Below are 120,464 nucleotides of genomic sequence, written 5' to 3' on the forward strand. Positions count from 1 at the left end.
CACACATATATGCATATATATTTTAATTTTTTTATTATGTGTTTATATGAGTATTTTTTGTCTAGATCACCGTTTCTTATCATTTGTGACTGTAATCTAAAAGTGCAGCATTTAATTAGGTTTAGTAATTACTTTATGATTTATTGATTTGTTGCCAGTTTGTAATATTTTCTCCTTCCTGTTCTTACAGGAGGTTGAGCTAAATTAGAACTTGATTTATTAAGAGATAATCATTACTGGTGTTAAATTCTATATGCTTCTTTGTGGCTTTTCTGTCTTGTATTAATACCAGGTTTGTTTCTAACAATCTTTTATTATCTTGATTATTTAAATGTCTTTATTTTACAATTTTCAGGGACCCTGGAGAAGTGAAGGCAAACACTTCATGTCTTCAGCACCCGTCAGTGCGATCAGGACTAATAGTCCTATTCCGTTCCTATTCTACCAAATTGAAGGATTTTGAGTAATTGCATAGATTTTCAACCAGAATTTGGTTTACCATGGCTGGTACTATAGTTTAAGTACACTGTGTGAAGTGGAATATTAAAGACCCCTGCAGGTGTCTTGACAGGATTTTCCCACCACAAGAAGTGATGGCATAGCATTAAGACAAGACATCATTGTCATGTCCGTGGCTGCGGGCTATCAGTGCCACTCTTCCCATGACAGCTGCGAGTCGGCATGCGCTGGCCCCAGTCTCCTTCCCAGGAGACGCCAGCACTCGCTTCCACTCACCTCAGGCGGACCCCGTAGGGTGCGCGTGCACGCTCGTGCCTGCTCTTAAAGAGGCAGCGCGCGCACCGGACTTTGATGAAGCATCAGGCCGTGAGTACCCTGAACTATAAGAGGGGTCCAGCCCCCTGCTTCGATGCCTGAGCGTTGTTGCTGTTTCCCTAGTTTGTCTATGCAATGGTCTCCTAGTGTGTTCCTGTTCCCTGCATTCCGTACTATCCTGGTCGAGTGCTGAGCCTAAGTCGTGTCGTGCTGCATACCATGCCTGACCGGTTTCACCTCGCCTGACGTCTACCTGCTGCTGTAACGTCCGTGGCCGCTGACCACGAACTCCTTCCATCCAGTCGACACCTTTCTCTCAAGAGATGTCTGCACATACGGCCGTACTGCTCCACAGTGACCACCAGGGTGCGCTCAGGAGCATAGTTCAGACTTGAGAAGCCAGAGCGCACGAATGTTTGATATTGAGCTAATTGCTCCAAGAGCACCCTGGGCTATAAGAAGGTCCCAGCCCCATCCGACGCAGGTACCAGTCGTGGATTTTTGAACCAGTGCCAGATCCACTTCAGCCTGTATACTAGGGACATTTTTGTCTGACGGCGCAAGGGTCACTTTCATCATCTCTCTCCTCACTGGCAAGGCTCTTGCATGGGCGAACCCTATCTGGGAGAGACAAGGACCAGAGACCTGTGACTTCCAGGGCTTCCTCCGGACTTTTCGCATGGTGTTTGAGGAGCCTGGACGGGTCTCATCTGCAGCGGCTTCTTTGATTAACCTACGCCAAGGAGACAACTACGTGAGCGAGTACATCATCCACTTCCGCACCCTGGTGGGAGAACTGTTATTAAACAATGAGGCCCTGGTGGCGGCATTCTGGCATGGACTGTCTCCTAAAATTAAGGACGAACTTGCCGCTCGAGACCTGCCATCTATCCTGGATGACCACAACCTTCTGTCCGCCCGGATCCATATGCGGATCCGAGAACGCCTCCAAGAGGTTCGTCGGGAGGGAGGCCTTCCTAGTCTGGTCCCTACTTTGTAGCAACCCCTGCTGTTCTCAGATGTCGATCCTCCTAAGGAGTCTGTGATGACGGACCAGTGTAAGCTATCCACCCAGGAGAGACAACGCAGACGCACTTCGGGACTCTGTCTATATTGCGGACTCGTTGGCCATCTTGTGCGCTTGTGTCCCCAAAAATCCCCAAGCCTAGGGTTGCTAGGAGAGGCAACCTTGGGTAAGAAAGGACTTCCGTCTAAATTGTCCATACCAGTGACCATAGTCTCCGGCGAGAGAACGCATCAGGTCTATGCGTATCTGGACTCTGGATCCGCTGCTAATTTCATCCGTAGAGACTTGGTGGATCTTCTTCAATTACCCACCACCCCCTGGAGAGGCCGCGGACGGTTGCATCTGTGAATGGACTATCTCTGCCAGACACAGTTATAGCTTTGACCAAGCCGCTGAGGCTCCAAGTGGGAGCTTTTCACTCTGAACTCCTGTTGTTCTATCTTATCCAAAGCCGTTAACCCTGTGTTGCTGGGCCTGCCTTGGCTCCGACTACATGCACCAGTCCTGGACTGGAATTCTGGAAAGGTTCTCCAGCGGGGCCCTGAGTGTCAGAGCCGATGCCTGGTGCAGATTCGTTTGTCTCAGCCTTCGCTACCTTGGTCATTGGCAGGATTGCCGGGTCATTATGCTGCATTTTCGGACGTCTTCAGCAAGACAGAGGCGGAGAAATTGCCTCCACACCGGGCGTATGAATGCCCTATCGAGCAGATTCCTGGTGCATCCCTTCCCCGTGGTAGGGTATATCCTCTCTCCTTGCCAGAAACTCGGTCCAAGTCCGCCTATGTGAAAGAGAATTTGGATAGGGGCTTCATTCGGAAGTGTTCCTCCCCGGCAGGAGCCGGGTTCTTCTTTGTCAAAAAGAAGGATGGTTCTCATCGTCCTTGTATTGACTACCGAGGTCTCAACCAGATCACGGTGAAAAATAAATATCCGTTGCCACTGATCACTGAACTGTTTGATCGTATACGTGTTGCCAAGATTTTTTCCAAACTAGACCTGCGTGGGGCTTACAACCTAGTCCGGATTCGCCAGGGTGAAGAATGGAATACTGCATTTAACACCCGTGATGGACACTATGAATATCTAGTAATGCCCTTCGGCCTGTGTAATGCTCCCGCGGTCTTCCAGGAGTTTGTTAATGACATTTTCCGTGACCTACTCTATTTTTTTATACAATTAACAACCAGAATGTCTCACAGGTATGGTAAATTGGCTAGGTATCACCCACACGGCGATGTATAGTACCTCCAAAAATGTCACTATAAACTAGCGAAAACTCCACAATTACATTGGAAACCATGAGGAAAAGGAGTCAAAAACTATAAGTACACAAAGAAATATAATTTTATTGTTACATACGAAATACAAAATATAAAAACACAGATACACAACGAGGTATTTAAAACTGAAAGTAAATAGGTGAATCAGGTATCAAAAAACCCCTCAACACGGGGATGCCATAAGTACAAAAACGTAAGAGGTTTTGTTGACATATAAGTACATGGGGCAGAGAAAGCACATCGCCGTCCTATACAGACTGTGCTGATTCACTGCGACGATGCCTGTGCCATCTCACCACCGAACACATGCATGTCAACAATAGACGAAATAACGTCTATGCAATAGTAACAAGAGAGTTACTTCTAACTCCTCATTTGCATGGTCCCAGAGATAGAACAAGGGAAAAAGAGTCGGCCCAATATAGCCTGGTATGGAGAGGAGCCGAGGTCCACTAAACAGAACCTATAAGATAACAAAACTAAAACCTATAAGATAACAAAACTAAAACTGAAGGCTTACCCATGGAGGTGTTCTTAGAAGTGAAGTGATCCACCGGACTTTGATGAAGCATCAGGCCGTGAGTACCCTGGACTATAAGAGGGGTCCAGCCCCCTGCTTCGATGCCTGAGCGTTGTTGTTGTTTCCCTAGTTTGTCTATGCAATGGTCTCCTAGCGTGTTCCTGTTCCCTGCATTCCGTACTATCCTGGTCGAATACTGTGCTGAGCCTAAGTCGTGCCGTGCTGTATACCACGCCTGACCTGCTTCACCTCGCCTGACAACTACCTGCTGTCTAGTCCCAGCCAAGCCTGCCTTGCTACTGTCCGAGCTGCCACAGGTACCGTATACGAACTATAGACATTGACCTGCGCCCTGTTGGCTAGCTGCAATACCGCCAAGGCGGTACGGCCCAGTGGGTCCACAAACCCTACGTGACAATCACTACCTGATCAGTGTGGGTCCCACTGATCCTTAGATAAAATAAAATACTAGTATATATTCTATACAGGTTTTTCTTAATAATGTTTAGCATACATATATCATTATTATTGTCATCACTTTTCAGGTATTGTTGTAATTTCCTTTTATTAGACAGATGCATAAGAAATGAGAACTTGCTGCGGATCAGGGACTATTAATGGAATCAGCACAGTAGAAAGCAGCAGGGGATGCAGGCAGGGGTGTGCAAATAATGAGCAAAACTGTGGCAGACGTTATAGCAGGTTTTAGAGGCATCAAGAGATAAAGTATTCCGCTTATCTCTTGGCTGTCTCCGTCAGTCCCATAGACTTTGAATGGAGCACGCATGATGGACCACCAGTCCATTCAAACTCCTCCTCACTTCACAACCACGGTCTTGGGACCCCCGTTTTACTGATCGGTGGGGATCCCAGCAGCGAGGCTCACAGCGATCATACATAATAAATGCCATTTGTGGCGAAACCCCTTTAAGGCGTTGTTAACACGAGGCCTGGATTACATTCTGTGTTAAGAATCCACTCCTGGATTTGGCTGTAAAGATGCAAGTAAAACTGCACCAAAACTACACTGCATGACCAAGGCCACAATGTGGTTGAGAAATACGCCAACTAGTTCCATAAAAATGAATTAAAACCATACCAGATTAACACCTTCCCGACCGCCCACTGTCTTTTGACGTCAGGCGGTGCGGGTGCTTAATCTAGAGACGTCTTTTGGCGTCGCTGCAGATCAGGCTGATGAGCGCTCGTGTGAGCACTCATCCTCTAAACAGGAGCTGTTACTAACAGCTCCTGATCTTAGAGCAGCCTCCTGAACACAGCTGGGGTCGACAAACATTCGGACCCCAGCTGTTTAACCCTTTGATTACCGCGGTCCGTGACCGCGGCATGATCAAAGGGAATTCCCCTCTTTGATCGCATCACCGGGATTCCAGTGATGCGATCAAACACTGGGGAATCCCTCTGCAGTCAGCCCATGGGACCTACAAAGGACCCCAGGGCTGTCTGTTCCGTGTGCCTGCTGTTCGGGCACACTATGTGCTGCCCGATCAGCAGCCTGTGTCATAATGACACAGTGTAATGTATTAGCATACAGAAGTATGCTAATACATTGCAAGTAAAAAATAAAGTTACAAATAAAGTTATCCCTTGATGGGATTAAAAAAAAAAAAAGTAACAAAACAAATAAATAAATAAAAAAAGTCCCAAAAAGAGTATTTATTTTGCATTAAATACATTTTATTGCCCCTACACTAAATAAAAACAAAAAACCTACACATATTAGGTATCTACACGACCGTAATAACCTGAAGAATTAATCTAATGGGTTATTTAGCTTGAAACGTGAACGGGATAAAAAATAAACAAAAAAAACTATTCCGAGAATCGCTTTTTCCTATATTCACGGCGTAAAAATTTTTTTTTTACCCCCAGACTGTGGGAAAAAAAAAACAACTATTTCTCTCGCATAAAACAAGGCCTCATACAGCCACGTCAATGAAAAAATAAAAAAGTTATGGCTGCTGAAACGCAGAGAGGCAAAAACAGAAAAATTGAGCTGGTCATTAAGGTCTTTTCAGGCCCGGTCATTAAGGGGTTAAGGTCAGATATTCACACACAGCATTTGACATTAAAGAGGCTCTGTCACCACATTATAAGTGGCCTATCTTGTACATAATGTGATCAGCGATGTAATGTAGAGAACAGCAGTGATTTTTATCTGGATGGAGTTATGACCTATATTAGCTTTATGCTAATGACTTTCTTAACGCCCAACTGGGCGTGTTTTACTTTTTGACCAAGTGGGCGCTGTGGAGAGTAGTGCATGACGCTTACCAATCAGTGTCATACACTTCTCTCCATTCATTTAAACAGCAATAGTAATCTTACTAGATCACTCTGTGCAGCCACATACACACACTATTGTTACTGAAGTGTCCTGACAATGAATATGCATCACCTCCAGCCAGGACGGGATGTCTATTCAGAATCCTGACACTTTGGTAACGTTTGTGTAAGATTTACAGCAAGGCAAGTATTTGTACATCAAAAGTCCCGGATTAGAGGCATCTTATTGGTCCACAGCCTCCTCAATGTCCGCTCCATTCATTCTTTACTTGTACTTCAATAGCAGCACCATTTTATATTTACAGTTAAGATGGGGTACATATATTTAGGGATGATGGGGATCACATTAGATATCTGAGGTGCGGTTACGTGATTCTGTGACCACACCTCAGATAAAGCAGGTGGGAGGGATAAACTATAAGGGAAGGGAGAACTAGTGAGGAGGGCCAATAGACACAGAGGGGGCGGAATAATTAGTAAAGAACAGCCCTGTGTCGTTATGTAGGTCAGGGAGGTATCGACACAGGGCTGTGTGTATTCTAACTCTTGCGCACGAGACTGTGTTGAGAGAGAAAAAAAGACACAGATGAAAATCAGAACCTCCAGCAGGGCAGAGATAGGGAGAAGAGGAAGGAAAGTGTTCAGATTTAATACAGACTATATATTAGCAACTTTATTAAATAGTTACATAGAATATTAGTTCAAAAATGTTGTGTCCTTGGAAAACCCCTTAAGGACCCAGCCACTTTTGGACCTTATGACACAGCCTCATTTTTTAAATCTGACATGTGTCACTTTATGTGGTAATAACTCTGGAAAGTTTTTACCTATCCAAGCGATTCTGAGATTGTTTTCTCGTGACATATTGTACTTTATGTTAGTGAAAAAATTTGGTCGATAAATTCAATATTTATTTGTGGAAAACACCAAAATTTAGAGAAAATGTGCAAAAATTAGCATTTTTCTAAATTCAAATGTATCTGCTTGTAAGACAGATAGTAATACCACACAAAATAGTGACTAGTTAACATTTCCTATATATCTACTTTATGTTTGCATCATTTTTAGAACATCCTTTTATTTTCCTAGCACGTTACAAGGCTTAGAACTTTAGCAGCAATTTCTCATATTTTCAAGAAAATTTGAAAAGGCTATTTTTTTAGGGAACAGTTCAGATCTGAAGTAGCTTTGAGGGCCTTATATATTAGAAACCCCCACAAATCACCCCATTTTAAAAACTCCACCCCTTAAAATATTCAAAACAGCATTTAGAAAGTTTCTAAACCCTTTATGCGTGTCACAGGAATTAAAGCAAAGTGGAAGGGAAATTTGCAAATTTCATTTTTTTTGGCAGAAATTCCATTTTAATCCATTTTCCCTGTAATACCGAAGGTTTTTACAAGAGAAACACAACTGATTATTTATTGCCCTGATTCTGCAGTTTTTAGAAATATCCCACATGTGGCCCTAGTGCGGTAATGGACTGAAACAAAGACCCCAGAAGCAAAGGAGTACCTAGTGGATTTTTCGTCCTTCCTTTTTTTAAATTATATTTCAGGCACCATGTCAGGTTAGAAGAGGTCTTGTGGTGCAAAAACAAAGGAAACCCCCCAAAAGTGACTCCATTTGGGAAACTACACCCCTAGAGGAATTCATCTAGGGGTGTCGTGATCATTTTGACCACACAGGTGTTTCATAGATTTCATTAGAATTGGGCAGTGAAAATGAAAAATGACATTATTTTTCAATAAGGTGTAAGTTTACCTTAGAATTTTTTATTTTTTCCAACAAATAAATGAGGAAAAGCACCCCAACATTTTTAAAGCAACTTCTCCAGAGTACGGAAATACCCCATATGGGGTAATAAACCACTGTATGAATACACATCAGGGATCAGAAGGGAAGGCACGCCATTTAGCTTTTGGAGCGCTGATTTTGCTGGTTTGATTTCTCGGCACCATGTCGAATTTGTAAAGCTCTTAAAGGTACCAGTACAGTGGTAACCCCCTAAATCTGACTCCATTTGGGAAACTACACCCCTAGAGGAATTCATCTAGGAGTGTAGTGAGCATTTTGACCCCCCCAGGTGTTTCATAGATTTCATTAGTGCAGTAAAAATTACATTTGTTTCCACTAAGATGTAGCTTTAGGTCAAAATGTTTCATTTTCTCATCAAATAAAGGAGAGAAAGCACCGTAACATTTGTAAAGCAACTTCTCCAGAGTACGGAAATACCCCATATGTGGTAATAAACCACTATATGAATACACATCAGGGCTCAGAAGGGAAGGAGCTCCATTTGGCGAGCAGATTTTGCTGGATTGGTTTTTCTGCACCATGTCGCTTTTGCAAAGCCCCTTAGGTACCAGTACAGTGGAAACTACCCAAAAGTGACTCCATTTGGCAAACTACACCCATTGAGGAATTCATCTAGGGGTGTAGTGAGCATTTTGACCCCACAGGTGTCTCATAGATTTTATTACAAATGGGCAGTGAAAATGAAAAATTACATTATTTTCCAATAAATAAAATAAAAGAGAAAAAGCACCATAACATTTGTAAAGCAACTTCTCCGGAGTATGGAAATACCCCACATGTGGTCATAAACTGCTATTTGGACACACAGCAATGCTCTAAAGGGAAGGAGCGCCATTTAGTATTTGGAGTGGAGATTTTACAAGATTCGTTTTTTGACACCACGTTGCATTGAGCTATAGTACCAGTACAGTGGTACCCCCGAAAAATTACCCCATTTTGGAACTAGATCCCTCAAAGAATTGATCTAGGGGTGTAGTGAGCATTTTGACCGCACAAGTGTTTTGCAAAAATGAGTAAACAATAGATGTTGCAGATTGAACATTTTTGTTTTCCACAGATATGCCATTTCAGTGCCCAATGTGTTGTGCCCAGCTTGTACCACCGTAGACACACATCCCATAAATTGTTAAGCGGGTACTCCAGAATACAGTAATACTCCATATGTGGTCATAAATTGCGGTTTGGGCACACTGGCAGGCTCAGTTGGACCACCATTGGCTTTTGAAGCGCAGACTTTGCTTGGTGTATTAGTGGTATTTCAGTTTATAATGTGGGAGCATATGTGAGCTGGGCGGAGTACATCAGGGTATATGTAATCTGGGCGGAGTACATCAGGGCATATGTAAACTGGGCAGAGTACATCAGGGTATATGTAAGCTGGGCGGAGTACATCAGGTCATAATAGGATGATGTAATAATGGGGTGAATGAATAATCCATGGATTGGTGCGGTACGGTTTGAACCAATCCTTTATGCACAGGCCAGGCCGGGTTATTGGGTATTGCCTAATCTTTGACTTCTTCACTAGCCCTATAAGCCGCACAAGGCCCTAAAGTTTCCTCATCTCCACTTCATCCACAGGGTCCACCTGCGGGGTCCAGCAAATGACGATGTGGATATTTAGTGAAATTCTACTGGACCTAAAAATGAGTCTGGGCCGTCATTCAGCATCATTTTGCATCATTGCGTTTTGAGTGTCATAACGTGTTATTTTTCCGTTGACGGAGCTGTGTGACGGCGCGTTTTTTGTGGAACGAGCTGTAATTTTTATTGGTTCCATTTTGGGGTACATGTGATTTTTTTATCACTATTTATTCCATTTTTTGGGAGATGAGGAAACCAAAAAACAGCAATGCTAGAACTTTTTTTTTTACAGTGTTCACCGTGCAGTATAAACAACATGTTAACTTTATTCTGCGATACGATACGATTACAGCGACACCAAATTTATTTAATTTTTTTACGTTTCACTACGTTCCCACAAAAAAAATACTCTTTTCTAAAAAAATCATGTTTTAGTGTCACCATTTTCTGTTATTTTTTCGTTGATATCGCTGCGGGAGGGCTTGTTTTATGCGTGACGAACTGTAGTTTCTATTGGAACCATTTTGCGTTACTTGCAACTTTTTGATCACTTTTTATTACATTTTTTTTGAGACAAGATGACCAAAAAATAAAATGCGGTCATTGTTTTTTATTATAAAAATGTTTACGGTGTTCACTGTGCGGTAAAAATAATGTGATATTTTTATAGATCAGGCCGTTCCGAACGCGGCGATGCCTATTATGTATAGTTTTTTTTCATATTTTAATTTTTTTTCTAATAAAGGAGTTGATCAGGGAAACAGGGCAAGTGTTGTTTTTATTATTTATTAACTTTGATTTATTTTTTTTTCTTTTAGGGCAGATTCAGACGAACGTTGCGTTTTTGCGCGCGCAAAAACCACTTGACAGCTGCGTGTGTCATCCGTGTATGATGCGCAGCTGCGTGATTTTCGCGCAGCCGCCGTCATAGAGATGAGGCTAGTCGACGCCCGTCACTGTCCAAGGTGCTGAAAGAGCTAACTGATCGGCAGTTAACTCTTTCAGCACCCTCGACAGTGAATGCCGAACACAATAGCGAGAAACCTGTTAAAAAAAAAGAAAAAGTTTGTACTTACCGAGAACTTCCCTCCCGGCCGTTGCCTTGGTGACGCGTCCTTGGTGACGCGCCTCTCTTGACATCGGGCCCCACCTCCCTGGATGACGCGGCAGTCCATGTGACCGCTGCAGCCTGTGCTTGGCCTGTGATTGGCTGGAGCTGTCACTTGGACTGAATTGTCATCCCAGGAGGTCAGACTGTAGGAAGAAGCCGGGAGTTATCGGTAAGTCAGAACTTCGTTTTTTTTTTTACAGGTTCATGTATATTGGGATCGGAAGTCACTGTCCATGGTGCTGAAACAGTTTAACTCTTTTAGCACCCTGGACAGTGACTATCTCCTGACGTCGCGTACCAGAAATTTTTTTGCCGGGTTCGGCCAAAACGAGTTCGGCCGAACCCGGTGAAGTTCGGTTCGGTTGTCCGGGTTCGCTCATCTCAAAGACACTCCGTTTGGATGTTTGGAAACAGAAAAGCACGTGGTGCTTTTCTGTTTACATTCATCCTTTTGACAGCTGGTGCGCTGTTTCAGTCGGTTCGCACGGAAGTGCTTCCATGCGACCTGCGTGGCTTTCACGCACCCATTGACTTCAATGGGTGCGTGATGCGCGAAATACGCGGAGATATTGAGCATGTCGCGCTTTTTGCGCAGCTGACAAACGCTGCGCAAAAAGCACGGACTGTCTGTACTGCCCCATAAACTTGTATTGGTCTGTGCGTGGCGCGTGAAAACCACGCGGCCCGCACGGACCCAATACACGCTCGTGTGAATCCCCCCTTACACTGACCTGGGGACTTGAAGATCTGGTCTTCTGATCCCCGGTACAATACACTGCACTACTTATGTAGTGCAGTGCATCGTAACTGTCATTCTTCAACTGACAGTTAGCATATTAGGTCCTGCCACGGGCAGGACCTAATAGGCTAGCGTACCTTGGCAACCAGGAAGCCTAGTAACGGCTTCCTGGTTGCCATAGCAACAATCGCCACCCGCGATCCATCGCAGGGAGGCCCGGGGGGTACAGAGGCAGCTCCCTCCCTCTGTCAACCACTTCAATGCGGCGGACATCATTGACAGCCGCATTGAAGGGGTTAAATGGCTGCGATCGGCGGTAACAGCCATCGCAGCCATTGCAGTGGCATGTCAGCTGTGTATAACAGCTGACAGCCGCCGAAGATAAAGCGCACACAGCTCCTGTGCTCGCTTTATCTGCAGGGCGTAACTGTACGCCCGTCTGCGGGAAGTCACTTAGATTTTGGACGTACAGTCACACCCGTGTGCGGGAAGGGGTTAAGGAGGCTCTGTCACCACATTATAAGTGCCCTATCTTGTACATGATGTGATCGGGGCTGTAATGTAGATTACAGCAGTGTTTTTTTATTTAGAAAAACAATATTTTTTGAGGGAGTTATGACCTATTTTAGCTTTATGCTAATGAGTTTCTTAACCCCTTAACGCTCCATGACCTACTATTAGGTCATGCTAACTGTAGCGTTCGCGCTCAGTGACCTAATAGTAGGTCATGGAGTAAACACGGCGCCGTTCGCGCGGGGCGCGTTCATGAGCTGTGATAGCTGCTGTTTCCGACAGCAGACTATCACTGCTCAATGTGCCGGGACCGATCGCGGAGCTCCCCCGCCGATTAACCCCTCAGAAGCCGCGTTCAATAGCGATCGCGGCTTCTTAGGGGTTAATCCGCCATCGCCGGCCTGCTACACGATAGCGGCCGGCGATGGTGACTATGGCAACCGGACACCAAACAATGGCGTCCGGCTATGCCATAGACGGAAGCCTAGTGGGTCCTGACAACGTCAGGACCCACTATGCTTGCTGTCAGTGAGTAGCTGACAGCTCTAATACACTGCACTACGCATGTAGTGCAGTGCATTAGAATAGCGATCATGGCCTCGTGCCCTCAAGTCCCCTAGTGGGACAAAGTAATAAAGTTAAAAAAAAGTTAAAAAAAGATGTGTAAAAAATAAGAAAATAAAAGTTTTAAAAGTAATAAAAGTAAAAGTCCCACTTTTTCCCTTATCAGTCATTTATAATTAATTTAAATATATAAACAAACAAATAAACTATACATAATTGGTATCGCCGCGTCCGTAACGGCCTGAACTACAAAATTATTTTGTTATTTATCCCGCACGGTGAACGCTGTAAAAAAATATATTAATAAACCGTACCACAATCACAATTGTTTGGTCACTTCACCTCCCAAAAAATGGAATAAAAAGAGATCAAAAAGTCGCATGTACCGAAAAATGGTAATGATTGAAACTACAGTTCGTTACGCAAAAAATAAGTCCTCGCACGGCTTTATTGATTGAAAAATAAAAACGTTCTGGCTCTTAGAATAAGGTAACACAAAAAGTGAATGATTGTTTACAAAACGTATTTTATTGTGCAAACGCCATAAGACATAAAAAAAAACTATAAACCTCTGGTATCGACGTGATCGTATCGCCCCGCAGAATAAAGTGAATATGTCATTTATAGCGCACGGTGCACGCTGTAAAAAAAAAAGTATACAAAAACAATAGTAGAATTGCTGTTTATTAGTCACCACGCCACCTAAAAATGGAATAAAAACTGATCAAAAAGCCGCATGCACCCCAAGAAAACTACAATGGATTCCTCAAGGGGTCTAGTTTCAAAATTGGGGTAACTTTTGGGGGGTTTCCAATGTTTTGGCACCACAAGACCTCTTCAAACCGGACATGGTGCCTAATAAAAAAGAGGGCTCAAAATCCGCTAGGTGTCCTTTGCTTCGGAGGCCGGTGCTTCAGTCCATTACCGCCCGAGGGCAACATGTGGAATATTTCTCTAAACTGCAGAATCTGGGCAATAAGTATTAAGTTGCGTTTCTCTGATAAATCATTTTGTGTTATTAAAAAAATGGTATAAAAAGAGTAAATTTCACCTCTACTTTGCTCTAAATTTCTGTGAAACACCTAAAGGGTTCATAAACTTTCTAAATGCTGTTGTGAATACTTTGAGGGGTCTAGTTTCTAAAATGGGGTGTTTGATAGGGGTTTCTAATATATGGGCCCCTCAAAGCAACTTCAGAAATGAACTGGAACCTAAAAAAATAAATAAATGAGGCAATACTTCGCTTCTTACATTATACGGATAATGAGCCGTGCCCACCCCGAGATTACCCCAGTTTTGACCGTTTGTGTAAACGGAGACCCCTATTAGACCGTTTCAGTGCCCGGTTTTCCCAAGCATACACCCCCGAGAAGTGTTTTTCTATTGATGAGTCCCTGGTACATTTTAAAGGGAGTTTTCAATTCCGCCAGTACCTGCCAGGTAAGAGGGCAAGGTATGGCGTGAAGATGTATAAGCTGTGCGAGATTGCATCAGGGTATACCTACAGATTTAGGATATATGAAGGAAAGGCCACCCGCAAACCAGACTGCATCCTGGACTACAATAGGTACATGGGAGGGATGGATTTGTCAAATCAAGTCCTGAAGCCCTACAGCGCCATGCGGTGTGGTATAAGAAGCTGGCCGGGCACATCATACAGATGGCTTTGTACAATGCGTACGTGCTACGTCGATGTGCAGGCCAGAGGGGAACTTTCCTGGAATTTCAAGATCTAATCTTTAGGGACCAGGAAGGGGGGGCACCCAGTACTTCTGGAAGTGAGGCCACACGCATCGTACCAGGGCAACACTTTCCAGGAGAAGTTCCCCAAACCGGTGGAAAGGGAAAGAGTCAAAAGAGGTGCAGAGTCTGCTATAAGAGGGGGATAAGGAAGAACACAATATACCAATGTGACACGTGTCCCGAAAAACCAGGGCTCTGTATAAAAGATTGTTTTAAAATGTATCATACATCCCTTGATTTTTAATTTACCCTGATGCACTCCGCACAGCTTACCCCCCTCATCTTTCCCTTCTGAGCCCTGCCGTATGCCCAGGCAGCTGATAACAGCCACATGTAGGGTATTGCCGTACCCAGGAGAACCCACATTACAATTTAAGGGGTGTATATCTCCGGTGGCGCATGCTGGGCACACTATATTGGACACTGAAATGGCATATATATATATAAAATTGCAAATCTCACACTGCACCATCTGCTGCGCATTATCTTTTACACAGTACCTGTGGGGTCAAAATGCTCACTACACCTCTAGATGAATGTCTTAAGGGGTGTAGTTTTTAAAATGGGGTCACTTCTCGGGGGTTTCAACTGTACTGGTACCTTAGGGGCTTCTGCATACATGACTTAGCACCAGAAAAGCTCCAGTAGGCCAAATGGTGGTCCTTCCCTTCTAAGCCCTGCCGTGTGCCCAGGCAGCTGATAACAGCCACATGTAGGGTATTGCAGTACCCAGGAGAACCCACATTACAATTTAAGGGGTGTATATCTCCGGTGGCGCATGCTGGGCACACTATATCGGACACTGACATGCCATATATATATATAAAATTGCAAATCTCACTCTGCACCATCTGCTGCGCATTATCTTTTACACAGTACCTGTGGGGACAAAATGCTTACTACACCTCTAGATGAATGTCTTAAGGGGTGTAGTTTTTAAAATGGGGTCACTTCTCGGGGGTTTCAACTGTACTGGTACCTCAGGGGCTTCTGCATACATGACTTAGCACCAGAAAAGCTCCAGTAGGCCAAATGGTGGTCCTTTTCTTCTGAGCCCTCCCATGGGCCCAAACGGCAGTTTATCACCACAAATGGGGTATTGCCGCACTAAGGACAAATTGGGCAACAAAATGGGGTATGTTGTTCCTTGTGAAAATAAGAAATTTTGATCAAAAATGACATCTTATTGGAAAAAATATCATTTTTTTCATTTCACAGCCCAATTCAAATAGGTGCTCTGAAAAAACTGTGCGGTCAAAATGATAACAAAAACCATAAATGAATTCCTTGAGGGGTGTAGTTTCCAAAATGGGGTCACTTCTGGTGGGTTTCCATTGTTTTGATACCTCTGGGCCTCTGCAAATGCGACATGGCACCCGAAAACCAATCCAGCAAAATCTGGACTCCAACAAACACATAGCGCTCCTTTCCGTCTGAGCCCTCCCATGGGCCCAAACGGCAGTTTATCACCACAAATGGGGTATTGCCGCACTAAGGACAAATTGGGCAACAAAATGGGGTATGTTGTTCCCTGTGAAAATAAGAAATTTTGATCAAAAATGACATCTTATTGGAAAAAATATAATTTTTTTCATTTCACAGCCCAATTCAAATAGGTGCTGTGAAAAAACTGTGCGGTCAAAATGATAACAAAAACCATAAATGAATTCCTTGAGGGGTGTAGTTTCCAAAATGGGGTCACTTCTGGTGGGTTTCCATTGCTTTGATACCTCTGGGGCTCTGCAAATGAGACATGGCACCCGAAAACCAATCCAGCAAAATCTGGACTCCAACAAACACATAGCGCTCCTTTCCGTCTGAGCCCTCCCATGGGCCCAAACGGCAGTTTATCACCACAAATGGGGTATTGCCGCACTAAGGACAAATTGGGCAACAAAATGGGGTATGTTGTTCCCTGTGAAAATAAGAAATTTTGATCAAAAATGACATCTTATTGGAAAAAATATCATTTTTTTCATTTCACAGCCCAATTCAAATAGGTGCTGTGAAAAAACTGTGCTGTCAAAATGATAACAAAAACCATAAATGAATTCCTTGAGGGGTATAATTTCCAAAATGGGGTCACTTCTGGTGGGTTTCCATTGTTTTGATACCTCAACACCTCTTCAAACCTGGCATGCTGCCTAAAATATATTCTAATAAAAAAGAGGCCTCAAAATGCACTAGGTGCTTCTTTGCTTCTAGGGCTTGTGTTTTAGTCCACGAGCGCACTAGAGGCACATGTGGGACATTTCTAAAAACTGCAGAATCTGGACAATACATATTTAGTAGTATTTCTCTGGTAAAACCTTCTCTGTTACTAAAAAAAAATTGAATAAAATTGAAATTCAGCAGAAAAAATGAAATTTGCAAATTTCATTTCCACTTTGCTTTAATTCCTGTGAAATGCCTGAAGGGTTAAAAAACTTTCTATATGCTGTTTTGAATACTTTGAGGGGTCTAGTTTTTAAAATGGGGTGTTTTATGGGGGTTTCTAATACATAGGCCCCTCAAATCCACTTCAGAACTGAACTGGCACCTTCAAAAAAAGGCTTTTGAAATTTTCTTAAGAATTTGAGAAATTGCTGTTTATGTTCTAAGCCTTGTAACGTCCAAGAAAAATAAAATAATGTTCAAAAAACGATGCCAATCTAAAGTAGACATATGGGAAATGTGAACTAGTAACTATTTTGGGTGGTATAACCGTCTGTTTTTCAAGCAGATACATTTAAATTCTGAAAAATTCTATTTTTTGTAAATTTTCTCTAAATTTTGCAATTTTTCACAAATAAAGACTGAATATATCGACCAAATTTTACCACAAACATGAAGCCCAAAGTGTCACGAGAAAACAATCTCAGAATCGCTTGGATAGGTTTAAGCATTCCGACGTTATTACCACATAAAGTGAAATATGTCAGATTTGAAAAATGGGCTCTGAGCCTTAAGGCCCAAACTAGGCTGCGTCCTTAAGGGGTTAATGGACAACTGGGCGTGTTTTACTTTTTGGCCAAGTGGGCGTTGTACAGAGAAGTGTATGACACTGACGAATCAGTGACCAATCAGCGTCATACACTTCTTTCCATTCATTTACACAGCACATAGCGATATAGCTATATCGCTATGTGCTGCCACATAAACGCACTATAACGTTACTGCAATGTCATGACAATGAATATACATTACCTCCAGCCAGGACGTGATGTGTATTCAGAATGCTGACACTTCGCTAACACAATCCCGACACTACAGCACAGCAAACTGTCATTTAAAACGAGATTACGCTTGCTGTGCTGTAGCGTCAAGCCCTAGTGATGAAGTGAGGTATCAACTGCTTGTAAATAACCGGATAACCAGAGACATACCGGCCATCATAATAGTTGACAAATTAGTGCAGAAATGCTTGTTCTATGATTTGTATGCATAAATTCTGGGAAGAAAGCCACGCCCCATTAGCCATACCACTACTAAGCCACGCCCCATAAAACCCACCAAAGAAAACACACCCTGTGCCCCTGGAAAAAAAATCTCAAATGCTGGCAACTAAGTATATAAGCAATGGGACAGAAATAAATAATATACGTATATGCCGCATGTCCATTCTTCGTGTGTGTTGTCTGTGCGGGTATCCCCGGTTATTTGTGTAGCCGACGTCTGAAGGCCGGCAGTTAACGGAGGGCGCTGTGAACGACTGAGCCTCTCGGTTTCCTATAGCTGTCACGAAACAAGACTAAGATTCCCCCTATAATCCAGATGCGAGAGGCGGGTCTTCAGGTAACGCGCTTCTATTTCATCGCGCACCATTTTTGACGGCCCCGTGACGTAGTGGTTGCCGCAGCAACGCCCCGCCCCCGGCGCGGTGCGGAGTAGGAAGTGGCCGGTAACCTTCACTCGGGGCCGGGATTAGCGGAGGAGAAGATCGGGAGGCGCAGCGAGCGGCCATGGTGCTGATAAAAGAGTTGTAAGGAGCGGGATGGGGAGCAGGTGGATGATGTACTGTCGTGGGGGAGGGACAGCGGGGAATGAATGAGATGAGAGCTGCTGTCGGAGGCGGTGAGGCAGGGATGTGAGAGAGGATCGGGGCTAGTGAGATGTATGTGCTGCTGGGACGGAGCTGTACTTGTGGGACGGATGTGTGTGTGTGTGTGTGTGTGTGTGTGTGTGTGTACACACACATATGTATAGGATCAGGGGGGATCGGCGCTGAAGACACCTGCACGCAGCTAATCTATAGGTATAAGCATATATGGGTGTGTATATATAACACCACACATAATGTTCTCTATGGGTGGGGGGACCTGTGCAGGACACCTCTGTCAGCCTGTTGTGGATGTGACACTGTGGGATATCGATCTTTACACTGACATTTGACACTTCCCTCTTCTGTGTCATGTTGGCTGAACTACTTGTGACACTACTCGCATTCAGTTTGCAGTTTCTTAGGTTATATACATGGTGGTGAATTAGATGTTATTGTTTATATCCATACACCTCTACATCCGTGCTATTGTTGCATTAACACATTTATACAATTGTTCACTGTGTGTAATACAAGATGTTCTATTCTATATCAGGGATGTGTTATATTCTGTATCAGGGATGTGTTGTATTCTGTATCAGGGATGTGTTATATTCTGTATCAGGGATGTGTTATATTCTGTATCAGGGATGTGTTATATTCTGTATCAGGGATGTGTTATATTCTGTATCAGGGATGTGTTATATTCTGTATCAGGGATGTGTTATATTCTGTATCAGGGATGTGTTATATTCTGTATCAGGGATGTGTTGTATTCTGTATCAGGGATGTGTTATATTCTATATCAGGGATGTGTTGTATTCTATATCAGGGATGTGTTGTATTCTGTATCAGGGATGTGTTGTATTCTGTATCAGGGATGTGTTGTATTCTGTATCAGGGATGTGTTGTATTCTGTATCAGGGATGTGTTGTATTCTGTATCAGGGATGTGTTGTATTCTGTATCAGGGATGTGTTGTATTCTGTATCAGGGATGTGTTGTATTCTGTATCAGGGATGTGTTGTATTCTGTATCAGGGATGTGTTGTATTCTGTATCAGGGATGTGTTGTATTCTGTATCAGGGATGTGTTGTATTCTGTATCAGGGATGTGTTGTATTCTGTATCAGGGATGTGTTGTATTCTGTATCAGGGATGTGTTGTATTCTGTATCAGGGATGTGTTGTATTCTGTATCAGGGATGTGTTGTATTCTGTATCAGGGATGTGTTTGTATTTTGTATCAGAGATGTGTTGTATTTTGTATCAGGGATGTGTTTGGGCCTGTTTACATCAACTGAGTCGACTGAGCTATTGATTCAGTCAAAAAAACGGAGATAAACGGAAACCATAAGCAATGTAAGCATTACTGTTGAAATCAATAGTAATGCATATGGAAGCTCTGGTCTCCATTCACCTTTCCGTTGATGGGTTCCTCCGAAGGAAAGCTCCGATGGAACCAATCAACGGAAAGCGAACGCCGATGTGAACACACTCTTATATTTTATGTCAGTGTTGTGTTATATTTTGTATTCTGGATGTTACCTTTTATATTACCCTGGACTGCACTTTTGTGCTTTTAATAACGTTTCTCTCGAATATCAAAATATCCCCAGCACGTCCTTGAGTTGTCCTCCTTGTCTCAAGGTGATAAAGATTCTATTCAGCCATTTGTTTTATTTTTATTTTTTCTATCCTTTTACCATTAGTAGCTATTGTAACCCCTATGTGTGTGTGCGGGGAGGGGGGGTGTCTTCTGTTATATATAACTTTTATCTGAGTTTTCTGTCCAGAGCAGAGGATAATTGCTATTCGTACATGAAGCAGTGGGTGACTGCGTAGGTTAATAATATTAAAGAGAACTTGGCAATGCCCTGTTTTCCAAGACTTGGAGTGAGCCTATTGTGACAGATGATAACATGAAATCATCTACAGTACAACATGGCCCATTGTCAATGGCATCGTTTGATTACCAGAGGCATAACTTGGCATTGACCTTGATATTGGGCTGCTCTTGGGCCCACCCAACTAAGCTTGTTTGTATTCCTCTTGAAAACTGTACAAAAATGTCGTAACCCATTATAATTATAAAATACATTGATGATCTGATTATAAAATAAAACATTCTGCAGAGAGTTAGAAGCTAAAGTTAGAAGCATATGAATGTCCATGTTGCATCCATGTGGTTTCCGTGTGTTGTCCGATTTTCTCCTCTGCAAACCCTTCCTGTTAATTCCTAGTAGGCTCTGTCACCAGATTTTCAAACCCCTATCGTATTGCAGCAGATCGGCGCTGCAATGTAGATTACGGTAACGTAATCCTCGCTCGTCCTCGCTGCGTCCTCGCTGTGTCCTCGCTCGTCCGACACGATGCAGGACCTGGGGCAGGAAGTGAGTGACGTCACAGCGTGATCTCTCGAGAACACGCTGTGTGTCTGTGCACTGCCAGAAGCTGGGTGTTGACGAAGAGAAGTGGATGATGCTGATTCGTCAGCGTCATACACTTCTATTCACAACGCCCAGCTAGTAAAAGAAGTAAAAACTCCCAGATGTACTTAACTTTAAACACGCCCAGTTGTACTTAAGAAAGGCTCATTTGCATAAATATAAAAATGCTCATAACTTGGCAAAAATGCTCGTTTTTGAAAAAAAACAAAACGTTACTGTTATCTACATTGCAGCGCCTATCTGCTCCAATAGGAGATAGGGGTTTGAAAATCTGGTGACAGAGCCTCTTTAACATACTGATGTTGTCCATGTGTTGCGCGTGTTTTTTCTCACGGACCCATAGACTTTAATGGGCGAGTCTGGTCCACAAAAACGGACCAGAATAGGAAATACAGTGAATTTCTCACAACGGACCCACCTTCTCTGTGAAGGTCTGTTGTTAAAACGGACAGCACACTGACGAGAAATACATTCGTGTGAGTAAGGTCTTAGTATGTTAGTAACACTTTGTATAATGTAAGGTTATACTGTACAACTTTCTAAGGCCTGTTCACATCAGTGTTTGGGCTCCGTTCACCCTTTCCATTAGAGGAACCGATGAACAGAAAGCCGAACACAAACTATCGCTTCCGTTTGCATTACTGTTGAGTTCAATGGTAATGTTTCAGTAGGTTTTCATTCCGTAAAATTTCTGTTTTTTTCACAGAAACACGCAGTCAACAGTACTATTATTTCCGTGGGGAAAAAACGTAAACTTTACAGATTGGGAAACCTACTGAAACGGAAGCATTAACATTGACATCAATGCTAATGCAAACGGACGCGATAGTTTCCGTTCGGCTTTCCGTTCATCGGTTCTTGTGACTGATGAACGGAACCCGAACACTGATGTGAACAGTCCCTTAGATACTTTTGTTTTAATTCCTCCTCATTTTCTAGATCTATTTGGCATCAGAAAATCAAAACATTGTTTACATCCAGATGGGGCTGGGCGATTTTGACAAAAAATTGAACCTAGATTTTTTCCAACACTTTGGGCGATTTTCTATTTGAATCTCTATATTTCTTATTTGTGTTCTGTTTATTTAACAGTAATACCAAGAGATAATTTAATACATTTTCTTTATATAAATAATTCTTTAACATATATTGCTATAATTATTGTACGTAACTTCACATCTTTTAACCTCTGCAAATACTTTATCATAAATACAATTGGAAATATGTATATTTAATTGATTATAACTTCTGTGTTTCCCCGGCAGGGAACAGGTTAACAGAATCTATACTCAATGATGCGCTGCGTGCACTAACCTCCCTCTCTACCCGTCACCACCTCAGCCAGTCTCCGACATTGCCAGATTCACACGACAGTATTTGTACCGTAAAAAATGGTCTGTGTGTCAGCCGGATTTCGCGACCCGATCACGGTACCTGTGACCGGGACTCCTGGTATCGTAGTCATTTAGGCTACAATCACACGACCGTGAAAAAAAAAAAAGGCCATTAAAAACTGATCAATGGTCAATTTTTCATGTCCATTTTGCATCCGTGTCTACAAATTCTAATCCATTTCCAGTCCATCTTTCATGGCCGTTGGATTTCATTTGTGGGTTTCCTCCGGGTACTCCGGTTTCCTCCCACACTCAAAAAAAAAACCTATAGGGAATTTAGATTGTGAGCCCCAATGGGGACAGTAAAAAGAGGACCTCTGTACAGCGCTGCATAATATGTTGACGCTATATAAGTAGCTGTAATAATAAATAAATAAGTGTAGATAGTGACCTAGTGCCCACATGAAGTGACCTAGTGCCCACATGAAGTGACAGTGCCCACGTGTAGTGACAGCGCCCAAATAGTGCCATGGTGCTCATGTAGACAGTGCCACACCCCCTTGCCGATAGCACCCCCACCCCTATGTAGATTGTACCCCACCTTGAAGATCGCAGGAACCACTCCCCTCCCATGTAGATAGCACCGACACATATGGATCCAACCACCCTTGCAGACCGCAGCACCACCCGCCTCTTGTAGAGCGCACCCCCACCCTTTTTTTACATCGCAGCAGCACTCCCCCTCCCTTATAGATCGCACCTCCCTTCCTTGTAGATCGCGCCACTGTAGCTACCACTAGGAGCTGAATCCCCGGCCAGAGGTTGCCGACACTTTGGCCGGGGATTCAGCTCCTAGTGGGAGCTACGGTGGCGCGATCTACAAGAGGGTAGGGGGGTTGGGGTGCGAGCTACAAAGTACATGGGGGGGGGGTGGTGCGATCTGCAAGGGGGGGTGCTATCTACAATGGCATGATCTATAAGGGGGGTTTGTGGTGCGATGTACAAAAGGGGGTGCTATCTACAGGGCGATGTGGCTATGTACTAGGAGTCCCTGCTTCCCCACGGAACTGCTGTTCCGCACTTTATAATTTTGTACAGTACAGCAGTTCCATGAAGAAGCAGAGACAGAACGGAGGGGCGCTAGTTATCATTTTATAGAACCTACATTTGGCACATTGTAGTTATGGGAGGATGGAGTCCGGAGTATTCATGAGCTGCCGCTGCCCTGAATTCAGCGTTCCCTTTTAACATAGATATGCCCTAGATCTGTATAGCTGGAATATTGACCCTCAACACATAATTCTAGTTGGACCAAGGTATTCCAACCCAATGTAAAATATTGCTTTATTTTATGTGTTTATTTCTTGATGTGCAATGGGGTCACTGATTTCTGAGGCTTTGTGTTTTTGTTTTTTTGTCCTCACATGATCTGAGCCGTCAGCTGGTACTTGTTGTAGGGGCTAAGCAGGATTTATTATGTTCTTGTTTCAATGATTCTTTCTAAAAGCATTTCTGCCGTCACCCCTCATTTCTGCCGTCACCAGTCATTTCTGCTGTCACCTCTCATTTCTGCCATCGCCCGTAATTAGATATTGTATGAAGTTACCAGTAACTAAGGTTAGATTTGTTGAGTATGTGATTTCCTCTTAATGTCTTAACCTTTGCAATGAATTGTTATCTTCTAGAGATCCCTCATTTCCTTCTCTGTGCCAGAAATATGTCTTGTTTAGTATGGAAGTATAAATAAGATATCCAATCTGTCGTCAGACTATGCTGCTCGAAGGACAGCCTAGTATGAGAATAGGTCTGCTATCCTATTAGGCAAAATGGCACAAAAAAATATTGTGCCATTTGTCTAACAGTAGCAATACAAAAATACATTGGATACATAGTGAGGAGTCCGGTGCATTTGTGAGGGGAGGAGTCCGGTGCATTTGTGAGGGGAGGAGTCCGGTGCATTTGTGAGGGGAGGAGTCCGGTGCATTTGTGAGGGGAGGAGTCCGGTGCATTTGTGAGGGGAGGAGTCCGGTGCATTCTTTGATTGCTCCAATAAGCCAATCTGCAAAATCTTTTAATCACAAATTATAGCAGCGCTTAGGGACTCATGTTAATAAAACTTAAAAACAAAAAAACACGTCCAGTTTATAAAGATTAAATGGGTTATTTTTAGTTTTGCTTGCCACTGCTTAGATTGTGGGTTCCCCTACAAGAAACTGATCAATTGCTGCTGGAAACCACCTAAGTTTAGGGGAAACCGCAACATCAATGCTACTTTTAAAATCAATCGGCATCTACTGTTTTGGGCACCTGTGGTTCTTTAGCTATGTGCTAGATGGGCTTTCTGCTTTAAAGAGGACCTGTCATGTCACCAGAGAAGTTGATCTGTCGCCACACCTGGATTGCTGCCTTTCTGATTCCAGCGCCGTTTATTTTCTGTTTCTAGGTGCCTTATGTTTCCGTCCGGTCCCCGCCCGCAATTGGACAGTACGGTTTAGGTTCAGTCCTTATTGGAGACAGCCCAGTTGTCTATTTATGAATTGGCATGTAAGTCACCAAAATGAACGAAGGCGGTGAAATAGTCACCAAACTTCAAATAAAGGGTGCTGGAATCAAGGGGAAGGCAGCAATACGGGTATTGCGGAAGATTACGTTTTCTGGGGGCATAACCGGTGATCATTAACTAATAGAGAGCGGTTCTGAGCTGCATCCTCCCATATTGATCAATCTTCCCATTATCAGTCTAAGTACAAGTAGTGACAAGGAGAATTCCATTAATACACACCAGTACATCAGGTGAAAGGCCCTTTGTTATAGTTGGTCATTTTAGAACATTTGTAAGAATCGCTGGAGAGGTCAAGGTTACCTTGAGGTTCTGGAGAATTCTGTATTGATTAGCGGGGAGTATTACATATCATCTGTGTCACTAAGTCTTTGTTACATGTTGTTCTAGAATCAATAAGACTTTGGTGATTTCTGGTCTATAGGTTCGCATTTTGTCGGTATGCTATTGTATTTATATTTTGTGCCATTGGAGCCATTAAGCAACCTGGTATACGCCAAATATGTTCTACAACCAATAGAGAATTAATCCGATTGTAGTTGTCGTGGAATGTTTTATAATTTCCGTATTCTTTTAATTTTCCTGCGATTTGTAGCTTAAAGGGGTTTTCCAGCCAGTAAAAATTGATGGCCTATCCTCCAGGATAGGCCATCAGTAGATGATATGTCAGGGTCCAACTCCTGGGACCCCCGCCGATTAGCTGTTTTGAAGGTGGGTGCAGCGCTCGTAGGTGCGCTGCTTCTTCATTTATTCTTGCTCGGTGTCAATGGAGACACATTCAGTGGCGATTCACAGGTATTGCACCCTTTTCTCCCATTGACATGAATTGGAGAAAAGACTGCAATACCTGTGCAGCACTCGTATTCGCGCTGCACCCCCTTCAAAACAGCTGATCGGCGGGGGTCCCAGGCGTCTGATCCCATCAGCTATCAGATTTTACTGTCTGGAAAACCCCTTTAATGTTAAATACAAGCGTAAAACAAATTACCAGAAAATATACAGTTAAGTCCTTGATTTGTCCTCTTCTGTCTAGCTCTTATATTCTATTCAACTTTTGTCTCGGTTACATCCAGTGACCATAAACGTGAAAAAAAAAATAACTCCTGTAACTACACCCTTATGGGGAATGCAAGTATTTACTAATGTCAGGAGAGCCGACAGGTCCTCGTTAAAGAGGATCTATCATAGGGAGGTACATGTATATTTTTTATATAAAAAATCATTAGCCCCATTATTAAAAAATAATTCAATGCTTTTTAGGATGCACGCACTTTACCTCAGTAACCCGACTCACCACAGGAGTCCGGTCTGCACTTCCTTTCCAGCAGCTCACGTCTATGACCAACAGTGCTTTCGTAAAGGCCCAGTGGTGCTTCTATAATAGCTCCCCCTCCTGGTAGCATACGATACAAAACCTAAAAAAAGTGCTATATATAGCGGCTATACAGATAACTGCTATCTACTGTATATACATCACTCTTTTAGTCAGAGCCATGATAACTAGCGAGATCTCATCTTCCTTTTTTTTTTTTTTGTTAGTAATATTTTGTTCATTTTTTTTTTAATATATAAAAAACATTGATCTTCCCATGATAGGACCTCTTTAAATGTTTTTTTTTTTTCTTAAAATGTTCAACAAATGTTAAAATGTTATTGTACTGACACAAAGTTGCGATATGTGCATCGCTTTCTTCCATCATCACACCTTTTTTTTTATTAGACCTCAATTATAAAGGAAAAGGGTTGGGACAGAACTCTGTAACCTTTAAAATAATCTAAAAATACATTCCAACATTATTTCCTTGAACTTCGTGAAAATAAACTTCTGCTGTCTGCGTGTTTTTAAATGACCTTTTCATACATGTTTATATCTTTCTTTTCCTTTTTTTCCTTTTGCAGCCGAGTTGTGTTGCCTGTGTCCGTGGAGGAGGTAAGAAAAAATTCTACTACTACTCACTAAAAAAATAAATAAAAATAAAATCCTTCAGTTCTAGTACATGTGAAACAGTAAGTAGGATGGCTAGACCTGCTAAATTTGTGTGTTTGCAATGGAGACCAGGCAAGCTAAGCCCTGACCTCAGCTAAATTCCAGTTTGAAGATGGAGGTAATTGACCCCACTGGTTCCTTTTGCAAGATTTCTTAGAGACTGCTTGTTTCAGGAACTTGCAGAGTCATCCAGAATTAAAAATAGATTTTTTTTTAAATTTTTTTTTTTAAATGTTCTTTTAACTATATGCTTATGGTAGAATTTCTGGAGTCACGTTTTTGTACAGTGTGACTAAGTCCTTTGCTATCTGACAGTAATCACACCCAGCAATTACATGTAATGCTCTGCTGTTTCCTGTAACTACAGGCGCTTTGCTTGAGGATGCTGGTAACGAACGCTCGGGGTCCTGTATGCTTCATGTAGTAAGACTCTAGATTCTATAACAAAAGTCCAGTGAAGTGAAGCATGAAGTGTACAGTGTAATTGTAAATCATTGATTAGCTGCAGATTGCCATGGATACTGTTTGTTAAAGGCGTCACAGCGGTCAACTGTTCAAGCAGACAGTCAAGAAAGCTCTCATATCGGGTGATCTTTGACAGGCCGTTCATAACCAAGTTTACTGTGAGTTAGCAGGAATCAGTGATGTATCTAGTATTGGATGTGTACAGAATTGTTTTAAATAGGCTTTGCAAATACTAAGTTTACACTTGTTTTTATATTTCATTTGTAAAGCTTTGTTAACAATTGTGCTATTTATCCATCAGGTTTCTGTTGTTTTTTTAATGGTCAGAGTAGCACGTAGCATGCCGCACTACTCTAATCCGTAAAGGAGAAAAACGGAAACCTGATGCACCCATTATAAGCCATTGGGGGGGTAAAAAGAAAACAAAAAAAAAACCTATTCGTGAGGCTGGGTTCACACGACCTATTTTCAGGCGTAAACGAGGCGTATTATGCCTCGATTTACGCCTGAAAATAGGGCTACAATACGTCGGCAAACATCTGCCCATTCATTTGAATGGGTTTGCCGACGTACTGTGCCGAAAACCTGTAATTTACACGTCGTCGTTTGACAGCTGTCAAAAGACGACGCGTAAAATTAAAGCCTCGTCAAAAGAAGTGCCGGACACTTCTTGGGACGTTTTTGGAGCTGTTTTCTCATAGACTCTATTGAAAACAGCTCCAAAAACGGCCGAAAAAACGGGGCGAAAAACGCAGCGAAAAACATGAGTTGCTCAAAAAACGTCTGAAAATCAGATGCTGTTTTCCCTTGAAAACAGCTCCGTATTTTCAGACGTTTTTGGCTCTGCGTGTGAACATACCCTAAGGGTTTTTGACAAATTGTAATGGATTTGTCATAACGCCGGTTTGAACAGAGACTAATTGATCCAAAACTGATTGAGAAACTGATGATAAATTGGCGTCCGTTTGAAACAGTTTTTCAATCTGTCACCTAATGACTTCAGTGACCAGAACTGATGAAATCTAATAACAATTTATGTACTTTCAAATCTGTTTGAGTTCTAGCAAGGAAAAAAAATAAATCAAAACACAGGTACATTGTGACATCATCAGCACTTGGTGTTTTGTTCTGTATTCACATCCAGAGCTAGATTCAAAATTCTATTTCTTATCAGCGTGCAGTGATAGGAGCTCCGATTTCTGTTACTCAGTTAGAGCTCAGCTGTTAGGGCCACGTGTAAGGCTCTGTTCACATCTGCGTTGGGGTCCCGTTCTGACGCTACGTCAGAGGTTTCCATCACCATTGATTTCAATGGTGACGGATCCGGTGCCCGTGGTTTCCGTTTGTCTCTTTTGTGCAGCGGATCCGTCGTTTTGCCGGAAGCAATAGCGTAGTCTGTTTCCGTCTGTGTCAGTTTGTGTCTGCTCAGGGTCCCGTCCTGACGGAAAGCTCAGACGGAACGTCCGAACGGGACCCCACCGCAGATGTGAACAGAGCCTAACTGGAGTGTAGATCAAGCTGCAGAAGTTTTAAAGCAGCTATGAATCTGTATGATTCCTTTAATTTCAGACCCCGACCCCATGGGCAGAGAGTCCTGAGGTTTCTGTGATTTTGGGCCGTTTTCTTATTTAAATTTCTAAGAGGCTGCAGTGTGCAGTACAGCTGCCTAAACCCATGCAAAGTAGAAATATACATTTTGTCTTTAAAGAGGCTCTGTCACCACATTATAAGTGCCCTATCTCCTACATAAGGAGATCGGCGCTATAATGTAGGTGACAGTAATGCTTTTTATTTAAAAAAAACTATGTTTCACCACTTTATTAGCGATTTTAGATTTATGCTAATGAGTTGCTTAATGCCCAAGTGGGAGTATTTTTACTTTAGACCAAGTGGGCGTTGTACAGAGGAGTGTATGACGCTGACCAATCAGCGTCATGCACTCCTCTCCATTCATTTAGTCAGCGCATAGGGATCCTTTTAGATCACTATGTGCTGTCTTATACTAACACATTAACGATACTGAAGTGTTTAGACAGTGAATAGACATTCCACGGGATGTCTATTCACAATCCCGTTACTTCGTTAGTTACAGTAGAACAAAGCGTAATCTTGTTGTAACCTGTCATCTACAGCGTAATCTCGCGAGATTACACTTGCTCTGCTGTAAGTACCACAGAAACCGTAACGAAGTGCTGAGATTGAGAATAGACATCCCGTGGAATGTCTATTCACTGCCTAAACACTTCAGTATCGTTAATGTGTTAGAAGAAGACAGCACATAGTGATCTAAAAGGATCCCTATGCGCTGACTAAATGAATGGATAGGAGTGCATGACACTGATTGGTCAGCGTCATACACTCCTCTGTACAACGCCCACTTGGTCTAAAGTAAAAACACGCCCACTTGGGCATGAAGCAACTCATTAGCATAAATCTAAAATCGTTAATAAAGTGGTGAAAATAGATCGTTTTTTTTAATAAAAAGCACTGCTGTCCCCTACATTATAGCGCCGATCTCCTTATGTAGGAGACAGGGCACTTATAATGTGGTGACAGAGTCTCTTTAAAGCATCAGTTGAATAACATTGGATAGTAATTGTTACCTCGATTTAACCCCTACCCGCACCAGGACGTAACTGTACGTCGTTGCGGGAAGTTACTTCCCGCACGAGGACGTACAGTTACTGAGTTAATCCCAGTGCACACTGTCGGCGACAGTGTGCACCGGGAACCAGGAGGTCAGCTGTCGCCGACAGCTGACACTCCCCTCTTGCCGGCCAGCGGTCCTTTGCCGCTGATTTCGGCGCATTAACCCCTTAAATTCGGCGATCGGGTGCAATCGCCGAATTTTAGGGGTTTCTAACATATCGGCAGACCCCCGTCCGAAATCGCGGGGTCTGCCGATAGTTAGTATGGCAAACGGAAGCCAAACAATGGCTTCCGGGTCTGCCACGGACAGAAGCCCATCAGGACCAACCTTCGGCTGGTCCTGATAGGCTTCCTGTCAGAGTGACAGAAAGTCACTGTGCCGTTCCCGATGCACACTGTCGGCGACAGTGTGCATCGGGAACTTGGAGATCAGCTGTCCCCGACAGCTGACACTCACCAGTGTTGCCGATCAGCGGCTCATCGCCGCTGATTTCGGCAATTAACCCGTTACATGCGGGGCTCGATTGCGATCTCCGCATGTAGCGGGTTTGTAGCGCATCAGCAGCCCCCATGCAATCGTGGGGGCTTCTGATGCTTGTGATGGCACCCGGGGGCCAGACAACGGCCCCCAAGTCTGCCATGTATGTCAGCCTATGAGGATCAGCCTCTGCTGATCCTCGTAGACCAACTGTCAGAGTGACTGTGACGTCACACTGACAGTTGGAATACATTACACTACCTAGGTAGTGTAATGTATTCTAGCAGCGATCAGAGCTGCAGGTCAAAAAAAGAAAGTGTAAAAAGTAAAGAAAAAAGTTAATAAACAAAAATATAAAGTGTAAAAAGTAAAAAAAAGTTAATAAAAATGTTTTATAAAAGTGTAAAAATAAAAGGTTTTGTTTTCCTATAATAAGTCATTTATTATAGGGAAAAAATGAAAACGTTAAAAAAAAGTACACATATTTGGTATTGCCGCGTTCGTAACGACCCAATCTATGAAACTATAATGTTAATTTTTCCAGACGGTGAACGCCGCAAACAAAATAAACGGAAAACTGTCAGCATCGCTATTTTTTGGTCACCACCCCTCCCAAGATATAGAATAAAAAGTGATCAAAAAGTCGCATTTACCCCAAAATGGTACCAATAAAAACTACAACCCGTCCCGCAAAAAACAAGACCTCCCTCAGCTTTTTTGACGAAAAAATAAAAAAGTTACGGCTCAGAATAGCGTGTCCCAGAAAATAAATTATTTTATAGAAACTTAATTTTATTGTGCAAACGCTGCAAAACGTAAAAAAAACTATACACATATGGTATCGGCGTAATCGTACCGACCGGCAGAATAAATTAAAACGTAATTTATTGCGCACGGTGAACGCTGTAATAAATAAAGAATTTAAAGCGCCAAAATCGCTGTTTTTTGGTCACCCTAGCTCTAAAAAAGATCCTGAGGGGCCAAAATGATCACTATACCACTAGAAAAATTCCTTGAGGGGTGTAGATTCCAAAATGGGGTCACTTTTGGCGGGTTTCCACTGTTTTGGTCCCTCCGGGGTGTTGCAAACCCGACATGGCACTGAAAACCAATCCAGCAAAATCTGCGCTCCAAAATCCAAAAGGCGCTCCCTCCCTTCTGAGCCCTGCTGTGGGTCCAAACATCAGTTTACGACCACATATGGGGTATTGCCGTAATCGGGAGAAATTGCTTTACAAATTTTGGGGTGCTTTTTCTCCTTTATTCCTTGTAAAAATGAAAAAATTCTATGTTTCCACAGAAAAATAGGTGATTTTCATCTTCACAGACTAATTCCACTAAATTCTGCAAAAAAACTGTGGGGTCAAAATTCTAACTATACCCCTAGAAAAATGCCTTGAGGGGTGTAGTTTCCAAAATGGGGTCACTTTGGGGGGGTTTCGGCTGTTTAGGTACCACAAGACCTCCTCAAACCTGACATAGTGCCTAAAATACATTCCTAAAAAAAGGAGGCCCCGAAATCCACTAGCTGCTCCTTTGCTTCTGAGGCCGGTGTTTCAGTCCATTACGACACTAGGGCCACATGTTGGATATTTCTAAAATCTGCAGAATCTGGGCAATAAATATTGAGCTGCGTTTCCCTGGTAAAACCTTCTGTGTTACAGATTTTTTTTTATTACAAATGAATTTCGGCAAAAAAAATGAAATTTGTAAATTTCACCTCTACTTTGCCTTAATTCCTGTGAAACGCCTAAAGGGTTAAAATATTTTCTGAATGTGGTTTTGAATACCTTGAGGGGTACAGTTTTCAAAATGGGGGGATTTATGGGGACTTTCTAATATATAAGGCCCTCAAAGCCACTTCAGAACTGAACTGGTCCCTGAAAAAATGGCCTATTGAAATTTTATTGAAAATATGAGAAATTGCTGCTAAAGTTCTAAGCCTCGTAACGTCCTAGAAAAATAAAAGTACGTGAAAAAAAATGATGCAAACATAAAGTAGACATATAGGGGATGTTAACTAGTAACTATTTTGTGTGGTATTACTATCTGTTTCACAAGCAAATACATTTAAATTTAGAAAAATGCTAATTTTTGCAAATTTTTGCTAAAATTTGAAGTTTTTCACAAATAAATATTGAATTTATCGACCAAATGTTTTCACTAACATAAAGTACAATATGTCACGAGAAAACAATTTCAGAATCGCTTGGATAGGTAAAAACATTCCGGAGTTATTACCACATAAAGTGACACATGTCAGATTTGAAAAAATAGGCTGTGTCCACAAGGCCAAAACAGGCTGTGTCCTAAAGGGGTTAAAGACTAACCATTGTTTCTACTTTTTTTTAAAGAAATCAATAATGCAAGGCTAGATAAGAAATTTTATAATATCTTCTAACCGAAAAATCACTCGTTCTATACTTATCAGCTGCCTCTCCACCTCGTTTCCCTGCCTCATGTTCGGATCACTCTCCATTCACTGGTAAAATGTATCTTCAGTGATGAAGACGGATTATCAGTCTTGCTGAGAGATCATGTTACAGCTGCTGTCTATGGAGAGGACAATAAGGCTGGGTTCACACGACCTATTTTCAGACGTAAACGAGTCGTATTATGCCTCGTTTTACGTCTGAAAATAGGGCTGCAATATACGTCGGCAAACATCTGCCCATTCATTTGAATGGGTTTGCTGACGTACTGTGCAGACAACCTGTAATTTACGCGTCGTCGTTTGACAGCTGTCAAACGACGACGCGTAAATGGACTGCCTCGGCAAAGAAGTGCAGGGCACTTCTTTGCCACGTAATTTGAGCTGTTCTTCATTGAACTCAATGAAGCACAGCTCAAGATTTACGAGCATCTCAGACGCCTCGTAAATTACAAGGAGGAGCATTTACGTGTGAAACGAGGCAGCTGTAAACAGTCTGTCTTTTCACACGTAAATGCCTCTCATCGTGTGAACATACCCTTAGGAGGGAGCTGCTGCAGAGAGAGAGGCGGAGAGGTTCAGAGATGCTGCTGCAGTTTCTAGCAAGTGTTCCACTGTCTCACCCCAGTGCTGGATTCTCAGCTACAATGCTCAGTACCGCTGTACATGCTGTACAGTACATGCTGCTGCTTTTGAGGGTGTGCTACAGAAATATAGGGGAGCAGGGTCTCCTCTTCTCTGTGTGTGCAGTGTATGGGAGACCTCATAGCAGTTGGTCTCCTACCCTTCTGAAGCGGAGTTCAGGGAAAACTGGCAATTAGAGATGGAGCCTGCTTTGGCAGAAAACTTCTGATAAATGCATATACAAGTCAATACCATTATTCCTCATGTGAAAAACATTCAAATAAACCAACCTGTTACTCTTTAGGGTATGTGCACACGAGAAGTGCCTTTTACGTCTGAAAAGACAGACTGTTTTCAGGAGAAAACAGCTGCCTCGTTTCAGACGTAAATGCTCCTCCTCGCATTATGCGAGGCGTCTTTGACGCTCGTAAATCTTGAGCTGCTCTTCATTGACTTCAATGAAGAATGTCTCAAATTACGTTGCAAAGAAGTGTCCTGCACTTCTTTGCCGAGGCAGTCATTTTACGCGTCGTCGTTTGACAGCTGTCAAACGACGACGCGTAAATGACAGGTCGTCTGCACAGTACGTCGGCAAACCCATTCAAATGAATGGGCAGATGTTTGCCGACGTATTGTAGCCCTATTTTCAGACGTAAAACGAGGCATAATACGCCTCGTTTACGTCTGAAAATAGGTTGTGTGAACCCAGCCTTAATTTGTGCTCCATAGGCTTTGCAAATATACTGCCACTTGCCCCAATGCTTCTGATTGGCCGAGGGGGGTTCACTACAAACTAGTTCATGCGTTTTGCTTAGTGTGCATGAGAGATTGCAGTTTTTGATCAGCAAATTGAGGATGAAAGTTGTTGATATGTGAAAATATCTTCGAGCATTTTGTAGCTGATTTAAAGGGGTTGGCCACGATCAGACAACTGATGACCCATCCACCGGATAAGTCATCAGTATATCATCAGTGCGGGTCCAACCCCGCACTGATCGGCTGCCGGATGCTTTGAAGGGTATGCAGTAATTGGAGCCTGAAGCAGATGGCTCTGACCACTTCATAGCGGTCATTCTGTGGATCTGATCCTATTCACTTGAATAGGAGCAGAACTGCAGGACGGCAGCTATACCGTGACTGGAGCCAACTGCTTCCGGCAATAACATCCGGTGCCCGGAGGCAGCTGGAGCAGCTGATTGGTGTGGGGTCCGGGTGTCGGACCCCAACTGATGACCTATCCGGTTGGTCATCAGTTGTCTGATCGTGGAAAACCCCTTTAAGGGCCTGTCCTAGTGATAGATGCTCTTTAGGCCACTCTCACGTGGCAATACTTTTTTTTCAGTAATTTGCTTGAGTATTTTTAAAACAAAACCAGGAATAGATCCAAAAACACAGAATAGGCCAACATTTTTTTTAATTTATGCTTTTCCCTGTGTAGGTTTAAGCCCTGGTTTTGGCTTAGAAATGCTGACCAAAATATTGTGCTGTGAAAGGGCCTTAGGTGGGAGCAGTACGCAAACTTTTTCTGTTTGACCGCTACAGTCCAGGTCCATAAGAAAGAGTTGCACACAAGTCATGTGATGGTTGCTGTTCTGTGGCCAAGGTCTGTGTGTAAGCCCTGCCATGGGCTACGTTCACACATTGCAGATTTCAATTGAAAAGAAAAACCTCACTCTATTCCACAATGTAAAACCATCTGCCCACATGTAATCCACTACAAAATCTGCCACAAATTGGTTAAAAAAACACCACCTTACAGCATGTAGTACTTGAAAAATATGGCATGCTGTGGTTTTGAATTCGGTCTTATTCACATGCTGTGGAACCATGGATTTTAAGATTATTTAAAGTCCCATCGTATATCTATGCAAGATTTTGTGGATCTTAACCGTGAAAATATTCAACAATTCAGCAAAAACAGGCAGTCAAGACAGCCCTTGTCCATATGCCCTTCATAGAGCGGGGGATCCCTGCTTGGTGGGGCCCTCCTCTGATACCCGTAACAGAGAGTGGCTCCGGCTTTGGCGGATGTGATTCACCTGAATGACAGATGCAGGGGAAATGTCTAGCTGGCCACGGCTTCCCAGGCAAAATCCGCTCTGGGTGCCCAATGGCTCCAAATTGAAAGTTTTCTCCTTTTTCCAAACATAGTATTTTATGTCTTTGCTGCTGTTTGCAGATAAATTGTCAGTGCAGCTGGCACAAAAAATTCAGATTTTTCCCTTGTTGAACATTCATTTATAAGGTGAGGTGAATGTGCTGTTGTCAACCCTCAAATACATGCTTTTCCCACTTACTTTCTACTGCATCCAGGTATTTTTAGATTGTTCTAGAAAGAGGATTTGTTTAATACATTTGGTTAATAGTACCGTATCCCATATCATATTGCAGAGCAGCCTTGTAAGAAATGTTTCTGAATCCTCATTTAATAGTTCTCCATAATTCGCCTCCTCAGTATCTCCGAGCACATACCCAGTGACTAATACAAAGCTGCAAAGTCCAAAAGTACAAAATGGTTATTCAGTGTTATTTAACACTAAGTCCTTCCCTCCACCGCGCTGTTGAAGCTGATTAATGTTGTCTTAAGCTGCGAAATTACCTCAAGAAAGATTCTTTTATTCTGTGGTATTTCCTCACTGATTCACAATATGTGATGCCTTGATGGTAACTGCAGAGAACTGAAAGGCCTTGATTGGTGAAAGTGAATGCACATTAAATGTTTTTTACTAAGATACAGTTAATTATTATTATTTTTTTTTAATGCAAATATACTCATAATAGAGAAAAAAAAGCAACCCGTACCTTGTTCACTACTCTGTGCGGCACCACGGTCAGTAATGTGACAATGCACGGGCCCGCACATGTACAGGTTGTTGTGCTGCACATGTTGCCATGTAACACCTAGCATAATAGTACATTTCTATTAACTATTTAACCCCTTAATGAGCAGCCTATTTTAAACCTTAATGACAAGGCCATTTTTTACGTTTTTCCATCGTCGCATTCCAAGAGCTATAACCTTTTTATTTTTGCGTCGACATAGCTGTATAAGGTCTTGTTTTTTGCGGGACAAGTTGTACTTTTTAATAGCACCATTTTGGGGGACATATTATTTATTGATTAACTTTTATTAACTTTTTTTTGGGGGGGGAATAGAAAAAAACCTGAAATTTCACCACTCTTTTTCGCGTCTTAAATCAACGGCGTTTACCATGTGATATAAATAACACAACTTTTTTCAGCGGGTTGCAACGATACCAAATTTGTATAGTTTTTGTATGTTTTAATGCGTTTTTAAAGAGCCGTAACGTTTTTATTTTTTCGCCGATGCGGTTGTATGAGGGCTTTTTTTTTGCGGGAACACTTGTAGTTTTTATTGGTACCATTTTGGAGTAGATGCGACTTTTTGATCACTTTTTATCATATTTTTTTAAAGTCAGGATTAACAGAAAACAGCAATTTTTCCATAGTTTTTTATTACATTTTTTACGCCGTTCACCGTGCGGGTTAAATAATGTAATACATTTATAGTCTGGGTCGTTACGGACGCTGCGATACCAAATATGTGTAACTTTTTTACTTTATATTGTTTTTCTAATAGTAAAGCGTTTTGTAAGGGGAAAAGCTGGTTTTTCATTTTTTTTCACATTTTTTTTTAAATTAACTTTATTAAACTTTTTTTTTACTTTTTTACTAGTCCCACTAGGGAACTTTAATATGCGATTCTCCGATCGCTATTATAATACACTGCAATACTTTTGTATTGCAGTGTATTACTGCCTGTCCGTTTACAACGGACAGGCATTTGCTAGGTCATGCCTCCGGCATGATCTAGCAGGCATTCGCTCCAGGCAGACCTGGGGGCCTTTATTAGGCCCCCGGCTGCCATTGGAGATACAGACACTCGGCGATCGTATCGCCGGGTGTCGGGTGGGGGAGAGAGGGTGCTCCCTCCCTCTCTCCAAAACCACTCAGATGCGGTGCTCGCTATTGTGCACCGCATCTTAAGGGTTAAACGGGTGAGATCGATACTTATATCGTTCTCACCCGGCAGAGCAGGGACGCTCCCAGCCCTCAGCTACCTCCAGCAGCTGAGAGCAGGGAGATTTGACGCTCCCTGCTCTGTTTACTTTATCCTGATGCAGTGCCGTAAATAGGCATATGCATCAGAATAAAGCCCGTTCGTGGCCGCCGTTAAAAGGCGTATTGGAGGTCACTAACGGGTTAAGGAAATGTCACAATATACCGCCTGCTTGTGGGAAAGGTTTCAAAATGTATTGTGACAATAGTCTCATGGCACTCCGTCGTTTATTGAATATGCATAGCGCCCCCCCCCCCCCCCCAATAAACAGTTAGATTCTCACTTGAAAGTTGGATCATCCCTTCAAGGCACCCAACCCCTTGTTTCCCTCCATAAGCACTGGTGTGTCATTTGTGGCCAGATTCAATCGGCAAAATGAATTTCATCTTAAATTTGCGTTGATTTATTCTAAGTGCACTATCTCAGGGGGAAGTGCATGACACAGCAAAAGAAAGAACACCAAAGCGGGAATCCCTTTAAAACACTGGGCACATGCTGCTTTGTATAATGGTGTATGTATGTGTGTATATATATATATATATATATATATATATATATATATACAGGGCCGCCATCAGGGGGGGACTGGGGGTACTGCAGTGAGGGGCCCGGGCATAAATTAAAAAAAAAGGGGCCCGCACTCTGCCGCTGGAATTAATATACTCACGGCAGTGTGACTCTTACGATTTCATTTCGGTGAAAGGAACAGGTCCCATCACGAAGCAGGGGCCCGTTCATTACATCAGAATAAAACCGTAAGGGCCCGCTGGAGAGTGACATGTGCCTGCCCCTCCTCCTCCGCAACAGTGTGACAGCGTGTGGGGAGGAGACAAGGGGTGGAGACATCACAGCAGCGGGAGTTATGAGCTCAGCCTCGGAGGATACGTCCAGCAGCAGCAGCAGCAGTCGTCGTCTTCTTCTTCAGACACAGTGAGTACTAAGTTATGTCTGTGTCCGGCTGCTGCTGCCCAGAGCCTCCTGAAAAAATCTCCTCCTGCCCCCATAGAAAGTAAATATCTTACCCACCTCTGTATTATGTTAACACTGCAGCATAGGATTGTATCAGCTCTGCGGCTCTTATCTCCCGTCCTGTGTAACATGTGGCAATAAACCTGTCTTCTCCCTCTGTTTACACAGGACAGGAGAAAAGAGCCTTCGTGGAGCTGAGTGATACAATCCTATGCTGCAGTGTGAACTAATACAGACGTGGGGAAGATTTTTGCTTTCTATGGGGATGGGGTAGAGTGAGATGATAATGGGGGCAGGGAGATGATAATGGGGCAGATAGATGATAATGAGGCAGGGAGATGATAATGGGGGCAGGGAGATGATAATGGGGGCAGGGAGATGATAATGGGGGCAGGGAGATGATAATGGGGGCAGGGAGATGATAATGGGGGCAGGGAGATGATAATGGGGGCAGGGAGATGATAATGGGGGCAGATAGATGATAATGGGGGCAGATAGATGATAATGGGGGCAGGGAGATGATAATGGGGGCAGGGAGATGATAATGGGGCAGGGAGATGATAATGGGGGCAGATAGATGATAATGGGGGCAGATATATGATAATGGGGGCAGGGAGATGATAATGGGGCAGGGAGATGATAATGGGGGCAGGGAGATGATAATGGGGGCAGGGAGATGATAATGGGGCAGGGAGATGATAATGGGGCAGTGAGATGATAATGGGGCAGATAGATGATAATGGGGGCAGATAGATGATAATGGGGGCAGATAGATGATAATGGGGCAGGGAGATGATAATGGGGCAGGGAGATGATAATGGGGGCAGATAGATGATAATGGGGGCAGATAGATGATAATGGGGGCAGGGAGATGATAATGGGGGCAGGGAGATGATAATGGGGGCAGGGAGATGATAATGGGGGCAGGGAGATGATAATGGGGGCAGGGAGATGATAATGGGGGCAGGGAGATGATAATGGGGGCAGGGAGATGATAATGGGGGCAGGGAGATGATAATGGGGGCAGGGAGATGATAATGGGGGCAGGGAGATGATAATGGGGGCAGGGAGATGATAATGGGGCAGTGAGATGGCATTGGGTAGGGAGGGAAATGATGCTAGAGTGGGAAGGAGATAATAATGGAGGGCGGATGGCACTTGAGTAGGGATGCACGATGCATCAAAACTTCGATACGGTTTCGATACCGTGCACCCCCAAACGGTTCAATACCGTTATTTCATGTATTTCGATACTAAGCTGTGCGGCCGCACAGCTCAATATTGTAATACATGAATGTATGAGAGCGGAGCTGCGGCTGTGTAACACAGTCACGGCCCTGCTCCGGAGTCCTGACATGTGCGCGCCGCCAGGATTATGTGATGCGGCCAGCGCTGCACTAATGAGCGGCGGCACTGAAAACAGAACATGGCGGGCGCACTACAAAACACCCCCACATCTTCTGTCTTCAGTGCCTGAACCGCCGCTCATTAGTGCAGCGCCGCCCGCATCACCTCGTGCTGACTGCGTGCGGGGCGGGGCAATGGTTGTATTACACAGCCGCAGTCCCACTCTATAAAGGCAGAGATCAAAGAAACCTCTCATCTCTGTCGCTATTCCCCTGAATGCTGCGATCAAAGCTGACTGCAGCATTCAGGGGAAAATAAGAAGGGGGGATGCCCCTTGGATCACGTCACAGGAATCCCTGTGACGCGATTGAGGGACATACCATATATGGGCAGACAGCCCAATGTCCAATGAAGGACCCCAGGGCTGTCTTACCATATTTCCTGTTAGGGCATACTCAGGTCTGTCCTAACAACTGCCTGTGTACTATCCGTATATAGATATATACCAGTACATTAAAGTTTCAAAAAGAAAGTAAAAACATAAAGTAATGTTAAATTTAAAAAAAATACACATACACCTTTTTTACAAAACACATTAAAATAAGTCTCAATACATAAAATATTCACATTCAGTATTGGCGCGCCCGTAATAACCTGGACAACAATTTTTTTGCATCATTTATGATGTGTACGTTGTAAAAAATAAAATAAAAACTTCTTTCACTTATTAATGTGAGGCACGAGGTATTATGAATTTTGAACCTCCATATGCCTCACATTAATAGTAATTAACCCCATCATGTACCTTACACATTAACCCTTTATAATTGAGGAACATGATGGGGTTAATTACTATTAATGTGAGGCACATGGAGGTTAAATTTACCATCACACCTCGCGCCTCACATAAGAAATGGAAGAACTGGTTTTTTTTTTTTATTACTGTTGGCAAAGTATCGCTTTGTTATCGAAATCGCAATACTACACAAAGCATCGGTACCGAAGTCCAAATTCTGGTATCGTGACATCCCTCCACTGGAGGAGGCATTATACAATGGGGGGGGGGGGGTGGGTGGGTAATAATTGGGTGAAAAGTGATGATATCTGAAGGGAGGGGAGAGATTATACATGGGGAGGGGTAGAGGAAGGAGAGAGTATACCTGGGTAGGGGGAGAAAGCTTATACCGGAGGCATAGTTAGCAACAGTCCTGAATTTGCAGGGACTGTCCTGAATCTAAAGAGGCAGTCCCGGCAAATTACTGTCCCAGACGTGTCTCAGCCACTGCCATATTCAATTGTATCTGCGTCCACAGGATGCAGATACAATTGAATACTATGGCAGAGCAGGAAAGTATCAGCTTCCTGCTCTGCCATTCACCCATCCAGGAGCGGAATCCCCGGCCAGAGAGTTGCCGACACTCTGGTCGGGCATTCCTCTCCTAGAGGTAGCCCCTGAGGTCACTGTCCATATATGGACAGTGAGGTCAGGGTCTCCTCCTGGACTGGAATCCCCTGTAGAGAGTGCCACACACTCCCCTGTAGTTAGCGCCGAACATACCCCCTGTAGATAGCGCCACACACACACTCCCCTGTAGATAGTGTCACACACTGCCCCCTGTAGATAGCACCACACAATCCCATGTAGATAGCGCCACACAATCCCATGTAGATAGCGCCACACCCACCCTGTAGATAGCGCCACACACCCCCCCTGTAGATAGCGCCTCACCCACCCCTGCAGATAGCGCCACACACAGCCCCCTGTAGATAGCGCTACACACAGATAACGTGTGTGCAGCGTGTGAAGAGAATGCAAAAGCATCATCCAGACATGCCCGTGGCGGTGGGAGATCTTAGGGACTACATTTTGGTGAGTGACTCTGCTGTGTATAGGGCTTCAGTGCAATGATTTTTGTTTATATTGCCCTCCTACACCCTGACAGATTGTACATACACACACACACACACACACACACACACACACACACTCACTTTCCCTTTTTGCCCCCCACAGAGCCGCTGTCTCTTGTCTCTTCCTTGTCACTCCACAGAGCCCCTGTGAGGTTGCGTCTCCCCCCTGGCTACCACTGCTACCTTCAGTTCTCCCAGCCCTGGCACTTAGTTTCTCCCCTTTGCCCTCCGACACCCACCTCCTGTCTCTGCCCTGCTCCTCCAAAGAGTTTTCTTTTTAATGTGCCCTACCTCCCGCCCCTTTACGATTTCACACCCCCTCCTAATAATGAGGGGGGCGGGGGCCCAGACTCATTGGCAGTATGGGGCCCAGAAATTCCTGATGGCAGCCCTGTATGTATATATATATATATATATATATATATATATATATATATATATATATATATATACAGGGCTGCCATCAGGAATTTCTGGGCCCCATACTGCCAATGAGTCTGGGCCCCCGCCCCCCTCATTATTAGGAGGGGGTGTGAAATCTATATATATATATATATATATATCTTGTTTTATACCTTCTAACATGAAGCTATCCATGTGTCATTTTCCTTCTCTGTTCTGTGGTTTTATAAGATTAAAGAAATAAGAAATCTCCTATATAATTCTTTGTCTGTTGGTTTAAAATAACCTCCTTTTGTTATCCATATCAGTAGGACTCTAATAATTTATTGTACAAAGCCATGGGATATATTGTATATAAATAAATGTCCATAATACAAGCTGATAGTTCTGGGCATCTCTTACATATCAGCTTCTAACTTGTGGATGGAATGCTACCGGACTCTTCTACGGTTAGGTATTCCGGTCTTATGTTGGTGAGGAGAGGATTCCGGCATCGTATGGTTGCCTGGACACCTAGACCAGCTGCATTTCCCGTTGTCCGTTTTGAATTTCTGGCGGGAGACATGGTTGCAGTCATCATTGGTGGCACACTTTAAAGCCAACACAAAAATCCTCTTCACCAACCTAACAAAACCCCTATCTATATGCACATTACCAGTTTTTGGGTTTTTTCTGCTTATCTGCATTATATCCCCTAGTTCAAGCACGTGCCCTCCAAACTTAGCCCAGGAAAGGTGCCATATTCTAGAACTCTTTCATGGGGGGAGTATTCAATTCTCGGTTTCCTCATAGGTCGCTATTTGAATCCTTGTCTGTGACCACCACAGTTACGTCTGTTAAGGTGGCCATAAATCTTCAGCTAGTACCTTGATATCAACCTGCAGAAAGGATATGGGCCTGTAGGAGTCACATAAGGACTGGTCATTGTCTGGCTTAAGAATAACAACAATTAGAGTCTCCATCATAGACCTGAAAAGTTGGGGTGCTTTCTAGACAATACAGTTTTGTGAGGTAGGGAACTTGAAATTCATTGGTTTTTTTTTTTTGAAATTTTTTTATATATAAAATTTGACTGGGAGACTATTGGTGCTAAGATTTAAAATTTTGAAGGGAGGAAATCCTCTGTACAACCGCTTCAACGATAATAGGTGAAGTCAGGGAGTTCCTGTGATGTTTGGAAATGCTGGGGAGGGAAATTGTAGCAAGGTATTCCCTAGCGTGCTGTAACCTGGATATGGCAGAGTGGGTATACAGCTTCTCATAAAAGAGGCTGAATGCTCAGGGAATATTCTGGGGCTCAGTGAATAGACGACCATGTTCATCTTGCACTTTGGTCAAAAGAGCACCACACTTGAAAAAACATAACACTTGCTGAGAAAAAAAGTTTTCTCTGTTCATTGCCCCTTAACAAATCAGCATAGGCTTGTTTTTTAGCTACCCAAGTTAGCTTGTTAATGGGTGTAGGGTCTCTGAGGTAGTCTAGTTTGTTTCTAGTGTGTTCCTCTCCAAATCAATCTTGTGGAAAGATAAGGCCTGTTTCATGTCCTGAATAGCCTGAGACAGTACTCCCCAAGCATAGGCTTTTAAAAAGTGTCCCAACAGAACAAAGTTTGTGCATCAGGGCCCAAATCCTGATAGGTCGTCCACTGATCTATGAGTATTGGGTAGGTGGAAGAACAGTAAGCCAAAAGCGTCTTCATTTCCAGTGGTGGCGGAGAGGAAGATCATCCGAGGCAATGTCTACCAAAACTAGAAATTGTGACTAGAATTAAACCATATTGGTCGGGTTGTAACATCTCCATTCATTCCCGAGGCCAATACTCACAACCACCACCTGCAGAGATGAGGGGCGAGGGACTGTCTGTAGGTGGGAATACCTATCTGTATGTGTGTTCTATGGACACCTAAAGTCCCCTAACCACAGCATTGTAATATTAGGTTTTGAGAGCATATATTGAACAGTAGGTTAAAGAGGAGAGCTCTGGAAAAAGGAGGTGCATAAAGGCCAATAAGAAGTGGTTGTAGTAGTGAGTGTATAAAGATGTACCTCTCCGCTCTATGTGGGACCATCTTTAGCAATTCAAAGGCTACTGACCTGATAAGTAAGGAAACCCATTGGACCATATTCATAAATCTAGAATGGTACGCTCAGCCAATCCATGGCTTACGCAGCCAGTGCACTTTTCCCTCTAAGAAATAAGTCTCCTGTAGACACACCATCAAAGCAAGGTTATTTTAGGTATTCCAAAACCAGCTCACTTCTGAGTCTGTTTAGACCCTTTACATTTCAAGAGGCAAAGGTTAGAGTCCCACTTGCCATAATCAAGACCGTGGCAAAATGATTTTCCTTAAAGGAACATTTATTTGTCAAAATTCACACACCCGTAAAACTGCACAAGTGACTTTGTGTTACAAAGAAGGGGAAATGTGCAAACTTGCAAAAAAAAAAAAATGCCCACCATTTCTCACAGCCCCAACCTGTGGGAGCTCAGACCCGAGACTGACGAACCAACATGAGGGCATAGAGAAAATCATGCAGGGTCGTGCATTCCAACCGGAGTAGGGGAAACAAAGTGTGTGTGGGGTGGGCAGCAAGTTATGAGAAATTAGTGCAATATAGAGGATAACATGACTGAAAATGTATCCCTGTTGTATGTGGTAGTGAGGTGATTTTCCAGAAAGGTGACCGGCAAATTGCCTTCAGCCCTCTCGGGCAGCCGCATAAAGCAATGAATGCATCTCCTCAGTCTGTCTTCTTGGTAATAGAGGCACTGCGTCTGGTCCTTTTTTGGGGAGCAGTATGAAAGACCACCAGACTGGGCAGTGCCCTGAAAGATTCATTATCACATCTGTGATCCAGCAGGGGTATTCACAGGTTCATTTTCTTGGCAAAGCAAGGTTCAAGAATTGGCCATAACACCGGCCTATTACATATGTTAAATTCTGATGGGAGGGGTTAGGGCAGGTAAACTGGCGCCTTTTGGTAGAGGGGCACTACACTAGGATGTGCTAGGGCTCCAAGTGGGGGTTGGAGGGAGAGTCGCACCTTGTCTGTGACCGTTCGTGGTAAAGCCAGGGGTCCACAGGGCAGAGAGAGGTGGGCACTCGCCCACCTGCAGCAGTGGACTGTCCCCAAATGGTGAACAGGCCGCAACAAGTCTAGAAGAGCAGTGGATGATGTGGCCCTTAGGCCTTATTCACACGAGTGTGTCTGATTTGCTTCTGCAAAAACGGACCGTTTTCATCCATTTGGATGTCCTTGTGTCCGTGTGCTTTCCATGTGTCATCTGTTTTTCTCATATGCAAGCACTTCCTGGTTTCATGTGAGTAGCCCCATTGACTTATATGGGTTAGTGTGCTGTTCATTGTTAAAACGGATAGCACACTGACAAATATGTTGTGACAAATGGTAATGATACAAAGTAACTTACTTTAAATATTGTGTCTCTGCCCTGCACTTTAGTGCCATTGTCCCCTAGTCAAAGACGAATATAACCTGTACACTGGGTAACTACCCTGCAATTCTTTGAAGCGTATCTCTGCTTTGATAATAAAAGGGAAGTTGCAAGCAAATATGTGGTATACCAAGTTATAACCCTGTATACAAGTGTAATACAGAACTTTTCCTGCTTTATCCATTGTGTGTATATTACTGACTGCACCTTTTTCAAGTTCAAAACTAAAAGACACTCCCATACTGCAATGGGAAAACCCACATGACGGTCCGTGTGTCTTGGGAATGAAGAACAAGAAAATAACTGGGAATACAGTTTAAAGGGGTTGTCCACTTTTTTTAATTCTATTGATTTATTTATAGAATAGGAAATCATACAGATTTCTAATATACATGTATTTAAAATTCTGCTCACAAACCTTTCTTATATCCGTGCAGTTCTCGGTCTAAAAAGAAAAAAAAAATTGTATAACCCACAGATTTGTCCATAAAATGCACCCGTAGGATAACTGAATGGACAGTCATGTGACCGTCATCATGTGACCACTGGCATTCAGGTAACACTGTCCAGGTATCAAACAGGTAAATAATAGATTATTGGGGAGCAAAAGTAATAAAGTATTTCTACCTACAGCAACTTCTCCATCATCCTGTCTGTGAGGAGCAGCTCTTAGTCTTCTCACTGTCTTCTGTGTGTTGTCTTTTTTTACTTTATCAACACATGACAACCTCACGTAGAGACAGGCGGCCACTTTATATAGTGAGACCGTGAATACAGGCACTGTGAACCAATTGTTTATGATTATTCCATCTTTAGGCCTATTCACGTCGCCCATGTTGCCCGAACACAGTGTATGTGTGGGGGGGGGGGTGGAGAGGAGGGCCTGACGCCATGTTTGGTCATATTCTGTTATCCTGTGGGTACATTACACAGGACTTGTCTTTGGGCTATACCATTCTACTGTGACAGGGGCCTCCTGCACTATAATACATGTATATAAGCAGAAATTCTAATACATGTATATTAGAAAACTGTATGATTTGCTATTCTACAAATAAGTAAAAAAATACAAACTGGACAACCCCTTTAATGGCATAATCTTTTAGTCGTAGTCTAATCTACCACAGATACTCTAATCCTGTTATGTCACCATAAAATCGCATACTAACTTGTTGCATGGACTGCATGCGTTTTAGTGTCATTATGGTAACATGACCTACTTTGCCACTGTCCATTTTGTGACATCACGATTGGATGAGACTAACCTGGTTATAAACTGTAAAATTCATTACACTATAATCCAGTGATTGCCAATTCAACCACACTGTCTGTTCATTATGTTCCATGACATCTATTCACATTCTGACCTGTTGGATAAACTATATAAATCCAGGACATTTGACTTTGTAACATCCCGAGCCAATCCTAGGCTAGATCAATGTTTCTCAACTCCAGTCCTCAAGTTCCCCTAACGTCATGTTTTCCAGATTTCCTCAGTATTCCACAGTCAGTGAAATTATTGTCAGTGCATCAAGAATTGCCAGAGGTTGCTGGTACTTTAGGACCGAAGATGAGAAACACTGGGCTACGCTATTACATATACTGTCTGATGCCGATTCCGTCACTTTGTGGCATTAATATCATTGGAGTATAACCTCCGACCTAGACTCGTAGACTATGTACAATCTGCCACTAACAATTTCATGCCCTTGCCATTCAGTCATAGGCTAATCTGTAGCGTAGAATGTAGGAATTGACTGTACCTATATTGTAGCCACATGATTCATTAATATACTAATCTTTGGTGACATCACCTTGAAACTACAGCAGTATCTAATCACATCCTAGACTGCAAGATAGACCTATGCCTGCATGGAATATTACCACCTAACTATAGTATAACCTGCAGGAAATATCTGTGTGACTGCACCGCAATCGCTCTCTGACATCACAGACTAAACTGCTACATAGAATATACTCAATCTATGACATCATAGTCTGATAGTTGACTAATCTGTCACGCTGCATCTATGTACAATCTAACTCTTTAGATATTCTATGTCACTACACTAGTAACCCTGTGATACAGACTTCACTGCTGTATGGACTGTATGCATTCAGACTTACTATGGCAGTAACATACACAACTTTGACAGTCACATAGAATTAGAGAATGGGGAGTGTCAGCAACCAGGTTGCCAAAGGTAATTTTCCAAAATGACCGACTATAGATGCAGCTTCCTTTCGCCAATTGGAGATGAGCAGCTACGGAGTACAGACTGCTGCACTAACAAGTGAAATACTATGCAACCTAGAAAAAGCGGGAATAGGAATCAAACAGATTTCTGAGTTAAAGGGGTTGTCTCATATTAAAAAGAAGGGTCTGTTTTTGTTTTTTTTTTGAGGGGGAAGCTCTTGTCCTTCGGTTGTGTCTGGTATTTCAGTCCAGCCCTCATTTCTAGCATTTTATCATTACGTACTACTGATATCGTGTTCTGTTTGTGTCCTGGCTCAAGTCTTGTAAGCTTAGCTGTATTTTTCCAGAACCGGAGTACTAAACGTCTCTCATTTATAGCAACTTTGTTTTAGTCTGTATTCTATACTTCTGTCTATTGATGCCTTCCATAGCAACTAAGCAACAAATGTCAATCTCTCAGTAGTCCATATCCCGTTAAAAAAAAAAGCTAGATTTACAGGATGGATAGATAGATATTTTATAACTTCTTTATTTCTTCAAATCCTCTTGCTTAGTAACAATAACATGTTGGCAATTACTAGCCCCAGGGAGTCCTGCATGTTTTCTTTTGAGAGTTAAATACTGTAGCAGTCCAAGTTCTAATAAGGAAAAACATGACTCATGCCACCAGTTAAACTGATGGGTGCACAGATGTCGTGTTCTGAACAAGCACTTGTAGAAACGGAATAAGGAGTTACGGTTGTTTAGTAATGCTAGATCTGCACTAGGCTGAGTGACAAGCGTTGCTATAATTCCCTTGCCTCCTTGTCTCGGCTTACTTGTTTTCAAGCAAGATCAACACATAGTAACATCAAAACAATACCAACCTATTTAACGGTGGATTAATTCCATGAGATCCAGAAATACAGTCATCCTGTAAGGACACACACACCCCTATTCCATACTTGGCTGTGCAGAATCTTTGTATTGTAGATTGGATTACACACATGATGTGGACATTTCAACTGGGTGGATGAAAGAAGTTAAAGGGATGTCGCCAAATATATATAAATATACATATATATTTTTTTAAAAGTAAGTTACTTATTTTTATTACGTTTATTTGCTGTTAATTTGGCGTGTTTTCCTATGTTGGCCACCAGAGGGAGCACTTCCCAGAATTACAGCAAGGTAAGTCAGGCAGAGCAGCCTGACCTACATCTGCTGTAAATGTGGGAGGGAGACTCACCCCCCCCCCCCTGACTATTTTTGGCTACAAGCCAGGAAAAGGTGTCTTCAAATTTCTAAGCATTGTCCAGCTCCATTAACCCCTTTCCGCCGCAGCCATTTTTCGGATTTTCACTTTTTTTTTTTTTTACTCCCCACATTCCAAAAGCCATAACTCTTTTTTATTTTTCCATCAATATTGGCGTATGAGGGCATGTTTTTTGCGGGACGAGTTGTAGATTTTCACAGCACCATTTTTTGTACCATATAATGTAGTGGGAAATGAGAAAAAAATATATATGTGGGGTGGAATAGGAAAAAAACAGCGATTCCTCAACCTTTTGGGTGGTTTTGTTTTTATGGCGTTTACCGTACGGTAAAAACGTCATGTTAACATTATTCTGCGGGTCAATACGATTACAGTGATACTACATTTCTATAGTTTTCTTTGTTTTACTACTTTTACAAGGAAAAAACTGATTGTTAAAAATAAAATTTGAGTTTTTGTCGCCACATTCTGAGAGCCATAACTTTTTTTATTTTTCTGTCGATTTAGCCGTGTGAGGGCTTATTTTTTGCGGGGTGAGCTGCAGTTTATATTGGTACAATTTTGGGGTATGTGAGACTTTTTGATCACTTTTTATTTCATTTTTTGTGGGAGAAGGGACCAAAAAAACAGCAATTCTGATGTTTTTAATGTATTTTTTTTTGCGGCGTTCACCGTGCGGACTAAATAATGATATATTGTAATAGTTCAGACTTTTATGGACGCGTCGATACCAGTTATGTTAGCTTTTTAATTTTTTTACATTGTGCATGAGGGAAAATGGGAGTTTTTTGAGCTTTTAATTTAAAAAAAATTGTTATTTGTTAAAAAAACTTTTATTTTACAGTTTGTTTTTTTTTTACTTTTTTATTTTTATTTTTTATTTATATCTGACAGTTTCCTATGAAGCCCTGCCGGAGGCAGCGCTTCATAAGAGTACAAAGATGGCGGACCTGGGGAACTTCGTCAGGCCCCCAGGCAGCCGTGCCAACCAACGGCTCCCCCCGATCTCGCCGCGAGGGGGGGCGTTGGGACGTTACAGGGGGTCGCCTTAAACAAGCTAGATCCCCGCTCGTCACCCGGAAGTGTCGGCTGTAACACACAGCCGACACACTCGCTCTATGGAGCGGTCTCAGCCCGTGAGCCCGCTCCATATTCCCCCACCCGTTCGCCGTATATATACGGCGGATGTCGGGAAGGGGTTAATGGAGTGTTTGTGGAAGAAGCTATAGGACACGGCCAAAGGCTAAGAATGATGAAAGTCAATGGGGTGAATGATTTTACATTTCACATGGTCACACCGTGTTTATTTGACTCGGTATCTGACGCATTTTACGCACTGAAAAACGCGTCAATTGCTTGATTAAGCTTCCCATTTACATCAATGGGAAAGAGCGTCATTAGTACATACAACAAAAAGAAGCATCTTATAAATTCTTTGGCACGTAAAGCTCAAGAAATGTTCCCATAGTCTATGGGACTAATAATTAGGCGCCAAAAAACGTGCAAAAAGGATGCACAAAATGTGTAAAAAGCCCATTGAAAGACGCTTAAAAAAACACTTGATTTAAGCTTCCCATCTACATCAATGGGAAAGCGCGCCGTTAGTACATGCACTATTTTTTTATGTGAGCGTTTTTAAAACACGCGTTGTGGAAAAAAACAAGCGTCTTGTCAATTTTTTGGCACGTAAAGCACGCCATATATTCCCATAGTCAATGGGACTCCTAATGACGCAAAATGCGTAAAAAAAACACAAACGCCTGTATTTTTTAAAGGGGGGTTCACAAGAAATGCTACTGTATTTTACACATCAACATGTCATTTTTTGTTTTTGTTTTTTTGAGCGTCGTGTGAACATGCCCTAAGGGAATTTTTTATTGGCCTGTAGTTTTATATTGCGGTGCAGGGAGAAGACAGAAGTCGCTGTAGGTGAGAAGATTTTTATTTTTTATATTACTACATTTATTTTTTTATTTTGCAGGTTCTGCTCGACCGTTTGGACAACGTCGTAGATACGCTGGACTACTTCGATGATCTACGTTTAAAAAAAAAAAATGGTTGACGAGGGTTGTGCGGGGGAGTTTTTATTTGAATAAAAAAATATTTTCTTAGGGTCTACTCAAACAGTGCAGTTTTGCCGTGTTTTCGCCACGCAGCCGAAAAAACCGCATAGAAAAAATTGAGGTAAAAACGCACGCGCTATTCATTACGGTTTTCGGCCGCACAGGAAAGACGCGGCAAAACTACAGTGTGTGAATACACCCTTAGGCCCTGTTCACACAGCGGTTTTTTTGCCTCAGAATTCCTTCAGGAATTTTGAAAACTATTAACTGCCTGCACTTTTTTCCGCTGTTTTCGCAGCAGTTTTTTGTCCGCGGCCATTGAAGCTAGTGCAAGAACCATGGGCAAAAACGCCTCCGAAAAGGTTTCAATGGGAGGTCAGAGGTGGAAGCCGCAAGAAAGGAAACGCCCCCCCCCCCCATGAGCGGTCAAAAGCCACCCGGGAAAAAAACGCCTCTACCTCCCATTGAAATCGATGCGGGGAGATTTCGGGGGTTTTATTATGCTGATTCCTAGGTGATTTCCGATCTGTTTTTTAATACTTTGTTACCACCTTAGTAATGGCGGTTGTCTGTTTGACAACGTCCATTACTAAGGCAGGGCTTAGTGTTAGGCAGTAAAAGGGCTTCAACTAAACCCCCATTATACCCCTGGTGGCGGTGGGTACCGGGGTTATCAGGTAGAGCCGGGTACGGTCCAGTACCTAACCATCTGTAGTGATGGTGGGGCACCGCAGGCTGGTGGTATTAGGCTGGGAAGGGACAAAAACAGTGGCCCTTCCCATCCTGGTAATGCTAGGCTGCGGCTGCTTTATTTTATCTGGTTGGTTATGAAAATGGGGGGGGGGGGCACGTAGTTTTCATTTATTTATTTATTTTTTAAAACACGGGTTCCCCCCATTTTTCTAACTAGCCAGATACAATAAAACAGGCGCAGCGTAGCATTACCAGGGTGGGAAGGGCCACTGTTTTTGGCCCTTCCCAACCTAATAATATCAGCCTGTGGCCGCACCGTTGCCCGACCATCATTACATAATGTGGGGTTAGTACTAGCTTTTTTACTGGCTACCACTAAGCCCTGCCTTAGCAATGGATGTCGTCAAACAGACAACTGCCATTACTAAGGTGCTAATAAAGTATTAAAAAAACCAGACCTAAGAAAATAAATTTTTTATTGAAATAAAAACTCTCCCACACAACCCTCTTTCACCATTTTATTTTAAAAAAAACGAAAAAAAAAAAAAAGTCGATCTAAGTAGTCCAACGAATCTGACGTAGTCCAAACGGTTCAGTTTAACTTGCAAAACAAAAAAAATAAAGTTAGTAATATGCCGCTGCTTCTTCATTCCTTGCTCCTACTATGAATCCAAATGTAGTTACACGGCGGTTCACAGTAGGAGCAAGGAACGACGGATCAGCGGCACTTGTGTCCTGCTGATCCTTTATAGCTGCCAATCCGCTGTTTTGAAGGAACAGCGTCAAGCACCGCTGCTCTGTAGAGCACACCCCCCCAACCCCCCCCCAACATGCAACTGTGACACACACAGAACCCCACACACGCAACCCCCCCTCATACACACACAATTTACCTGCATGTTTGGGGGGGGTTTGTGTGTGTATGCGGCTGTCAAGGATCAGCGGTGCTGCTGATCTTTCATAACCACCAATCCGCTGTTTTGAAGGAACAGTGGCGAGCACCGCTGCTCCGTTGAGCGCCTCTACACACACGCACAACTTACCGGCAGCAGGTATTCTCCAAAATGGCGCCGGCTTTCTCCCTACAAACCAGCTTCTATGCTGATTCCTGTTTGTCCTATGCCCTGTTGCTGCCGTATTCCATCTGTGTATGTGTTGTTAAGACAAACATGCACAGATGAAATAAAACATGGCAGCCCCTAGTAAATGAAAAAAGTGTATTAAAAAAACAAAATATTTCATGTGAAAAAATAAAGTACATATAAAATTGTATTAAATAAAAACACAAGTTAATAAAAAAAAGAATTCATTACACCTTTCCTTTTAAGACATAAGATAGTTTGACTTTTTTGTCCACTTTTGTTGTATTTAGAAGGCATGGGAATGGCTTGTAACATGCCTGTTTTCTGTATGACGGCAGAACAAAGAGGAGTCGCATAGCAAAGTTCCTTGTGGTGAACCTTCCCGACCCTCTGCGCATTGGTACTTTGAGGGAGGGGGCCTTAAATGGGTTCAAAGGGCATGCTACAGATCCTTCTAAAGAGAGCTTGTCTTAGGGCATTTAAGACATTTTAGCACTGTTCATGGAATAGCAATATACCATGAAAACCTAATATTACTGCGTGATTTAGTACCCAGCCACCTAACAGCTTTTAATGGGATATTCCCATCTCACCAGTCATATTTACTACGGTAGCTAATCATTCTGTTTTTCAGCTTTTGCGTCCTCTGCACTTAGGGTCCCCTTCATTGGCTACAGCCACTTCTGAGGTCCATCAGCGATGTCTGAGCTTCCGCTGTTGTATCACTTAATTTCACAGGATGGTGACCGAGATGTGTGGTGGCTCCCTTCCTGGCATCTCTACTATGTTGAAGTCTATAGGATGGCTCTAGGCACTCGCAGAAGCCCTAGAGCTGTTCTATAGGGCTGCATATGGCACATAGCTGCCAAACCATCACCTGCAGCATTAGGAGCGTGCACAGCACCGCTTGAGTGACAGGGAGAACGTACTTCCCACATATGCTCGGGTTCCAGGGAAGTGGAGAAAAGACCACCGGGATGCCATAAACCAGGGTTTGAGAAATTAGCAATAGGGTTTATGGGAGCTGGGAAAAAAATATATATAGATGGTTACAACCCTTTAAACATCTCCCACATACTTCTAGATTAAGACCATCCTTCTAAAAAAAATAATCCTTTCTGCTGTTTAAAAGCCACCAGTATTTTCATGACCTCATATACATTTATTACTAGAATTTGTCCCTATGCAGATGAAAGAGAAATCAAATTTCCTCTGGCTACACCCCGACTGCCACCAGCACAATACAGGCGACTTTTTTGACATATCTATTCTGTACACAAATAGAACAGAGGGCCTGTCGTGACTGCAGTTGGCACATTGCAATAGTTCCTCAGCTTTTCTGATTCACAGAATACAGGTAATACTGGTTCTTCCCTATGGAAAGGAGCATAATATTGACCGTATATAATAGTTTATAGAACTGTAGTGGCGTAGATATAGGGGTCACAGTTGCGTCCAGGGCTGAAGATTACCTGGCTCAGGAGTAAGGATGGTAAGTATATGAATACTGTCTGCTTGGGCCCTGTATCTATGCTTATCATGTGTGGTACCGCCTGCTGGGGCACTGTATCTAAGGTTTTCATGTGTGATACTATCTGATGAGATGCTGTATCTTAGCCTATCATGTGTGAGACTGTCAGCTGAGCTGCTGAATCGAATCATATCCAGTGGCCTAGCTATAGGGGTCACAGAAATTCTGTCTCCGAGATATATCTATTTGTTGTTGTTTTATTGGGGGGGTGTACGTCTTGGCAATGCCCCTGGCTGCTAGTGCTGCATTGATGGGTCACTAAAGAGACCCAGCGATGTAGCTGAAAGTTACAGGAGTATGCAGCTGTCGGCCATGAAGTGAAGGTGCAGGGTCAAAGGGCCTAAGCTGAACATTTTGCATCGGGGTCCATGAGCCTTTAGCTACGCCTCTGTAGAAATGTAAGAATATCTAACTGATGAGTAACTGTTCTTCTAGTAACTGTTGCAAGAAGGTGACCATATGTTAAGCTTGTGAAGGACTCTTGTTGGAGTTCAAATGGCATCTCTCACCCTGGAGGACCCAGACTAGTCCATTCATTACAGAGCACCCCATTGAGTTCAATGGTAACCATGTAATGCTTCATTTTCCCTCTGGTGGTGTTGCAGGGGAATTGAACACTTGCTGCTGGGTTCCCCACCAATTACAGCTGATCCCCGTGGGTCTCAGCAGCGGGACATTCTGTTATCCGTTTATCTATGGGGAACCTATCAACAAGAAGGTATTGTCCAAAGCGGACAACCCCCAAAATATCAATTATGTAAATTGGCAATTTGATGTTTGCATAATTGGTACGCAAGTACTGAGAATTCCAGAGATTTTTCTCCATATGTTAGAAGTTAATATGTTTGTCCGTGCTTCTTTTTGACGATAAATCTTGTGGGATCCTCTTGAGGTTTTTCTCATCCATTTCATCTTCTTTTCTTTTTTTTTTTTAAACATTCTAAATGAGATTAAAGGATCAGAAATAACAGGAAGGATTAAATGGACAATGCAAACGCTGCTGGGACCAGCTGATCCTCTTAAAACTTGTTATGTGAACTGTACAGCAGAGATCAGCACCTATACAGTAGCCATAGGGCAAGTATAAGTGAAATTTAGGTTTGTACACACGCAGAATATTTGTTGCAGACATTTTTGCAACTGTCCCTTCCATCTGAATGAGGTTTACAGAAATTCATGCACCTGCTAAAGAAACAACCCTATTTAGATGTATGGAATAGTATCTTCCATTAATAAAAAAAAAAAAAAAAAATCACTTCTGTTCTTAAGAAATTTATACATAATTGTAATTTAGCAGATTTTGGTTTGAAATATTATGAAGGGGAAGGTTTATGTTTTGCAGCTTTTTAACACATTGATAATACAAAAAAACCAATACCATTTTTCTATGTGTCACATACCCACACAATGTTTAAATCATGCTGTGGTTTTACAAACCTCAGCATGACCTAGTGTTTTATTTTATTTTAAAATCCGTAGTGTAATACAATAGCAGCAAAGTGGATGAAATTTGATCATATCTCATCCACGCTGTGTAAAAAATCTGCCGCAAAACCGTTCATAAATTGACCTGCGGTGCTTTTCTTTAATCCGCACTTTGTACTTTTACGCAGCGTATCTGCCCTGTATGAACATGGCTTAATAGTCTATTGACCTTTCTCTGTCAATTAACTTCCATTCATTGCAGCTGCCATAAAGCACACGCCCTGCTATACTGTCTATACAAACAATACAGGAAGGCAATGTGTCCCCAATATAGCCCCTCAGGTGTGACTTTATTTTTTTTAAATTCTAAATGGCAACAGCATTTAAAGAAAAAAATAATAATTCTTTCTCTTCTACAGATTTACATCTAATTATTTGATACCAGCCCCTATGTTTTTGGATTGTTTTATAGATGTCTTTGAACGTTTTTATTGTCAAACCACTGGTGAAGTCCAATTGGCTTCTGGTGTGGTCTAACGGGTACCCAACATCTACACTGTTTTGTCCCTACTCTTTGAGATTTTAAGTAACCCGGTGTCTAATGAACTAACTGCATGGTTTTGTCAACTCTTTCAGTACCAAGTGGGCCAGCTCTACTCTGTAGCAGTAGCCAGTAAGAATGAAACAGGAGGAGGTGAAGGTGTGGAAGTACTTGTAAATGAGCCTTATGAGAAGGATGGGGAAAGAGGACAATACACACACAAGATTTACCATTTACAAAGGTAATTTTATATATTTCAAGTTGTTTTGTTAAAGCCAATTATTATGTTATCCATTATTTTAAATGTGTCAAGAGAAACGTGAGACGGCAAAAAGTCGCAAATTATTATTGTTATTACAAAAGTGGAGTAAAGCCATTAATATTTCCCCCAATGTTTTAATTTATGGTGGTAATTATAAAATATTTGGACTGTATTTTATGGTATCCAATAAATTGTTCATAATTAATTGGTAAAAAATCTATCTTATTTCTGTGATGGGAATTCTACCTTAATATATGTCCTAATAACAAGGGGCTGCAGGGCTATGCACAGTACCCAAACGCTGCCTTATTTCTAAGTACAAACGTTATTGTTTTATTTTGTCCAGATGTATATTTTTTTTGACTTGTGTAATAAATATGGATCAATTATTGAGATCCCCATTTGGGATAGTGACAGATGTGAGTTCTTTGTCTTTTGACTTTGTCTTTTGACAGAGGTTTCTGTATCTCGGGAACTGGTAATCAGTTGGGGTCCTGCCAATGGCCTGTGACATCACTGATGCTGTGATGTCACTGATATTGTGACATGTCAGAAGGCAGTTAAAGCCACAGCTTTATTTTAATATGTAGTCTCCTCTTCAGACTTACCAGGCATACATTTTAAAGGGGTTTTCCCATCTTGGACATTTATGGCATATCCACAGGATGTGTCATAAATGTCCGCTAGATGAGGGCCCCACCTCTGGGAACCGCACCTATCTCTAGAACGGGGCCCCTTGGACTCCGCTGCCTCTCAGCCACTTCCTGGTTAGGTGGTCAGGAGTTACGGAAACAGCCCAGTGCTCGCTGAGCTATACTGTTTCCGTACCCCATGGAAGTGAATGGAAGTTACTGAAAAAGTGTAGTGCGGCGAGCTACGCTGTTTCTGTAACTCGGTGGCTACGAAATCAGCGTAGTTCACCGTGCTATGCTGTTTTCGGAACTCCCATTCACTTCTATGGGAGTTACGGAAACCGTGTAGCTCAGTGAGCTTACCTGTTTCGGTAACTCCCGACCACCTAACCAAGATGTGGCCGGGAGGCAGAGGAGCCGAGTAAGCTACAATGGTATCTAGGGAGCCCCGTTCTAGAGATGGGTGTGGGTCCCAGAGGTTGGACCCACAATTATCGGACTTTTATGGCATATCCTGAGTATATGCCATAAATGTCCAAGATGGGAAAACCACTTTAAAACACAAAGGCCTTATTGGTGCCGTCTTGTAAAAAGATTTTTGTTTTAATCAATCCCATTTTGTTTCAATTGTATTTTATATACTCAATAAATTGGTAACAATAGGAGAGATCTATTCATCTACAGGGTGAATGCCCTGGTGATGAATATGGTGCTGCATAAAATCTCCACTTCAAATCTGATAAATGAGGGATAACTTGATTAACTCTGAAGCCCACTTTTTTGAGCACATACAGACATGTCAGAAAAATGGTGCAGGAGCGTTCCAGGCCAATGTATTTACTCCAGAATACTATTGTAAATACATTGATAAATCTATATATAAAGAGTATGTTTAATGAGGCTATATATATACTGTATAGTCTGGATAAAAAAATCAACACACTGTCTCTAGGAAAAGTTTCTCACCATCCCCAATATCAAGGAGGTTACATGTGGTAGATGAGGTATCCGAGCACACTTGTTTTTTCTACTGCATGGTCTCCCAGCCTTCACATAAAGTGGTTCTGCAGAGAATAAATGTAGACAAACATAGCCCAGTCTGCAGCGTTGTATAAAATCTTTCAATACTTATGTTCCATATACTCACAAAGTGACAAAGTAAAAAGCGCTCCTAAAGTTTAAAATCTCCACGTTGCAGACCAAGCCTCTCCTATACCATTTTATTAAGTATTAAGAAATATTTTGCTATTTGATTAGACTTTGCTTTTGCTATTTATTTTTTTATTTTTTTTACAACCACCTTCCGGTCTATACCAATATATTATATGTATATTTCACTAAAATCTCCAGAACAAAAAGTCTGTCACAAGACACTGACGTCTGTAAGATAAGTCTAAAGTTGACTATAAAATTAACAACTTTGATGGGAAAAAGGGATGATAGTTTATTCATTTTTCCCATGAACAAAGATTTATACCTAACAACAATTTTGACCGTGTTTGGAATTCAACACTACTACCGTATATGTGTAAGGCTAAGTTGAAATCTCGTTTTGTGCACACGTTTGTGGTATACGACATATAAGTTTTTAAAGTTACAAAAACGTATGCATTTGTAACATACGCTTACGTTTTTTGTAGTGTATGTCGTATACGTTTTTATACGTTTGTCTCCGTCCTTCTAAAAACGTATACTTTTTTTTTTTGTTCTTGAGCTAAGCTAAAGTAGGTAAAGTCAAGATTTCCCATAAATGGTGACAAAAACGCATACATTTTATGTATGCAAACGTAGGGTTTAAGATTGCATATGTCGTCCATACAAATAAAAACGTATATGTGTGATATTTGTTTTGGAAAGGTCGGTAAAGCGTAGTAGACTACGCTTTTCAGGACATGGGGGAAAAAAAAGGATAGAACGTAAGCACACAAAACGAATGCACAAACTACACCATTAGGGCATCCGTCCTGACCATAGAAATCAAAGTGCACGCTGTGGTACACGTTTTGCCACTTTTTTTTTTTCATGTCAAAATGTGCACATCAGACATACAGTAAAAACGAGATGTGAACTAAAATCTAGATGTGTGGTCAGGCGTTTATAATTGCTGAACTACCATACTGGTGCTTATAGATGTTTAGGTACAGTTGTAATTACAGACTTGCTTGTACAGATATACAGCATTAAAGGGATTGCCCTACCTTGACCGCTCCTCTTCATGTAAACCCCCCCCCTCCCCCATAGTGGTTCTTCGCATATAGTATATGTCCATATGCAAAAGGTCAAGCAGACCAATAATCAATGGTACATAGGTATGTGCATAACCGTATATTAAGGTTCCCAGCCAACAGCTTTACTAACGGCCCAGTAGAGACTTATACTCCAAAGCGTGCAGGAAACTATTCGGTCAAGTCGTCAAGTATTGCTTAATTTCTCTCTAATTCAATTGCGGCCGTAGGAAATCTGGTAAATTTTAGTTCTGGTCGGGGTAACCAAACGGCTTTTTCCGCAACTGTCCTGATCGCCAGTCAACAAGCATGAACCGGAAAACCAGCTCCACAGTGAGCATTAAGGCTGTGTTCACACAGAGTTTTTTGCAGGAGGAAAATTCCTCCTGCAAAAACTGCTCCAGACGTTTTTTGCACAGTGGTTTGACAAAAACTCGTCGAGACATTTTTTTTCCCCGTTTCTGACTGATTGAAATGGGGTTTTGTAGGCGGAAACCGCCTCAAGATGGGTCAAGACGCTTCTTTTTACCGCGAAGCGGTTTTTCCGCTCGCGGTAAAAAAACTTGTCCGCCTCCCATTGAAATCAATGGGAGGCATTTTTGGGCGGTTTTTGACGAGTTTTGCGGAAGCGGTTTCCGCGCCCAAAAAAACTCAGTGTGAACAGGGCCTTAGGGGGGTTCTATAAAAATCCTCTAAGCACTTTTTTTGATAATCATGGATCTTTTGTCCTTTGTTTTATGTATACAAGAATTTCTATATATAGAGCAATATATATTTTTACAGATTTTGTATCTGCTTGAGCGCTTAGCTTTGAATGCCCAATTCACTGTTCAGTGTCTTTTTGTATATTGATCTATAGATTATTTCTATTATAAATACTATTAGATACTTTCTTCCGTGGTCTGTATTTTATTTATTTTTTTGCATATAAAAAGCTCTCTGTTCCATTGTGTGTTTACATGTAAAGAGATTATAATGGCTTATAACATTTTTTTTATTTTTTTTTAACTTTCATGTTTGTTTATAAAATCGTCCTTGAATTTAGACTTTCTCCTAGTCTGCCTACTGCACTTTTTCACGATCTGTCTTGTCTACAGCAAAGTTCCATCATTTTTAAGGATGCTGGCGCCTAAAGGAGCACTAAATATGCATGAAAAGGCCTGGAATGCTTACCCCTACTGCCGGACCAGTGAGTATTGAGACTGGCAACTGCTGAATAGCCGTCCTGTCTCTTCTTAACGATATACTGTATAGTCGCACGGTCTTATACAAGCAGGCGGCTTTTAACTGTGCCGGCTTATTACTCTAGTTTACGACTTTGTTACCTAATCTGCATGTGCTTCTCACCTGCACTGGCCGTCTATATGAATAATGCAGGTCATTCTGACAAGCATCTTGTTACCTAGGGTTGGGAAGGCAATGGAGCTAAAAAGAAGAGCTAGGAGTTGGCACCCGTTTTCTGTGTTTGCCTCTTTGAGGATTGAGGATATCTCCTTGCATGTCGGTATCCCTTGACCTATTCACTTAAAAATGGAACAATTTACATTGCAACTGTTTTTGAACACTCTCTATTTAGAGCTGAGGATAATGAACTTTTATAGATTAATGAATAAGTACCCTAAATTCATTATTCATATGTACATCATATTAAAGGAAAAATTCCAGTAGTGACACCATCTATTTCTTTTTCCCCTTTTAATAACCTCAATGCTATAAATGAGCATTGTGAATGCCTCTCTGCTCAATCCTACATTATGCTGATTATGCCCACAGGCAGCCGTGAATTTGATTTCCATGCCACGTTCCATCGCCAGATTCATTCCTGCTTGTAAATGGTGTGATTCCAGTAATAGATCTAAATTAAGGAATGGCTATAAATGCAATTGGCTAATATAATGTTTAGAGCGCCTCCAGGCTTTTTTTTATTACTTTATTGTTCAAGTGTTCCTCCATTCTCACCTGTCACAAGATTTAATGGACCTTTGCTGGATATTGCAACAATTGAAATGTTGTTTTTCTTCACTCAGTATTTGTTGCATTGTATAATTTAGTAATTTCTTTATTTAATATGCCTCAATTAAACAGTATTTGTCTTACTTTTGCTATCCATGTTTAAGCTCTCATTATCGATGACTGACTTATTGTTTAAAGAGGACCTGTCACCTCTCCTGACATGTCTGTTTTAGTAAATAATTGTAGACTTTATGAAATTACAATTCTGGAGCATCTTTTCTTAAAACTCTGTTACAGTGAAGGAAATAAGTATTTGATCCCTTGCTAATTTTGTAAGTTTGCCCACTGTCAAAGACATGAACAGTCTAGAATTTTTAGGCTAGGTTAATTTTACGAGTGAGAGATAGATTATATTTAAAAAAAACAGAAAATCACATTGTCAAAATTATATATATTTATTTGCATTGTGCACAGAGAAATAAGTATTTGATCCCCTACCAACCATTAAGAGTTCAGCCTCCTCCAGACCAGTTACACGCTCCAAATCAACTTGGTGCTTGCATTAAAGACAGCTGTCTTACATGGTCACCTGTATAAAAGACTCCTGTCCACAGACTCAATGAATCAGTCTGACTCTAACATCTACAACATGGGCAAGACCAAAGAGCTTTCTAAGGATGTCAGGGACAAGATCATAGACCTGCACAAGGCTGGAATGGGCTACAAAACCATAAGTAAGACGCTGGGTGAGGAGACAACTGTTGGTGCAATAGTAAGAAAATGGAAGACATACAAAATGACTGTCAATCGACATCGATCTGGGGCTCCATGCAAAATCTCACCTCGTGGGGTATCCTTGATCCTGAGGAAGGTGAGAGCTCAGCCGAAAACTACACGGGGGGTACTTGTTAATAATCTCAAGGCAGCTGGGACCACAGTCACCAAGAAAACCATTGGTAACACATTACGACGTAATGGATTAAAATCCTGCAGTGCCCGCAAGGTCCCCCTGCTCAAGAAGGCACATGTACAGGCCCGTCTGAAGTTTGCAAATGAACATCTGGATGATTCTGAGAGTGATTGGGAGAAGGTGCTGTGGTCAGATGAGACTAAAATTGAGCTCTTTGGCATTATCTCAACTCGCCGTGTTTGGAGGAAGAGAAATGCTGCCTATGACCCAAAGAACACCGTCCCCACTGTCAAGCATGGAGGTGGAAACATTATGTTTTGGGGGTGTTTCTCTGCTAAGGGCACAGGACTACTTCACCGCATCAATGGGAGAATGGATGGAGCCATGTACCGTTAAATCCTGAGTGACCACCTCCTTCCCTCCACCAGGACATTAAAAATGGCTCGTGGCTGGGTCTTCCAGCACGACAATGACCCGAAACATACAGCCAAGGCAACAAAGGAGTGGCTCAAAAAGAAGCACATTAAGGTCATGGAGTGGCCTAGCCAGTCTCCAGACCTTAATCCCATCGAAAACTTATGGAGGGAGCTGAAGATCCGAGTTGCCAAGCGACAGCCTCGAAATCTTAATGATTTACAGATGATCTGCAAAGAGGAGTGGGCCAAAATTCCATGTAACATGTGTGCAAACCTCATCATCAACTACTAAAAACGTCTGACTGCTGTGCTTGCCAACAAGGGTTTTGCCACCAAGTATTAAGTCTTGTTTGCCAAAGGGATCAAATACTTATTTCTCTGTGCACAATGCAAATAAATATATATAATTTTGATTTTCTGTTGTTTTTTTTTTAATATAATCTATCTCTCACTGGTAAAATTAACCTAGCCTAAAAATTCTAGACTGTTCATGTCTTTGACAGTGGGCAAACTTACAAAATCAGCAAGGGATCAAATACTTATTTCCTTCACTGTATGTTATTCTTTTGTTATACCTTCTAAAAATGTATGAATAAATTGACAAGTGGGTGCTACCAGTTGGAGGGCTGTCTTTCCACAGTCTGGCACTGTCCAATCCGTGACGACCGAGTGAGACTGTGTAGGGGGGACACACATTTGACAATAGGAATGGTAACACCCAGTTATCAATTTATTCATACATTTTTAGGGGGAATAACAGAGGAACGGCACAACTCAGAGTTCTAAGAAAATATGTGCCGGAAATTTTATTTCATGAGGAATATAAGTATTTACTAATATAGACATGTCAGGAGAAGTAAGAGGTCCTCTTTAATATGATGACTTTCTCTTCTATAGTTGATATTGAGTACTTTCACACTTCTTAGGCTTCGTTCACATCTGCGTTGGGGTCCCGTTCTGATGTTCCGTTGGAGCTTTCCCTCAGAACGGGACACTGAACAGACAAACTGACACAAACGGAAACCAGAGTTTTCTGTTTCCTTGACCATTGAATTAAATGGTGACGTATCCGGTGCCCATGGTTTCAGATTGTCTCTGTTGTTCACTGGACCCGTCGTTTTGCCGGAAGCAATAGCGTAGTAGACTATGCTATTGTTTCTGTCAAAACGACGGGTCCGGTGCACAACAGAGACAAACGGAAACCATGGGCACCGGATCAGTCACCATTGAAATCAGTGGTGATTGAAATGGAAACCTCTGGTTTCCGTTTGTGTCAGTTTCTGTCTGTTCAGGGTCCCGCTCTGACGGAACATCAGAACGGGACCCCAACGCAGATGTGAACGAAGCCTAACCCTGTTATTAGTTTTACTGATTAAGTTGTCATGCACATGGTAGATCTGTGTATGGAGACTCACAGAGTACCTGAGAATCTGTGCCACTGTACAGCGCAGTATTACAGATATATAGCAATGCTTCTAGGGGATAATATCTCTGCAGTACAGCATCCGATGGAACATGCCACGATTTTTCTTTTTCTGTCGGATTCAAAAAAGGAGGTACGTACGGTAGGGCCCCATAGAATTCTATGGGTGTCGTCTGCATGTTGCCTAAAGATATATTTTTTTTACCTATAGCTGCTTTGATTCTCTGTTCCTACTATTCAACAAGCCCTTCATTGTCTAAAATGTTCTCTTATCCTTTATTCCTTTCCTCACAGCGTTAAAGATTAATGACTTTTAAATACTATTTGTGATAAAAGTATAGTACTTGTTGAAATGACGTATAGTAACTTTTTTTTATTTTTTTCTATGTCTTATCGAGCAGTAATTACAGTAAGTACCTTATTTTCTACAAATACTATATTACTATTTTAGAGTTACCAGTTTTGTGATATTTCTAAGGATGATGATACAGTAGATATAAAACTGTTGTCTAGCTGCAGAGACAGATTATAGGGAGGTTACATGGGGCACATTCCCTGGGGCCTCCAACACCTTGGAGACCACCTTGAAGCCTCTACCACCCAACTTTCCCTATGGTTGTTCGGTGATCCTATTCCAATTGGGAAAAGGGGGCCACCTCTTTTGAATGTGAAGTCCTGCCTAAATAAACGTTTAAAATGTCTTTATTAATTAGTATTTAAAATAGGGCACTCATGCCAATTTATACTGTGAATAGGCGTTTGGCAAAACAGAGACACAGTTCCCTGATCAGGTGTAAAAATAAGATGATGATTGGTACACCTTAGTGTCGATACAACACCCGACAGGAGTAGTGATACACACCACTCGTCCGTTTGCCGCAACGATACAAAGTAGCTCAGTCCAATATGAATGTTCCACAGGCACCGATGCTAGGTGCACCAATTGAAACATGAACAGAGAACTTAGCAAAAATAAATGTGGTCTGTTTGCCACAAGTTAGCAATTTTGAGCAATCTCCCAACGCGTTTCTGAAACCCTCTGAACCACAGGGGAACGTCCTCAGGGGTATTTGTAAATTGCGTATATTAGTTTGAGCAGCTACCATACAGCACATATTATGCTGCTGAATTCGTGTATTCTCAGGAGCGCAATGAGACACTAATGCCTGGTCTCATTGCGCTCCTGAGAATACACGAATTCAGCAGCATAATATGTGCTGTATGGTAGCTGCTCAAACTAATATACGCAATTTACAAATACCCCTGAGGACGTTCCCCTGTGGTTCAGAGGGTTTCAGAAACGCGTTGGAAGATTGCTCAAAATTGCTAACTTGTGGCAAACAGACCACATTTATTTTTGCTAAGTTCTCTGTTCATGTTTCAATTGGTGCACCTAGCATCGGTGCCTGTGGAACATTCATATTGGACTGAGCTACTTTGTATCGTTGCGGCAAACGGACGAGTGGTGTGTATCACTACTCCTGTCGGGTGTTGTATCGACACTAAGGTGTACCAATCATCATCTTATTTTTACACCTGATCAGGGAACTGTGTCTCTGTTTTGCCAAACGCCTATTCACAGTATAAATTGGCATGAGTGCCCTATTTTAAATACTAATTAATAAAGACATTTTAAACGTTTATTTAGGCAGGACTTCATATTTTTCAATATTAAACGTATACTAATTATCCTGTTACCATTGGAATTTACCATCTCTTTTGAAGCGTCCATAACCCCCTTAGACTTCAGGGGAGAGGTGCATTCACTACCACTGCTCCTATAAGTTGCGGCAATAGGGGTACAGATGGGGAGGCCCCACCACATTTTTTGTCCTTCATTAAAGAAGCACTACCACAAAAATGTTTTATTCTATGTCCCATTGAAAAGGCACATTATGTAAATTGTGATGAAGGTAATCTTCTTACCGGTGGCTGTATTTGTGAGTTATCCACTCTCCTCTGGTCCTCAGCTGTGTCATGTGACCATCAATAGGACTCTACAACGGACACATAGTCTCATGTGTGGACAGGAAGTCAGATTCTCCATTCATTCCTTTAAGACTCACGTTGAGGCTGTGATAGTTATGGATATCATCCCTTCTCTTTCTCCCATCCCTTGGATAAACTTGATGGAAATGCCTTTTTTTCAACCATACTAACTATGTAACTATATTCTGAGACCCATACTGGGTATGTCAGCAGACTACGTCAATGGCGGTCTGTGAGCCAGATCCCCATCATTTTCCAAACAAAAGGCCACAATGTTCTGTAGAATACACAAAACCCTACAGCAGTGCTTAGAAATTTCCATTACGCCAGAATCACGCACGCAGTGTAGATGCCGTTTTTTGGGCCAAAGCCAGAAGTGGATCTAAAAGGAAGGAAAGGTATAAACAAAATACTGATACCTCAGCTAAAATAAAACGAAGGCAAAAACAGCACCAAAACTGCGTATGTGTGATCCTAGCCTTACTGGATACAACTCTGAGAAGCAGTAACATCCACATGTATGTGCAGCTTTTTAGTTATGTCTCTCATGAGACAAAATTGTGAAATACTGTTGATGTTCTGCAGATTCCATCGCTGTCTCCGCCAACACTGTGACCTTTCACTGCCTGCTCTACTACACAATGCGATCAGCTGTTTATGCAATGAATCCAGAACCATTCACTGCTACATTTTTGTGCTTTCCCTTTTTTTTTTTAGACTGAGAAGTTTTCCCCAGGGGCCATTTTGCTGGTGGCTCATTGGGGAATGTGTTTGTATTAATAGCTTTACAGCTCGCTGTAATTATCCCCATGAATTGCTGTCTGCACTATTAACAATCATTTACTCAGGGCTTTCTACCTAACTTCATGACTGTAAACCATACCAGGAATTATAATGTTATAAAGAAGACTAAATAACAATGATTCACTGAAATGAGTGCTATTATATACACATTACTCTTGCCTATAAATGTTGTTAATAACAATTTGGTCCCACTGCTTTTTCTCCTAGTCACAATGCATTCATCAAATGTCCCCAGGCAGCATTTAATATTTTACATGTAAATCTTAAGTAGCTAATAATCTTGGTGTATTATATATATTTTTAGAGATGATGGACACTCAGGACTTGTGCTTACATTGCAGAATGAATATATGAAGGATGATTTTTTGATTAAGATTGAGACGTGGCACAAGCCGGATCTGGGTACACAAGACAATGTAAGTGGCCTTTTCATTATTTTCTCTATTGCCATGGGAATCACTCCAGTCCATTATGTACTAGATGCATTTTCAGCCTCCTGCGGAGCCTGCAGTTATATGCTTTTAAACAACGTATTTCTCAGAAATTTCTTGGCCATTGGCATATTTGTACTTCTGGTTATGCTGTAATTTGCCATTAGGGATTTTATCTCCGTTATCAAACAATAACGGGGTTCAGAATCTACTACGCCTGAAAATATAAAAGTTCTTAACTGGTTCAGTACCAGGCTATTATAAGCATTTAGGACCATACGCTGTTTAGCTAGTTTTAGCAGGCATTACTTGAACAGCTAAAACTTTTTTTTTTGGGCTAGTGACGTGATCAATGCAGATCTTTATACACATAATTATTGCCCTTTTTTTTTTGTTTTGTTTTTTAGGCTTATAGTTTGGGGGAGAAAAAAAATAGTAAAAAAATATATAAATATATGCTTTTTTCCTTATTTATTTTTTTGTAATATAGTGCTACCCTAAAAAAACCTTTTTGTTTGTGATGGTCATTCTCTACTGTAAATTTATATATATGTAATGTAGGGCTGGGCGATTTTAATCAAATAAATTTTTAGTGGCGCCTTGCTGCAAGAGGAAACTCCGTCCTGGTCTGCCCCTTCTGACAATCTGCGCCCCGTTCTGTCTTCTTCCCCATGGAACTGCTGTACTGTACTGAACAAAATGATACAGTACGGAACAGCAGTTCCATGGGAGAGGCAGGGACTCCTAGTATATAGCCACACCGCCCTGTAGATACTACTCCCCTCACCTTGTAAATGGCACCCCCCCCCCCTTGTAGATCACAGCACCACTCCCCCCCCCCCCCCCTTCTTGTAGATAGCACCACTGTAGCTCCCACTAGGAGCTGAAACCCCGGTCAGAGCGTTTGCAACCTGTGGCCGGGGATTCAGTTCCTAGTGGCAGCTACAGTGGTGCTATCGACAAGGGGGGCTGCAATCTATATGTGGGGTTGTGATGTACAGGTGAGGGGGGCTGGTGCTTCGATCTACAAGGGGTGTGGGGGTACGATCTGCAAGGGGGGTGCTATCTGCAAGGGTGTGTGGCACTATATGCGGGGGTGGCACTATCTACATGGGCACTGTGGTATTTTCAGGGGATTGGGACAAAAACAAAACCTGACAAAGGAAATCCATTTGGTGACACACTGATGCAAAATGGACCTGAAAAACTGACAATTTTTCACTGTTGTGTGACTGTAACCTAAGTGACAATGATGCCAGTAGTCCCTTTCACATGTACCGTGGTCGAGCCGTGAAATCCGACTGACACACGGACTGTTTTTCATGGTCGTTTTAATCCGACCTTAATGTCATTTAATTAAAACACCATCTTGGAGCGGCTACTGCAGAGGGTCCTGCTCAGACTTCAGACACTATAATGTAATCTGTCCCCAAAGTGCCCGCTCAGCGCTATCTGCCTGGCACTGCTGCAATTTACACTGCTCTCGCCTGTAATGTCGGAGACCGGCTGAGGTGGTGACGGGCAGAGAGGGATGTTAATGCACGCAGCGCATCATAGATTATAGATCCTGTTAACCTGTTCCCTGCCCGGGAACACAGAAGTTATAATTGGATAAAGTTGGATAAACGTTTTTCCAATAGTATTTCTGATAAAGTATTTGCAGAGGTAAAAAATTGTGAAGTTAGGTACAATTATTATAGCAATATACGTTAAAACTTTATTTTATATACAGAAAATAATTTTATTAAATTCTATCTTGGTATTACTGTTAACTGACGTTACAACAATGATTGGTGGGGAGAGCGGTTTTTTTGGGGGGGGGTATTTTTTATTTTTGGGGGACTTTATAATTATTATTATTTTTATTTTTTTACACTATACTTTCCCACTGTAACTGGGGCAGCCCAGTTATAGGGGAAATCGGCCCTTCTGTATTGATTATTATCACTGTTAGTGCTGAGTCGGGTCTATTTAGACCCAGCAGTAGCCTCCTAATACTGGCATCCTGGCGATCATGTGACACGACCATCGGGACCAGCTGCCACTGCATCTATTGTATACACCACTCCTTGAGCACGTGTACATGAGTACAGAGTAGACAAAAGAGGTGAAAAACGCTTCTGTCCAAGGTCCCCGACACCTGACATTCAGCTGCCCGATTTTATGTGTGAGTGTACCCATACGCTGCCTGTGCTGCTGGACTATATATATATATATATATATATATATATATATATATATATATATATATATATATATATATATATATAATGTGTGTGTGTGCAGGCTTTAAGGACTTTGCGCCCGCTGTATATATATACAGTGGGCGGTCCTCAACTGGTTAAAGTTTTTCAGCCCAAAAGGTGGAGCATAACATACACTTTGTAATATACATATATCATAGTAAGTGATGCCTTTGCATCGGAATTCAACTGGACTCAGAGCAGTCAGAGAAAAACTCTATCAAGGTGAATATCATCTCTAAGCATTAAATTCTTCTACTGGCACCTTAAAAAGAGCTTACATCTAAAAGATTTTCTTCCGTTATTTCATGTCCTGAAAGACAGCTAGCCATCTAAGTCGATGTCCTGTTTCCCATGATCTCTACTCTTTTTAACTCTTTATCTTTCTTTGCAGGTACATAAATTAGAGCCAGATGTCTGGGAGAATGTGGAAGTTGTGCAAATTGATATTGCAGATCGAAATCAGGTTCACTCTAAGGTTGGTACAAGACCTCCACTAAACATCATGTTATATGTACAGTTTGGTTGTTCACTTTGGTGTGATCAGACTGTAGCAAAAAGCATTGTATCTATATACCGTCCAATGGACGCTAATGTGTATAGTTGCAGCAATCTGTACCAAATAGCAGTTGAGTTGCATTGTACCTGGTGTGACAGTGCTTTTCAATAGGCTGCAATTACATATAAAGTCACAATGAGTCTCTGGCTAAGGCTTCAGTATACTCATGTTCTCTTCATTTTGAAGAAAAAATTAGTTAAAAAAAAGATCTAATGATTTCAATGTACTTTAATATAGGATTATAAACCAGAGGAGGACCCGGCACTATTTCATTCTAAGAAAACTGGACGTGGACCCCTAGCTCCTAATTGGAAGGTAATTCTTCATCTGGTTCTCCATTATCATGGTTAAATATATGCAACGTTGTCCTAAAATGTTTTTTGGGCATTGAGGCACTGAATTGGCAGAAACAACTGATCAAGTGCTCTCTTTTCTAATATTTAGCATTGTAGACAAGAATTGGGCAAAAATGACTTGAACAACTGTTTAAAGGGTTAGAAAAACATGAATGCTTTATTCCAGAAATGGCGCCACACCTGTCCATGTGTTATGTCTGATATTGCAGTTCCGCTCCATTGAAGTGAATAGGGCTGAACTGCAATACCCCACACCACCTGTGGATAGGTGTGGCACTGTTTTTTGAAGAAAGGAGCCATGTTTTTTCTAATCCAGTACAATCCCTTTAACTGTTCCTACAGTTGGATCAATTATATCAAAATATATGTGCAGTGGTTTGGTTTAAAGACAAAGTTTCCGAAGTTCATCTCATAGTAGCCAAATCTTGTGTCTATGGCTGCCTATGGACTAATAGGAATATCTTGTCACCAGTTTTCTTGTGTAAAAAAGCAGCAAATGTCGTTTTGGCCATTTTACACTATCCTTGCTTTTGGAAAAGGGGTGGGACTTAACACAAGGCGGAGGGCCAAGCGGCCCAAGATACTTGCTATAATTTATGCAAAAAAAATGGAATATATTCTAGCGGAAATCCACGCCAGCTCCCACGTGGGGCGGATTTTACTCTGTGAGGCGTATCAAGGTAGATTCCGTGCCAGGCCCAGACCTTGCCCCCGATGATCATAGGCACGCGGTTGTTGCGCTACAAATGTGGTGCACGGCCTGCCGAAAGTTGCAACAAATTTCTTAAGAGGCGTTCGTCTCTTAATGTGTCACATTTTACTCCAGCAAAATGTTTATTAAGACTGACATCTGAAACGCCAGTCTTAATAGATCTACTCCAATGTGTCAGATAAAGGGTAATATTTTTCTTTAGATCCTTAACATGACTGGGAATCTTTTTATTTTCTGTGACCAGAAATGTTTGATTATTATACCAAATGGCATATTAGTTATAGTTCTCATTCTAACTATCAGTATTTGTATATTTAAAAGCCTTGAATTTATGAAATCTGACATTTGAGTTACAGGAGTACAGTAAGTAAAGCTGCAGAAAATCACTGTCTTATGTGATGTACATTGCTTTTTGTAGCAAACACTGGAACAACGGAGGGACGTGCCCCATATGTGTGCATACAAGCTAGTGACTATCAAGTTCAAATGGTGGGGCTTGCAGAACAAAGTGGAAAGCTTTATCCAAAAGGTGAGTCAGTAATTGTGGTGCAGCTTTCTAATTCTCCTAATTCTTGTGGCCCTCGCACATAACTTGCCATTTTGTGCATTATAACCCGTCCCTTCACTACATGCATACATTGAAAGGGATCTGCTGGTCAGGTAGGTAAACACACATCATTTTATAAGATCACACCTGAACTTCTGTAATAAATAAAGGGTTAAATTTATTTCCTACTCAAACTCATGGGAATAAGCTGCATCACTCTGAACAGGGGATTCCTGGGAATCTAGAATCCAAAATTACTCTCCCATCCGAGCGGTTCCTTTATCTGGAGCAGGAAAAAACATGGAAAGTGTATAAAAATTAGTGCAAGTTAAAAGCATGGGGTTATTTTATTAAAGGGTTGGTCACAAAAATGTTTGCAGATTTTTACAGTATATGCCATAAATGTCTGATAGATGCGGGTCCTGCTTGTTCGGCTGTTTCTGTAAATTCTAAAAAAGTGAATGGAGAGAGCCACGCCGCTTGAGTTGCTACCCTTCTATTCATTTTTCTCCTGGATGCAGTGGCTGGTCGCCACCTAACCGAGTGGAACGGGGTTCAGGTGACCCCAGTTTTAGAGATAGGGAAGGGTCCCAGTAGAGCCCTCATTCATGACATAATGCTCACCCATATATTTCCTTCTACTGAAAGGGTGATCAATACTTGTGTTAACCTTCCAGTAGTTATGACTTACACATATTCCTATAACATTTTGTATTATAAATGGACTACCACAGTCAGTGTATATCATATCATATATATATAAAGAAAGAACAAGGGATCTCAACAGCCACAGAGCTCTGTACAGTTGTATGGTGCCAACCAGGCATATAAGTAATGAGAAAGAATGGGGATAGGGGACAAATCCTGGTATAAAGAGGCACTCGGCTCAATATGACTATAAAATCCAAATTTATTAATTTTGACTAAAATTTATGATCTTGCATAAATGACAAACAAACAGACGTCACAAGCCCGGCCGGGTAAATGTAAATATGATTCACCGAGTATGGAAGACCATCTTGCTCACAAACCATATGCAGAAAAAATTGTTCGCCTAATGCGATGCATATACATCATAATGAGCACTGTAATACAATACAAATAAGGTAAGAATCCTAGCACAGTAGCATAAATAAATAACATAATACCACGGACAGGGGCTGACTACAATATCATGGACTGGAAATGGAGTACTGGTTTGAATGGTATAGTAATCATAGACAACTATTGCACATAGATATAGTAGATCATGTAAATACATAAAACCTGCACAGACAAAGATTGCATAATATGACAATCAAGGAAAATCAACCCATCAGGTAAGCATGTAGTATAATATACATATCCAGAGGGTTAGATGTACAGCAACCATGTAGGGAATCCCAGATGGAGGCAACTGTATCGTTCCTTTTATAATTAGAAACCACAATTCAAGAAAGTTCCTTCCCAATACCGGGAGTAAATGACAGCAGGGCAGCCACACTTTCACTGTGTTCGTCTATTAGTGGATTCCCGAACAGCAAAAAGGTCCCGCAGGAATGCGGTAGTGGGATTTCCAGAGCTGGTCAAGTGCACTTAACATAAGTGCTTAGTACTAACGGCTACCGGGATATGCCGTTCCTATACCTTGGCTATGGTATCATCCGCACAGATCTCTGTCAGGTATGTGCAGTTGTGGCCAGTAAATTCAGTTCTCCGGCTGAGACCAAGCTACATGCCGAGCATGTGTTTCAGTCTCCAGACAAAAACAATATGCCGTTCCTATACCTTGGCTATGGTATCATCCGCACAGATCTCTGGCAGGTATGTGCAGTTGTGGCCAGTGAATTCAGTTCTCCGGCTGAGTCCAAGCTATGTGTTTCAGTCTTCAGACCAAAACAACAGTTTCCGGTGTGTGACGTCACTTACGTGACTTCCTCAGAGCGTATGAAGAGGCATCGACCTAGGACCTCTATATCAGGGGAATACAAGCCAATAGTATGGATCGGTCTGTCGAGCCGCTTATTAACCCCAGTGATTGCAAATCGGACTGAGGTAAGTGATTGCTACATTATACAATACGGTTTACAATACAAATAATAATTTGATCTGAAATTCTTGAAATATTTCTTGAAATTTTTCCGCTGGCTATCCCCATAACTGAAGTAAAAAGTGGGAGGGGAGAAAAAAGGGGGATGCAAGCCGAGTCCCAAGAGCCAAACCACGCACTGAACACAATCATGTGGGTAGGATCTTGGGGCCCAACTCGCACCGATAGGCATACGCAATTGGATTCATCCATAGAGACTCAGAAGGGGCCAGTAATACAATATCACCCCCATCATTCCTAGAAGCATCTGTAGGCAGGGATGTAGACCAGGTCCCAGGAGTCGAACCGAGCACTTGATACAGTCGTGCGAGTCGAGTCCCGGGACCCGGGCCGCATCAAAGGAACATATATAGTTTAAGTTCATTATTTAGCCCAGAAGGGGCCAGAGATTTTAGGTTGTAAATCCACATGCTCTCTTTTTGAAGTAGAGCGATCCTGGTTGCCACCCCTATTGTTCTTTGGAAGTTGGTATATTGCCATCAATTTAAGGCCGTCAGGGGACTGTTTATGATATTCCTAGTGCATTGCTAGGGGGCTCCTTTCAGCCCCATTTTTTATGTCTCTTAAGTGTTGAGAGATTCTAAGTTGAACTTCCCTTATAGTTTTCCCCACATAGAATTTATTGCAGGGACAGAAGATCAAATAGACCACCATCGATGAACGGCAGTTGAGGAAACTTCTAATATTGAACTTATGACGATGAATCATAGAATACGTCGCTCTTCCTAACAAATTTACACTGTGGACATGTTCCACATTTGAACATCGATTTTTAGATTGTGTAGGCCAATTACTACTTGTGACTCTTTTAAATTCGGACCTTACAGGTAGATCTCGAAGATTTGGGGCTCTACTAGATGTCATACTCGGATAATCGCCAACCATTTCCTTAATCTCTTCACATAGCGTGAGATGTGGCCAGTTCTTGATCATTATTTCTCTTTATGCCTTCCCAATCTTGTCCAAATCTGAAAATAAATCTCACTTTATTCTCCCGGTTCGCGGATAATGGCAGTGGTCTTGCTATTCTCTTATCCCTTTTCCTTTGTTAAGTATGGTACAATAGGGATTCCCCGTTGGTATGCAATGCTCTATTATACCCGCATTTAATACACTTTGATGAATATCCCTGTTGTTTAAAACGTATCATTAATTCCTTGGCTTCCTGCTCAAAGGCACCCAGATTAGAACAGTGCCTGCGCAATCGCAGAAACTGACTCACTGGTATGCCCCGTATAAGGGATTTGGGATGATGGCTCTGTGCAAACAATAAAGTGTTACCAGCTGCTGGCTTTCTGAATGTGCTCGTGTCTAAACTATCTTCATTTTTCCTTATCATAAGGTCCAAAAAGCTGATCTCATGACAGCTCGATGTATATGAAAGATGTATATTGTAATTATTGATATTTAATGAATCAACGAACACTTTTTTTAAATCCTCCTTTGTACCAGTCCATACCATAAAGACATCGTCAATATAGCGAAGCCAAACAGAAACAGATTGTTAAATACTTCACACGGATAGACCCTCACCATCTCCCAGTATTCTAAGTGGAGACATGCATATGACGGAGCACATGACGATCGCATGGCAGTACCGGTCACTTGTAAATAATGTTTGTTGTCGAAACTGAAACAATTATGAGTTAGGACAAATTCTAACATATCTATGATGAATTCGTTCTGATGAGAAAATTCAGATCTATATCTATCGAGGTAATATTCGACAGCTTTTAACCCAACAGTATGCGGGATTGAAGTATAAAGAGACTCCACGTCTAATCCTATAAGTATACTGTCAGGTGGAATATTTAGGTTATGTAGTTTAGTCAATACATCCCCGATGTCCAGGACAAATGATGGTAATAATTTCACAAAGTTCTTTAATTTCTGATCAACAAATTTGTCCACCCTGTCAGTTGGTCCATCAATCCCAGAGATAATTGGCCGTCCGGGTGGTGAGTGTCTATCCTTGGGTAGGATGTATATTGTCGGCATTTTAGGTTCCTTGACCTTCAAGATAGTAAAATTCATTTTTAGTTATTAGGCCTTGTTCAAAGGCAAATTATAATTTTTAATTAAATTTTTTAGTAACCTCAGGTAGAGGGTTGTCAGTCATCCGTCTATAGCTAGGAGTACCCAGTTGTCTCAATATTTCACAAGTATAGTATTTCTCTTTCAAGAGAACCACATTATCTCCTTTATCACTTGGTTTTATTATTGTTTCCTTCATATCGCGAAGTTCGTTCAGGGCTAGGCGTTCTTTATATGGAAGGTTGTGTTTTAAAGGATCAGACCACTTAATAGAGCTAAGATCCCGATCAATTCCCTCCATGAAGGCTCTCACATAGCGATTCGAGGAAACTGGTGGCATAGTGAGACAAGTGTGTTTTAAATCCGTAAATTCTTGAATAATGGGTTCAATGGTGTTAGGTTTTGATGATTCAATGTATAATTCTTCTGAATCGCGGCCTGTCCTTTGTACCGACCACTGGTGGTAGTGAATTTGAAGTTTACAAGGATATTCAATTCTTTGTATGCAAGATTTTATTGTGTCTTTATTCTTTATCACCATCAGAGGACTGACCGAGATCCAGAAGAGACACCACAAGGTGAGGTAAATAATTTTGAAGAATATCTCACTCTTGAGGAGGAAACCGCACTCTGTGCCCTTGAAGAATTATACATTGAATCATCAAACCCTAACGCCATTGAACCCATTATTCAAGAATTTACTTATTTAAAACCCACTTGTCTCAGTATGCCACCAGTTTCCTCGAATCGCTATGTGAGAGCCTTCATGGAGGGAACTGATCGGAATCTTAGCTCTATTAAGTGGTCTGATACTGTAAAACACAACCTTTCATATGAAGAACGCCCAGCCCTGAACGAACTTCGCGATATGAAGGAAACAATAATAAAACCAAGTGATAAAGGTGGAAATGTGGTTCTCTTGAAAGAGAATTACTATACTGGTGAAATATTGAGACAACTGGGTTCTCCTAGCTATAGACGGATGACTGACAACCCTCTACCTGAGATTACTAAAACATTAAATTGAAAATGCAATTTTCCTTTGAAGAAGGCCTAATAACTAAAAATGAATTTTACTATCTTAAGGTCAAGGAACCTAAAATGCAGACAATATACATCCTACCCAAGGTTCACAAGGATAGACACTCACCACCTGGACGGCCAATTATCTCTGGGATTGATGGACCAACTGACAGGGTTGGCAAATTTGTTGATCAGAAATTAAAGAACTTTGTGAAATTATTATCATCATTTGTCCTGGACACCGGGGATGTATTGACTAAACTACATAACCTAAATATTCCACCTGACAGGATTAGACGTTGGGTCTCTTTATACTTCAATGCCGCATACAGTTGGGTTAAAAGCTGTCGAATATTACCCCGATAGATATAGATCTGAATTTTCTCATCAGAACGAATTCATCATAGATATGTTAGAATTTGTCCTAACTCATAATTGTTTCGACAACAAACATTATTTACAAGTGACCGGTACCGCCATGCGATCGTCATGTGCTCCGTCATATGCATGTCTCCACTTAGGATACTGGGAGATGGTGAGTGTCTATCCTTGTGAACTATTTTAACAATATGTTTCTGTTTGGCTTTGCTATATTGACGATGTCTTTATGGTATGGACTGGTACAAAGGAGGATTTAAAAGTGTTCGTTGATTCATTAAATATCAATAACTACAATATACATCGAGCTGTCATGAGATCAGCTTTTTGGACCTTATGATAAGGAAAAATGAATATAGTTTAGACACGAGCACATTCAGAAAGCCAACAGCTGGTAACACTTTATTGTTGGCACAGAGCCATCATCCCAAATCCCTTATACGGGGCATACCAGTGGCTCAGTTTCTGCGATTGCGCAGGCACTGTTCCAATCTGGGTGCCTTTAAGCAGGCGGCCAAGGAATTAAGGATACCTTTTAAATAACGGAGATATTCATCAAAGTGTATTAAATGCGGGTATGATAGAGCATTGCATACCAACAGGGAATCCCTCTTGTACCATACTGAACAAAGGAAAAGGGATAAGAGGATAGCAAGACCACTGCCATTATCCGCGAAACAGGAGAATAAAGTGAGACTTATTTCCAGATTTGGACAACATTGGGAAGGCATAAGAGAAATAATGATAAAGAACTGGCCACAGCTCATGCTATGTGAAGAGATTAAGGAAATGGTTGGCGATTTATCCGAGTATGACAGCTGGAAGAGCCCCAAATCTTCGAGATCTACTTGTAAGGTCCGAATTTAAGAGTCACAAGTAGTAATTAGCCTACACATAATCTAAAGGGGATGTTCAAATGTAGAACATGTTCACAGTGTAAATTTGTTAGGAAGAGCGACGTGTTCTATGACTCATCTAATTGTCATAAGTTCAATATTAGAAGCTTCCTCAACTGCCGTTCATCGATGGTGGTCTATTTGATCTTCTGTCCCTGCAATAAATTCTATGTGGGGAAAACTATAAGGGAAGTTCAACTTAGAATCTCTCAACACTTAAGAGACATAAAAAATGGGGCTGAAAGGAGCCCCCTAGCAATGCACTAGGAATATCATAAACAGTCCCCTGACGGCCTTAAATTGATGGCAATATACCAACTTCCAAAGAACAATAGGGGTGGCAACCAGAATCGCTCTCTACTTTAAAAAAGAGAGCATGTGGATTTACAACCTAAAATCTCTGGCCCCTTCCGGGCTAAATAATGAACTTAAACTATATATGTTCCTTTGATGCGGCCCGGGACTTGACCTGCACGACTGTATCCAGTGCGCGGTTTGACTCCTGGGACCTTCGTCTGCATCCCTGCCTTCAGATGCTTCTAGGAATGATGGGGGTGATATTGTATTACTGGCTCCTTCTGAGTCCCTATGGATGAATCCAAATGCGTATGCCTATCGGTGTGAGCTGGGCTCCGAGATCCTACCCATGTGACTGTGTTCAGTGCGTGGTTTGGCTCTTGGGACCCTGGCTCACAACCCCTCCCCCCCCCTTTTTTTTTTCTTTTTATCCCTGCCCCTCTTTTATTACTTCAGTTATGGGTATAGCCAGCGGAAAAATGTCAAGAAATATTTCAAGAATTTCAAATCAAATTTATTATTTGTATTGTAAACTGTATTGTATAATGTAGCAATCACTTACCTCAGTCTGAATTGGAAGCACTGGGGTTAATAAGCATACTATTGGCTTGTATTCCCCTGATATAGAGGACCTCGGTCGATGCCTCTTCATAAGCTCTGAGGAAGTCACGTAAGTGACGTCACAAGCCGGAAAGTGTTGTTTTGGTCTGGAGACTGAAACACATGCTCGGCATGTAGCTTGAACTCAGCCGGAGAACTGAATTTACTGGCCACAACTGCACATACCCGCCACAGATCTGTGCGGATGATACCATAGCCAAGGTATAGGAACGGCATATCCCGGTAGCCGTTAGTACTAAGCACTTATGTTAAGTGCACTTGACCAGCTCTGGAAATTCCACTACCGCATTCCTGCGGGACCTTTTTGCCGTTCGGGAATCCCTTAACAGACGAACACAGTGAAAGTGTGGCTGCCCTGCTGTTATTTACTCCCGGTATTGGGAAGGAACTTTCCTGAATTGTGGTTCCTAATTATAAAAGGAACGATACATTTGCCTCCACCATCTGGGATTCCCTACCTGGTTGCTGTACATCTAACTCTCTGGATATGTATATTATACTACATGCTTACCTGATGGGTTGATTTTCCTTGATTGTCATATTATGCAATCTTTGTCTGTGCAGGTTTTATGTATTTACATGATCTACTATATCTATGTGCACTAGTTGTCTATGATTACTATACCATTCAAACCAGTACTCCATTTCCAGTCCATGATATTGTAGTCAGCCCCTGTCCGTGGTATTATGTTATTTATTTATGCTACTGTGCTAGGATTCTTACCTTATTTGTATTGTATTACAGTGCTCATTATGATGTATATGCATCGCATGAGGCGAACAATTTTTTCTGCATATGGTTTGTGAGCAAGATTGTCTTCCATACTCGGTGAATCATATTTACATTTCCCCGCTTGGGCTTGTGATGTCTGTTTGTTTGTCATTTATGCAAGATCATAAATTTTAGTCGAAATTAATAAATTTTGATTTTATAGTCATATTGAGCCGAGTGCCTCTTTCTTTATGCCAGGATTTTTCCCCTATCCCCATTCTTTCTGAGTGTATATCATACCTATATCACTCTATTTTCTGACCTGCGTAATGTTTGAATGTATCCTTTTATATCATTGTATCAGGGAAATGCATAGTTGGTAATTCCCTAATAGATAAGATACTGCAAAAAAAGGAGGCAAGATGTATTTTTTAAACCAAAGTAAATAGGCAAACAACAAAAACAAAAAAATATACTGTAAAATTATGCATCTGTACTTGTCAAAAATCAGGTGCTTTTTCTAACGTATACTGTGGAAATGTATGCAAATATATACCCATGTGTTTTGATCCATCTTCCAAAGACCTATTATAAAAAGTGTACATTTTTAAATCAGTGGGTGCTGGGAGTTCTAGTTCTAGAACAGACTGATAACCAGTGCTTTAACATATATTTTGTAATTCTGAAACGCATAGGAACCTACACTTTTTAGCACCCTCAAAATGCTTGTGTATTTCAATCCCCTTTAGATAATCAGGGACTGTACGTCAGACATTAGTGGCTTGAAAGAAAAAAAATGAAATACTAGTGTTATTCAGTTAAGCAGGATTTAGCCTTTTATTCACCTCGTGTTTTCACAGCAACATTGTGCTCAAACGGAGCCTAAGCTTTTACATTGCGGTTGTAAATCATACAGCTGAAGATGTCTGCTCAATAAAAAAAATATATATATATCTCTGTCGTCTGATTGTGGCCTAGCAGTACACTTTTTTTTCCCCCATACTACCAGCGAGGTGCACGGCTGTATTGAACCTGTGTGACAGAACAACACTATTGATCTCAGCCATTAGTCTGTGGAGAACTGAAAAACATGCACTGTTGGTAGATCTCGAGGACCGGATTTTGTCACCACAGCTCTACATGCTGACTGGCCAGGTCATGTGACCTCACATTTACTGTTGAGCAACTGTGAATGTGATTGGTCAAAGCCCCAAGTCTACAAGCTCCACCCTATTTAGCGATTAATTGATAGGCAAACCCCTTTCACATGATTAATATTTCCTGGAAAAAAAATTAATCGGGTGCTAAAAATTATAATTTAATTGCATACCTTAAATATTTATGTTATAATATGAAGTTACTGACCAAATTACAACAGATTCTCTTTTAACCCCTTAGTGACCACCAATATGCCTTTTCACTGCAGTCACTAAGGGGCCTTAGGCTAGGCCGTCGCCTTTTCATGGTGGCCCAGTCTAAGCCCTGTGCAGGCTGCAACCGGGGCTCGGCTGTTTGATGATAGCCGGACTCCTGCTCCAACGACGGCGATCGAAGTTTACTTCGATCGCGGCCGTTTAACCCGTTAAATGCTGCGGTCAATAGCAACCGTGGCATTTAACTTGTTTACAGAGGGAGGGAACTAATAGATTACCTGTCAGATTTACACGAACAGGCAATAATGCTTTGATATACAAAGTATACCAAAGATCGCATAGTAGTCCCCTAGTAGGACTAAAAAAATTTGAAATAAAAATTACAGTAAAAAAATATTTTTTCCCATAAAAAGTGATTTTTATTTAGTAAAAGTGTAAAAAATAAAAAAAAGTACACATATATTGTATCGCCGCGACCGTAATGACTCAAACATTAAAGTTCATATGTAATTTAAACCGCAAGGTGAACACCATAAAAAAAAACACAAAAAATGCCGAAATTGCTATTTTTTTTCAATTGCACCCCCCAAAAAAGTCATAATAAAAGTTAATCAAGAAGTCCCATGTAGTCCAAAACCGTACAAATCAAAATTACGTCACAAAAAAGAAGCCCAACACATCACCACATTGACGGAAAAATAAAATAATTACGACTCTTTGAAAGCGACGATGCAAAAATCGTAAAACAGAAAAACATATACATATGTGGTATCGTCGTAATCGTGCCGACCCATAGAATAAAGGTAACGTTTTATTTACGCCGCACAGTGAACAGCATCAATTTAAAACGCATAGAACAATGGTGGAATTTAAGGGTTTTTTTCTATTCCCCCCCCCCCCCCAACAAAAGTTAAGAAAAGTTAATAAAAAAAAACGATATGTACCCCAAAATGGTGCCATTAAAAGTACAACTAATCCCGCAAAAAAACAAGTCCTCATACAGCTATGTCGACGGAAAAATAAAAAAAAGTTGTAGATCTTTGAATGTGAAAATTAAAAAAAATAGCTTGCTCATTAGGGCCTAAAATAGGCTGGTCACTAAGGGGTTAAAAAAAACCTGCCAATTGATATGATTTTTATTGTAGTTAATGGTGGAGAATTATCTCCGCCTTCAAACAAAAAGCAGGTGTTTCCTGGTGTTTACGGGTTTCTGTCCACTCTGCCTTACTCTGCACTTTAATGACTTTCTTAGCTTATTTCACAAAGATGTGTTTTAAAATAAACCAAGACAGCCCCTTCCTATTTGGGATGGGGCAGTGAGAGGGGTCCAAGCTAATGTCATCTTCTGAAATGTCTTCATGATATGTCAAAGATAAATTTACGTAGCATTTCCCATTAACTCTCATTGGTTGTGATGTGAATAAGTTGTTGCTTATGACATGGAGCTTAATATTTTATCTTAACTAGGTTTTATTTTTTTTTATGGTCGTCAGCAAGAGAGGCGGTTGTTTACAAATTTCCATCGGCAGCTTTTCTGTTGGCTGGACAGTTGGGTGGAGTTAACAATGGATGACATTCGCAGGATGGAGGATGAAATCAAGTTAGAGCTTGATAAGGTTCGGACTTCCAGTTTTTTTAGATTCGATAAGGCTTTTCTCTGCTGGATGCCAACTTCTTATTGAATCCCGAATCGTATAGAAGATATCTGCCTTTTCCTACCTACATTAATGCGTTAAAAGGCATTTATAAGGTTTTTTTTAAATTAAGTTTATTGAAATTCGCACAAAAGGGGAGATTTACTAAGCAAAATGTACCAGAATTGCACCAAAAAGATGTATATCCTGTGTCAAATTTCTTATGGCTTTTAAGAAGTGTCTAGAAAAAGTGGCATGTCTAAGAAGTCGTAAAAATCGAGTTGTGCCAAATTCACGATTCTAATAAATTTGGTGCAGTTTCAGCCTGACTTTTATCCTAACTTTACAACCGCGTTAATAAATCTGCCCCAATGTGTTTAGCCTATCATAGAGCAGAGTGAGCAAAGACAGTGGGTGCAGTTAACAATGGGGCAACCAATGTTGGTGAAGGTGGTCAGAATTCTTTATTTTTTTATTTTCAATAGTGTTTATTGGAAGAACAATGCGTAGATCAGAAAGATGACCATATAGAAAAAGCAATATAACAAAATCGTACAATCCTATAAATTATTATTAGGGTTAACCAACCAGAACTTGCTTTAGCCTTGTCTATTCTTTTAATCAATGAAATAATTATAATGATTTTTTAATTTTAGATAAGAGCGAATGATCCAGTGAAAGGCATGGTGGCCGCAGATGACTAGCCTTAAGTATTGAGTTCAGTAAGCATATTAACTGTATTATTTCCATATTGTTTTTGGTGTGATTACTACTGTACCCAAGTGTGATTGTGTAAAGTACAAATGTAGTTTTTAAAGAAATCCATTATAAAATGTGGTGGTTTTGTATTTACCCACTATTTTTTCTGATGTCTGTGTGCTTAGACATCAGTTAGGATATGCCATCAATGTCTCCTCCCATTTAAAGGCCACGGCCAACCTACAGCCTTCAAAAAAATGACTTTGATGACTCCTATTAAGAATATTTAAGGCATATCCGTCACATATTTAAGCTGTCCTGTCTGAATGTTATGGAGTATTCAGAATTTATACTTGCTGTGCACGGCAAGTATGAGTCCAAGTATATTCATATATTTATGCCGTCCAGCTTCTGATTGACACTTTTTTTTTTTCTGTGCACAGTAATAGGTAGAAAAGTGTAAATTAGCCGCTGGAGGGCGGTAATGAATATATGTACCGTATTTTTTGGACTATAAGACGCAGTTTTTAGCAATAATAAATCTTGCTAAAAAGTCCCTGCATCTTCTAGTCGGCAGTGAATGGACCCGGCAGCACTGGACCCCCAACTGCTGCTTTTTTTTTTTTTTTTTTAAATCAAGTAATTTTTTATTTTCAGCAAAAACAAAACATTTGCGATACAGCATTGCAATACATACAAAACTGCCCCCTCCCCCTTCTTCCATAGTATGTATGCTCATACATAATAACATCACATAAATCAGTATCAAATACATAATATATCATCTACAAATCCATTGCACATTTGAAAAAGAATGAACAAAATCCCTCCAAGGCCAATCAGAGTACTTTACACCTCATATATTATCTACCTGACTATCGCGGCCCCTGACTGCTTCTTACTTAACCCCTTCCCGACCCATGATATGCTGGCACATCATGGGGAGGGGATGGTGTTTGGAGCGGAGTGGGATCACAGGATATGTCATAAATGTCAAATAGATGCGGGTCCCAACTCTGGGACCCGCACCTATCACTAGAACAGGGCCCCCTCAGCCCCGTTCTATCTTACACGGCTCCGCTGTCTCCCAGCCACATCCTGGTCATGTGGTCGGGAGTTACGTAAACCGCCGAGTGCTCGCTGAGCTACGCCATTTCCGTAACTACTATAGAAGTGAATGGGAGTTACGGAAACAGCGTAACATCGCAAGCTACACTATTTCCGGAACTCGGTAGCTCCAAAAACTGCGTACATAGTCGCTGAGCTACGCGGTTTCTGGAACTCCCATAGAACTGAATAGTAGTTACGGAAACCGCGTAGCATGCCACGCTGCTTCTGTAACTGCCATTCACTACTATGGGAGTTACAGAAACAGCGTAGCTCAGCGAGTTACGCTGTTTCTGTAACTCAACCATGTATTGCAGTTTATTGTACCAGCGATCTAATTGCTCTCAGAATGTGGTGAAACAAAACAAAAATTTTTTTTTTAACCAATAGTTTTTGCTTTGTAAAAGTAGTAAAAAATTCTCACATTTTTTTTGTTGTCTAAAACCTGGGTGCGTCTTATAGTCCGAAAAATATGGTATATACTTGGATTTATACTTATAAGTTCTAAATACTCAAGAACGGCTTAATTTTAGTTAAGTGATCGCACGCTGAAATCAACATGTCTGTCATTACTTTTATGCTGCCCTCTGTATTGGCCGCTGTTCCCCATACTTTACTTACCTGCTTCCGGCATCCTCGCCAGCGCCGCTCCTCTTCTGGTGGCCTCCCACGCTGCCGATGCTGTGGTCTGGGTCCTAGTGTACGTGCACGGGCTGACCTCACTCTCTTAAAGGGTGGCGTGCACAAAATTATTCCACTCCGCTTTTCCTGGCTATAAAGGGTTCTCCCCTTCCAGTTCTCTTTTCCAGAGAATTTTGGTTCATCCTAGTGTTCCTTGTGTACTTATGCTATATCGTTTATTGGATTACCTGTGTTTGACCTCTGTCTGTACCTTTGACAATCTTTGCCAGCCGCCTGCCCTGACCTCGTGCCAGTGACCCATGGCGAACCTCTGCAGTCTGCCCTCTGACTAGTAACCTGTGACTAACCTTGCCGCCTTCCCTGACCTTTTGCTATTCCTGACTCCGCTTATATGTATTTTAGCTTGCACTTCACTTGTTACGTTGTCTGTCACCAAGGGAGACTACTCCGGGGTTAAAGGGTGAATACCAGGGGTTCCCCTAGACTCCGCTCCCCGGTGTCCCCTGGTGACAAATTGGGCTCACACTGACCTCTGCTGGCCCCATGACATATTATCCCACGGGCCCCATGACACACTCAGATAGGGTAGCATAAATATCTGACCGATCCGCTTTCAAATAAAGTTCTGAATATGCAGGAATCCTATAAAGTGCATTACGTGCGAACCTAATTTTTATCCGTTTCATGACAAATGACAAGACCATGTTTTGTCAAAAATCAAATCGGTTTTTATCAGTCGTATCAGTTTGCCCATTCTTTTCCTCATTCAGTTCAGTGACCACCTTGGAAAACTGGAAATGTTCCTTATGCATTTTAAGTATTTCTTTTTTTACTTTGACAATGGTGGGATAATACATGAAAATAACTGATTTCCATCCATTGTCACATTGACTAAACAAAAAGGCATGGGACAGTTAAGTGGATGACAAAGTCCAGCCGTGTTTCCCTAATAAAATTACTATTTTCATGATGGTCAGTGACTGATACATTTGGATACAAAATGGAATCCCATTAGGAGTTTGTTTTGGCGTCTGTTTCCGACCACATTTTACTGTCAAGATGAGAGAAACTGACATAAGTGGCAGCAATGGGAACACAATCTGATTGTTCAGCAATAAATTCACTAGTCCTGTATCGCTACGTAACTTTTTAAATTTGCCGTTCAAGAGTCTAGGGAAACAAGTTGACAACCCCTGTAGATGCTAAAATCGTGGCCATATTAGTTGTGACTCAAATTTAACTTTTAGAAACCTTTCAAACCAATTTTCCTGACCTAACATGTAATATGTTTTACCCTGACCATTTATTTAATTCTACATACTGAACTTTTAGATACAATTTTATTACGTGTCATTTGGTTTTACTTTATACTAAATATCAGTTTTTAGTGCTGTAAAATCTGATTTTTCTTATTTTTTTTTCAGCTTTGAAGTGAAGGACAGGGATATCCTGTACTCCGGTTCCGATGGATAGCTCCGTTCTAGATCAAGCCCACTACCTGTTTTTGCAAAAGATTTTAACCTCTTGTAGTTTAATCTAGGCACCCCTCAATATTGTGAGCTAGTAGTCCTATAACAAGGCTGATTCTCATACCTGCGTGATGAAGGCGCTCACTCCTCAGGTGCATTGTGTATATACTGTATTAACAAAGCCCTGTGCTTTATATTTTCATTGTCCCCAGAGAGTCGACGGAGCTCCTCTTTAATTGAAATATTATTTTTAGGAAGAGAAAAAAAACAACTAATGTCTTGTGATAATTGTGAATTGCAAATAGTTCTGTTTTTACTTATTTGAGACAGTGATCTTATTTGTGGTATAACTTTTACCACAATCCCATTCTAGTGCATTACCTCTATTTCGGCAGGACACCTAAAGCACTGTATGAAAATAAGAACTGTATAGCAGAAGTATCCGTCCTGTTTTATATTCTGAGATTCTTTTGGTTTATGTCACAATGATGTAAATAATTGCAAACCTGAAGGTTTATGTTATGGTGAGACAATCTAATTTCCCAACTTGCTCTGGTCGTTGACTTGAGTGGTCTTGACATTCCAAGTGTTCCCGTGTTGTAAGCGTGCTGCCCAACAACAACCCCATACAGGATGTGGATTCTGGAGAACCTAGATGTAATTAAGATATATTATCATAAAATATTTTCCTAAAATGTAATCATGTATATACAATACAGACTAACCTCCACATACTGATCGCAACTGCTTCATAAATCTAGCAGAACATGCTGGGATGTGTAGCTGGGCAAATCGCATACAGACACATTTATATTTTACATTTCTTATTTGTCTTCTGTTTTTTTTGTATGCAACAGTGTGCAATAATCCAGATTCTTGTTGCATTTTACGAAGCTTGACTATTCTTGTTTCTATCACTTTCCATAATTATGTCTCTATTGTTTCCAAATTTTTTTCATGAGGTAAACGTTCGATTGGGCGCATATCAGCTCGCGAAGAGTTAACTAGATGCTTTAGACTATGTAAAAAGTACAACAGATTAAAAAAAATAATACTGAAGAAGAGACCATAAATATATCTATTTTATCTATAGCCTATGTTTTTCAGTGTTTCACAAAGAATGCTTCTATAAGACCTAACCACTCGCTTCTGTCCTAGGCCATTGGTCACTTTTAGGTCTAGTTCACACAAATTAATTTTTTTTCTACAAGCAGAAAAAATTTGCCATCTGTGTTTTTTGCCCGCAGCCGCTGAATCGAATGCAAAAACCAGAGGCAAAAAATGGCACGAATAAATGCTCAGAGTGAGCGCTGTGGGTTTTTTCTGCCTCCTTTTTTATTTTTTTATAGATTTTAATGGGAGGTCAGAGGCAGAAACCGCTCGAAGAAAGAGCATGCCCCTGTTTTTTGTTTTTTTCTTCTGTGAGCGGCCAAATACTGCCCGGAAAAAAACAGACACCTCTGCATCCCATTAAAATCAATGGGGGGGTCAATTCGGGACGTTTTTTGATGCTGATTGCCACGCGGTTTCCACATAAAAATCAGTGCCAGAAAATTCCATATAAACTGACCCTTATTATGTAATCGTGTATCAATATTGTCATTTAAATGAGACATAAAGCCTTATTTATCAAAACTGTCTAACAGAAAATCGGAACTTTTCGCCAATAGCAACCAATCAGAGCCCAGCTTTCAGTTTTTTAAACTGTTCTGGAAAAATTAAACCTGCACTGTGACTGGTTTCTATGGGCAACAAGGTCGGTTTTTTGTTTTTGGGAGAACTAAAAAAAAAATATTACTCAATACATAAGAAATCTGGATGCTCAAAACATGCCTTGTTTATAAATATACTTGTATCATTTTTCCATCATAGACAGATTGATACATGAGTCTGATGAATTACCCAAATAATTTGGCAGATCTGTAGCACAAAGGCTGACCCACTGCGTCTCCAGTCTTTCTTTGAATGGGTTTTCAATGAAATCACAATTGCACTAAATAGCCCCAAAATCTAAAATTACTCCCCATTTCAGTATATTTGCCTGCTCATGTGCCATCAGTCTCCTTGGTTGCCTGCCGGTCTTTGTTTCCTTCAGTGCATTAAAACGTGTTGTTCGTGAAGACGCGATGTCACGTGACTGTAGCGGCAAGTTGCACCCTTGGGACGTGATGTTACTGAAGACAACACATCATAAGGAGAGAGTGTAGATGGAACTCCATGTTTACCTCTTCTACATGGTCAACATATCACAACAAGGTGCATTAAACAAGGACAGTCGGGGGGGAACAAAGAGATTGGGGTGCAAGAATAGGACAAAATTGGTTCGTTTTCTTTTTAGATTTTTAGATCTTGGAGAACAAATGTTATATCTTGGGAAAAAGTATCTGAGGGGCCATAGTTTGCAAACCTCTACTTATCAACTTCCTGTGTCAGTTCTCAGAAGACCACATGGTGGGCCAGACTGTATGGTAAATTTATCTTTAATAATAATGGTGGTTTTATTAACTGTAAATAGTGAAATAATGTTTTCCATATGTGTGGCTATCATAAGGTACTCATGGAGCTGTGACACAAAATCTGTAGTTAGATCTGCTCATAACCCGTGCAGCAAAGCGCCAACAATCCCTTATTTATTTAACAAGCAGCACAACATTTATCACATATTACATCACTCCTCACAAAATAAATATACGGATATATTTTTGTGAAATGTTATCATTTATAACCTCTATATCAAACTAGCCAACTTTTACCTCAGATATCATTCTCATTGCCTGGCAGTCATAAGTTTTTGCAATATTTTTTTTTTTTTTTTTTTTTTTTTTAGATAACAAGAAAGCAGAAGTATTTTTATTTTTATTTTTTTTTTTTAATATTGTGTATAGGTAGCTAGAACAGAAATGTAAAAAAAATAATAATACTTTGATGGACGAAACCTCCTATTTGAGTGCATTGTTTTCTTGGCAGTATTTCATCTGTTGGCTCCCTAATCCCTGTTCATTTAATAATCCCGACATTAATACACCAAAACCTTTGATTTATGCCTTCTTTGCACATTACGACAAATCCAGTTTTGTCACGATCCCCCAGAGATCTTGTGTAAGGGGGCTGCGTGTAAGTTACCCTTGAGCCATACTCTACTCACAGAAGATAATGGAGTGAATAAGGTCAATAACTGCTAGACAAATATATTTAATAGTTCTATGTTGTCTATGGGCAAATCTAGTTGTTTCCCCATTCAGCTGTACACAAGTACCAGTATGGCGTTCCAACAAAGTCCAACCAGGCTGAGATATATTCTTTTTACAAAGGTGAGCTCTGCTGCTCGGAGCAGGGAGAGGTTTCTGGTATTATGATGACTGGCTGCTTGTCGGCAATGAGAAAATTGTTCATAGTTTGTCCTACAGATCATTCAATTCTGGTTACTGAGATATAAATGGTTTGATTCTTGCATATATGGTGGCAGCAAATACAATTTTTGGCTGCTTTCTCATTTATTTTACGTACGGCATGATTCACAATTCATACAAGCCATGGTTGTTACTACCTACAGTTCATACAGCCATTTTGTGAGCTGAACCAAAGTTCAAAATAATGCAGCCTATTATTTACCGTACTTGCTTATAGACAAAAAAAAATGGCTGATTCAGCCCACCAAGTAACGGCTTTCACCATCTGGGGAAAACGGACTATTTGATTTGTTGGTTTGATCTTAGGATTTGACAATATTCACTGCTGCTCTTGTTTTACGACAACCGGTCCTGCTTTTCCTGACCATGGAAGTGGATGAAAACCTCACGTTTAATGTTCTCATTTGAAACTGCTGCTTTCTTGTCCTGTTATACTTTTGAGTAAAACCATAGCTGATCTTCAGACAGATTCTGATTGTTTGATAAAAATGTTCCTTTTGAAATATGTACTATTTTGTAGATTTGCCTAGACTATTACTGTTGTTTCTTTTATGTGAGTTTGTGCCTTTTTTGTCTAATTTTCCAATGCAGGTATATTGGAAATAAATACTCTAGAAGACTATTGATTTGCAATTGTTTTTGTTTTAACAACATAGGGTGTGTGTGTGTGTGTGTGTGTGTGTGTATGTATGTGTGTGTATATACACTGAGGAAGGATCCTTTCACATACTCGATGGCGTACATAAACCCTGCATGATGTACCAAAGATGTCAAATTTTGATCAGTCCATAAGACTTTCTTCTACTCTTCAGTAGTCCACTGGAAGTGCTGCTGAAAAGTCAAACCTGCAGATAGAAGTCTTCTCTTTACAATTGAAATGGAAACTTGTTTATTTTTTGCTGAATTAGGCCCCATGCACACGACCGTGCCCATAATTACGAGCATGAACAGCCGGCCGCATTTATGGCCTGTGCTCCCATTATAAAGTATGAGAGCACGGTCCGTAAAATAAAAAAATACATCTCCTATTTTTTACGGAAAGTTTGTATGGCACGGACGCCTTCCTGTAAATATACGAGAAGGTGTCTGTCGGCTATAGAAATGAATTGCTCCGTAATTACGGGCAATTTTACGGTTGTGTGCATGGTGCCTTAGGCTGGATTTGAAGATTCTGTGCTGTGAAGTGCCGATTAAGCAAACTGTTGACTCTCAAAAACTTGTCATCTGACTTTGTAGTGGCCTTTGGTCTGCCAGACCTCTTCCTGTCAGATTTTGCACCAGTTTCCAAGTGCCTTTTGATGGTGTAGGAAACTGTACTGACTGCCATCTTGGCATTCTTGATGATTTCGCTGTAGGACAGACCTACATCTCTAAGGCCCTATTCACACGGCAGGTATAGCTGGCCGTGTGACGGCTGTTTATTTAACATCGGTCATACGGCCGCAGTAAAAACAATGGTGCTATTCACACGGCCATGTTTTTTTTGGACAGCCTGGTAAACTGGGGTGTCCGAAACATGGAACATGCCCTATTTTGAGCCGCACGGCACCCAAACAAGTCTATGGGGCTGTGTAAAACACGGGCGTCACTTGGATGTGATCCGAGTGACGGCCGTGCTTTCTGCTGCTCGCTCTCTCCTCACAGTGCGAAGTGTATGGGAGGAGGAGATATTTTTTGCAGTAGGTAGTGCCACAGCCCCCTTGTAGATGGCACCCCTGTAGATGGTGCACCCCCTGTAGATAGTGCCACTGTAGCTCTCTGTAGGAGTGGAATCTGTCTGGCCGGGGATTCCGCTCCTAGATGGAGCCCCTGACATCACTATCCATATATGGACAGTAACATCAGAGGCAACTTCTGAAGCGGAATACCTGGCCAGACTGATTCCGCTCCTACATGGAGCTACCGTGGCACTATCAAAAGGGCAGTGCCATCTACAAGGGGGCTGGGTGGCACTACCTATTATTGTGGCTGGTTGGCACTACCTATAATGGGGGCTGGGTGGTACTACCTACAAGGGGGCTGTATGGCACAACCTATAAGGGGGCAGTGTGTGGCATTAAATTCATCCATTTTTGAAACGGACAGGGAAAAACGGATGCAAAATCGGCCGTTAAAAACGGAAACCTGGAACGGATGAAAAACAGCTGAGAAAAACTGACTAAGGCCTTATTCACACGACAGTGAAAAAAAATGTCCATTTAAAACTGATCAACTGTCAGGTTTTCATGGCCATTTTGCATCAGTGTGTGTCTAAATTTTCATCCATTTCAAGTCCATCTGTCCGTTTTTAATGGCCGTTTGACATCCATTTTGCATCAGTTTTTCATGGCCGTTAAAAAAAACTGATGAATTTCATTGGTCAGGCTTTTTTTTTTGTCCCAACCCCCTGAAAACAACCAAAGGAAGGTCACATGTTCACCTAGATACTATTTACAGCCTCCCTGTACATGATGCCACACACCTCCCTGTATATGATGCCACACGCCTCCCTGTATATGATGCCACACATCTCCTTGTATATGATGCCACACGCCTCCCTGTATATGATGCCACACGCCTCCCTGTATATGATGCCACACACCTCCCTGTATATGATGCCACACACCTCCCTGTACATGATGCCACACCAGCCTCCCTGTACATGATGCCACATCAGCCTCCCTGTACATGATGCCACACCAGCCTGCCTGTAGATGCCACACCAGCCTCCCTGTACATGATGCCACACCAGCCTCCCTGTACGTGATGCCACATCAGCCTCCCTGTACATGATGCCACACCAGCCTGCCTGTAGATGCCACACCAGCCTCCCTGTAGATGCCACACCAGCCTCCCTGTAGATGCCACACCAGCCTCCCTGTAGATGCCACACCAGCCTCCCTGTAGATGCCACACCAGCCTCTTTGTAGATGCCACACCAGCCTCTTTGTAGATGCCACACCAGCCTCTTTGTAGATGCCACACCAGCCTCTTTGTAGATGCCACACCAGCCTCCCTGTAAATGCCACACCAGCCTACCTGTAACGGTTGTTACATGTATTGACAGCCGTTAAAAACGGATCCATTGACTTCTATGGGGGCCGTCAGGCCGTTAAAACGGCCAAAAATAGGACATGTCCTATTTTTTGACGCCCATTATTCACGGGGCGTTAAAAAAACGGCCGTGTGAATGCACCCACAGAATATCATTGTTCTGAAAACGGCCATGTGAAAGCCGTTAAAAGGACGGCCATCACACGGCCGTTTTTCACTGTCGTGTGAATGAGGCCTAAGGCTCTATTCAGACGACAGGGTCCGCATATCGGACGATAAAAGCGTCCATTTTGGTCTGTTTTTCTCAGCAGGTTTGTATCCGTTCCGGGCCGTGTTTCCATCTTTAACGGCCGATTTAGCATCAGTTTTTTTCCCTGTCCGATTTAAAAACGGACGAATTTCATTTGCCAATATTTTGCCACACTCTTCCCTCTGTAGATAATGCCCCACAGCGCCCTGTAGATACTCCCACTCACTTCCGTCTGTAGATACTGCCACAGTCCCCCTGTAGGTAGTGCCACACAGCCCCCCTGTAGGTAGTGTCACACAGCCCCCCTGTAGGCAGTGCCACACAGCCCCCTTGTAGATTGCACCCCCCCCTTCCTGTAGATAGCGCCACTATAGGGGAACGCTCCAGGAGAAGTCACTGTCCATATATGGACAGTGACGTCAGGGACTTTTGCTGGAGCGGTCCCCTGCTCCTGAAGCGGAATCCCCAGCCACAGCGGCCCATGATTCCGCTCCAGGAGAAGTCACTGTCCATGTAATGACATCAGGGATTTCTCCTGGAGCGGAATCACCGGCCACAGCTGTGTCTGGGAGGGCTGTAACTGGGGATTCCGCTTCAAGAGAAGTCTCTGACGTCACTGTCCATATATGGACCGTGAAGGCAGGGACTTCTGGTGCGGAATCCTCGACCACAGGTTCAGCAATGCTGTGGCCGGAGATTAGGGATTCTGCTCCTACAGGGAGCAAAAAAAAATCTCACATGCACTTCACACTGAGGAGGAGAAGAGAGCGAGTGACCAGCAGAAATAACATCCAAGTGACAGCTGTGTTTTACACGGCTCCATAGTCTTCTATGGGAGCTGTGCGGCCGAGAGAACGGCCTAAAATACTGGAAGTTCCATTTTTTGACGGCCCGGGCCATAAGAAAATCTGCTGTGTGAATAGCCCCATTTGGGGTCTATTGTTCCTAATGCGGCCATGCGAAGGCCGTTCAAAAAGCGTCCGTCGCACGGCTGAGAATCCCTCTCGAGTGAATAGGACGCTCGGACCCTGTCGTGTGAATAGTGCCTAAGGGTTGTCTGACCTCCATATATTCTGATGTTGAACTGCTTCTTGAACATATAGACGTCAAAACTAATGGTGTGGTCCATTTTCAATCAAATTAAAAGGTAATCGCATGCTAGGTCTTTCTTTGAAAAGACGCTTTAAAACATCACTACAATTATCAAATCTGTTTATATAATGATGTACCGTGTCATTCATTTTCTTTGCCATGCCATGTGTTGCTCAATGTTAAGCACTGATATCATATTTGAACGGTTTCCAGTTCGTTTTAACCCTTTAGATTCTAGGTTCTTTAAAGTTGATGGCCTATATCAGGGGTCCTCATCTGGCGGACCGCGGTCCCAACCAGGAGCACGACTCCAGTTGTCCGGATCAGTAGCGTCACTATTACCAGGCATCCGAGGCAGAAGCCCATGATTTTTGGCACGGTGCCCCTGGCGACTGACTCAAGACGCAGATACAATTGAATACTATGGCGTAGCAGGGAGCCATCAGCGGACTTCTCCACCATTCACTAGGCTACAAGTGAAGTTAGGCCTGCAGCCCTATAAGACGCTGGGACTGCATCCCTGCGCAGGCCGGCGCAATGATGTCACTGCATCGCGCCAATCTACGCAAGGGTCCCGTCTCATAGGCTGCAGGTGTAACGTGGCTCATAAGTCGTGGGAACGGGGCAGAATAAGTACAACTTTTTTTTTATATGTTTTTTTATATGTTTGGGGGGCACTATTTCTTGGTGCCACTCCCCCTCCCCCTGTAGATAGTGCCTTTATCTACAGGGGGGCTCTATGTGGGGCACGATCTACAAGGGCAGGGGATGTGTGTGGCACTGTCTACTGGGGGCACTGTTTGGCACTATCTACAGTGGATTGTGTGGCACGATCTACAAATAAAATTGTGTGTTGCACTATACAGGGGGGTGTGGGGCACTCTCTACAGGTGTCTTTGATTAGGGCCACCAGACATAACTTTGCCAAATCTTCCCCCGAGGGTACGGCAGACATCCCTTTTGTACCTAATTTTAAAGGGCTGGTGAAAGAAAAGATGCCAGTTTTCCCACTAGTAAACAATAAATCTGGATTTAACCCCTTTAGGACACAGCCTGTTTTGGCCTTGTGGACACAGATGATTTTTTTCAAATCTGACATATGTCACTTTATGTGGTAATAACTCCGGAACGCTTTTACCTATCAAGCGATTCTGTGCTTGTTTTCTCGTGACATATTGTACTTTATATTAGTGAAAAAATTTGGTCGATAAATTCAATATTTATTTGTGAAAAACTTCAAATTTTAGCAAAAATGTGCAATAAATTACCATTTTTCTAAATTTAAATGTTTGCTTGTAAAACAGATAGTAATACCACACAAAATAGTTACTAGTTAACATCCCCCATATGTCTACTTTATGTTTGCATCATTTTTTTTCACTTACTTTTTTATTTTTCTAGGACGTTACAAGGCTTAGAACTTTAGCAGCAATTTCTCATATTTTCAAGAAAATGTCAATAGGCCATTTTTTCAGGGACCAGTTCAGTTCTGAAGTGGTTTTGAGTGCCTTCTATATTAGAAAGTCCCCATAAATCACCCCATTTTGAAAACTGCACCCCTCAAGGTATTCAAAACCACATTCAGAAAGTATTTTAACCCTTTAGGCGTTTCACAGGAATTAAGGCAAAGTAGAGGTGAAATTTACAAATTTCATTTTTTTTGCCGCAATTTATTTGTAATAAAAAAAAATCTGTAACACAGAAGGTTTTACCAGAGAAACGCAACTCAATATTTATTGCCCAGATTCTGCAGATTTTAGAAATATCCCACATGTGGCCCTAGTGTCCTAATGGACTGAAGCACCGGCCTCAGAAGCAAAGCAGCAGCTAATGGATTTTGGGGCCTCCTTTCCTTAGGAATATATTTTAGGCACCATGTCCGGTTTGAGGAGGTCTTGTGGTACCTAAACAGTCGAAACCCCCCAAAAGTTACCCCATTTTGGAAACCACACCCCTCAAGGCATTTTTCTAGGGGTATAGTTAGCATTTTGACCCCACAGTTCTTTTTGCAGACTTTAGTGGAATTAGTCTGTGAAGATGAAAATCACCTATTTTTCTGTGGAAACATAGAATTTTTTCATTTTTACAAGGAATAAAGGAGAAAAAGCACCCCAACATTTGTAAAGCAATTTCTCCCGATTACGGCAATACCCAATATGCTTGGACCCACAGCAGGGCTCAGGAGGGAAGGAGTGCCTTTTGGATTTTGGAGCGCAGATTTTGCTGGATTGGTTTTCAGTGCCATGTCGGGTTTGCAACGCCCCGGAGGCACTAAAACAGTGGAAACCAGCAAAAAGTGACCCTATTTTGGAAACTACACCCCTCAAGGAATTTTTCTAGGGGTATAGTGAGCATTTTGACCCCACAGGATCTTTTTTAGAACTAAGGTGACCAAAAAACAACGATTTTGGCGCTTTCAATTTTATTTCTTACAGCGTTCACTGTGAGCAATAAATTACGTTTTACTTTATTCTGCCGGTCGGTACGATTACGCCGATACCATATGTGTATAGTTTTTTTTAAGTTTTGCAGCGTTTGCACAATAAAATGACGTTTCTATAAAATCATTTATTTTCTGAGCCGTAACTTTTTTATTTTTCCGTCAAAAAAGGTGTGGGAGGTCTTGTTTTTTGCGGGACGGGTTGTAGTTTTTATTGGTACTATTTTGGGGTAAATGTGACTTTTTGATCACTTTTTATTCTATATCTTGGGAGGGGTGGTGACCAAAAAATAGCGATGCTGACATAGTTTTCCGTTTATTTTGTTTGCGGCGTTCACCGTGCGGAAAAATTAACATTATAGTTTCATAGTTTGGGTCGTTACGAACACGGTGATACCAAATATTTGTACTTTTTTTAACGTTTTCATTTTTTCCCTATAATAAATGACTTATAGGAAAACAAAAACGTATTTTTCCACTTTCTTTTTTTGACCTGCAGCTCTGATCGCTGCTAGAATACATTACACTACCTAGGTAGTGTAACGTATTCCAACTGTCAGTGTGACGTCACAGTCACTCTGACAGTTAGTCTACGAGGATCAGCAGAGGCTGATCCTTATAGGCTTCCATACATGGCAGACCCGGAGGCCATTGCCTGGCCTCCGGATGCCATCACAAGCATCAGCAGCCCCCACGATTGAATGGGGGCTGCTGATGTGCTACAAACACCCTACATGCAGAGATCGCAATCGAGCCCCGCATTTAACGGGTTAATTGCCTAAATCAACGGCGATGACCCGCTGATCGGCAACACTGGAGTGTCAGCTGTCGGGGACAGCTGATCTCCAAGTTCCCGATGCACACTGTCGCCGACAGTGTGCATCGGGAACGACACAGTGACTTCCTGTCACTCTATCAGGACCAGCCGAAGGTTGGTCCTGATGGGCTTCCATCCATGGCAGACACGGAAGCCATTGTTTGGCTTCCGTTTGCCATACTATCGGCAAACCCCGCGATTTCGGACTGGGGTCTGCCGATATGTTAGAAACCCCCAAAATTCGGCGATTGCACCCGATCGCTGAATTGAAGGGGTTAATTCGCCGAAACCAGCGGCAAAGGACCGCTGGTCGGCAAGAGTGGAGTGTCAGCTGTCGGGGACAGCTGACTTCCCGGTGCACACTGTCGCCGACAGTGTGCACCGGGACCCACTCAGTAACTGTACGTCCTTGTGCGCTAAGACACTGGCAGCAGGGACGTACAGTTGCGTCCTGGTGCGCCTAGGGGTTAAATAGTTAGACAAAGTTGGCAAGACAATGTCTATACTACTGGTGTTCAGCTCAGACCTTCATCTGACGACAGACCCCAGTAAGTAGACCTTTGCTAAAAGTAGTTGAGTACCCCTGACCTATATGATAGGCCATCAATTTTAGATCAGTGGGGGTCTGGCTCAGCACCCCTGACGATCAGCTGTTTGAAGGGTTCCATTGTTTAAACATCTCTGTACTGCACAGCTTCCTACTTTTAGTAGCGGCTGTGCCTGGTATGACAGCTCAGTCCCATTCAATGTAGTGAGCTATAATACCAGGCACAGCCGCCACTAAAAGTACAGAGCTGTGCCTGGTTAACAATGAAAAGGACGCAGCGTGAATGGCTGATTGGAAAGGGTGCCCAGAATCAGACCCCCACGATCTAATATTGATGGCTTATAAGGATAGGCCATCAAGTTTAAAGAACCAGATTAGCCCTTTAAGTCACCAGTGTTAATCTATGACATATATGGCATATACAGTGAAGGAAATAAGTATTTGATCCCTTGCTGATTTTCTAAGTTTGCCCACTGTCAAAGACATGAGCAGTCTAGAATTTTTAGGCTAGGTTAATTTTACCAGTGAGAGAGAGATTATATAAAAATAAAACCAGAAAATCACATTGTCAAAATTATATATATTTATTTGCATTGTGCACAGAGAAATAAGTATTTGATCCCTTTGGCAAACAAGACTTAATACTTGGTGGCAAAACCCGTGTTGCCAAGCACAGCAGTCAGACGTTTTTTGTAGTTGATGATGAGGTTTGCACACATGTTAGATGGAATTTTGGCCTACTCCTCTTTGCAGATCATCTGTAAATCATTAAGATTTCGAGGCTGTCGCTTGGCAACTCGGATCTTCAGCTCCCTCCATAAGTTTTCGATGGGATTAAGGTCTGGAGACTGGCTAGGCCACTCCATGACCTTAATGTGCTTCTTTTTGAGCCACTCCTTTGTTGCCTTGGCTGTATGTTTCGGGTCATTGTCGTGCTGGAAGACCCAGCCACGAGCCATTTTTAATGTCCTGGTGGAGGGAAGGAGGTTGTCACTCAGGATTTGACGGTACATGGCTCCATCCATTCTCCCATTGATGCGGTGAAGTAGTCCTGTGCCCTTAGCAGAGAAACACCCCCAAAACATAATGTTTCCACCTCCATGCTTGACAGTGGGGACGGTGTTCTTTGGGTCATAGGCAGCATTTCTCTTCCTCCAAACACGGCGAGTTGAGATAATGCCAAAGAGCTCAATTTTAGTCTCATCTGACCACAGCACCTTCTCCCAATCACTCTCAGAATCATCCAGATGTTCATTTGCAAACTTCAGACGGGCCTGTACATGTGCCTTCTTGAGCAGGGGGACCTTGCGGGCACTGCAGGATTTTAATCCATTACGGCGTAATGTGTTACCAATGGTTTTCTTGGTGACTGGTCCCAGCTGCTTTGAGATCATTAACAAGTTCCCCCCGTGTAGTTTTCGGCTGAGCTCTCACCTTCCTCAGGATCAAGGATACCCCACAAGGTGAGATTTTGCATGGAGCCCCAGATCGATGTCGATTGACAGTCATTTTGTATGTCTTCCATTTTCTTACTATTGCACCAACAGTTGTCTCCTTCTCACCCAGCATCTTACTTATGGTTTTGTAGCCCATTCCAGCCTTGTGCAGGTCTATGATCTTGTCCCTGACATCCTTAGAAAGATCTTTGGTCTTGCCCATGTTGTAGAGGTTAGAGTCAGACTGATTAATTGAGTCTGTGGACAGGAGTCTTTTATACAGGTGACCATTTAAGACAGCTGTCTTTAATGCAGGCACCAAGTTGATTTGGAGTGTGTAACTGGTCTGGAGGAGGCTGAACTCTTAATGGTTGGTAGGGGATCAAATACTTATTTCTCTGTGCACAATGCAAATAAATAGATATAATTTTGACAATGTGATTTTTTGTTTTTTTTAAAATATAATCTATCTCTCACTCGTAAAATTAACCTAGCCTAAAAATTCTAGACTGTTCATGTCTTTGACAGCGGGCAAACGTACAAAATCAGCAAGGGATCAAATACTTATTTCCTTCACTGTACACAGGATATGCCACAAATGTCTGATAGGTGCGGATCCAAGGATGGGACCTGCACCTGTCTTGAGAACACTGTTGCTTGACCTCCATCCTGTCTAGTGAGGGGGCCACCACATCCAGGTGTAGAATAAATGGGAGAGTTGACCGCTCGTGTGCCATGCTTTCTCGCCTGTTCCGGTAACTTCTTACAGTTAATGTAGAGACCCACACTTAATATTTATAGCATATACTGTGGATACACCATAAATGTCTTAGATGGGAATACCCTTTTAATATATGCGGAATGCTCATTATGGGGTGTTTGTGTGTCCACCATATTAATGTTCTATATAACATCAAATGACTTAGCCCTGAGCAGTATATCTGTACAGATTTTAAGTGGTGGATAGAATTTTATACAGTCCATCCCTAAAGCTACAATTTATTAGTATAGGTAAAATGTACCAAACTGGCGTTACGGCTGTTTGGCGCACAAGAGGATTGTTTGTACGGTTTTCAGCCTCCAGATGTACACAAATATGCTTTTATCCACTGTCCACAAGCAATTTTGAAAATGAGGAATTGAAAGTTGCATCATTTTTCATTATACAATTTTGTAAACGCTGTGTGTGCCACCTCTGTACGCCACCGCATTACAGAGGCATTCTCCCTTGTCTTTTTTTTTTGTTTGTTTTTTCTCACCTTTTTTTTTTCTCCTACACAATGTTTTGGTTTTTTTAAGTGGTTTTTCCATTTTACTTGTATCTGTAACTTTATGGCACAAAAAAAATATATCCCATCCATCTGCTTTAATAGTAATGGTTCTACGTAGTGATCCATCCACTTGGATAATAACCACAAATCGGTGGAGTAACGAGTAACCATGAAGCCCCATACCAAAACTTGAATTGGGGCCCCACTCTACCACGACCACCTTTTAACAGTAAGTTCAGAACATGTAAAGCTTATGATTATTTGGTCAACATAAAGCAAGGGATTAATTCTAACAGTGATGTCACGGTACAGAGATAATGTGCACAGTGGTGTCACAATAAAGGTTTAAAATACGCAGTGATGTTACTTCACAGGAAATATACAAACTGCATTACCACTATACTTAGGGATCTCAGGCTGGCTAAGCGGGGGAGCCACTGACTGGATGTCGGGTCTCCTTTAAGTATCCCAGAAAGCACACTGTGGGTTTCCTGATATGAGTGGTCGAGGGAATCACATGGTGGGGGGGAGGGTTTAAGATTATATAAGTGAGGTTACTTCCTGTAGTGAGCCTCTTTCCCGCTTTCCAGACAGAGTTCAGGAACCTCTACAGCTAGTGAAGCTTTACAGAGGAATCATCACTCTAACATGGCGGAGCAAGCGCTGCTGGCGCTATTGAAAGAGAAGATAGCAAAGGAAGGATCAGCCTGGCTAACCCCGCTCCTACGAGGTGGGTCTGAGCAAATGGATGGCGCGGTGTCTGAGCCGTTAGCCAGTGGCAGGCGGCCCGCAAGGAGGTGCCGTCCGCCTACTCGGCTGAGTCCTTCCCCCACTAGAGCTAAAAAACGGGGGAGGGCGCCGTCTCGTCATCAGGCTCAGCAGCGTGGCGAGGTGAGCGAGCAGCGTAGTGCAGGAGAGACACTGCCGGTTCTCGATGAAGGAGTGCTGGCTGGCAGCCAGGCCTCCCTTCTCACAGGGCAACATAACAGACAGGCAGGTGTAGTGAGGCAACGCACACCCCCGCGTGTAGACGGCGCGGTGGGGCATAGCAGCGGCATGGGACAGGAGGCAGTGCAGCAACAGGCTGCTCCAAAACCACCTGGCAGGCTTGCTAGGTGGTTTGGCAGGAAATCTGCCAATGTTGTAAAGGACACGGCAGTTATGAGTGGAGACAGGGTGGAGGGGGAGTCCCCACAAGCAATGCAGGACTTAGTCAGATTGCAGACGATAGTGAAGAAGATTTTTTCGAGTGCATTCAGGGTACACCGCAGGATAGGGCCAGTGAGCAATTACAGAGATGTGTTACCGCCGGCAGAGCCCATAGGTGTGGGACAAGGGGCCGTGGATCGGACACATGCTCCGAATCGGGATCTGGAAGGTCGGGGAGACGAAAGCAGGGAAGGCTTGGCTCCCACAGATGCACGAATTATAGGGATAGAAGGAGTAGGCATAGGCAACGGTCGCGCAGTCGGGGTTCTAGACATCGCTCACAAGGCGCACGAAGGAGTAGGTCAGCATATCACACGTCCTCTGCTTCCTCTGATGAGTCCGTGGATAGACACAGCAGCAGGTCACGCGCGAGCAGACAACGTGGGCGGAGAAGCAGATCATTTGACCGAAGGAGACGCGGGAAGACTACGCCGGTTGAGGCGACAACGGTTGTTTCTCCGCCGCCCACAACGCAGACTGCAGATTTTCAGACAGCGGGTCATCAGAGTGGTGAGTTATCATGCGCGCAAGCATGGAATAAAAATGCTAATAATGGTGACGAGTTATTTGGTATGTTAAATGTTTTGGAGAAGATGGGCGGGACTGAGGTCCCGATTAAGGTCCCAGGGGCGGCGGAGCCGCAGCCTGCGCAGGCGTTGGATAACATGGTCATGTTGCTCAGGGACTCGTATTTTTGTGGAGTTGCTCCTCTGGGGACACATATATCGAATGAAGTAAGAGAAAAAATTAAAAAATGTGAATACGTGGATATATGGTCTTTAGTGTCGACTGAGCAGCTAACAGTAGACAAAGAGAGGAAGTTTGATAAAAGTGATGATAAAAAGCCCAAAGTGGCAAAAACGTTTGGAAATTGGTTGCAGGCTTTCGCGGTGTTGGCCAGCATAGCGAGTCAAAGTAAACCAGAAAAAGCCTTTGAATTATTTACATATCTGGATACAATTTATTCTGCGCATAAGTTGCACGGGGGAGCTGCATGGTGGAGGTATGACGAGGAATTCAGGCGCCGTTTGGCTATTCGGCCAGACATAGGATGGTCCTCTAAGGCCACGGATGTATAGATACAATTAATGATGACGCAAAGGCCCCAGAATTCCTTTCTTGCCTCCTCCGCCGCCCCCCCTCAGGCGGCAGTTGCGGGTCGCAGACCAGGGGCTTGTTGGCTCTTCAATGAAGGGCATTGTCGGTTTTTCGCTTCGTGCAAATTCAAGCATGAATGCTCGATATGCGGGGGATCCCACTCAGCGCTGCGTTGCTTTAAGAGAAGTAAGAACCCCGCGAGACCAGCTGCTGCAGGTAAGCCAGAGGACGCCAGTGAACATCCAAAGGATGCGCCCCTGGTTAGACAGGTACCCCAGGAGACAGGAGGCAGAAATGCTCATTAGGGGCTTTACACAAGGCTTTCATATACCACATGTTTACCAACCGGCTGCTACGTTCGCTTCAAATTTAAAATCTGTTATAGCTCAACCAAAAATTGCTCAGGAGAAGATAGACAAGGAAGTTAGCATGGGGCGAATGGCGGGTCCTTTCACGGAACCGCCATTAGAGAACCTCAGAATTTTCCCTCTGGGGATCGTGCCAAAGAAAGAGCCGGGAAAATTTTGTCTTATACACCACTTGTCTTTCCCTCCAGGTGAATCAGTCAATGACGGGATATCTAAGGAGGAGGCGGCGGTGTCATACGTCTCATTTGACAGAGCTATGCAGTTAGTTTCAAAAGCTGGTCCGTTTTCCTTGTTGGCTAAGTCTGACATTGAATCGGCCTTCCGCCTCCTCCCGGTTCATCCTGACTGCTTTCACCTGTTGGGGTGTCAATTGGATGGTCTATATTACGTGGACATGTGTTTGCCGATGGGTTGCTCTATTTCATGCCGCTATTTTGAGATGTTTAGTTCTTTTTTAGAATGGGTTGTGCGGTCTGAGACAGGCAACACATCGGTAATACACTACTTGGATGATTTTTTGTTCATTGGTCCACGGGATGAGTCGTTATGTTTATACACTTTGAATTCTTTCAGGTTTTTTATGGCTATGTTTGGTGTCCCTTTAGCGGAGGAAAAAACGGAAGGCCCATGTTGGTGCCTCTCCTTCCTGGGGATAAAAATCGATACGAGCAAGATGGTTCTCAGCCTCCCGGAAGACAAGATTGCAAACTTGAGACAGGATATTAATAGCGGTATACGCGCAAAAAAGGTCACGTTGCATGAATTACAGTCATTGTTAGGTCAATTGGCTTTTGCATGCAGGATATTCCCTATGGGAAGGTTTTTTTCTAGGAGGTTGGCCATGGCAACTGCAGGGGCAAAACAGCCGCATCATTTTATAAGACTAACCCAGTTTGTTAAAAGATGATTTAAGGATGTGGCAATCTTTCCTAGAAAATTATGAAGGCATATCGTGTCTCATGGAGGAAGTAATGGGCAATGCGGACCTGCAGCTGTACACAGATGCGGCAGGGGCCCATGGTTATGGGGCAGTTTTTGAGCATAAGTGGTCGGCTGGTGCATGGCCGGCGGATTGGTACGAAAAAGGTTTTAATAAAAATCTGACATTATTGGAATTGTTCCCCATCGTAGTAGCAGTGGAACTCTGGGGTGCAGAGATGGCGAACAGACGTATCCTGTTTTGATCCGATAATGAGAGCACGGTAGTGGTTATAAATAAGTTAACGTCTAGTTCTCTCCCAGTGTTAGCGCTACTCAGGCGGTTAGTGCTAAAATGTTTATCGTTTAATGTGGTGTTCAGGGCATGTCATGTACCGGGTGTTGTTAATGATGTTGCTGATGCACTGTCTCGTTTTCAGTGGCTTCGTTTCAGGACATTGCATCCTCGGGCGGATCAGGAGGGGTACGACTGCCCGCCATCTCTTTGGGACCTGCCGGGGAGCAGCTGACACCTCTGCTGCGGAATTCTTTGGCAACAGCAACATGGAACTGCCATGGTAAGGCATGGTCTGAATGGCTGTCACATGCAAATGCGACTGATGTAATTTCACCGGAGTCATGTTATGTGATTACGTTGCGGTATTTAGGTTCTTTAAGGGAAAAAGGCATGTCAGCAGCGGTGGTGCAGAAGCGTTTATCAGGGGTTGCTTTCGCGCTAAAAATGTTGGGGGTGGAGGATGTCACTAAGCGTTTTGTTTTTGCGCAAATGTTAAAAGGATGGAGGACGGAAAAGAAAACATCGGACGGCCGTCGCCCAGTGTCTTTTATTTTGCTACGACGATTGGCTGACGCGGCGACATCAGTTTGTTCTTCCGTTTTTGAAGCATGCTTATTTTCATGCGCATTTGCGCTTGCTTTTTTCGGGGCACTGCGCGTTAGTGAATTAGTATGTACCTCTCGGTCTCGCCCGTCGGGCTTGTTGGCGGACGACGTAGTGGCACTGTCGGATTCAATAAAAGTTCGGGTGCGTCGGTCTAAAACAGATGTGTTGGGGGAAGGGGTGTGGTTGACCATCTTTGCCCTAGACTCCAAATTTTGCCCGGTAAGGGTGGTAAAGAGTTACATGGCGTTGCGCCCTCAGGTGGGTAGTTTCTTGGCACATAAGGATGGCTCTCCTTTATCTAAATTTCAATTTGCTTCCATTTTTAGAAAATGCTTGGTCTCGGTGGGTTTGCCTCCTTCTGAGTTCGGGACCCATTCTTTCCGCATAGGGGCCGCCACAATGGCGGTTGTGGTGGGTATATCGGAGGTGGAAATTAAAAATTTGGGAAGATGGAAATCGGGTTGTTTTAAGAGTTACATTCGTCCTCACTTGTTAACCTGTTGAATTTTATATGTTTCTGCAGATGTTCGTAGACCGGTGGTTTGGTTCATCGGTCATTCGTACATTTATTGGGCGGCCCAGAGGGCGTCTTGTCGACCTGGAGGGCTGGATCTTGGCTTCAAACATGCGGATGTGTACTGGAGGGGTGTTAGAGGCCTGAAATGGCTGCAAGTCCTTCCGGAGGTAGTGGCTGTGAGCAGAATGTCACAATCTCCGACGGTCGTGGTGATACACGCAGGTGGCAATGACCTTTGCTCAACGAGGGTAGCGGAGCTGATTTCCATTATTCGGTCGGACTTTGATCGCTTCGCGGCCTTTTTTACGGATCTGGTGGTAGTGTGGTCCGAAGTAGTTCCGAGTGTTTTATGGAAGGGAGCTAGGAACAACGCGTCCCTGGAACGGACCAGGCGGCTTTTGAACGTTAGGGGTCAAGGTGGTGTAGTCATCGGGCATAGGCAGTTGGAAGGTGACAACAGGGGTTTAATGTTGCAAGACGGGGTCCACTTGAACGACATTGGCTTGGACATTTTCCTTTCGGGTCTGCAGGACACCGTCGATAGGGCCTTGTTTTTGCTTAAGGGGGTGGGACGAAAACGCGGTGTAGGGATACACCCGTCTCCGCTTGGCGTGTTCGGAGGCTCTTGTTCCGTTTCGTTGAAGGGGATGTGTAAGACGGGTCACCTGGCGAAACAACAAAGACATGCCCACCGCGGGGGCGGTGGCACGGCATGCGAGGTGATCGTCATCCAAAACATCAAGTTAATGAATGTCAATGAACGGACAAGGTTTCCTTTGGTTATATTGTTAATAAAAGCTGTGGCCACCCCCACTTTATTCCACAAAGATGACTATGTGTGTTTTTTATAGTGGGTCGTTAAGTAACACTCAGTAGCACGAAAAGTACATACAGTCTGTGGCACAAGTGATGTCACAGTGCAGGGATAATGCACTCCATGATATTGTAGCACAGGAATAACTCGTACAAAAAACACCTTGTCACTGACATCTCAGCACAGAAAAAAAACATAATGGTGTCACATGCAGGTGTAATGCTGCAAAAAGGTGGTAATGCACACAGCAGGGGTAACCATAGGGCTTCATAGTAAAATTTAGAATGGAGCCACATTAAATTTTTCATGTCCCCTTCCAATGTCCATAGTCCTCACTACCTGTAGCTTACCCGGGTGTTACGCCCATGCCACAAGTAACTAAAGATAGGATATTGATTGCCTGAGAGAGCCCTTGGAACTAGACAGTCACAAACCTCTAATATTTGTCTAGCAAATAACTAAAAACAAAAGGTTTGGAATGTGTGCACAAGTAAAATATTAGTCACTACTTTTGGTATATTATGTAGCACTTTGTCCCACATGTAGTTAATAATACTTAGAAGAGATGAGGAATGATTAGATAACCGTGGGTAAGAGAATGTATTACACAAATGCATTATTCGTCACACACAATCCCCGATGTCTCCGTCCCCTCTGTTAGAGATTGCAGATAGTCTCCTCCCTATTCTGGATCTGAGTTGCAGAGTACAGTTGCCTGCAGAGGGGAAAATTGCTGATAAATACAGATACAAGTCATATAACGGTCAGGACTTTTATTCCTTGTGTACACACACCATGTACACACACATAGCAGCTTATTCAAAAGTCACCTGAAGCGAAAAGTACTCTTTATCACTTTGGCATCTCAGCCATTTTTCATTTTTGTTTTTCCTCCCTGAAGGGGTTGTCTCTTATGATTGGAGCCATAGTAGTGATCAGCTAATCGCCGTGGGTCCAACTCCCGTCAAAAACAGATTTTAGTGGGGGAACTAAAGCTACAATTTATTAGTATAGGCAAAATGTACCAAACTGGCGTTATGGCTGTTTGGCGCACAAGAGGATTGTCTGTATGGTTTTCAGCCTCCGGATGTACACAAATATGCTTTTATCCACTGTCCACAAGCAATTTTGAAAATGAGGAATTGAAAGTTGCAGGAAAGAGGACAACGTCACAGGAGATGCGGGCGGATATGCTAGACCTCCGGTCTCGACAGGACCAACTCCTCCAGGCCTTGAACATGATCGCACATCGGCAGGAGGCACAAGCTGCCGTTCCTCCTACTACACCTCCTGGCAGTGTTGACCCGCATTTTTCTTTGCCACTTCCTGACCGCTATGATGGAGACGCAGGTACCTGTCGTGGATTTTTGAACCAGTGCCAGATCCACTTCAGCCTGTATACTAGGACATTTTCGCTTTCATCATCTCTCTCCTCACTGGCAAGGCTCTTGCATGGGCGAACCCTATCTGGGTGAGACAAGGACCAGAGACCCGTGACTTCCAGGGCTTCCTCTGGACTTTCCGCATGGTGTTTGAGGAGCCTGGACGGGTCTCATCTGTAGTGGCTTCCTTGATTAACCTACGCCAAGGAGACACCTCCGTGAGTGAGTAAGACATCCACTTCCGCACCCTGGTGGGAGAACTGTTATTAAACAATGAGGCCCTGGTGGCTGCATTCTGGCATGGACTGTCTCCTAAAATTAAAGACTAACTTGCCGCCCGAGATCTGCCGTCTGCCCTGGATGACCTCATCCTTCTGTCCGCCCGGATTGATATGCGGATCCGAGAACGCCTCCAAGAGGTTCGTCGGGAGGGATGTCTTCCTAGTCTGGCCCCTACTTTACAGAAACCCCTGCTGTCCTCAGATGTCGATCCTCCTAAGGAGTCTGATGATGGACCAGTGTAAGCTATCCACCCAGGAAAGACAACGCAGACGCACTTCGGGACCCTGTCTATATTGCGGCCTTGGTGGCCATCTTGTGCGTCTGTGTCCCCAAAAATCCCAAAGCCTACGGTTGCTAGTAGAGACAACCTTGGGTAAGAAAGGACTTCCATCTAAATTGTCCATACCAGTAACCATAGTGTCCGGCGAGAGAACGCATCAGGTCTCTGCGTATCTAGACTCTGGATCCGTTGCTAATTTCATCCGTAGAGACCTGGTGGATCTTCTACAATTACCCACCACCCCCCTGGAGAGGCCGTTGACGGTTGCAATAGTAAATGGACTTCCTCTGCCAGACCCAGTTATAGCTATGACCAAGCCGCTGAGGCTCCAAGTAGGGGCTCTTCACTCCGAACTTCTGTCGTTCTATGTCCTATCCAAAGCCATTAACCCTGTGTTGCTGGGCCTGCCTTGGCTCCAACTGCATGCCCCAGTCCTGGACTGGAATTCTGGAGAGGTTCTCCAGTGAGGCCCTGAGTGTCAAAGCCGATGCCTGGTGCAAATTCGTTCGGCTCAGCCTTCGCTGCCTCGGTCATTGGCAGGATTTCCTGGTCATTATGCTGCATTTTTGGATGTCTTCAGCAAGAGGGAGGTGGAGACATTGCCTCCACACCGGGCATATGACTGCCCTATCGAGCTGATTCCTGGTGCATCCCTTCCCCGTGGTAGGGTATATCCTCTCTCCTTGCCAGAGACTCTGTCCATGTCCGCCTATGTGAAAGAGAACTTGGATAGGGGCTTCATATGGAAGTCTTCCTCCCCGGCAGGAGCTGGCTTCTTCTTCGTCAAAAAGAAGGATGGTTCTCTTCGTCCTTGTATTGACTACCGAGGTCTCAACCAGATCACGGTGAAAAATAAATATCCGTTGCCACTGATCTCAGAACTGTTTGATCGTATACGTGGTGCCAAGATTTTTTCCAAACTAGACCTGCATGGGGCTTACAACCTAGTCCGGATTCGCCAGGGTGACGAATGAAAGACTGCATTTAACACCGGTGATGGACACTCTGAATATCTAGTAATGCCCTTCGGCCTGTGTAATGCTCCCGCGGTCTTCCAGGAGTTCGTTAATGACATTTTCCGTGACCTCCTCTATGTTTGTGTAGTAGTCTATCTTGATGATATCTTGATTTTTTTCTCCAGATCCTATTATGCATCAGAGACATGTCCATCAAGTTTTGCTGCAGTTAAGGGAGAATCATCTGTACGCTAAGTTGGAGAAGTGCGTGTTTGAGAAAGATGCTGTACCCTTCCTGGGCTACATCGTCTCGAATCGAGGTCTCGAAATGGATCCTGAAAAGGTAAAGTCTGTCCTGGAGTGGCCACGCCCTCAAGGCTTGAGGACCATACAGCGCTTTCTGGGATTTGCCAGTTTTTACAGACCGTTTATTCCAAACTTCTCCTCACTGACTTCTCCTATCTCTAACCTCACTAAGAAGGGCATGAACGCCAAGGTGTGGACTCCTGAGGCAGGGTCCGCATTCAATAGCCTGAAGAGTGCCTTCACGTCAGCCTCTATCCTCCATCATCCAGCTATCTCTCTACAGTTCTTGTTGGAGGTGGACGCATCCTCTGTCGGTGCTGGTGCACTCCTGTTCCAGAGAGACTCCAAGGGCAAGTCAATTGTATGTGCATATTTTTCTAAGCTCTTCTCTTCCGCAGAACGCAACTACTTGATTGGGGATCGGGAGTTACTGGCCATCAAATTGGCTCTGGAGGAGTGGAGACATCTCCTAGAGGGCGCAGCTCACCCCATCCTGATTTTTACGGACCATAAGAACCTCACCTATCTTCAGACGGCCCAACGGCTGAACCCTCGTCAGGCCAGGTTGTCACTGTTCTTTACCAGGTTCCAGTTTGAGCTCCATTATCGCCTGGCCGACAAGAATGTGAGGGCCGATGCCTTGTCCAGGTCTTTCGAGACAGCGGACACTATGGAAATGCCACAGAACATTATTGATCCGTCTTGCATTGTCTCTGTCATTCCCCTGCAAGTTGGGGACATTTCTCCAAGGAGGGCTTTGTGCGCCTGGCTGACCGAGGGAGAATCCTCCGCTGGGGACACTCCTCTAGACTGGCAGGTCACGCGGGTACCCGTAAGACCCGAGATCTCATTGCCCGTCATTTCTGGTGGCCCACGCTGCCCAAGGACATTTTGGACTTTGTTTCCTCCTGCTCAGTGTGTGCAGCTAACAAGGTCACTCACTCCAGACCTGCTGGCCTGCTCCAGCCATTGCCTGTGCCCGATGCTCCCTGGCAGCATATAGCTATGGACTTTATTACTGACCTGCCTAGAGAGAGCTGGATGCAGTGCTGTCTGGGTGGTGGTGGATCGATGTTCAAAGATGGCCTTCTTCGTTCCTGTGACCGGTCTTCCTTCTACTCCGCTACTGGCCAAGCTGTTCATCCAACACATCTTCCGCCTGCACGGCTTACCGCAGCATATTGTGTCTGATCAGGGGGATCAGTTTACCTCGAAGTTCTGGAGAGCCCTCTGCGGACTCCTAGGTGTAAAGTTGGACTTTTCCTCGGCCTACCATCCTCAGTTTAATGGTCAGGTCGAGAGGATCAATCAGATCTTGGAGAACTACTTACGCCATTTAATCTTCAAGCAGCATGAGGACTGGGTGCAGTGGCTTCCGTGGGCTGAATTCTCATACAACAATCACACCAGCGAGTCCACACAGGAGACACCATTCTTCATTGTCTAGGGCCAACACCCACGAATTCCTCTCCCGGTGCCTGATACGTCTGAGGTACCAGCTGCTGACATGGCTGTTAGGGACTTTCTGCAGTTCTGGCAGCAGACTCGATCCTCCATCCTGCTGGCAGTCGACCGTATGAAATGGAAGGCAAACACAAGGAGAAGAGAACCTCCTCAGTTTCTTCCTGGCACGAAGGTCTGGCTGTCCTCCAGGAATATTCGACTGAGCGTGCCATCGTACAAATTTTCTCCCAGGTTCCTCGGACCCTTCGTGATCCCACAGCAGATCAACCCTGTCGCCTACAAGCTTCGGCTGCCTCCTACCCTCAAGATCCCCAGTGGATCCACGAACCCAACGTGACACATATGCTTTAATAGGGCATATGGCCAGGGGTTTAAGTCATGAGACTCAATTGAACTGAATACTTCTACTTTTGACAACTTTTAGGGGAAGACTTTCTCCTGTTTCAGGCCGGATTTACACGAGCGTCTGCATTTTGCACGTGCAAAAGGCACTTAACAGCTCCGTGTGTCAGCTGCATATGATGCGTGGGCTGCGTGATTTTCGCGCAGCCGCCATCATTATGACACTCTGTTTGTAAACATAAAAGCACGTGGTTCTTTTCTGTTTTCATTCATACTTTTTACTGCTGTTGCGCGAATCACACGGAAGTGCTTCCGTGTGCTGCGCGTGATTTTCATGCACCCATTGACTTCAATGGGTGCGTGATGCGCGCACAATGCACAAATATAGGACATGTCGTGAGTTTTACGCAGCGGACACGCTGCGCGAATATCACGGACAGTCTGCACGGGCACATAGACTAACATAGGTTGGTGCGAGGCGCGTGAAAATCACGCGAGTTGCACGGACGTATTACACGTTCGTCTAAATAAGCCCTCAGGATGAAAATGCCCCATGCAGACAATTAAAGACTATATACACCTTTGTAACCAAATTTTAGTTAAGTTTATTTATTTTTTTTAAGCAACTTTTACATTTTACTTTTATTAAAGTTTTTACTTTTTATGATACAGCTTCTATGTATCCTATGTATCCTGTGTACATAGAAGCTGTATCGTTCTCTCTCAGCTGATTTAGTCATTTAGTGCTTCCTGACCATGGACTTTGCGTAAGTTATAAACTTAGATGTGATCGATATGAGGCTCTGTTCACATCTGCTTTGGGGTCCTGTTCTGACGATCCGTCTGAGCTTTTCATCAGAACGGGACCCTGAGAAACACAAACTGACACAGATAAAAACCAAGGGTTTCCATTTCCATCACCATTGATTTCAATGGTGACGGATCAGGTGCCCATGGTTTCTGTTTGTCTCTGTTGTGCAACGGACCCGTCGTTTTGCCAGAATCAATAGCGTAGTCGACTACGCTGTTGCATCCGGCAAAATGACGGATCCGGTGCACAACAGAGACAAACGGAAACCATGGGCACCGGATCCGTCACCATTGAAAGCAATGGTGATGGAAACAGAAACCTCAGGTTTCCGTTCGTTTCCGATTGTGTCTGTTCAGGGTCCCGTTCTGACGGAAAGCTCAGACGGAACGTCAGAACGGGACCCCGACGCAGATGTGAACAGAGCCTTACAAGGCCTTTTAGTATAAAAAAAATAGTTTGGTGTGGAAGAACATAACTTGTACAGAGATCTCAATAGGTGTTGAATATATTTAAAAGTAATGCGAGCACTACTATAATCATGGTCAGAAATGGGAGCAGCTTATCTCCCTGCAGAACAAAAGTTATGAGACCCCCTTACGCATTAGATTGTCAGAGGGATCTGTACATGTTAATCTAGTGTGTATGAGCAGCATTTATCGTTCTTCCTCCATGAGCCTTAAATATCAGACACAACCCCTTTTTAGAATGCGACCACTGGGGCGATCACCTGATTGCTCTGGCCCCTGCTCCGAGCAAAAAGCAGATTTTTCCAGAGAACGTTACGGTCAGCCATACAAGGGCGGTTCAGGTCCTTCAGAACGGGAGCTGTGTGTTAAGAGTGGCTCATCATTCTGGCTCATAGAGGGGGATCCCTAATAGGGCAGATGGATAGGGGTTTTCTTCATGTAACAACCCCTTTAAAGGCAAAACAAGCATAAACAGATTAACTATGGTGATTGCAGAAAGAGAATGCCCAGAGGACACGTGTACTGGAGGGTCCGTTCTCTTTTTATGGAAATACTTTTTTTTTTTTTTTTAAAAAACATTCTTACTTGTAATGATGGTTGCTGTTCTTCATTATTTAATGTACCATTTTAGCTGCCCATGGCACCTTTTTCCATAAGCTTGTAACAGCATGTAGACAGGCCTGCACTGGAGGTGCAATATGCCTAGGGCAACCAGTAGAGGAGGCCGGCTGCAGGAGCTGCTTCCATTTTTGCGGTGGCAGGAGCTGCTTCCATTTTTGCGGTGGCAGGAGCAGGTTAGTTGTTTGTGTATGTTCGTGTTATACTGTGTGATTACCACTGTATCTAATCCTAATCCTCCTACACTGTGAATTCGCTCAAAAAATGGCGGCACACAGTGTAGGAGGTTTGAACATTCAACCCGCTCCTTTCTCCTGCCACTAACCACGATAAAGGAGGGGGGATTGTTGGAGTACACTAGAGCAAGTGTGTCTTCTCCAATTTTGCAGCATAAAGCAATGAGGTTGCTTTACCACCTGCCAATGCTGCAATTTTGGGAATTGCTCCCTCTAGTGACCAGCACATGGAAATGTTATAAATTAGAATCTAATTTATAATATTTCCTGACTTGTGAAAAAATTAAACAAATTAGAACAATGTGTAATCATTTATATACTAACAGTTTAACAAATTTATAGCGACACATACCCTTTAAGGGTAAGTATACTATTCCTGCTGGGCCCTGGGTTGTCCAGTCCCTAAAAATTGATGGCCTACCCTCAGGATAGGCCATCGATAGCTGATCGGTCGGGGTCCAACTACCGGGACCCCCGCCAATCAGCTGTTTTGAAGCGGATGCAGCGCTCATATTAGTCGAACCTTGACCCATCCGCTATTGATGGCCTTTTCAGAGGATAGGCCATACATTTTTAGGGACTGGACAATCCATTTAAGCCTAACATGTGGTAGGCTTAGATACAGGGCCCATGTGTGATCCTGTCCGATGGGCACAGTATCTAAGTCCGCCACATGGTAGGCTTAGATACAGGGCCCCAGCAGACTGTAATCTTATACTCAGGGGCGTATCTAAAGGCTCATGGGCCCTGGTGCAAAAGTTCTTCTTGGGCCCTCCAAACTTCTTCTCATGGTCGACAGCCAGCAGCTTTGTGACTAAACGATGCAGCACTAGCAGCCAGGGGTGTGACTAAGGTCTTAATATGTCACGGGCAATAGCCTCAATGCATATGTCCCCCCCCCCCCACAAAAAATGTGTGTGTGTGTGTGTGTATGTATATATATATATATATATATATATATATATATATACACATATATATGAGACAGCATATCTATAGCACTACGACCCTTTAGCTATGGATAGGATTAGATAGAGTGACTCAGCAGACAGTATCACACATGATAGGCTTAGCTATATGGCCCATCTCGCTGACATTGTGGCTCCAGCGCTGAACCCCAGAAAAGTAAGTCTAATAATTGTTTTGCTATTTCGGATTCGAGGACTACTGTTATGACGGAATTTTTTTCGCAATAAAATGGTTAATGAGGATTGTGTGTTTTTTTTTTTTAGTTCAATAAAATATATTTTCGGTGTATTTTTTTTAAACTTTATTACTACCGCCTTATTAATAGACGCTGGCTGACAGCATCCATTACTAAGGCAGGGCTTAATGCTAGCCGTTACAGAGGCTATCACTAAAGACCCATTATTAGCCCGGTACCCACCGCCACCTGGGGTACCAAGAAGAGCTGCATATGATCCAGTACACGACATCTGTAGCGATGACCAGGCACTGGGGCGGCCACAGGCTGGTATTACTAGAGTAGGAAAGGCCAGAAACGGTGATCTCCCACCCTGGTAATGCTAAGCTGCTGCTATGTTGTATCTGGCTGGTTATGAAAAATGGGGGAATCCCACATAATTTTTTCCAATTATTTATTATTATATTTTTTTTAAATGACGTGGGCTCCCCATTTTTAGAACCAACCAGAAACAGCACAGCAGCCTAGCATTACCAGGATGGCAAGGGCCACTGTTTTTGGACTTCCCAACCTAATAATACCAGCCTTTAGCCGCCCCAGTACCCGACCATCCCTACAGATGGTCAAGTACTGGATCGTAACCAAGCCCTTCCCGGCACCCCTGGTGGTGTTGGGTACCAGTGTAATAATGGAGGTTAGTGTTAGCCTCTGCACCGGCTAACCCTAAGCCCCGCCTTAGTAATGGACGCTGTCAGCCAGCGTCTATTAATAGAGCGATTCACAGGGCCCCTAGCAGACAGTAATAGTATACTTACCCTCCTCTTCGGCTCCGGCCGCAGCGTAGGTCCTTACTCCACCGAGATGTTGTGCGCGGCGCACAGCGTTGTGACGTCATGATGCGTAGAGATGTCAGGACCTCTGCTGCGCTCCGGAAGGAGGAGGGTAAGTGCTGTCAGTTACTATAGTAACAGGGGCCCGTGTAGTTTATTGCAAAGGCGCCAGTTACTATTGTAACTCTTTATAGACGTGGTGCGGCTCGTACTGCCGAGGAGGAGCAGACATGCACACCATCTTCTTGCTGTAGCCATTCCTTTCCCTCTGCACAGGTCACGAGGAAGAGGGAAACCGCAAGAAGTGAGCTGATTGGGTGAACAGCACAGTGGGCGGGCCTGGGTCTCGTAAGATGGGTGGATTCATCTATTAATCATTTTCCACCCTCTTGTTCCCCCTCCACGCAATGACTCTGAGAGTCAAGCTGCCACCAATGCTTTAAGCTACATTACTGGGTCTCTTTTGTACCCCACCAGGGACCCAGCAATGTAGAGGAATCATTGCAGCGCTAGTGTGGTGAGGGGGGGGGCCTGCGGGCCCCCTAGCTACGGGGCCCGGTCGCAGTTGCGACTGCTGCGACCCCTGTAGCTACACCACTGCTTATACTGTATAAGATTACTTTCTGCTGGGCCCTGTATCTAAGCATCTCTACTAAGCACTTGAATATTCCCCACAGGTTCCCATTAATTTATATTCAGGTACATATCCTTGCTACTTAATGAAATACTGTAGTTGATTTTGAAATAATCTAGAATTCTTTCAACAACATGCTCCTCTTCATCCTGAACTGTAACAGGTCTGGTGGGGGAAAGTTACTTCCTGGGAAAGGTTTCTCTACAAAAGTCTTCAAAAGAGTCAAAAACAGGGTGAATCCTCATAGAGTCTGGAAGCTTTCAACGAAAGGCTAACAAATAAATGTCTCCCTCATTTTCAAATGGTCCAATGAATTTCTGACCCAATTTCGATGACCGTATTCTGAGTTTCAAATTTCTCATTGAGAGCTATAACTGATCTCCTACACCATAAGGAGGGCCAGATTTGGGATGTATCTGCGGCGCACTGAGCTTTATGCAGTGTTTTTCAACCTCTCTAACTTATTGCAGGATAGTCAGTCTATCTGTAATGGCAGGAACTGAAGAAGAAATGGGGAGGATAGGAATGGAAGTGGGATGAAAACCCAGGGTGGCAAAGAAGGGACTCTGAGAAGTAGAGCAATGTTGGGAGTAATAAGCAAGTTCTGCAGTAGGAAGAAAGGCAACACAGTCATTCTAGAGAGAGCTTGTCTAACACCGCACATACCCTTCCAAGGTTTGAATAGTACGCTCAATTTGACCAAGAGACTGTGGATGAATGGCAGAGGATGAATTAACTTTAATTCCCAAGGTGGTACAAAAACTCTTCCAGAACTTAGAGGTAAACTAGACACTATGATCAGAAATGACATTGTTCAGTATGCCATGTAAGGAGAAAACTTCCCAGATAATCAACTCTGCAGTCTCTTCAGCAGAATACCGTTCCTTGGTAAGATCATTACCAAAATAATGTTTTTTTCCTTTGAAGATGGTAGTTCAACAATAAAGTCCATAGAAATAGACCCTAAAGTATGAGAAGTAATAGGAAGTGGTTGAAGTAATCCTAAAGTGAGGTACAAGGTGTCTTGTTTCTAGCACAAGTTTGGCACGAAACCTTCCTTAAAGAGGCTCTGTCACCAGATTTTGCAACCCCTATCTGCTATTGCAGCAGATAGGCGCTGCAATGTAGATTACAGTAACGTTTTTATTTTTAAAAAACGAGCATTTTTGGCCAAGTTATGACCATTTTTGTAGTTATGCAAATGAGGCTTGCAAAAGTCCAAGTGGGTGTGTTTAAAAGTAAAAGTCCAAGTGGGCGTGTATTATGTGCGTACATCGGGGCGTTTTTAATACTTTTACTTGCTGGGCGTTCTGATGAGAAGTATCATCCACTTCTCTTCAGAACGCCCAGCTTCTGCCAGATCACGCTGTGACGTCACTCACAGGTCCTGCATCGTGTCAGACGAGCGAGGACACATCGGCACCAGAAGCTACAGTTGATTCTGCAGCAGCATCAGCGTTTGCAGGTAAGTAGCTACATCGACTTACCTGCTAACGCCGATGCTGCTGCAGAATCAACTGAAGCCTCTGGTGCCGATGTGTCCGACACGATGCAGGACCTGTGAGTGACGTCACAGATCTGCACTGCCAGAAGCTGGGCGTTGTGAAGAGAAGTGGATGATACTTCTCGTCAGAACGCCCAGCTAGTAAAAGTAGTAAACACGCCCCGATGTACGCACATAATACACGCCCACTTGGACTTTTACTTTTAAACACACCCACTTGGACTTTTGCAAGCTTCATTTGCATAACTACAAAAATGGTCATAACTTGGCCAAAAATGCTCGTTTTTTAAAAATAAAAACGTTACTGTAATCTACATTGCAGCGCCGATCTGCTGCAATAGCAGATAGGGGTTGCAAAATCTGGTGACAGAGCCTCTTTAACATCAACCTGGTATCTTGGCCACCAAAAGGAGCAATATAGAAGTTCCTTAGTCTTACATTCTCCCAGTTGATCTGCAGATCTAGAGTGATGACTTGGCATAAAATCTCCAGTTTTAGGATCATAGAGACAATGACCAAAAGACAAGACTTCAACTTTGAGGATTAAATGTATGTCTCTGGGAGGATTAGCATGATAAGGATCTCCATTATAAACCTTCTTTGATGTGCTGTGATATTCCTCTTGAAAAAATTGCCCCCAAAAGTTCTTAGTAGATTGAATAGTGGTGTAGGATGTGTAATCCTGCAAGGTCTCCAAAAACATCCACTTTCACATTACGCAATCCGGGTCTGAAGGAAATAAAAAAAGACCATCTTGCCTGTCTGCCATAAAGTCTTCTTGCTGATCTAATACACTCAAGATTTCAATGGTCAGTCAGAACTTTTGCAGGATGAGAAGCTTCTTCAAGGAAATGCCTCCATTCCATGAATGCCTTCTTTATTGACAATAATTCTTTATTTTTAATGTCACAAATTATTTTGGAGGATAATATCTAGCAGGAGAAAAAAGCACATGTGTGAAGCAACTGCTTCTCACCAACTCTTTGGGACAACACTACTCCCACTGCTGAGTCTGAAGCATCTACTTCAAGAACAAATGCTAAATCGGTGTAACGTCTATGGCCGCGGACCGTCATCCTGACTTACCCTCTTGACGACCGCGGCCATGGACGAGTGAGTTCCAGGCGGCATCTCCCTCCTGAGAGATGCCGGCACACACTTCCTGGTCCGCACACTGTCTCCCACAGGGCACGCGTGCCCACGCGTGCACGGCCTTAAAAGGCCAATACATGCACAGTTGCAGAATACTGCAATCAGCCCAGAATGCCCTCTCGATCCTTGCCTGAGCGTTGTTGTGTTACCTAAAGTTTGTCATTGCAAATGGTCTCCTAGTGTTTTTCAGTTCCCAGTGTTACCCATTCCTGCTGCCTGTACCCTGTATCCCGTGCTACCATGCCGTCAAGAGTTGGAGTCATCGTGTTCCCTCCGCTGCATCGATTGTGTCGCACCCCGCCAGGTGTTTTTCTGCTGTCAGAGCTTCATCTTAGCCTGAATCTCCTGCTACTGTCTACATTGCCTTAGGTACCCTTTCTGGACCATAGACATTGCATTGTACCTGTTTGGCCAACTGCTATCCCGCTACGCGGTACGGCCCAGTGGGTCCACACCCCGCTCTGTGACAGTACGCTCAGGCCATGGACCCCGCTGGTCAACTCAAGGGCCTGTCACCCTCCCAAGCCATACAGGCGGGCCTGCAGGACCTGTGAACACGACAGGATCAACTTCTTGTGGCTGTAGACTCCATGGCACTACAGCTAGGGGCACTAGCTGCTTCTTTCTCTGCTCTGGTTCCAGCTTCTCCAACTGATCCTCCTGCTACACCTCCTGGCAGCAGCGGTTCTGATCCTCAGTTCTCTCTGCCACCTCGTTTCCATGGAGATGCAAGCACGTGCAGGGGATTTCTCAAACCATGTCATATCCACTTCACCCTGCACGCCAGAGCATTTCCTTCAGATGGCGCCAGGATCGCCTCCATTATCTCTCTACTTGCCGGCAAGGCACTGGCGTGGGCGAACCCAATCTGGGAACGACAGGGACCCAGGTTAGTGCGGTCATTCCGTACTGTGTTCGAGGAGCCTGGACGAATCTCATCGGCAGCTACTTCTATGCTGAACCTTCGACAGGAGGACACCTCCGTGGCCGAGTATACCATCCAGTTCAGGATCCTGGCAGGAAAGCTGTCCTGGAACAACGAGGCGTTAGTAGCTTCCTTCTGGCCTGGTCTGTCTTCCGAGATCAAAGACGAACTAGCTGCTCGTGATCTACCACCTACCTTGGACGACCTAATATTACTTGCCACCCGGGTGGACATGAGGCTCAGAGAGAGATCCCAAGAGGTTCGTCAAGAGAGAAGGCTTCCTAGGTTGGCTCCCAACTTCCAGCAACCCCTCTTGTCTTCATCTGCTGCTCCACCCGAGGCTCTGATGCAAGTGGATCGGCTCAAACTGTCTATCCAGGAAAAACAGCGCAGGCGCACTTCTGGACTCTGTCTATATTGCGGCCTCGCTGGCCATGTCGTGCATCTATGTCCCCAGAAGCCAAAAAACTCAGACGCCCAGGATTGGTTGGAGAGACAACCCTGGGCGACACAGCATATGATAGAGAACTCTCCTCCAAGTTCTTTACCGTGATCTGGTTGAGGCCCCGGTAATCAATGCAGGGTCGTAGGGATCCGTCTTTCGTTTTGACAAAGAAACGCCCGGCCCCGGGTTTCTATAGAGTCT

At 42.9% G+C, this 120,464-nt stretch overlaps 1 protein-coding gene across 1 annotated transcript; it reads left to right on the forward strand.

Moving 5' to 3' along the window:
* The first annotated feature begins 17,821 nt into the window (after positions 1–17,821).
* PITPNA (phosphatidylinositol transfer protein alpha) lies at positions 17,822–90,393 on the forward strand. The gene is made up of 12 exons (XM_075854182.1): positions 17,822–17,941; positions 26,239–26,269; positions 56,021–56,166; positions 60,142–60,233; positions 64,148–64,155; positions 66,881–66,955; positions 69,608–69,691; positions 70,010–70,087; positions 71,259–71,369; positions 82,304–82,426; positions 83,101–83,166; positions 86,317–90,393. Exons 1-11 carry the CDS (start codon positions 17,922–17,924, stop codon positions 83,146–83,148), a joined length of 816 nt encoding a protein of 271 aa, XP_075710297.1. The 5' UTR covers positions 17,822–17,921; the 3' UTR covers positions 83,149–83,166; positions 86,317–90,393.
* Positions 90,394–120,464: the final 30,071 nt, after the last annotated feature.

This window comes from Rhinoderma darwinii, chromosome 2 (genome assembly GCF_050947455.1).
Source record: "Rhinoderma darwinii isolate aRhiDar2 chromosome 2, aRhiDar2.hap1, whole genome shotgun sequence".
Lineage (NCBI taxonomy): Eukaryota > Metazoa > Chordata > Amphibia > Anura > Rhinodermatidae > Rhinoderma > Rhinoderma darwinii.

What these genes read in the sequence shown, in the direction of transcription:
- PITPNA (XM_075854182.1), top strand. Translation starts at nt 17,922, where the DNA reads ATGGTGCTGATAAAAGAGTT. An exon ending in ATCTGGGTACACAAGACAAT is followed by an intron (nt 66,956 to 69,607) that starts GTAAGTGGCCTT and finishes CTTTCTTTGCAG; the next exon opens with GTACATAAATTAGAGCCAGA. An exon ending in TCAAGTTAGAGCTTGATAAG is followed by an intron (nt 82,427 to 83,100) that starts GTTCGGACTTCC and finishes TTTTAATTTTAG; the next exon opens with ATAAGAGCGAATGATCCAGT.